The sequence below is a fragment of the Mirounga angustirostris genome, unplaced genomic scaffold (assembly GCF_029215605.1).
Source record: "Mirounga angustirostris isolate CCGP_5_RB_7025 unplaced genomic scaffold, mMirAng1.0.hap1 SCAF_11, whole genome shotgun sequence".
Taxonomy (NCBI): Eukaryota; Metazoa; Chordata; class Mammalia; order Carnivora; family Phocidae; genus Mirounga; species Mirounga angustirostris.
In genome coordinates, this window is record NW_026991719.1 from 86,309,736 (window position 1) to 86,431,631 (window position 121,896).

The 121,896-nt window shown below is 35.4% G+C and overlaps 2 protein-coding genes and 1 pseudogene across 3 annotated transcripts; 2 read left to right on the forward strand and 1 right to left on the reverse strand.

Annotated features, from left to right (window-relative positions):
* The first annotated feature begins 18,086 nt into the window (after nt 1–18,086).
* On the forward strand, nt 18,087–18,804 carry LOC123834394 (small ubiquitin-related modifier 2-like). 2 transcript variants are annotated; one of them, XM_045863579.1, is made up of 3 exons: nt 18,087–18,193; nt 18,408–18,450; nt 18,670–18,804. In XM_045863579.1, the coding sequence occupies exons 1-3, from the start codon at nt 18,087–18,089 to the stop codon at nt 18,802–18,804; spliced, it is 285 nt and encodes a 94-aa protein (XP_045719535.1). The 2 variants fall into 2 exon arrangements, with proteins under 2 accessions (XP_045719535.1, XP_045719579.1); XM_045863623.1 differs by having other exon boundaries at nt 18,742–18,804.
* A 16,467-nt stretch (nt 18,805–35,271) lies between these two features.
* On the forward strand, nt 35,272–117,659 carry RADX (RPA1 related single stranded DNA binding protein, X-linked). Its single transcript, XM_045863744.2, has 14 exons — nt 35,272–36,013; nt 44,588–44,730; nt 45,860–46,052; nt 55,040–55,148; nt 55,342–55,433; nt 55,541–55,663; nt 58,592–58,696; nt 59,793–59,957; nt 61,263–61,423; nt 62,240–62,418; nt 69,188–69,261; nt 98,783–99,073; nt 108,295–108,462; nt 116,437–117,659. Exons 1-14 carry the CDS (start codon nt 35,371–35,373, stop codon nt 116,565–116,567), a joined length of 2,577 nt encoding a protein of 858 aa, XP_045719700.1. The 5' UTR covers nt 35,272–35,370; the 3' UTR covers nt 116,568–117,659.
* Nucleotides 51,994–53,056, reverse strand: LOC123834566 (magnesium transporter NIPA2-like; annotated as a pseudogene).
* Nucleotides 117,660–121,896: the final 4,237 nt, after the last annotated feature.

Consider the following 121,896-nt stretch of genomic DNA (forward strand, 5'->3'; position numbering starts at 1 on the left):
TTTATCTCTGTTGCAGCACAATTAAAATATCATATGCCATTTTTTTGTTTGCATAACTGCTTCCAGAATAGGGAAACAGTCAAGAAAATCAGAAGTGGCTCTATGCAGAGAGAAATAATGTTCACATCCAATCAACCCTTTGTTCTTACTTACCACTTTTCTCCCATTATTTTTAAAAATAAGGCTTTCCAACAACACACTCTCAATTATGTGCCCTTTCCTGCCTTCTTGGACTGGGAAATACTTTTCAGGGGATAGTATTACTTCATCAAACTAGTCCTTACAATTATTAGACTAATGCATTTGGTCAGTTAGCATTCACGTTCTAACCTCTATCCCAAGTCCCATTCCTAGAACTGAGTCACTCATTCTTCTCTAGCCCTATATGTTACTAGGCAGTTGGAATCCACAGCTGTCAACAAATTAGGGGCTCAAAGTTGACTACCTTGTTTTTGTCTTCCCCAGGCAGCAGCTCCTCCAAAAGAGCATAAACCTCAGAGCAGGACCTACACACTCTCTTCACATTCCAGCTTTCCCAAAGCACCCAACATTCCCTTCTTCCCCACATTGCTGCATTCTCATACCCCAACATCAAATGCACTTATAGAGAATCTAGATCTTTTGATAGGCAGTTTCTATATCATCAGTTTTTGCTTCAAATATGATTATATTATAGTCAGTAATAGCTATTATTGTTATCATCATTGTAGTTACTGCAATAGTTAGCTATAGTAGAATTATGGTTATAGTTATGGTTAGGCTACTTATGGTTATCTATAATTAGTTACAGTTAATATAGTTATGGGTCCCAGTTATGGATAATTCTAGTTAATTCTAATCATATGTAGTCACCATAGCTAACTATTCATTGTAAATAGTTATGGCTACTAATTAGCAATGGACACCATTCATGACTGCTAACTAGTCATGGCTATTAGACATGGCTACTAGCTACTTGTGACAGCTAGTTATAGTTACTAACTAGTTGTGGCCACTGGATTTGGTTGGTGTTGTCATTACAGGTGATGTTTGGTAGTAATTGTATTTAGTTGTACTTATGGTTAGTTGTAGTCAGGTATGAGTATAGTTTTAATAGGTATGGTGGGTTTCAGGTAGTTATGGTGTTCAAATTATAGTCATTTTATCTAGAATATAATAAACTTACAGACTTATCTTCAGATCTTTCAAAGCTTTCATGATCCATGCCCACTGGACAATACTATTTTATTCAATCACAATCACTTGACTTTGTTACTTACAGAGAACATAAAGTGTAATGTCTTTCAACACAAAGTCACATATATTAGGTATGGTGGTGGGTTGTTATTATTCCTAAATGTTTATGGTTATTAGTTGTGTCTACTAATTAGTTGTGGTCACTTATGACTCTAACTAGCTGTGGTTAATAATTATGGCTACTAACTACTTGTGTTTACTATGTATAGTTAGTTGCAATTATGGTTACTTATGGTTATGGTTGGCTAACTAGTTGATGTTGCTAGCCTTAACTACTAACCAGTTGTGTTTATTAGTTGTGACTACTAACTAGTTCTGTTCTTGGCTATGTTTGTTCTGTGTGTTCTGTTCATATGTTTTGTTCCTGCTACTAACTAGTTATCATTGATATTTGTGGGTGCTGACTAGTTTTAGTTGCTATGTATGATTAGTTGTAGTTACTTGGTATAGTTGTGGTTATTTTGTGGTTGATTATTCTTCATTAGTTATGGCTACTAGTTTTGGCTACTAATTAGTCACAGTTGCTAGTTATAGTGATTACTAAATATGTGCTTTTTATATAGCTACTAACTAGTTATAGTTACTAGGCATGGTTGGTTTGTAATTCTGGTTAGTTTTAGTTATGGTGTTTGTGCTTGCATTTGGTTATGATTCTCGACTAGTTATAGTTACTAATAATACTAGTAATAGTTACTAATCTATTCACTAGTTGTGGTTACTTGTTGTGATTACTACCCAGTTGCAATTACTATCATGAATGCTAACTAGTTCTGATTGCCATTTATTGCTATTTCTGGTTGGGTATCTTTATGATTAATTATAGTTGGTTATATTTATACTTAGTTATGGGTATAATTATTTGCAGGTAGTTATAGAGTGTTAGAATGTTGGATTTCCAGTTATCTGACCTGGAATGTAATCTACTCACAGCCTTATCCTCAGGTCTTCCAAAGCTTTCATTTTCCATGCCCACTGGGCAACATAGTTCCTTGCCTTCTGCACCCCATATGTTCTGCTCAGACTTCAAAGGCACCTGACAGCAAAACACCAACCACTTGTGCAATTCTTATTTCTAGAAATAACTCCTTCCCCAAATCCCCAGTTCCCAGTTCCAAGGAGAGAAGTAAGCTGGAAGATCAGGATTCATCTCTCTTTCCACAAGACTTTCTTTGTAGTTCTAGCATAGCACTAAATACATTCTAGCTTCTATCAGGGTTAATATCAATGTCTGTGTTTGTTTTCTTCACTGGATTGTGAGCTCCTGGATGATAGACTTACATGCCTTATATATTTCTTCATATAGTGAAGTATGGAAGTGGTTCTAAAGTGCTATACCATGTCATACTTGTGAATCAGTCATAATTAATACTACTAACATTAGAATAACAAAGTTTAAGATGACTTATTTTGTTTTGATACACATATGTGTATATGCATGTACATATACATTCATTCTAGGTTATCCCGAAAACAATGTCATCCTTGGTTTATTCTGATATGCATTTATTTATTTATTTATTTAGAATACTTAAATGAACAAAATCAAGAAAGTTTATCATTGGCAACCATTAACTTTCTCCCTTCATGTGTCTGCAGGGCACTGATGCATGAATTATAATTAAAAAAATCATCTATTTTGGCATGGGTATCCATGAAATGTCCTAGAAAAAAAGCAAATTGAATATGGTCCAATATGTATATGAAAAAGAAACTACCATATCCTGGGAGTGATAAACGTGTTTTTCATATTACTAAAAAAGTAATTGTAGTGTTATTAAGACAGAATTAGATGTAGTAGTAGTAGTAGTAGTAGTAGTAGTAGTAGTAGTAGTAGTCATAATAGTAAAAGTAGTAGTAGTAGTACTAGTAGCAGTAGTAGTAATAAAAAGGAAATTTTGCTGAATGATTGCTTTCTTTCCAGATATTGTACTTTGGACTTTACTGTGAATTTTCATATTTGAAACTCACAACAAAAATACCAAAGAGACACTTAATAATTCTACAGTTCAGATTTGGAAGGCAGCTATGCTCACCACTATACCACCAATGCCGGCTTGTACAGTTCAGATTTGTCATGAGAATTAATTGAGGAAGCATGTAGAAAATACATTGGAAACTGAAAAGCCACAGAAATGCAAAAGCAATCATAGTATAATAACAATAAATTCCTTTACTACCAAATTTCATTTGATAAGACAGGTTGCATTCCTATTTGAGACCTCCTTATCTAACTACCAAGAAGTAAATTCTCTCAGGAATTTTTAATATGAGTTAAAATTCTCTTTTCTCCTATACCCAAGGTTTTCTAGATGTTAGTGCTTCAGGAAGACCCCATGGTAAAGCTGGATTAGAAGGTATTATGATTTAAAGCACTTAACAGTGAAATTATGGGGCAAGATGTTTATTTAAAATTATTTCAGAATACCTATAAGTATAATCATCCAAGTAGAATAGTTTGAAAATAATGAGAAGGCTATAGAGATAAGGTGTTACAGCAAAAAGTAAATACACAAAAATCAATAGGTCACCTGTCCACAAACAAAAGTCAGTCGGCACACACAATGAAAATACAAATATAATAAAAACAGGAGCAAAAAATATGATTGTTAGGCACAACATCATTGTATCCTTTCCAGACATCTAAGAAGAGGCAGAAGTCCCTAAAGAACAATAATCTGGATTGCAAATTTATTAGGTACCTATACCAAGGGATGAGCAAGGTCTTATCAAGCAGCATACATCATACAGACCTGTGGCTTATTTCATTTAATTCTCATAGTCCCTTATCCTGGGAGTGATAAACGTGTTTTTCATGTAAAACGTGTTTTATCATGTAAAATTACTATGCATTTTGTAACACAGGGTTGTTTTCTGTTTGAAAGAGGCAATATATTTAAAATACTTTTGTTACCTGAAATGTGAAAAATACACATAAGTGATTATATTGTCACATTTATTTCCATACCCACCAACCCAAATTCATTATTGACAGTGATATCCTATTCAGAAATCCCTTACACACAATTATTTTTTGAAAAGTTATTATTAATGAAGTTTAACACCCACTCTGTCTCTCCCATGTTTAGTGCTCCTCTCTCTATTGTGTCTGGAGGCCATGTGGCTACCATGGCCCAAATGTATCAACTAAAAGCAAAATTGTTGCCATTGTAATAATCTCTTTTGTACTACCACTAATACTATGAAGAGGAGAAAGAAAAAAAGTAGTTATATTGCATAACTGGTGACTTACCAAGCATACAATGTCTTGGGGTTTTGGGGTGGACTATCTCTTAACCCTCTCAATAAACCTGTATCACTGTTGGGATGCCTGGGTGGCTCAGTCAGTTAAGTGTCCACCTCCCGCTCAGGTCATGATCCCGGGATCCTGGGATCAAGTTGTGCATTGGGCTCTTTGCTCAGCGGGGAGCCTGCTTCTCCCTCTGCCTGACATTCCTCCTGCTTGTGCTCACTCTCTCTCTCTCTGACAAATAAATAAAATCTTAAAAAAAAAACAACAACCTGTATCACTGAATCTTGTACTAATTGAAAGACAGGGGTTTGTCATGAGGATTAATCAGACAACATGACTAGATACTTTTGGAACTGGAAAAGCAACAGAGAAATTAATAAATATTATTATCACAGTGGAAAAATCTGTACCTAAAAAAAAAACAGTTCTGACATGTTCATTTCCTATTTACAACCTGCTTAATCACCAGGATGTATGTTTTCTTTTCTGCTTCACCACCACTATTTAGTTGTTTTCCTTTAAACCAAAAAGACTAGCTATTGATGCTCTAGTTGGAGGATTGGAAAACCTTACAGGGACTGGCAGGAAAGCCCTTGCAATCCATTATGGAAAAGGAAAGCTTCCAGAATTGAAATAGTCTCTTGCAACTCACTGATTATGATGATATAGAATAAGGCTTTATTTATTATAACTCACAAAATATAAAGCTATCATTCTCCACTTAGAAATATGTGAAATATAATGACAATATTTGAAATATGTGAAATATAATGACAACCATGCATAGTTAAAACTGGGAGAAAAAATAAAGAACATTTAAATATTGAAGAATCATAATACTGATTTTGACTAAGAGAGAACAATTGAATATATACAAAGTTTTTTTCTTGCATTTGCCTAGGCTGACTAATTATGTGGGTGAACAATAGTTTTCTTCAAGAATTTGATTAGGGAAATCAATTATTTCCTTAAACTATAAATGAATTCACACTACTCATTGTGGGACCATGAAAAATGTCGATTAATCTCTAAAATTCACCACTGATTTCCTTTTCCAAATATAGTATCACTTTGACAACCATGATTTAATGTCTTCATTTGATATTAACCAAGTGATATCCAACTAGATTAACCTTGAAAAAGATACACTAGTTTGAGACACATAAGATGCACTAAGAGACAGTAAGATACACTAGCTCAAGAGCAAGCACAAAATCATAAAATCAATCTATAATGCAATTATGAAAACAATAGGTTGAAGACCAACTTAATGATAAAATGTTCAATAGAAGAGAGCACATGAAATTGAGCAATCTGAAAGTATTCTAAGTTCTAACCAAAAAGCACCATTTAATTGTCTCATACTCCATATATACACAGGTTGAAGTATACAATATGTATACACCTCACCATGATTATCCATGGAATATTCTAAGGAGAAAAGATGTTGCATAACTGTGGGGCATAGTATGTTTCCTTTTAAATGAAAAGAAATTCAATGCACAATTGGGATGTAAAATTGAATATTGGTCCATATATGTTTACAAACGTGAAAAATAATACTGAAAGATAATTCGAAGCTTAAAATTAACATGTAGAATGAAAGATCTATAGGGGAGATTACTAGTATTTCCTTATTGGTCAATAATTATGCTGAAACATTACTGCATTTGATATGGAAGTTAAATAGAACACCATACACACATTTAAACAACTTGTTATAAGGTGTTCAATAAATCATTTAGGGCGTGAAAATTTCCCACATGTTAACAGGTGATCAAAGAACTTACTATTACCATGAGTAACATAGGTTGTATTAAAAGCAATAGTAATAGTAACAGGGATGATGATTATAGAAATGATAAAAAGGATTTTAAAAGGATAAAAAGGATAAACATTTGCTAAATGCTTCCTTACCTTGCATGCAGTGTGCTTAGGGACTTCATGTAGATTAATTCATTTCATCATCACAACAAATGCATGGCATGGAAACCAATATTGATCTGTAACGTAAGTTTGTTGTGAGGATCAAATGAGGTGAAAAATTAAAATATTTTGGGAATACAAAATGGGAAATCAGCAAGAACCATTATGTTATAATTACATAGCATTCCGTATCTAACAAAATAAATATAGTTATGTGTACATTTATTGTTTACAAACTACCTGTCTGAAAGGAAGTTCTATAAGTGCTTCTTGTTAAAATTAACACCTACTTTTTCATAACTACACACACAAATGCACAAACACACACATATACTGACATATCTACACGAAATATTCAGCTTCTTCTATTAAGGATTGATATGTTTGTTGGATCATAAGGAAGGTTTTAAAATTAGGGTACATGGCACTTAATTTTGTTAATTCAGACCTCTGCAATGTAGGACTTTCTCCATATTTTATGTAAGACAATGAGTTATATAATGAGAACAATAGCGTTTTCACTAAAAGTTTGATTAGGATATCAAAAAAATAGAAACATAGAAAGAAATTTATTCCACTCACTTTATGTATGATGCTTAAAAAGAATTCTATATTTGTCAAGGTTTTCATTCTTTTAAGATTGTTAGAAATATTTAATATTATATTAATATTAAATTATTACAATTGACATTTATTTAATGATTAGTTAGGCTGGAGACTTTGGTAACCAGTTGTGTATTATTTCATTGAATCCTCAAAAATCCCCAATAATGTAAAATTTTTGTTAATTTTAACTCATAATCTTTTGAGGATTGAATGAGGTAAACTATGTAATATATTTCTGATATTATATTTGCTTCTGCACCAGTTAAATCAAAATTATTAACAAAATTGTGATTTCCTTTTCAAAAACTTCTAACATATACACTCAATACTCTTTTCTATTACTGGAAAGAAATACTACTATTTCATAGCCCAAGCTTGATAGCCAATGGTTGACTAGAATTCAGGTGGCTGCCAAGGTCCAGTTGTATTAACTGGTGGCAAAGTTGCTCCAGTCACTGCAACTGATGGTTGCTTACTTGGGTGTCTTAGTCAGCCAGGGCTGCCATAACAAATGGCACAGACTGGGTAGCTTAAAAGACAGAAATTTATTTCTCACAGTTCTGCAGCCTGGGAAATCTAAAATCATGGTAGGTTTCATTCTGAGGACTCTTGTCTTGGCTTGCAGATGACCACCATCTCACTGTGTGCTCACATGACCTCTTCTTGTGTGTGGAGAGATGGGATGGAGGGGAGATCAAGCTCTCCTATAAGAGCATTAAGCCCATCAGACCAGAAGCCTGTCCTCATGAGTTCATCTAACTGTACTCCCCAAAGGCCCATCTTCAAATACCATTACATTGGGGGGTTAATACTTCAACATATGAATTTTCAGAGGACAAAAACATAACACGGGACAATAAGTAGGTAGGCTCCACATGAAGTCTTTACCTAATGACAGCCTCCTAGATTAACCACTAAAAGAAGCTTGACAAGGAGCTTTGGCAATAGCAGGCACCAAAGTATACAATGGGCCAAGTGTACATTCTTTTAAAATGATGAAGAGCACAATGGAACAAAATGAACAGGTAAATTTCTATCTCACATCTAAAAATCAAAATTCCTATTGGCAACAATTAACTCTTCCCACAAGTCATTTTTTGTGGTTTCCAGTTTATTTTAAAATTAACTGCCTATATCTATATATTTACTCATCTGTCTAGTAATATATTCATCTTGGCATGGATCATGCTCGGGTTTGGTAGAACCCTTAAAGTGTCCCCTGGTGGAAGCATTCCCTCTTGAGAAGCAAAACCTCTAAACTACGAGAACCCGAGCATGTAGAAACAAGAAACACAAATTCTGTAAGTGGGTCATTGTGTTGGTTCCAACACATATGTATTCTAGCTATTAGGAATATAGTACCACATGGGGCACCCTGGATGGCTAAGTCAGAAGAGTATGCAACTCTTGATCTCAGGGTCATGAATTCAAGCCCCACATTGGGTGTAAAGATTACTAAAATAAAATAAAAACAAACATAAAAAAAGGAATACAGTACCACATATCAGTTGATATATGAGTATATATTCCTCATTCTGGAGGACAATATTCCAACTCTGCAAGGTGTTATTCTCTGTCTGGTGTCTTACCTAACACTTTAACAGGCCATTCAATCAATGTTATATTATCAGACCAGTGGTCATGTATCTGTTGCCACACCTTCTTCACCATAGAATAGGTCCCTTGAATCAGACATTTTGTAAGCTTCAAATTGTGATACCAGCAGAAATACTGAGGGCAGAGAAGGCAAGCTAAACCCATATCTGGAGAAAGTGTCAATTCTGTTAAGGACAAATCACGCCATCCTCTATGGTAGAATGGTCTGAAATAATTAACTGACCACAGAGATTCTGGCTGTTCTCAGTGAGTACTCCATGCTTTTGAACCCATGTATTGCCTCTTTTCTTACCATCATGGCTACTCTACTCATACACCCATTGTGCAAACACTGGGGTGGGCCAAGGACAGAGGCTGGCTGACATGCACAGAACAAGTCAGAGATAATGTTGTGCAAATGTAATTTGGAGATCCAAATATGTCTGTCGCACCTGGACTCAAAGGTGGTCTTTGCTAAATGGAGTTGCCATTCTTTTATCCATGACCTTGCCAGAAGCAGCAGCAGCAGGAAGATGTCCTGCATTTCACTTCTACCTCACAAATAATCTAATGAGTCTGTCTAATTGTTAGAACCTAATTCACTATCAGAGCTCTAACTGTAATTATGAGGGTAGAATGGAGTTTCAGTTAATCAATCCACAATATCTACTACATTTATTAGAAATTTATGTGCTTTGGGGCACCTGGGTGGCTCAGCCGGTTAAGTGTCTGCCTTCAGCTCAGGTCATGAACCCAGAGTTCTGGGATCAAGCCCCACATCAGGCCCCCTGCTCAGCAGGGAGTCTGCTTCTCCCTCTGCCTCTACCCCTCCCCCGCTTGTGCTCTCTCTCACTCACTCTCTTTCTCAAATAAATAAAATCTTAAAAAAAGAAATTTATGTGTTTTTACTCAAACGTGTAATTAGTCTATTACTCTTAGTTACCTTTATCAGGTTTGTGTTAAGGTTTTGCTAGCTTCATAAAATTAATTTAATATCTATGCATGTTTTTGTGTGCCTGGATTAGTTTGTATAGCATAAGAGATACCTATACTTTGAAGATGTTTGGAAGATATTTAACAATCTTTCTAATTTCTTTTTACACTTAATATTTTTATAATAACAATTGTTTCATATCTGTGAGAGGAATAGGCTAGGCCATGCCATGGTAAAAAACAAACCAAACCACTCAACATAATCAAATGGCTGCATAGGGCAGTTCTCCTCCAAGGGGTAACTCTTATGTTGCTTTGAGTTATGGCATTGCTATCTCAATGTAAGACCTCCTCTTTTATCATAAAAAAGGAGGAAAGTGCACAAAAGCAATTGAATGTTCCTGTCATTTGTCCTCACAACCCATTGGCCAGTATTAGTCATATGGCTCTATTTGCATCCAAAGGGATCTTCTATATGACCAAGAGGTAGAGGAGAAATTGGTATTGGTGAACACTAATAATCTCCATCATAGTCTACCAAATATTTGCTTCATTCTTCTTTCCACAGGGAAACCATACTTACCTCCTCTCCAAGGAAGACTGTTAAGAAGGCCAAGAAGTCCCTCAATCTGTCATCTACAAGCTGGAAAACAAGGAAAATCAGTGGTGTAATTCAGTCTGAGTCTGAAAGCCTAAGAATTGGGGGCTGATGGTGTAATTGCTGGTCTGAATCTGAGAGCCCAAGAACCAGAGTATTGATATAAAAGGGCAGGAGAAAATGAATGTCTCAGCCTAAGCAGAAAGAATGAATTGCCCTTTCTTCACATTTTTGCTCTATTAAGGCCCTCAATAGTTTGATGGATACCCACCCACATTGGTGAGAGTAATCCACTTTACTCAGTCTACTAATTCAAATGCTGATCTCTTTTGGAGACATCCTCACAGACACGCCCAGAAACAAGGTTTCACCAGCTATCTGGGCATCCCTTAGCCCAGTCCAGCTGACACATAAAGTGAACCATTATACCAATCAAACCAGTAGCAATCACCAAACGCTACTATCACTCCTAGGACCAGTACTAACATTTTTTCTAGCCCCTTCCTCTATATTTCCCTACTAACATTGTTATCCAAACTCTTCCCTTATATTTACAAATTCCCTAATCATATGTGCTAAGTCTATTATAAGTTACAATTTCACCAAAGTTTTGCCACTGAAAACTCCTACCATGAAACCACTTAGCCAGTGTCACACTTCAGGTTTTTGTTAAGTCAATACCACACTTTCAGTGCCAGTTTCTGTATTAATCAGGTAGGCTATGGTGGCAAACAGTCCTACAATCTCAGTAGCTTAACACAACAAAAGCATGCTTCTGACTTATACAAATTACATTGTGGATTCAAGCAATTCTCCAGAATATCTTCCTTCTATATGGTGACTGAGTAATCAAGCTACTTTAAACTTGAAGCTCTAGCATCTCAACACAAGGCCTCCTCAGTTGCTGCAGCTAGAGAAGAGAGGTGGCAAGAGAGTTGCACATTAGCAATTAAATATTTCTTTTTTTAAAGTTTTTAACTTTAATTCCAGTTAGTTAACATACTGTGTTATATCAGTTTCAGGTGTACAATATAGTGATTCAGCAGTTCTGTACATCATCCTGTGCTCATCACAAGTGCCCTTCATAATCCCCATCACCTATTTAACCCATCTTCCCATCCCCCTTCCCTCTGGTGACCATCAATCATTAGATTGCTCTCTAGAGTTGAGTCTGTTTCTTGATTGCTCACTCTCTTTCCTTTTGCTCATTTGTTTTCTTTCTTGAATTCCACATATGAGTGAAGTCATATGGTATTTGTCTTTCTCTTATTTTGCTTAGTATTACACCCTCTAGCTCCATCTATGTCATTGTAAATGGCAAGATTTCATTCTTTTTTATGGCTGAATAATATTATAATAATATATATTATATATATACATTATATATATAATATATAATAATATAATGTGTGTGTGTGTGTGTGTATACCATCTCTTCTTTATCCATTCATCAATCAGTGGACACTTGGTCAGCTTCCATAATTTGGCTATTGTAGATAACACTGCTATAAACATAGGGGTACATGTATCCTTTGAATTAGTGTTTTTGTATTTTTTGGGTAAATACCCAGTAGTGTGATTGCTGGATCATAGGGTAGTTCTATTTTTAACTTTTTGAGGAAGTTCTATACTGTTTTCCACAGTGGTTGCAACAGTTTGCATTCCCACCAACAGTGCAAGAGGGTTCCTTTTGCCCCACATCCTCACTTGTTTCTTGTTTTGTTGATTTTAGCCATTCTGACAGGTGTGAGGTGATATCTCATTGTAGTTTTAATTTACATTTCCCTGATAGTAAGTGATGATGAACATCTTAGCAATTAAATATTTCAACTGAAAACAAAAAATATAATTTCTGTTCATAGCCTATTGTCCAGAACTAGTTAGATGGCCCTAATTACAAGAAGGCTAGGAAAAATACCCTTCCAATGTGCATAAAATGGAAGAACCAGGCACTGTTGAACTCCAGCAATGTATATCTCAGATACTATTGGAAATATTATAGCTTATAGGTAGGAGTACAACTGGAGTTCATAAGCCCTAAATTCAAGCCCTAGCTTTGCTATTTGCTACCTGACAAATGGCTTAAACCCTGAGCCTTGGTTTAAAGTACAGATAATAATAGCTATCTAATTGGATAATTATTTATTTTAAGTGCTATTATGCTTGTACATTCTTAGCACAGCTCCTGGCACACAGGAAACATTCAACTTATTGTTCTATATAATGCATGGTGCATAAAGGCATTGTGATCCACTAAGCTGTGATCATGACCAGTAAAATCTGCTGCAGATAATCTCAGGGACATCATGGCAGTACCACTTGTAATATACACATTATGACAGTTCTCAGGCATTTACCAGTCTTTAGCCGACTGGGAAAATACTGACACTGTTACACTCCCCACAATAAATTAGAGTGAAGACCATGATGATAGCAACGTATTGACAAGAAGAAAATTAATGTGACAGAGGCTATTTCATTTTGCTAAAATATCAAATTTTGTAGAACAATGGTCATTTACTATAATCAGGAGCTACTCCAAAATTACATGGTGAAATAGAAATTCGAAAAGGAAACACATAGCAAAAGCAAGTAAATGACCCCGAAGAGCCTCTCAAAAGAGCTGTTTGTAACATCCTTTTTATCTGGCTTCTGCAAATGCTATTACAACACCTCCTAAGTAATTTTATCCAACCTTTATCTGTCATCAATGAGGATTTTTTAATACATAAAATTTCATAATTTATATTACTGGAATGATGTTTTGGCCCTTCTAAGGAAATAAGTGTATATTACAAATAGAGATTTTTCTGTGAAATGACTCATAAGTTAAACATATTTTGTATGTTCATGGCACTAAATACTCAGGGTTTATGCAATATGTTATTTTTAATGCTTTTAGATACTAAGTTTATTATAAGTTTAATGCTTATAATAATATCTTCATATCAGACAAAAGTTTTCAAATTTGTATATTTTTTCAATCTGTGATCAAATATTCCTCAAGAATTATAAAATTAGCATGTGTTCACTGAAAACAATGGAATAAAATAATATAATGATCTTATGGAAAATACATATAATTACCCCTACACACACACACATACACACACCCTTCCTTCCTCACCTCCAAACTCCAGTGTATTATTCCATACTTTTCTCAGTATTCTGTGTGTGTGTGTATGTATTTTACTTGGTATATCATGAATATCTCTCCAAGTCATTAATATAGATATAACTTATTCTTTCTCTGGTTGCTGAAGAAAATGCCTATTATGAATATACAATGATTTGTTCAGGCTTCCACCCAATGGTGAATATTAGTTTCCAATATTTTGCTATTATAGATAATGCTTCACTAGGCATTCTTATATGATCCAGCAATTCCACTTTTGGGTATTTATCTGAAGAAAATCAAAACATTAATTTGAAAAGATATATGCACTCCTAAGTTCATTGCAGCATTGTTTACAATAGCCAAGATATAGAAGCAACCTAAGTGTCCATTGGTAGATGAATGGCTAAAGAAGATGTGATATGTATCTACAATGGAGTATGGCTCAGTCATAAAAAAAATGAAATCTTACCATTTACAGCAACATGGATGGACCTAGAGGGTATTATGCTAATTTAAATAAGTGAGAGAAAGACAAATACCATATGATTTCACTTATATGTGGAATCTAAAAGACAAAACAAATGAACCAACAAAACAAAAGAGAAAAGACTCATAGATACAGAGAACAATCTGATGGTTGCCAGATAGGAGGTGGTAGGGGTTGGGCAAAATAGAGGAAGGGGATTAAAAGATACAAACTTCTAGTTACAAAACAAGTAAGACACTGGGATGTAATGTACAGCATAGGGAATATAGTTAATAATACTGTGACAAATGTATGGTGACAGATGGTAGCTAGATTTATTGTGGTGATCACTTTGTAATGTATAGAGATGTTGAATCACTATGTAGTACATCTGAAACTAACATAATATTGTATATCAACTACATTTCAATAAAAATATAAGCACTCTTATGCTTATATCCTGTATCAATAAAAAATAAGCATCTCACAGTGACAGAGGGAGAGGAAAAGAGTTAGATTTCTCTTGGTACTGAATCTGAAGTGAAAGATATCTGGGATAATATATACCCAAACCATTTATAGATAATATCTTGGAAAGGGGCCTAGGAGTGGGGTCACAGGGCAATTAAATATTATTTTACAGATTTTCCCTGATATTTGCTTATCTAAAACATATACTACCTTTATACTCAGAAAAGTAAATTAAATTAAAAATTTGAAGATATACAGAAATCATTCCTTCTGCAACCAATTAACAAAGTAATGATATGGGCAATATCAACAGGGAAGGATGCTAAATATGCTATAGAAGGTATTTTAAAAATTATCTTCAAATAGTTTATTAAAAATATATGAACAGGAGTCCAGAGTCTCTTATGGTTTATCTCCCAGGAAACAAATTGAGGGTTGCAGAAGGGAGGGGGGGTGGGGGAATGGGGTAACTGTGTGATGGGCATTAGGGAGGGCATGTGATTTGATGAACACTGGATGTTATACACAATTAATGAATCATTGAACGCTACATCAAAAACTAATGATGTACCATATGTTGGCTAACAACATAAGTAAATAAATATCCTCAACTGGAAAAAAAATTAACGATGTACTATATGTTGGTTAATTGAACTTAATAAAAAAATGCATAAACAGCATATTAGTTCCTAGGGCTGCCATAATAAAATACCATAAACTAGGTGGCTTTTAAACACGAGAAATTTATTCACAGTTATGAAGCCTGGAAATCCAAAACCAAGATGTCAGCAGGTCCATGCTCTCTCTGAAGGCTATAGGGGAGAAATTCTTCCTTGCCTCTTCTAGCATCTGGTAGTTACTGGCAACTATTGGATTCCTTTGCTTGTAAATGCATCATTCCAGTCTCTGCCTCTATCTTCACATGGCCTTCTCCCCTCAGTGTCTGTGTCTTCCCATGGCATTTCTCTCTTTCTGTCTCTGTATCTCTTTTCTTCTCTCCTTATAAGGACACCAGTCATATTCAATTAGGATCCTAATCCAGTATGATCTCATCTTAACTTGATTATATCTGCTAAGGCCCTATTTCCACATAAAGTCACATTCACAGGTAACAGGGGTTAGGACTTCAACATGTCTTTTGGGGGGATACAATTTAAGCCACAGCAAGAGAATAATAATGTGGAAGTTTATAGACCTAAATATAAATACCAAATGTTTCTGAAAGATAAGATTACTGATTACATATATTTCATTCTTTATAATTTTCATCATCTTTTAAGATTTTTCAATGAACATTTGTAAAAACTAACATTTATAGAGCTGAAATGACCTATTACATTTTGTTACACACACGTACACACACACACACAGCCTTATCCTTAGGTGAGGATGGAATTTTCCATGGGGCTAGTTTGGTTAGTAGAGTGCTGCATATGTACTTGATATCAAGGGTTGTCTGACTGCTTGGAGTGTATTTCTCTTAACATCTCTCTTCAGATGACAGTATTATAATCATAATAAAAGGAACTGAAAATGCTACATCCCATTTTGTTAGGCACACCACATCTCTTCACACATGAACACATATACTTCCTTGTCTTTAGTTAAGAACGGAATTTTCCATCGCTGAGCAGTGCAGCCTGTACATCTTTCATCTCTAGTTGCCTGACTGCCCTAGGGGTGTCTTCCTTGTCATCTACCTATGTAGATGACTAGCTCTGGTCAGCAGCTGCTACTTATCAATATTTCTATGCTTTCTAAGGAGAGAAGAGAGATCATGGGGGGGAGGGGAGAAAGAGAGAGCATAAGGAAGAGAGAGAGAAGATATTAAATTTTATTTTTCTTACTGGTTATGATACTGTATGATTTACCTATATACATATAAACATACATACAATGGAATACTAAAGTAGCCTGATAAAATGATTGAAGATGAACTCCTTGAAGTGATATGGAGTGATATTAAATTATATGAAAGAAGCAAATTCAAAAATAGCATGGTTAAGTGATTCCTTTTTTGGAAAAAAATGATGCTAAAAACTGACCCCATAAAAACTAACCTCATCATGTTGCACACCCCTCTCCATGTTTTTTCACTTATGGTAGAGAAACTGTCCCTAAATCCAAGAAGACTGCATTAAAGACATAGTGCTTTAGTTGAACAGTGGTTCACAGTCTGATTTTTTGCCAACTAGCAAGGCAAGCTGCAGTTATGACTTCAACACATTCATAATTTCTACTTTTCAAACAGATTTGGAGGGAGAGTGAGAATTAGTGGCTTGAAATGTAGCTCATGACACAATTCATAGCATGGTTAGGGTTACCTTCAAAGATTCTACCACAAAGATGGTAGACCAGGAATGAATAATGAGTGATAGGAAGAGCAGGCCCACCTGCTGTGAATACAGATAGACATGGGTTCTGATTTGAGCTTCCCCACTTCCCAGCTGTGTGACCTGGGGCATGAGGCCAACAGTGTTCAGTCCCTTGCCCCATTGCAACATTGGGCTAGGTCTTTCTTTTTCTAATATGCATGTCCAAATAGGTGAAAAATGAAATCTCTTTATTATTTATATTTGGAATTAGTTAACTGTTAATGAGGTTGGGGAGTTTTTTGGGGGGACAGGGGAGGGCTATTTGGTTTTTATATAACTATTGGTCATTTTTATTTTGTTTGTGGAAATGTCACTTCCACTCAAATTTCATTGGCCAAAGTCAGTTTATGGCAATGCCTAAATCCAAGGATGTTGAGAACAATCCAACAACACACCTAGAGTGAGAATCAGAAATATTAGGCAAACAACGATATTGACTACTATAGATAGATTTCCAGAAGTGGAATTGCTTGGTCAATGACAGGCATATTTGAAATTTCCATAAATATAACTTCCAATGTTCAAAGGGGATATAGCAATCAAATTTCAATAAAAATGTACAAAAGTACCTATTTCCACACATCCTTTCCAGCTCTGGATGTTGTCATATTTTTGTAAATATTTTTAATGAAATACAACATAAATAAAGTATCAATGTACAGCTTGATATTTTTGCTTACAAAATGAACACACTCATGGAACCAACACCCAGATCAAGATATAAAACATCACCTGCACTCCTCCATGTCTCTCTCAGTCATTAGCTCCACAATGTAAACCACTATTTTGACTTCTATAACCATAAATGAGTTTTGCTTATTTTTGAACTTTATATAAGTGGAATCATACATGCATATTCTTTTGTATCTAACTTCCTTTGTTCAATATTATATTTGAAATGTATTCATGTTGTTTGTGATAGTACTTCATTCCTTTCCACTGCTGCTACAATTTTACTGGATGAATATATAACATCATTAGTTTGTTGTTGATAGGCATTTGGGTTATTTACTATTTTGGACTGTTACAAATAACGTTGCTATGAACATTCTCATACTTTTATTTTGGTTCACATATATAGGCATTTCTGTTGTGCTTATATACCTGACTGGAATTACTGAGTAATATGGTAAGCTCTGATATGTATAACCCATCAGTTTTCCAAAGCAATTTTATCAATTTATATTCCTACCAGCAATGTATTAGTTCCCACATCCTTGCTGACATGTCTATTTTTTTTTAAATTTTAGTGTTCCTCAAGGGATGTAGAGTATTATCTAATTGTGATTTTAATTTGCATTTACTTGATAACTAACAAAATTGAGTGCCTATTTATTGTCTTATTGGCCATTTGGATATTGTATTTTTGGTGGAGCTGTTCAAGATTTGTCACTAAAAATAATTAGGTTGCCTCCTTCTTCTGTCACTCCTGGTGCTGCTAGTGTGCTCATTGGGTGTGGACCTGGTACCTCTTTTGTGAAGCAGCAGCTGAGGAGATTCTGGTACTCACCATGGCTGATGAAAAGACCAAGGAAGGAGTCAAGACTGAGAACAATGACCATATTAATTGGAAGGTAGAGGGACAGGATGGTTCTGTGGTACAGTTTAAGATTAAGAGGCATACACCACTAGGGCACCTGGGTGGCTCAGGCGTTAAGCGTCTGCCTTCGGCTCAGGTCGTGATCCCAGGATCCTGGGATCGAGCCCCACATCGGGCTCCCTGCTCGGCGGGAAGCCTGCTTCTCCCTCTCCCACTCCCCCTGCTTGTGCTCCCTCTCTCATTGTGTATCTCTCTGTCAAATAAATAAATAAAATCTTAAAAAAAAAAAGAGGCATACACCACTTAGTAAACTAATGAAAACCTATTGTGAAAGGGTTTATCGGGGCGCCTGGGTGGCTCAGTTGGTTAAGCGACGGCCTTCGGCTCAGGTCATGATCCTGGAGTCCCGGGATCGAGTCCCGCATCGGGCTCCCTGCTCAGCGGGGAATCTGCTTCTCCCTCTGACCCTCCTCTCTGTCATGCTCTCTGTCTCTCATTCTCTCTCTCTCAAATAAATAAAATCTTAAAAAAAAAAAAGTTTAAAAAAAAGAAAGAGTTTATCAATGAGGCAAATCAGATTCCTATTTGATAGACATCCAATCAATGAAACAGACATACCTACACAGTTAGAAATGGAGGCTGAAGATACAATTGGTGTGTTCCAGCAGCAGACTGGAGGTGTCTACTAAAAAGGGAACCTGCTACTTTACTCCAAAACTGTTCCTCGAAACCAAGAAGACATTCTCAATTAGAAAACCACAATTTGGTGGGCACCTGGGTGGCTCATTCAATTAAGCATCTGACCCTTGATTTTCGCTCAGGTCATTATCTCAGTGTGGTGAGATAGATTCCCGTAATCCAGCTCCACGCTGGGTGCGGAGCCTGCTTAAGATTCTCTCTCTCCTCCTCCCTGTGCCACTCCCCCTCCCCTTCTCCTTCTCTCTCCCTCTCTAAAAAAAAGAAAACCGCAATTTGGTTCCCCTGCATCCCACCATAGTACTATGGTATAGTTTTCTCTATTCTTTCATGTTCCCCTTCCCTATTGCTTTATTGTACATAAAGTAACTGTGTATATGCACAAGCATATTGCATTTTTTTAACTAAATGGCCAGTGGTATGTTTTGATCGGCATCAAATGGAGATGGGATGGGGAAAAATACTGGTTCTGTGAAAATGCCCTTTCTCCATTAGTAGCATGCTCATTCAGCTCTTATCTTTATATTCCAGTAAGCTGTTTTGCTCTCACTGTTTAACAAAAAAAGAACAACATAAAAATCCATGCATACCTTGTTCAATTGGAGAATTTTAAAGTTTTTCATTCACCATTGTAAAACCAAGGACCATTTTATAACTTTTTTGTATGTAGCTATTACATACAGGGCAATCTGTCCTTAAGTAGGGATAAAAAAATGAATCCTAGATAGTTTTCCCTTCAAGCATCTTGTTGTTTAAATAAACTTCTTGTTTAAAATGATAAAAAATAATAATTGGGTTACCTTTATCCTTATTGATTTGTAGTTCTGTATAATTCTGAATATAAGTCCTTTCTCAGATATAAGTATTGAAAGTAGTTTCTCCCATTCTGTGACCTGCCTTTCACTCTCTTAATAATGTCTTAATTTTAATAAAGTAGAATTTATTTTTTTGTTTCGGGTAAATGTTTCTTGTGTCCTTTTTAAGGAATGCTTGACTATATTAAAGTCACTAAGACATTACCTTATATTATCTTCAATAACTTTTATTTGTTTCACCTCTCACTTTTAATCTATGGTCCATTTGGAATTAAATTTTGTATATAGTTTGAAATAGATAAAAAGGATCATTTGGATTTATTTGGTAACCCAGTTGGTCCAGAGCCACTTAACAAAAGGACCATTTTCTCCCCTACTGCCTTGTGATGGATTTTTTTTATCATAAATTGAATGACAGTATACATGTAGATCTCTTTTCAGACTCTACTATACCATTGTTCAATTTTTCTATATTTGAAACAATAGTACACTGGTTAAATTATTATAGCTTTGTAAAATAATTTGATTTCTGTAAATCTTCAAACTTTGTTTTTTCTACAAGATTTTTTATACTGTTATTGCCATTTGTAATTCTATGTAAAATTTAAAATTCATTTGTCGATTTTCATTTAAAAAAGTTTACTGGCATTATTTTGAATCAGAGATCAAGTTAGGGAAAATTAGCATCTTTAAAATATAGAGTCTTCCATTTGCATCAACATGGATGTAACTGGAGGGGATTATGCTAAGTGAAAGAAGTCAAGCAGACAAAGACAATTATCATATGGTTTCACTCATATGTGGAACATAAGCGCAGAGGACCATAGGGGAAGGGAGGGAAAACTGAATGGGAAGAAATCAGAGAGGGAGACAAACCATGTATAACTCTGGACTCCAGGAAACAAACTGAGGGTTACAGAAGGGAGGGGGGTGGGGGGATGGGGTAGCCGGGGAATGGGTATTAAGGAGGGCACATGTTGTGATGAGTACTGGGTGTTATACACAACTAATGAATCGTTGAACACTACATCAAAAACTAATGATGTACTATATGTTGGCTAGTTGAACATAATAATAATAGTAAAAAATATACAATTCTCTTTTTATTTAGGTCTTTGTTAATTTCTCTCAATGTTTTTGTAGTTTTCTTTGTAAAGGTATTGTATATCTTTTGTTAATTTTAATCCTCAATATTTGATAATTTTTGAAACTAATACCACTGGTATTTTTCATTTTATTTTCTGCTTGTCACTAACATAGAAATATAAATCATTTTTGTATACTGTGATGGTTAATTTTTTGTGTCAAGTTGACTGGATCACAGGGTGCTTAGATATTTGACTGAACGTTATTTCTCAGTGTGTCTGTGAGGGTGTTTCTGGATGAACTTAGCATTTGACTAGGTGGACCCATGAAGTAGTTTGCCTTCTCTGGTATGAGTTGGCATCATCCAGTCTGTTGAGGGCCTGGATACAACAAAAAGGCAGAGGAAGAATCTAGCCCTTCCTGCCTGATCGCTTGAGCTGGGATATCAATCTTCTGCTGGCCTGGATCTTCATTGTCAGGGCTTCAGACTGACTGAATTACACCACTGGCTTTCCTGGATCTCCAGCCTGCAGATGGCAGACTGTGGAACTTCACAACCTCCCTAATTGTGTAAAGCAATTCCTTATAATAAATCCCTTCCTATATATATCCTATTAGTTCTGTATCTCTAGAGAACACTAACCAATACATACAGTGAGTGATCTTATATCAGGCAAACTTGCTAAATTTATTTATTAATTCTAATAAGTTTTTTGTAAATACTTTTAGAATTTCCAAATTTACAACCATGTCATCTGTAAATAATGAAACACTTATTTCTTCCTTTCCAATCTTTGTAAGTTCCATTTCTCTTTCTTAATTTATTTTCTAAAATATCCAGTTCAAGTTTGATTAGAAATGGTAATACAGACAACCAGGTCTCATTTCTGATCTTAGAGGGAAAGCTTTCAATAGTTTACTATTAATATGCCTTGTGTTGGGTATGTTTTAATACCCTATATCAGATTAAGAAATTTTCCTTCAATTCCTAGTTTTCCAAGATTTTTTCACATGAATAAGTGTTGAATTTTATCAAAGACCTTTTTTCTGCCTCTCTTGTGATGATCATATATTCTTTTCTGTTAATGTGATGAATTACATTATTGCCTTTTATTTATTTATTTTTATTATGTTCAATTAGCCACCATATAGTACATCATTAGTCTTCGATGTAGTGTTCAACAATTCATTAGTTGCATATAACACCCAGTGCTCATCACCACACTGCCTTTTAAATGTTAAACCATTCTTTCATTCCTGGAATAAATCCAACTTGGTTATGATGTACTATCCTCATAATCCCTGGATTTATATTGCTAATATTTTATGTAGGAGTTTTGCATCTACATTCACAAGAGATTTGGTCGATGATATGCCTTTCTTATAATGTCTTCTATAGGTTTTAGCATCAAGATTATAATGGCCTCATAAAACACATAAGGAAATGTGTCATTCACTCTTTTTTTTAATTTCTGGAGGAGTTCAAGTAACATTCATTTTATTTTATCCCTGAAATATTAGTGACAATCCACTGTGAATCCATCCATTCTTTGTAGGAACATATTTAATTGTGGAACCAATTTGTTTAATATGTATAAGACTATTTGGATTTTATATATCTTCTTGAAACCAGTTTTGGTAAGTTGTGGTTTTTACATAATTTGTGCATTTTATGCAAATTATCAAATTTATTATTCATAATATCTTCTCATCTTTCAATATCTATAGATTCTGTACTGATGTCCCTTTTTCATGACTGATACTTGTAATTTATATTTTCTCTGTTTTTCTTGTAATATTGCTACAGACTTATCAATTTAATTGGTCTTTTCAAAGAACCAACTTTTGGCTTTGTTAATCTTCTCTACTGTCTGTTTTCTATTTTTTTGATTTCTGCTCTTACCATCTTCTTCCTCCTTTCTTGGAGTTTAATTTGCTATTTTTTAACCTTATACAGGTGGATGGTTACATCATTGATTTTTAGCCTTTCATCCCTTCTAATATATACATATAAGGCTTTAAAGCTCTCTCTCTAAGAACTGCTTTAGATGAATTAGATAAGTTGTAATGTCATAGTTTTATTATAATTCAGTTCAAAATACTTTATAATTTCTATTTTGCTTTATTTTATTTTATTATTTTTTTTAGAAAGAGAGGGGGAGAGAGAGATCATCTCATGTGTGAGGGACGGAGGGGCAGAGGGAGGAGAGATAAAATCTTTTTTTTTTATTATTTTATTATGTTATGTTAATCACCATACATTACATCATTAGTTTTTGATGTAGTGTTCCATGATGCATTGCTTGCCTATAACACCCAGTGCTCCATTCAATACGTGACCTCTTTAATACCCATCACGAGGCTAACCCATCCCCCACCTCCCTCCCCTCTAGAACCCTCAGTTTGTTTCTCAGAGTCCATAGTGGGAGAGAGAAAATCTTAAGCAGGCTCCACACCCAGCACAGAGCCCCCAGCGTGGAGGTCGATCTCATGACCTGAGATCATGACCTGAGCTAAGATCAAGAGTTCGACACTTAAATGAGCCACCCAGGCACCTCTATATTTTCCATTTTGAATCTTTCTTTGATATTGAGTTATTTAGAAACATACTGCTTAATTTCTCAATATTTGGAGGTTTCTAGTCTTTTTGTTATTGATTTCTACCTTAATTCCACTGTGGTCAGAGAATATACTCTGATTTCAGCCACTTGAAATTTGTTGAGAATTGCTTTGTGGCTCGGCATATGGTCAGTTTTGATAAATAGTCCAGGAACAATTTGAAAAGAATGTGTATTCTACATTTGTTGCATACAATGTTCTAAATATATTAGGACATATTTGATAGTCTTGTTCATGCTTCTATACCCATACCTTTGATTTTGTCTGCTTATTCAAAATCTCCACACATGTTTGTAGATTTATCTATTTATGTTTAGAGTTCTGTCAGCTTTCACTTAATACATTTTGGAGCTATTTTATTTTGTGCATACTACTTATGGTTTTCTCTAACTTGTTGAATTGATCCTTTAATCATTGCGATATATCTAGTATCTCTCATAATGCTTTTTGTCTTAAAATCTAATTTGTCTTATAGTAGTTTAACTTTAGCTGCCTTATTTTGGTTCATGTTTGCATGTTATTCTTTTTCAACACTTACTTTCAAACTTTCTATGTCTTATTTAAGGTATGTCTCTTATAAGTCACACATAGTTGTAATTATTTTTAAATCCAGTCTGACAATCTTGTTTTTCAATTGGAGTGCTTACTCCATTTATATTTAATGTGATTACTGGGAAATTTGGGTTTAATCTACCATTTTACTACTTGTTTTCTGTTTGCCCTGTCTTCTTTATTCTGTTTTTTTTTCCTTTACTGATTTCTTTTAGATTAACCAAGTTGTTTATTATTTCATTTTTAACACTCTTATTGCTTCTCTGCGATACCTTTTTTTTTTTACTAATAGTTAAGTTCTCACAATTACAACATCCTTCTTGGCTTATTAAGATCTACCTTAAAGACTCTTAATCTCAGGAAACTACCTGAGGGTTGCTAGAGTGGTGGGGGGGTGGGAGGGATAGGGTGGCTGGGTGATGGACATAAGGGGGGGTATGTGCTATAGTGAGCACTGTGAATTGTGTAAGACTGTTGAATCACAGACCTGTACCTTTGAAACAAATAATACATTATATGTTAAAAAAAAAAAAAAAGAAGATAGTAGGAAGGGAAAAATGAAGTGGGGGAAATCGGAGGGGGAGATGAACCATGAGAGACTATGGGCTCCAAGAAACAAACTGAGGGTTCTAGAGGGGAGGGGGGTGGGAGGATGGGTTAGCCCGGTGATGGGTATTAAGCAGGGCACTGAGTGTTATACACAAACAATGAATCATGGAACACTACATCAAAAACTAATGATGTACTGTATGGTGACTAACATAACATAATAATAAAATTAAAAAATAAAAATAATGTATAACTAATAAAAAAAAATCTACCTTAAGGTAGTGCTTTTACCACTTTCCAGACAAGGTAAGAACCTTATAACACTTCAACTCCATTTATACCTTCTCATCTTTGCTATTATCATGTATTTTAATTGTACATATATTTTAAACTCCAAAATATATCATTGTTGTTCTTTTGAATAGACAATATTTTTGTAGATTTACCTATATTAACTCTTTGGTGTTCTTCATTCCTTCTTAAATTACCTGTTTCCATTTGGGATCATTTTCCTTTTGCCTAAATAACTCCCTTTAGTATTTCTCGTAGTGCATGTCTGATAGTTATAAATTCTCTCAGATTTTGTGTTTCTCTTAAACCTTTTTGATTCACCTTCATTTTGAAAGAATTTTTGCCTGGTCGGAACATATTTTGCTCAGCAGTTTGGAGATGTCAGGTCATTTTCTTTTTTATTTCTTTTGAAAATTTAGTTGTCAAGATTATTGCTCCTGCAAAGATAATGTGTCTTTGTTCTCTAGTTACTTTAAAATTGTTCTCTGTTTCTGGTATCCATCAGTTTTACTTTGATGTACCTATGTCTGGTTTTCTTCCTCACTATATTAGTTTTCTATTGTTGCCATAAAAATTATTATAAGTGCAGTGACTTAAAACAACACAAATTTGTTGTCTTACAGTTCTGTAGGTCAGAAGTCCAGTGTGGGTCTCAATGGCTAATATAAAATTGTCAGCAGGAATGAGTTTCATTCTGGAGGCTCTAGGAAAGAATCTATTTTTTTACTCATTTAAGCTGTTCACAGAATTCAATTCCTTGTGCTTACAGGACTGAGGGCCCAGTATTATTGCAGGCTATAAGCTGAGGGCCATTTCCAAATTCTAGAGACCACCTGCATTCCTTGGCTTATGATGCCCTCTTCTATCTTTAAAGCCAACAATGATTGTTCAAGTCCTCATTTCACATCTTCAACTGCTGCCTTCTTCTTCCATTTTTAAGGGCCCACCTAGATCCAGGACACCTTTCTTATCTTAAATTCAGTTGATTAACAACACTGATTTCATCTACAACTTTAATTCCTTTCTACCATGTAACGTAATACATACACAGTTCTGAGGATTAGGATATGGACATTTTGGGGAATGAATTAGGATGCCTGCCACAGTTATTATGCTGCTTTAGATCCATACAGTATCTAGAACATGTAGCTTGAGAACTTCCTTCAGTTGTAAAAAAAAAAATCCTTGACAAATATTTCTTCAAATACTGTTTTTGCCCTCTTTTTCTCTTATTCTCAGATTCCAGGTACATATATGTTAGATCTTTCCACCATGCTATCTCCATCTCATTCTTTTTTCTATATTATCCAATGTTTTTCTCTCTGAGCTTTAGTCTGGATACTAGACCTATTAGTGTCCTGTCTAGTAATCCTCACTTCTGTTTAATCTTGGTGAAATTTATCCATTCGATTCTTAATTTCAGTTATTTGATTAATTATTGATTTTTCATTTGACTTTATAATTTTTGTATCTCTGGTAAAATTATCTATTATTTACTTTATTTATTGAACATATTATTCATAGTTATTTTAAAGGCCATTCATTCTGTTTACTCCAACTTTTTAATCACCTATGTGTTTGTTTCTGTTGTTTGTTTTCTTGATTTTTTTGTCATTTGGTCCTGTTTCCTAGCATATCTGGTAATTTCTTTATTGAATGCTAGACTTTGTGCATAGAAAATTGTAGTGGTTCTAAATGATATCTTCCTCAGAAGAAGATAAAATGTTTTTTTCTAAACAACAGACATAGTGGGAGTAGATCATCTTAACGCATTTGAGGCTGGTCTATTGCCAGTTTAACCTTACTCACATGGTGCAACCCTTCCTGGGGCTCAACTAAAAACCTAGGTTGTTTACTAGGGTACTTTGGAGATTCCTGAATTCCTATTTTTGCCTTCCTAGCATTCTGTGATATAATGACTCTGTTTAGCTTTGTCAAATTTTAGCAGCTACTTTATGCTTGGTTTCTTTGCCTCTCACCCTGAACAGGCACAGGTTAAAAGTCAGGTAATGCCTCAAGAGGAAATTTCATGTAGAATGTTGATCACACTTCTTTGCAGATATATATATATACACACATATGTGTGTGTGTGTGTAATATTATAGTATTATATGTTTCAGCCACAAAAATAAGGAAATCCTGCCATTTGTGATGACACAGATAAACCTTGAGCATTATACTAAGTGAAACAAGTTAGAGAAAGACAAATACTGTATAACCTCCCTTATATGTGAAATCTACAAAAGCCAAAACCATAGAAGCAGAGTAGATTGGTGGTTTCCAGGGCTGTGGGCTGTGGTGTGGGATATATGAGGAGATGTTGGTCAAAAGCTACAAACTTCCAGTTATAAGAGGAATAAGTACTGAAGATCTTATGTGCAGTACGATGATTATAGTTAATAGTACCATAATGAATACTTGAAAGTTGCTAAGAGAGTAAATCTTAAGTGTTCTCAGCATAACAACATCAACAAAAAATTGTAATTATATGAGATGAAGGTTGTGTTAAACAACCTTATTATAATCAGTTCACAATATATATGCATATCAAGTCACCACATTGTACATCTTAAACTTAAACAATGCTATATGTCAATTATATCTCAATAAAGATGGAAAAATGTAAATGGACTAATGTCTGCAATTCAAAATACCAGCTGCCATTTTTGCAGGATTTGATAAGCTAATCCTAAAATCCCTATGTAAATGTAAGGGACCCAGAATAGCTAAAATAATCTTAGAAAAGAGGAACAAAGTTGGAGCACTCACACTTTCCAATTTCAAAACTTACTACAAAGACACAGCTATTGGGGCGCCTGGGTGGCTCAGTTGGTTGAGCGACTGCCTTCGGCTCAGGTCATGATCCTGGAGTCCCGGGATCAAGTCCTGCATCGGGCTCCCTGCTCGGTGGGGAATCTGCTTCTCCCTCTGACCCTCCTCCCTCTCATGCTCTCTGTCTCTCATTCTCTCTCTCTCAAATAAATAAATAAAATCTTTAAAAAAAAAAGACACAGCTATCAAGACTGTGGGGCACTGGCATAAGAATAGATCTATAGGGATGCCTGGGTGGCTCAGTCAGTTAAGCGTCTGCCTTCAGTTTGGGTCATGATCTCAGGGTCCTGGGATCGAGTCCTGCATCGGGCTCCTTGCTCAGTGGGGAGCCTGCTTCTCCCTCTGTCTGCTGTTCCCTCTGCTTGTGCTTTCTCTCTCTGACAAATAAATGAATAAAATCGATCTATAAATCAGTGGAATAGCATTGAGAGTCCAGAAAGAAACCTTAAAATTGTGGTTGATTGATTTTTTTTGACAAGAGTAGCAAGACAACTCAATGCGGAGAGAAGTCTTTTCAACAAATGGTGATGGAACACCTAGATCCGTAGGCCCAACATGAAGTTGGACACCTACCTCACATCACATAAAAAAAAAATTAACTCAATATGGAACATAGACCTAAATATAACCACTAAAACCTATGAAACTTTTAGTTAAAAAACATAAATCTTTGTGACCTTGGATTAGGCAATGGTTTCTTAGATATGACACCAAATGCACAAGCAAGAAAAAAATATATATATGAATTAAAATTTTTTATTCTTTGAAGGACTCCATCAAGAAAGTGAAAAGACAACCCACGCAACCGGAGAAAATTTCTGCAAATCACATATCTGGTAAGCGGCTTATATCCAGAATACATAAAATACATAAAGACCTCTTATGACTCAATAATAAAGATAAATAACTCAAATTAAAAATAAGCAAAGGATCTGAATTGACATTCCTCCAAAGAATATATAAAAATGGTCAATAATAAGAACACTTAAAGATGCTCAAAATTATTAGTCATTACAGAAATGCAAATGAAAACCACAATGAAATACCATTTCACACCCAGTAGGATGGGTACAATAAACCAAGACGGAAAATAACAAATGTAGGCAAGGATGTGGAAGAACTGAAACTCTTGTGTATTGCTGGTGGGAATGTAAAATGGTACAACACTTTGGAATACAGTTTGGCAGTTCCTCAAAAAGTTAAAAATAGAGTTGCCATATGAGCCAACGATTTCAGTCTTAGGTATTTATACAGGAAATCTGAAAACATATGTCCCCACAAAATCTCACACACTAATATTCATAATAGCCTTACTCACAATAGCAAAAAGTGGAAACAATTCAAATGTCCATCAGCTGAGAAATGAATGAACATAATGTAGTATAGCTATAAAATGAAATAATATTCAGCAAAAACAAATAATAAAGTATGCTACAACATGGATGAAACTTGAAACCATTATGCTAAGTGAAAGAAGCCAGACACAATGTTATGTTTCCCTTTATATGAAATGTCTAGAATAGGCAAATTCATAGTGACAGAAAGTAGATTAGTGTTTGCAGTGGCTGGGGCAGGAAGTGGGAATTGAGAATGGCTGCTAATATGTATAGGGTTTCTTTATGGGATGATAAAATGTTCTAAAGTTAGATTACGGTGATGGCTGTATAATTATTTGAGTATACTAAAAACAATGGAATTTTCCACTTTAAATGGGTGAATTGTATGTTCCGTGAATTATATTTCAATAAAGCTGTTATTTTTAAAATAAATTAACATGAACATCTTTAGGTAAATAGCCTATTGAGAACCAACTTTCTGGCCCAGGTTCATTTCAGGTAAGGCAACCCAGTATACACACAGGTGTTCATATTTCCAAAATGTCATCAAATTTTAGCCACACATTTCAACAAACAGAAAGTCTTCAGAGGAGAAATATAAACACTGAAGCATGCTAAATACCACAAATAAGGATAAGCAGGGATAAATTAATCTGCAGAATCCTGGCAGTTTACTGGCAGTCTCCCTTTGTCAAGCAGGGAAACAAAAACCTAATACATTAAAACCGACCAAATCCTGTTTTAAAATCCAAGTCTCTTACAGATATATATAAAATCCAAGTCTCTCACAGATATATAATAGTATAATATATAACACACTAAGATCTATAAAATAATTAAAAAAAAACAGTAGGATTGGAATGGACAGAAGAGAAGGGGGAAGAACATCAATTAACTATTTATTGTGCATCTAATATGTACTTAGGATAAACAAAGGCGTGGGGACAAATATGAACCTGTAACTGAGCTCCTGAGGGGCAAAAGGAGCCTAAAACCACTGTTACGGTGAGCTTGTGTTAGAGACCTTTGTTTCTAGACACATAGCCAACAAATAAATCAAAACAGATACGATATCAGATAGAAAGGTAACATAGGAACATTCCCGATTCCAGTGAGTTAGGGGTATTGTAAACTATGCAGATTCATCCTTGTACACAGAGGATATGTAGTTAATAAAATCATCAAGAGCAGCCTTAAAAATGAAAGATGTTGGAAAAGGGCAGCACTGAGCCAGAGGGTGTAGTGCTCTGGTTGCCAGGCAGCCACCCTCAGGCCCTCTTTTGTTACCGTGGTGATGTTTAGAGAGCTTACCTAAATACTCTTTGAGATAGCATCCGAACTCTCCACATCCCTTTAACACCAACTAGTCATGCCACTTCTTTTTCTTCCTCCCCCACATCTCTACCCACGCTGTCGTAATCTTACAAGTGAGATGAACCTACAAGTGTACCTCCAATGCCCGACGCCTCAGGCGGGGAAATGATGTTGACTTGCCTCCCAGATTCAAACAAACGAAAGGATAGTGAAATGAATGAGAAGATTAAGTACGATTATTCAAATAAAAATAACCGAAATTATAATAAAACAAGGTTTCTCAAATAGAAAATTGATATATTTGGGGGATAATTCAGGATCTGTCCAGCTTTATGTCATGCAAAGGACAGTGGCTGGGTAATCGGTAGTTCTGATTCTCTGTCATTTATCACTGGGAGGTCTTGGTCATGCGAGTTCCCTTTTCTGGGCCTCAATTTCTTCATGTGTAGTAAAAGGGGGTTAAACTATAGCAGCTGTTTTCAAGCTTTTCTGGCCAGAATCTATAGTAAGAAAAACATTTTACATCACAATGTAGTATACACACACACACACACACCAACAAATCTAAAACAAATATTTTATGAAACAACCCTTACCCTGATTTTATGTGATGCATTCTGACATTTTCTATTCTATTCTTTTTCATATTTTTAATTGCTGGTTATGACCCAATAAATTGACTTCATGCCCTCATTAATGCCTCGCAATGCAGTTTGAAGAACACTGAACTAGTGGCTATCTAATGGCTCCTACAGTTCTAGTATTTTAAGATTTTATGTTATGCCATTATCTTCTTTTTAGAATAATATTAACAATCACTAGCATTCATTGAACCGATAGTATGTGCCAGACGCTGTTTTAAGCACTTTATCCATATGAACTTACTTAATTTTTCAACAACTGTGACTACTTTCATTAGTCCAATTTTAAAGATGAGGAAAATTAATGTGGCTGTTATCTGCACACCAAATTTAGTGACTACCAAAATTAATTTCATGATATATTTAAAGTGTTTCAAATATCTTAGAATATCGCCATTTAATAAAATAAAATATTATCTTGTCTGCTCTTACTACTTTACACTTGGGGGGTGACTATAACAGATCATCCAGATCTGAGGGGAGGAAAACAATCAATAACCTAAATGATACCTATTATTGGCCCTAAAAGTCATTTACTTACTCTGTTGTGTAAGTACGCGAAAACTGACACTTATAATGCCACATCAGGGCACATTTATACATAGGCATGATAACTACCCAAGTAGACACCTTAATTCTTAGGGACAGGCACTATCAGCAGATTGTCAGTAGAACAATACGAGAATCCAAATGTGTGCCCATACGTCACTGTACATCTTTATTGTGTGTAGTATTGTAAAACAAAACAAAACAAAACAAAACATGGGTTCTATTTTTTCCTGATTCCAGTAATTAACTACTGAGCACCACTGCCAGTATTCATCTTTTATGAATTAGCTGGAAGGGCTTAGACTATGATGCTACAATATCACTATGCATAAACTTTACCGAGTATATCATTTAGGGGGTCCTGATGGAGCAGATTTGAAAGATTTCGAACCAGTTCTTTTTGGATAAATAATAGAAATAGTTGCTATTTAATGTTGCAGTAAATCCAATAAAAATCCAAAACTTCATTTATTCATTTAACAATTACTATTGAGCCCCTACTATGTGCTACATACTTATTTTTGCACTGGAGAATAAGCAGCAAATATAATAAAGTACCAACACTCAGGGAGCTTAATTATTTTGTGTTTTGTAAGTTTGGATTTGTGTTTATTGTATTTGTTTATAGAGAGGCACGCTTATATGTATTCCCTTTGGTGGAGAGGCAGTGGAAATTACATGTTTCATTTATTTAAAATATTTCAGTGCCTTTTCTACATGGCAGTAAAGAAAGAACTATGCAAAACAAAACAAAACAAAAAAGGAATAAATCGGTTTTTGCTCTTAAAAAGCTTACAGTCTAGTTAAATTAGTGGTTCCTAAGCAGGGGCAATATTGTCCCTCAGGGCACATTTGTCCACGTCTGGAGATATTTTTGGTTGTCATGACTTGAGTGGGGGAGGGATTAGTCCTACAGACATCTGATTGGTAGAGGTCAGGAATGATGCTAAACATCCTCCAGTGTACAAGACATCCCCACTACAAATAATGTTGTGTCCCAAAATGTCAAGAGTGTCCAAGCTGAGAAACCCTGAGTTAGAGGGACAAACTTCATACATTAGAAGTTTTGTGTTTAATTACAAGATATTTGATGATAAATGCTAAATGAGTGATACATACAAGGTGATACTGATGAGAGAGAGAGAGAGATCATTCTAGAATGAATTGGTTATGGGAGTCTTCATGAAGGAAGTGGGGCTCAACCTCCTGCTCAAAGCAGAGGAAAGCCCGCAGAGCCCTGCTACCTCTCTGACTTTATCTCCTATCACTCTCCCCCTCACCCTTCCACTCCAGCCAATGGCTTTTGCATTTCCTGTAAGCATTCTTTTATCTCATGGAATCTGCTTTTGCTGTTCCCTCAGATTCAAAAGTCCTTTCCCAAGATATCCATATACCCACTCCATCACTTCTTGTAAGTCTCCACTCTGTTCAGTCTTTTAATAGAGAGCCCTTCCCAAATCATCATACTCCTTGATATAAAATATTAACTCCTGCCCCCTCCACTCCCTTTTCCCTTATTATGTTTTTTGGTCTCCATAGCAAGATTGTACCTGGCCCAGAGCAGATACTCAAGAAATATGTGTAGAATGAATGAATTTGTTAAATATTAATAATGTCAGGGTTTTTCAGCTCAAGCAAATGAGAAGAAGCTTGACTAAAGGAGCCTAACTACTGTGATTCCCAATGGCCTAGAACAGTGCGTGCCTCATAGTAGGGAATTCATAAATAGTTAATAAACAACGATGAAATAGAGAGCAAAAGAAAATTAGTATAATCAAAACAAACCTATAACCATCTTTGAAAAGTATTCTTAGGACAATTACTACACTCTCTCATTTTATTGCGCTTCACTTTACTGCGCTTCACAAGTATTCCGTTTTTTACAAATTTGAAGGTTCAAGACTTCAGAGGAGAAAGTAACTTCAGCTGTGGCGGAAATAGCAAGAGAACTAGAATTAGAAGTAGAGCCTGAAGATGTGATAGGATTGCTGCAGTCTCATGATAAATCTTTCAGAGATGGGGAGTTGCTTCTTATGGATGAGCAAAAGTGGTTTCTTGAGATGGACTCTATGCCTAGTGAAGATGCTGTGAAGACTGCTGAAATGAGAACAAAGGATTTAGGATATTATGTAAACTTAGTTGATAAAGCAGAGGCATGGTTTGACAGGATTGACTCCAATTTTGAAAGAAGTTCCCACTGTGGGTAAAATGCTATCAAACAGCATCTCATGCTACCGAGAAATCATTCATGAAAGGAAGAGTTAATCAATGGGACAAACTTCATCCTTGTCTTATTTTAAGAAGTTGCCATAGCCACCCCAACCTTTTAGCATCCATCAACCTGATCAGTCAGCAGCCATCAACACTGAGGCAACCAGCAAAATGATTAGGACTTGCTGAAAGCCCAGATTACAGTTACCATTTTTAGCAATATTCTTAAATTAAGGTACGTTCAATGTTCTTTTTAGCCATGATGCTATTGCATAGTTAATAGACCACAGTGTAGTATAAACATAACTTTCTATGCATTGGGACACCCCAAAATTCCTTTGACTCGCTTTATGGCCCTATTCACTCTATTGCGGTGGTCTAGAACCAAACCTGAAGGGTCTCAGAAGTATGTCTGCATACTAGCACACCTGGGCACATATAACAAATGGCCTATTTTTAATTTGGACTATTCTTTTTTTTAAAAGATTTTATTTATTTTTCAGAGAGCGAGCGAGAGAGAAGCAGCATGAGAGGGGAGAGGGTCAGAGGGAGAAGCAGACCCCCTGCTGAGCAAGGAGCCCGATATGGGACTCCATCCCGGGACTCCGGGATCGTGACCTGAGCCGAAGGCAGACGCTTAACCATCTGAGCCACCCAGGCGCCCTAATTTGGACTATTCTTACCAGCTTTTTCACTTTATAGTCATTCCGCATACATTCCTTGTAGTTTAGAAAAGCAGTTTCTGGGCGCCTGGGTGGCTCAGTTGGTTGAGCGACTGCCTTCGGCTCAGGTCATGATCCTGGAGTCCCGGATCGAGTCCCATATCGGGCTCCTTGCTCAGCAGGGGGTCTGCTTCTCCCTCTGACCCTCCCCCCTCTCATGTGCTCTCTTTCTCATTCTCTCTCTCAAATAAATAAAATCTTTAAAAAAAAAAGAAAAGAAAAGCAGTTTCTGACATTCTGTATCTTCGCTGTTAAGCCAGGTATTGTATAAAACATAAGCACATTTTAAGAATTCTAACCTAAACGCAGCTCTCTACCAAGCCAGTTCTATAATTCTCTGTTTTCGTTTGCACTTAATCACTAATTCACCAACGCTGCACTCAGGGAGTCACTACAGACAATTATGCTAATGCTCATAGCAAGAGCAACTAACGTTTATGGCGGACTTTTTGTGCTAGGGTCTTTCCCGAAGGCTTTGCCTACATTACCTGGTTTTGTTCATACTATAGGAGACCTGTGGTATGGCATTCATGTATATTAATGAACTCTAATTTACTTTCTGTAGCTGGCCCAAGGCCCCAACCCCCAAACACCTGAGCTAGGACGGCTCATACCCCGCTTCCAGCCACTTCCTCTTTTCCATTGCCTCTCAGCACTCTCCTTTCTGGAAGAGCCACCAGTGCTCCTCCTCCTCCCTCTTGCGACGTTTTGGGAACCATGGCGACCAACGCTGTCCCTCCCCCTCCTCCTCCCCAGACGACCCGGCGGGCACCAGGTGGGAGGATCTGCTACGTAACCGCGCGTGTGACTGCCTAGTAACGGTGCCTGCGAGTTGGAAGCGCGCCCAGAGAGGGGTGGGGCGAGAGAGCTGACGCCGGCACGCGGAACGTCTTTGCAGCCTCGCTTCGGGGGCGGAGCCTTGCCAGTCCGCGGGAGCAGAGTAGCTAGCGATCGTCGCCCAAGCGCGCGGTTTCTTAGTCCTCAGCTTTGGACCGGGCAGCGTAGCTTTGAGGAGTGAAGAGAGTACGCAGTTACCCCACAATGTCTGGTGAGTTAGGTCAGCCTCAGGCCGGCCCCTCACATGCCGGGCTAGATTTTCCGAATCCTGAGAGAAATCGGGCTGGGGTCCCGGGAGGGGTGATCCGAAGGGCCGGTGCCCATGGGCGCAGGTCCTGGATCCAAAAGGTTCTTGAGCAGATAACGGATTCACCTCTGCAGTGGGTCACCCCGTCGGAGGTGGTGCCTGTCGCTGTGCTGGCCGTCCAGAGGTACCTGTTAGAGGATGAGCCACGCGACACGATACCCAAACCTCCCCTTTACTGCTATGATGTGACGATCTCGGACGGGGTGTACCAGGAGAAGTGCTACCTGGACCCCAGCCTGAACTTTCTCGTATATAAAAATATTCTTAAAGTTGGCATAGAAATGAAAATTTCCAGAGTCTCGTGTCTTTACAACGAGAAAAGATTAGGCCAGGGGATCCTGTGCATAGATAACGTCCACTGTGGGGAGACCCTGGAGGCTATTTCTCTAGAAACTCCATTCAGAAATAGTGCGCACGAGGAGGTACCGGAGAGGCCTTTAAGAGGCGGGAAGAGTCATTACCTGGCCCTGTGGAATAACGAAGATCCATATGGAGATATTTGGTTAACCAACAAGCAACCCGAGGAACACAATTTTAACAGTAAGTAATGGGAGGGAATGATGGAGGGGTTAAAAAATAGTTTTCGGGAGCTTGCGTTAATGGGAAAGGAAAGGAGGGTGCATTGGTATTGTTCATTTCAAGCCGCGAGTGGGAATAAACAAATGCTCCTGGATGTCGAATTGGCGCTCCCTTAATGAAATTTGCACAGCCCGTGTCTTGCTTCGATTATTCAAGTGGCCATTCAGGAACTGTCTGAATACATCTCAGATTTAATCTGGCATATATACTTGTGTGTGCGTTTGCCTACGGTGGAATTATCTTTCGTTTCATTCCCATTCCACTTGTGGAAATAGTACTTTTCTGTGTTGGTTGGCGAGTGTATAGATTTGAATTTGGCATAAAAGTCGTAAATATTCGTGGTTTTGCATGTTTTAACCTTCATTCCAAAAAGGATGTTCCGTGATTTATTCCTTAATAATTTGCATTAATGAAACGCCATTTTTATGTCTTTGAGTGTAGCAGTTATGTAAATACTGCTTTTTTGAATGTGTGATTTTTGTGGACAGGCTTGGAATTTTCATTTTTATGTTTCTTATTGCGTATCACGGACAATACTGACCTGAGAAGTTTAATTCTTCCGTACCACAAGTAGGAAGTTAGCCTGAAAATGCCTGTTCGTCATCAGCAACTGCTGTAAAACATATTTTATCAGGGATGGAAGGGGAATGATAGTACTATAGGCATGTACGTATATGGAACGGGGACCAAATAAAACCCCCAAAAAATAAAATAAAGGCGGAAGTACTCAAGGAAGAAAGATAATTTTCTACATTTAACGGCTTTTCAGTTTTTTCTTTTTACATTGCAGTCATAATATTAGCTCATATATAGTCTTGCTATGACGTGTATCAGCAACAGGCTTGAAAGTGAAAAGACAGAGGGATCAAAAATATGCAATTAAAGTAATATCCAGTTATAAGGGGAAAAAGATGTTATAGAAATGTGTGGACAAGGATGATTTAAATAACTTAAGCTTTAAAAGCAAGATAGTAATTTCGGGGATGAAATAATGGAATGATTTTTATCTCAAGCATGGACTAAGGCGGCACTGCATTACTACTCTTAAGTGTTGATCATTTTTATTTTTAGGCTTGAATACATAAATGAAAAATTGGTGTCTAGAAGAATTAAGAGGGGAATAATAATTTGTAAAAATATATTTCATTTTTCTGACTATGAAAGTGATATCCATTATTGAACACATATTTTTATTACAAAAGGCAATGTCCATGTGCTAAAAAATCCAAACTATATTTAGAAGTATATTGTTGGCTAGCAAGAAAAAGAGCAATACAGACTGAAAAGCAAACACTTATTGAACACCTAATGGGCAAGATAATATTAAAAGTACTTTATTTGTGTAGACATAAAAAAGTATATTGTATTAAAAGTGTAAGACCCAGGTATAGTAAAATTTTGATGACAAAATCTAGAAGGGGGTATATAGGTGTTCTTTCAAGTTTGCTGTATGTTTAAAATTTTCAATAATAAAATGTCGGGGTGGAGTGAAAGACCCCTTTACCTCCTCCTCCTATGCCTTCAACTTTCCTCTCAAAACTCCAAAGGTTCAGCAGTTTGGTGTGTATCACTGAAAAAAAAAAAATTCTGTGGCGTGGCATGATTTGTTGTTTACACTTATCTCAAGCATCTTTAATGTACATCTGCACATACACACTTCCACAGTAAGGGTATACCATAATTTATATAATCATGCTCATGTGAATGGGTAATTATCAATTTTAGGCAGTTACTGGTTTTTCAGGTTTAGATCCAGCACTGAACATCATTAGGATATACACATACTTGTTCTTTATGTTCAAGTAGTTCTGTTAAATGGATAGATTCCTAGAAGTGAAATTGCTGGGTTAAAGAATATTTAAATTTTTTAATTTGATGGATATTGATAAATCATCTTCTGAAAAGGTTTTACCAATCTATATTCCCCCTAACGTATGTATGAATGCCCATTTCCCCATATTGTGCTAATTTTAAATTATATCTCTTGACTTTTCTGATTTCTTTGCTAATGGGTGGTATTTGCTATATATTGCAAATTACATTCTCACACTCTGTCCCCTTTCTTTTAACATTGTTTATGGTGCACTTTTGTGCTTTTTTAAAACTTTTCTATTAAGGTATGATATGTACAAAGTGTTAAAGTCTTAAAAATACAGCTTGAAAATAAAGCTTGAAACCATCCCCACCCCTGCCCCCAGATCAAGATACAGAACATTTTAAGCATCTCAAAAGTCTCCCTAAGGCCCTCTCCTGGTCAATATCCTACTCCAAAGGTAACCAATATGGTGATCTAAAAGACAGCTTTTCAAAATGGAAGTTAGATCTTGCCAATCTCCTGTCTAAATCTCTTCAGTGGCTCCCCATTGCACTTAGACAACAATCCCGACCTCCTGTCAGGGTGCGCAAGGCCCTGTGGTGTGGGCAAACTTTCTTTAAATGGCCAGATGGTAAATCTTTTTGCCTTTGTCGGTCATATAGTCTCCAGTCACAGCTATTCAACTTGGCCAGAGTATAGCAAAAGCAGCCATAGGCAATATGTAAATTAATGGGTTTGGCTGTTTTATAGTAGAACTTTATTTACAAAACCTGGCAGCAAGCCAGATTTAGCTCAAGGGCTGTAGTTTACAGGCCCCTGCCCTGCCCAGTCCCCTTACTCACCTCTCTAACCCTTCTCCGCCACCATTTCGTTTCCAGAATACAGGCCTTTTTTTTTTTTTTTTTTTTTTATCTCAAACCTCCTTGCTCTTTCCTTCCTCTAGTATGTTGCTCCTGCTTTTTTCCTCTTTCTGGAAAGTTCCTTCCCATCTTCAGGTTTCAACTCGAATATATAAAATATGTTAGAAAAGGGTTGTTTAGGGTGCCTGGGTGGCTCAGTTGGTTAAGCGACGGCCTTCGGCTCAGGTCATGATCCTGGAGTCCCGGGATCGAGTCCCGCATCGGGCTCCCTGCTTGGCGGGGAGTCTGCTTCTCCCTCTCCGGCTCCCCCCTCTTGTGCTCTCTCTCTCTCTCACTCTCTCTCTCAAATAAATAAATAAAATCTTTAAAAAAAAAAAGAAAAGGGTTGTTTAAATATGTATTCCCTCCCCATTTATTGTTATTGCATCACCATGGAAATGCCCTTCATAGGATTGATAACACTCTGAAATTATTTTTTCTGTTGTTTTCTTTTTCCTCCCACTGATTTATAAGATCCATGAGGGCAAGGAGTCTGTTTTTTTTCACTGCTGTGAGGCATTTCTCCTATACCCAGAACAGTGTCTGCCATGTGGTAGGCGTTCAGTAAGTGTTTGTTGAATAAAGGAATGCATAAAATAAATTACATTAATGGATTTTCTAATGTTGAACCACTTTTATATCTCTATTTGGTCATGGTTGTTATATTTACATACATATTTAAAGTGAATTTGTTCCATAGATTTTACTTTTTTAGGCGGTTACTATTTCAGCCCAATATTGATATCAGGTTAATTAATATTAGCTAGTAGAATGAGTTGGGAAACTTGCCTGTTTTTCTGTGCTTACAGAAATCATTTGTTCACTGAAGGTTTGGTAGAATTTACCCCTAAAACTATTTGAACCTGGGGCCGTGGTCCAGGATTGGGGGTTGAGAGAATGACTCCTTTTCAGTTTCTCATAGAAAAAGTAATGAAATCAATAACACTTCTTCTTGAGTCCATTTGTGAGAGTTGATATTTTACTAGGAAATCTCATTTCACCTAGATCTCAAAGTTGTATGCAGTAGTCTCTATTTTTAAATTTTAGTTTATATTTTTAAAATATTTTAGTCTTGTTTCATCCTCTTTTACATTCCTAGTATTTATGTGTTTACCCTTTTTTATGGTCATCCTTGCCAGAGGCTTGTCTATTAGTATTTAAAAAAAAAACACTTTTAGCTTTACTAATTAAGTCTATATTGGGGAGATGTTTTCTACTTTATTAACACATATCTTTAATTTCTTGTATTTCCTTTGTTCATATTTTTTTGTACTACCTTCTTAAGTTGAATGCTTGGTTCACTTATTTCCTTATTTCTTTCTTCCAAAAGCTTTTAAAATTCCAAAATTTCCCATGGATACTGCTGTGGCTGCATACACTAGGTTTTGAAGTGTAGAGATTTTATTTTTACTCATTATTCATATTTTCTGATTTTAAATTTGAGTTCCTCTTTAACCCTCAAAATTTTAGAAAAAGCTTACTTATTATATATGAAGTCTATTATAACAAGTTTTTAAATTATTTTAAAGATTTTATTTATTTATGTTAAGAGAGAGAACTTAAGTGGGGGGTGGGGGAGGATGAGAAGGGGCAGAGGGAGAGGGAGAAGCAGACTCCCTACAGAGCAGGGAGCCCAGATGCAGAGCTCGATCCCAGGACCCCAGGATCATGACCTGAGCCAAAGGCAGCCACTAAACCAACTGAGCCACCCGGGCGCCCCTATAACACGTTTTTAAATTTTAATTAAAGTATTGCAGTTCTTATTTTAAATCGATTTTATTTGCCCATTTCTCTGAGAGGAATATTGGCTTCTCTTTATGACAGTGGTTTTGTTCATTTCTCTTTGTATTTCTAAAAGTTTTTGATTTAAATGTATAATGTATAAAATTTTATAACAGTAATATCTTGTTGGTGGATTTTTAGCCTTTTATCAGTATGGAATTTTTTTGTCCTTTCATGCCTTGCATTCTATTTTGTCTTGATAGTACTATTTACTACTGCTGCTGTCTTTTAGTTGGCATTTTGGGCAGTGGTTCTCAAACATGAATGGGCATCCATATCACTTCAAAAGTGTTTTAAAATGCAGATTTCTGGGCCCCACCACCAGTTTCTGATACAGTAGGTCTGTGGTAGGGCCCTAGAATTTGCATTTCTAAGAAGTTCACTGGTGCTAATGATGCTGGTGGTGCAAAGGCCACATCTGGAGAACTGACCTAGTGTACGTATCTTTGTCCATCCCTTTATTTCTATTTTGTTTTACATTTGTCTTTTTAAAGAAATACATAGCTAAGATTTGGGGGTTTTGACCCAAACCAGTTCTTTTTCTTTTAAGAGATGGATTTAATCCAATTAAATTTAAAGTCATTAATGATGCTTTTGTACCTGTTCTCGCAGAACTACTTTATGTTTACTATACGGCATGCCTTATTTTTTTTTTTCCTTTTGCAAGATTTAAATTTCTTTTTCTTCTAGTGCTTTAGAAGTTATACATTAATTTGTATTCTCCTAGAGGTTACCCTTAATGTTTCAACAAAATTATTTAAACTTTGATTTTTGTGTCAATCTCCAGAATTATTCACAATTTATAATATCTTCCTCTTGAATAATACAAGGTGTTTAGGACTGTACTTAGTCATGATGCAATTTGGCATTTTGCTATATGGGTTTAAAAGTATTTGATTGAGGATATTTGCCATCATAAATGATTTGGATTTATGGGTTGTTTTTTTTTTTTTTCCTGTGTACTATTTTTGTCATAATTTTTCAGGATTTAACTATGTTTATAAAATTAATTGTTAGAACCTGGTGCCATTTTTAGAGGTCATTATTTGTGAACTTTTTCACTTTCTTCCATGGATATTGACCTATTCCAGTTTTCTTCTGCTTAAGGCAATATTGATAATTCATATTTTCCTAGAAGATTATTAATTTCACTGATATTTTCAAGTTTAGTGATATATAATCACATATAATCATATTTTTCTCTAGGTTTATAGTTGATCACATTTCAAACATATTTTTGTTTTCTGTCTTCATGGTTGCACTTGTCAGAGGTCTACCTTTTCATTAATTTTTCCAGGAATTGGATTTAACAGTTCTGTGTTTTTCTAATACATTATTTTCAACTCTTTATTCCTTTTTGCATTCCTTAGATTTATTCTTTTGCAGTGGTTTTCATTGTATGGTTCAAGGACCTCTAGAGATGTCCCCAAGACCTTTTCAAGGGATTCACATCAAAACTATTTTCATAATAATACTACTAAGACTTCATTTACCTTTTATCACTTTAATTCTCTGAAAGTATGTGGTGGAGTCTTCTAGAAGCTACAGGACATGTGACATTGAAACAGACTGAATGCCAAAGAAATATGAGTATCCAGCTGTCTTCTATTAAGCTAGACACTAAAAAGATTTACAAAAATATAAACTAGTGCTCCTCTTCTCACTAGATTTTTTTGTTTTGGAAAATAGAGACATTTTTCAAAAATATATATATATTTATATTATACATAATAGGTTTATTGTTTTTAAGGAAGTTAATGAATAATTTTTTATTTCTTAGTTTTACTTTATAATATGGCAAGTGTTGATAGATATTACCCACATAAATAAAAGCTTTTTGAGGTCTTCAGTAATTTTTAAGAATGTAAAGGCTCCTGAGACCAGAAAGTTTGAGAATCACTGTTCCATAACTTGCTATCTAACATTTTATATTGAATATCCAGTTTATTTATTTTCATTCTTTCTTTTGAAAATGAACACATTTTTGTGAATTTATACAGATTCTTCACTGTCTATGTATAGCGTGTAATTTCTTTTTGGATTTGAGAGATATGTATATTCTATGAAGTTTGTGAGTTAAAAACCCAAACTGGGAAAATATTAACCAGGCAGATGTCTGATCAGAGCTAACTCTGTGGACTCAGTTATAGTGGAAGCAGTGGCTTTTAGAACTCTGGTTTTACAAAAGCATATAACTCTTGAATTTATTCTAGTTAGTGAAAGCATATGTGCCTTCATTGACCAAGAGTGTTCCACGTACATTTCAGATAATTCAGAACTGATCCAAAATTCATCTGACCTAATTAAAAAGGAAATCAGTTATGTCAGAGAAAATATTAGGACCTATGATTCTGAGCTATAAATTTTTTGGAAGAATGTAGAAGGAAAAGTATACAAGATATCTGAAGACTAAAAATAGTATGTTTTTTATGATACGGGTGTAACTACAGCATTCCTCTTAAATTCTTATTAAAAAGAAATTACAAATATGGTTTTCATACCAAAATGTTGAGTAGGTGATGCATTATGTAAATTAAAATAAGTGGGAGATATCTTGTGAAATAAAATACTGGAATAAATACAAATTCAGGTTTTAAAAGTTGGGATTGGACTATGAGAGAGCAAAATGTAGACGGAATTGCAGATGGAACCTCTCTTAACCCAGAGAAGAATAAAATAAAAAATACAAGTTAATCTTTTAAAGATGGTGAATAGCTTTTAAGCAGTTTTTGTATTTGCCAGCAGGCATGGAGATTAAAATTTCAAAGTAAATTGTATGACATATGAGAAGATAATGAGTACTATGTAGAAAAATAAGATGGGATGAGGCATAAGAAAAGGGATCGCTTTTCAATAGGGTAGTAAGGGATAACATCACTGAGAAAGTGACCTTTGAGCAAAACTTGAAGGAGAGGAGGAGGGAAGTCACTCTGGTATCTAAGAAGACATTCCAGGGGCACCTGGGTGGCTCAGTTGTTAAGTGTCTGTCTTCGGCTCAGGTCATGATCCCAGGGTCCTGGGATCAAGCCCTGCATCAGGCTCCCTGCTCAGCGGGAAGCCTGCTTCTCCCTCTCCCCCTGCTTGTGTTCCCTCTCTCGCTGTGTGTCTCTCTCTGTCAAATAAATAAATAAATAAATAATCTTAAAAAAAAAAAAAAGACATTCCATACAGAGGGAACAGCAAGTGCAAAGCCCCTGGTACAGGACTATGTCTGGCATGTTTGGGAAATATAGAACTTACACATATAAAACTACGGTGAGGGCAATACAGAAATATGTCATAAAACAATTCTGTAAATTAAACATGTAAGTGCTTGGTAGTGGGAAAATATTCCATGGCACTGAGTTTCTCCCACAAAATTTCTTAAGGGAGATGAGTTTATTGAAGTATAATTAACATACAATGTTATATTGGTTTCAGGTGTACAATATAATGATTTAACTGTACTATACATTTCTCAGTGCTGATCAGAACATGTGTTCTTTTAATCCCCTTTATCTGTTTCACCCATCCCCCCACCCAGGGGGAGATGAGTTTAGATCCAAGCCTTTCAGGAAGTAATTACCCAGTTTGACAAGGCAGAGGGCATTCAAGATGGGATAGTATATTAGTTAATATAGGTATTTACCTTTGTGCCACGCACATAGTAAGGCATATTTATGTATTAGCTATTTTTTTTAGAGAAAGAGAATGCATGTGCGCGAGAGAGTTGGAAAGGTGGTAGGCAGAGGGAGAGAAAAAGTCTTAAGCAAGTTAAGCAGGCTCTCCACACTCAGCGACCCTGAGATCATGACTTGAGCCGAAATCAAGAGTTGGCCACTTAACTGACTGAACCACCCAGGCACCCCTATATATTAGCTATTATTATTAAGGATAGCATGTATTATTAAGTTTTGTACGTGAGAAGTATATAGACTGGCCTAGCTGGTGAGTAGAAGTTGCTTCGGGGATGATCTAGCTACCATTTTTAAATTACAATTTTTAAATTACATGACATATTAAGTAGGATTTTTTTTCTATTTTATTTTTTTATTCTAGATACCAAAATAATTTCCCTATCTCACCTTGAAATGACCTGGGCTAACAGAAGGAATTTTCCTGCATTGCTTGTGAGAATCTTACATAAATCGAAACTGCGATACTATGGAAAACCTGATAAAAAGATGATTGAGCCGTACCAGGTATAAGTAATGACAAGATATTACATGTTAATGTAATAGTTATAGATTATAGCTTATAGACCTGACTCCATATTAGGGTAATTTATGTTCAAATAATATTTTATAAGTTTAATTTAATAATTTTTAAAACATACATAAATGTATATTTCAAGGTATTTTTCTATAACTTCTTACACAAAAAGAAATTCTTTCTGTATTGGTACCTTGTAGTTCCCTGATTCAACTGGTCTCCTTCACACTTTTTTCTGTATCTTCAGCCTTTTCTTCTCTACTGTGCTTTCTGCACCAGCATAGAGACATACTCTAGTCTTTCATTTTAAAAAAATACAAAAATCTCCTTTGACCTCAGGACTCCTCTATTCCCTCTCTTCTTCTCTTCTGGCAAGCTCCTTGGAGAAGTAGTCTCTGCTAGATGTTTTCACTTTCTTACCTCCCATTTACTTTTCGACACAATTAGTTTGACTTTTTTCTTCAGCTGGTCACTCACTAGAGACCTTCTAATTGTCAAATCTAGCTGATACTTTTCTGTTATCTTGACTCTCTGTGCCACAGAATGTCAGTGAGAACTACCTTCTTGATTTCTGTCCTGTTTGGTTTCTTATTTAACATTTTACCATATTTTCACATGTTATCAAGAATTATTTTAAGTGTTTTATTAAGCCTTCATTATAACAGTTATACATACTTTGAGGGAATTTGGGAAATGCAGAAAGCTATATAAATAAAGCTGGTAAGTAATATCACCCCAAATTCTACCAGAGCCACTATTAATATCCAAGTGTTTTATTCCCTTTTTTGTATGTATATATCATGTCTACATACATACATAACATATATATGCACATATCTCACATCTATGTGTATATGTATGCATATCCTGTATTGCATGACTATGTCGTATATTAAATTATCTTACAAAATGGAAATCATATTGTACATACAATTTTGTATCACTTAACATTTCCTTAAGTATTTTCTATCACTGAAAATCATAACTTTTCATAGTTACAGATTGTATCATAACTTATTCAGTCATTCCCCTATAGTTTTGCTTTCTTGTTCTTAAAATGAGAATGCCCTGAGATAAAAGTAACAAATATGCATGTGCTATTTCACTCTTTTTTTCTAGACCTTTTTAGAAGTTGCTGACAGTTCAGGCACGGTGTCTGTGATTATGTGGAATGCCCTGTGTCCTGAATGGTATAAAAGTTTGCGGGTTGGTTTAGTTCTTCTGCTTCAGGATTATTCTGTTAAAAAGAGTTACCCATTCAGGATGCAGCCTCTACCGGTGGATCCACAGATCAAACTAATTTCTACAATGGGTTAAGTATTCGATAAATTTACTGTTTTATGGCTATTTTGTTTGTATAAATTTGTAAAGTACCATATCAACCAAAGGCTCCTAAAAATTGCTGAATCTGTTAGAACGTGGGGAACTTTTAAATTCCTTTACTATACAAATTTTAAGCAATCACTTAATAAATTATTTATTATTGCATTTACTAAGAAATAGTGTGAGATATTTATTGTTGATTAATGAATGAGCTCCACTTAGGATGTACTTTTTTTGTTCTATTTTTGTATTATAATACTAAATTAATGACTTGAATATACTTTTCTGTTACTGTAAGGTGCTATTCAAAAAGGCTTTTGTCAGCGTTTTACTTTGAAATAATTTCAAACTTGGGCGCCTGGGTGGCTCAGTTGGTTGAGCAACTGCCTTCGGCTCAGGTCATGATCCTGGAGTCCCTGGATCCAGTCCCGCATAGGGCTCCCTGCTCAGCAAGGAGCCTGCTTCTCCCTCTCACCCTCCCCCCTCTCATGTACTCTCTCTCTCCCTCTCATTCTCGCTCTCTCAAATAAATAAATAAATCTTTAAAAAAAAGAAATAATTTCAAACTTAGGTAAAAGTTGAAAGAATAGTACAAAGAACGCCATATACCCTTTACACGGATTCAACAGTTGTTAACATTTACCTTAACTTTATCATTCCCCACCTCTCTCTCTATATATATTTGTCCTCTGAAACATTTGAGAGTAAGTGGCAGCCATCACACATACCCCTTTACCTCAGAACACTTCAGTAATATTTCAGTGTGTATTTCCTAAGAACAGGAACATTCTATTCTATAATCACAGTACAGTTATCAAAATCAGGAAATTTAAAATTGATAAATTGCTGTTATCTAGCCTGCGGTCAGTATTCAAATGCAACTGAATTGCTGCAATTTTGAAAAGGCTCTTCCTAATTAGTATTGAAATCAAAGTTTTGACATCTTGGCATCATGCTAAATATTTTTGGAGCATTACAATTATTAAGTGGTTGTTTTCAGATGGGGATATGAATTTTTTGCCTTTCCGTTTTTCAAAATGGTAGATTATATCACTCAAGTTTAAGTATTGTTTTTGGCTCATACTAGTTTTATACTGGACCTGTAATTCTATGTATTTTAAATTCCCTACTAATACATTAAGCTAAATTACTTGGAGAATGTGCAGATAATATGGCCTTTGTTCACTGTGTCCTTAAATACATGTTTATTTATGAAAATCTCATATGATTCTTTATTAACGTCTTAAGGATTTGGTAGACATCAATCATGTCTTGCTGGATGAATAAGTCATTACCTAGTAGTTTAGTATAATTAGTCCATTATCTCATTGCTCTTTATTATAGAAAGGTAAGAAATTAAACTGATACTGATGTTGGGACTTGAGAATACAGGAAAAAACTGGCAAAAAGCTAATTTGCAACATGTATTATTATGTCTGTCAATTTGTAAATTCTTTCCACAACCAAGCATGGAAAAAAAATGCTTTAGTAAAAATTGAGACATTTGTCAATAACAGATAAGGTAAGGAAATTTGTTGATGTCACTTAATCACTGGCACAGTGAAAAGTAAAACCTAGTTTTTCTGACCCCTAACCTAGTGTTCTTTTTATGAGATACACTGTTTTTCTGGTGTAAAGAGAATTCATTTAAATCACAATTTTTACACGGCTGTGGGCAAATCTAGAAATGTGTCTGGTATTAATAGCTGTTTCTAAACCTTAAAAACATATGGAAAGTAGAACAATAGATAGCATGTGGTCAATAGATAAACAGCTACTAAAACTTAACACTGAAATTGAATCAAGCAGTATGCTACCTCTGCTATATAGAATTACAGGGCCAGATTTTCATAATGGAAACTCCCTTTAGACATGAGAGGCTATTTATACTTTCAGGTAAATAATTGCAAATATAGAAATTATTTTTTAAAATGAGAGACTTAGATGAGAATATACTGAAAATGTTTCTTTTAGTCTTTAAAACAGTTTTACTTTTTACCAGTGTTAGCATCAGTCTACTTTATCCCATACCTTTTTAATAAGGAATAGGACTTTTCCCCTCTTTATCAGGGGTCAGCGAACTATTTCTATAAAGGCAATATAGGTTCTGTCATAAGTACACAGTCTGCCTTTATAGAGTGAAAGCAAACAGAGGTAATATGTAAGGAATGGGCATGGCTGTGTTACAGTGAAACTTTATTTGCAAAAACAAGCAACCATCTGCAGGCTATAGTTTGCTGAGCCTACACATATATGCAGAGCTCAACCCTGGCTGGACATTACTATCGCTTGGGGAGCCTGAAAGAACCATAGGCATGCCAGGTTCAGAGATTTTGATCTGGTTACTCTGAGGAGGGAACCAAGACATTGATGTGTCTTTAAAAATCCTCAAGCGATTCTAATGCACAGCTAGAGTTGAGAACTACTGACTTATGATCTTTAAAAAGCTCAAATGGATTAATGATCTTTTGAAGGGAAATGACAGTTTTGTAAACCATGCTAGACACAAGAGATACAAAGATAAGTAATACAGCGTTCTACCCTTAAAAAATTAGTCTAACAGGGTAATATATTACACTGTATGTTAACTAACCAGAATTTAAATAAAAACTTGAGAAAAAATAGTCTAATTACAGTTCATTAAGATGAACAGATTACAATAAAATGAAGGATTAATGACAGTAAAAAGTAAGAAGATGTGATGAACAAAAGGGGAGAGGAAAGGAACAGAAATGTAGTTGAAGAAAGAATGAATGGTCAGGAGAATGGGAGAATGAGTTGGATAGAAGAAAGTGTGAGTGAGGATTACAAATAATACCAGGGTAGTTTAAATGTTATGAGTAGGATAAATGAGAAAAAGTATATATTGGGGGCCAGGGTTGGTCAGTAAGGGAATAAGGGCTTGTGGTACCATCACTGCCTTCTAGGTATTGATGTTGAAAGACAAACTATTGGGGTAATTGATCTTGGTTTATTTTTTCATATTTACATGTGTAGTTCCAAGTTACAGACACTAAGATACAATTTTTTTTAAAGACCAAATAAATGGAAGCCTATAAAGGTGAAAATTCTCTTGTAAAACATAGGATATATATATATATATATTTTTTTTTAAGATTTTATTTATTTTACAGAGAGAGACACAGCGAGAGAGGGAACACAAGCAGGGGGAGTGGGAGAGGGAGAAGCAGGCTCCCCGCTGAGCAGGGAGCCCGATGCGGGGCTTGATCCCAGGACCCTGAGATCATGACCTGAGCCGAAGGCAGATGCTTAACGACTGAGCCACCCAGGCGCCCCAAACATAGCATATATTTGCTAGTAATGTATGGTTTTGTATATTGTCATTTGGCATATAATTCTGTCCTACCTTTTATCAAATAGTATTCAGCTAGCATCCCAAATAAACATTTTAAAATCTTGAGATTTTTCAAACTGTATTGTATAATACCCACTGAGGTAATAGCATCAAGTATTTGGGGTTTTGGTGGGAAGGGGTTATTTATTTCATTCAAAATCTTAGCATTTTGGAGCTGGAAGGGAACTTAAATATAATCAGGTAACTATGACTATGAAAGTACTTTGTAAAATGCAAACTATTTTGTAGGTGCAAGGTAGTGTCATGTAATACAAACTTTCCTCACTTATATATGAAAAGACTGAAACTCTTAAAGGTAAAGTAAATTTTCTAATCACATGGATGCTAATAGGCAAGATGAGAAATCAAGTATCTTCATCCTGGTTTTTTTTTTTTTTTTTTTGAAACAGAGAGAGAGCATGCTCGAATGTGGGTGGGGGGAGGGGCAGAGGGAGAGAGAGAATTCCAAGCAGGCTCCACACCCAGCACAGAGCCTGATGTATGGCTTGATCCCAGGACCCTGAGATCATGACCCAAGCCGAAATCAAGAGCTGGATGCCCAACTGACTGAACCACCCAGGTGCCCCCTCTTCATCCTGTTTTAATCTTTGTTTGCTAAACAGCAAATTCTTAGAAAATATTACCTACTGCATAAAAGGGGATAGAAAGCCCTCTAAATAAATAGAGAAATAGCCCATGTTCCTAGGTAGGAAATCAGTCTCAATTTCATAAGTATGTCAAGTACCCCCAAATTGATCTGCAGATTCAGTGCTATTCTGTAAGATTTTTTTTTTTTCCGGAACTGACAAACTGACTAAAATTTATATGGAGGCACATAATTATAGAGACTAGTCAAGACAGTTCTGAAGAAAATAAGGGGCTGTAGAGAGAGTAAAGACTTCTCCTACAAATGTCATGAGTTATTATAAAAAATTTATGATCATGTAATATAGACAAACTGACCAGTAAATCACAATAGATCAAGAAATAGCCCTAAACACACAAAAATTTGATATGACAGGTGTGCTATACAGATCATCAAGGAAGGAAGAACTATTCAATAAATAGTATTGGAAAAAAAAATTACATACTTGAGAAAAAAAATGACATTATATCCCTATCTTATACCGTATAAAAAGTCAATTCCATATATAGCAAATGTAAAAGGCAAAACTTTTAGAAGAACTTATAAAGAAATATGCATTTGACCTTGGAATAAGGAAGGATTTCTTGGATAGGACACAGGAAATAGCATTTGTAAATGAATGATTAATAAACCCAACTTACATTGAAATATTTTTTGGGGTTTCAATTTATCTTTTTATTATAACATGAACTAAATTTAAGAAATTAGTCTTTTGACTTTATTTCCCAGAGTTGTTGGATCTAAATGACAATATAACTCATTATGAAAATATACTGAAAAATACAAGAGCTGATGTAAAATGGTTATCAAGGTTCCAGGTATCAAGGGATTAGAGAAAGTGAAGAATGAAACCAGTCAGGCTGCAGCCTGATAGACGCAGGATGCGCTGGTTTAGCAAGGTGCCATCAAGGCATAGGAAGATCATCAAATGTGTGGTGATAAGTCACAGCATGAGAAACATCTCCGTCAGGCAACTTCCTACCCTTTTTTGTTTGGTAAATTGAGTTTTTCTTCATTTAATAACTTAGGATTCTCTTAAACTAACATTTCAAAATTAAAATAATTCATCAATGGGGCGCCTGGGTGGCTCAGTTGTTAAGTGGCTGCCTTCAGCTCAGGTCATGATCCCAGGGTCCTAGGATCGAGCGCCACGTCAGGCTCCCTGCTCAGCGGGAAGCCTGCTTCTCCTTCCCCCACTCCCCCTGCTTGTGTTCCCCCTCTCACTGTCTCTCTCTCTCTCTCTCTCTGTCAAATAAATAAATAAAATCTTAAAAAAAATAATTCATCAAACAGGAGTCATTTTTATAGGTAAGGTAAATCACAGGATAATGTATTAGGAAAATTTTGTTCCTTTTTAAATCAGAAAGCCTTCAAGTGGTCAGGGATTGATGGAGTGGGGATGACAAATGTACATTTCAGATTTTCATCACCAATGAAAAAATAAAGCATTTTTATAGACTTAAAACTGTCAGTGCATTTAGATTTTGGTGAAGGAAAATTTAAAGTACCTCTACAATAATACAATGTTAATAAAAATTGGCCATGTACTGAGGTCATTTTAGTGAGCTACCATCATGTAAATATAAGAAAGGTAATTTCTTGATCCAAATCAGTGAAATTGTAAAAAAGATTGTCTCTAGAGGACATTTTTTGAGAACAGTGCTTTTTCAGACACATTCTGATATTCAAATTCACTTTATAGCACAATTATAGATTAATCTTTTAATTAATTTTTTTTTATTTTATTTATTTGTCAGAGAGAGAGAGAGCGCACAAGCAGGGGGAGCTGCAGGCAGAGGGAGAAGCAGACTCCCCACTGAACAGGGAGCCCGATGCAGGGCTCGATCCCAGGACCCTGGGATCATGACCTGAGCCAAAGGAAGATGCTTAACTGACTGAGCCACCCAGGCGTCCCTAATTACATTTTTCTTAAAAAGCTGTGAGATTTCTGTTTCTTTGGGAGATATTTTCACCACTACATTGTTCAATTCCACAGGTTAAGCTTTCTTCATTATTATTAAGAACTTCATACATGTTAGAGATATTGCTGTTCATTGCTTTCTCGTCTTTTCAAAAAGACACAGGGAGACTTGCTAGACTAAAGCTGACGTCTTTAAAGGCATGCAGCAAGAATATTCCCACAATGATCGTAAAGAAGTCACTCAAAGTACCAATGACATCATCAATAGGCTTATCTTGCCACTCCTTAAAAAGAAGAGCTGAACAAGTTAAAACTGATGTTGTAAAGAATAGGTAATATATTGGAGTCATAATGGAAGTGTTGAATATATCCAGGGCCCTGTTCGGGCAATTAATCTGTGTGCTCACACAGACTGTAAGGCTCAGCAGCAGGATCCAGGCCAGGGAATGTTGCAGCACAGGCTTTCCAGCAAACAGCTCTTTGATAGCAGTGCCCAGGCCCTTAACACAGGAGACTGAAAACGCTCCGATTACAGAGCAGATTGTTATGTACACAAGAATGTTTGTCTGTCCATGGCGGGGTCCAACCACGAAGATTAATATCAATGGCATAATAACCGCAAGTGTTGCAAAGACCACAAAACCTGGATCTCCCTGCTTGTGAGATATTTCAAGTCTCGATCTCCTCTTCTTTTGGAGCGTGAATGACCATAACTGTAGATCCTAGAATACTTACCAAATATCCAATTTTCCCATGAAGATTAAGTGTTTCATTTAGAAAGTATGAAGAAGGAATAGCACTTACTAGGACGCTGAGAGGCCCTATCAGAGTCACTAGGGTGGCTGGTGCACCTGCTCCCATTGATAGCAATCCAGCCCACGACAACCATTCTTTAAAATACGCATGACCACCTTGACCTGCTCTCATGGAGCCTTTCCTGGCAAGTCACAGAAGACTTGTTTTGTTTTTTGTTTTTTTTTCCAAAATGAAACCCCCGCCAATGAAAATGCTGGAGCTCATAGCCAATCCCAAACCAATGTAAAAGTCCTATTTTCCATGCTCCTGGATCATTTCGTTTGTTACTAAAGTTCTTGTGAGTCACAACAGAGAAACCACTGGTGCTGGAGGCAGGATTATGCAATCTTAAAATATGTAAGTTTAATATGATCTCTTTTACGAAAAAAAAAGGCTGGAAGCAGTTAGAGATGACTTATTCATTATCATTTCCTTATAAATAATACTGTTTATTCTCATCTTAAGTTTTAAACCCTGGCAGAGTAGCTCCAGCTCCACTTGGAGGCCAGCCATGCGGCTTCCCCATGCAGCATCCCCCCCACTATCTGGCCCTGGCGCGGCTTCCCCATGCAGCATCCCCCCCCACTATCTGGCCCTGGCCCTGGTCACCTCTGCTCACAGGCCCACGCAGACCTCATGGGCGGCCGCCCCTTGAGCTGGGGTGGGGACAGGGGAGGGTAGCACCTTTATCTCAGTACAGAAGGAGATGAGAGCATCTGGGGCTGCCAATTCCTCCATGGGGGAGTGTAGAGGGGAACCTGCCCCCCACGACCTGCGACCCCCCACTACCCCTACATTGAAATTAACTTTTTTTCATCAAAAGACACCATAAAAAGAACGAAAAGCAATGCACACATGGGTGAATGTATTTGCAATAATATAATCAACAAAGTATTAGTGTCCAATATATATAAAGAATTCCTTCAAATAAATAAGAAAAAACAGGGGCACCTGGGTGGCTCAGTGGTTAAGCCATTAAACGTCTTGGGGAGCCTAGGGTTGGAACCCAGTGTCTGCCTCCCTGCTCAGCAGGGAGTCTGCTTCTCCCTCTGCCTCTCCCCTGCTTGTGTTCTCTCTCTCTCTCAAATAAATAAATAAAATCTTAAAAAAAAAAGATAAAAATTCAATAGAAAAGTGGGCAAAAGACACAAGCAGGTATTTCACAAAAGAGGGTGCATGAGGGGCTCGTGGGTGGTGCAATTGGTTAAACGTCCAACTCTTGATTTTGGCTCAGGTTGGGATCTCAGGGTCATGAGATCAAGTCCTGCTTCCAGCTCCATGTTCAATGCGGGGTCGACTTACAAGACTCTCTCTCCCTCCCCCTTTGCCCCTCTTCCCCACTCTCTCTCTCTCTAAAATAAAAATAAATCTTTAAAAATAAAAAAAATTTAAAGATGATGCATGGATGTATCATAAATATATGAAATGTCATTCAACATAATTAGTAATAAGAGAAGTACAAATGAAGACCACAACAAATTGTCATTTTGTGTCACTAAATTGACAAAAAATAAATTTGATAGCAAAATTTGGAGAGGATACTGATCAATGGGAATTCCTACACATTGCTGGTAGAACTATAAATAGGTTAATTACTTGAAAATAGTTTAGAATTAGCCTGTAGAGTGGAACTTTTGTACATTGTACAATCCAGGGTTTCCCTCCTGGGTATAATACCCTAGAAAAATTTTGCCTGGGTGCACAGGGAGATATGTACAGAAAATTCATAGTGACCCTGTTTGTAATAGCAAAAACAGGAAATAGTACAGATGTCCATCAACACGATGATGGGTAAATGAAATTGTAATATATCAACACCCTGGAACATTATTCAGTAGTGGGAATAAGAATAAAAAAGCACTACATGCAGCTACATGGGTGAATTTTAGGACCATAATGTTGAGTGAAAAGGGTAGCCCTAGAACACTGAATATGGTATGAGTTCATCCATATAAAGTTAAACAAAACAAATAGTATTTTGTTTGGGCAAAAACATATAAATGACAAAAACTTTTTTTTTTTAATTAAGAAAAATGATAAAACACAAAATCTAAGAAATGGCTAACCTTTGGTCAAGAGATAAGTAGATATGATAATGTAGGAATAAGTAGAAGAAAGCTATTGATAATGGTCTAGTTCTTAGGGTTAGTGGTGGGCTCAAAAGAGTTCAGTCTAATATTTTGCTGTGTAATTTGTGCACATAGTATATTCTTTTATCTGTATTAAATGTCATATTAAAGTAATATATTTGTTTTTCAGAAATCTGCCTGAACCTTCGAGATCCTCCAACTAACATAATTATCATTCCAGAAAAGCAGGTGAAACCTGAATGGAGATTGCCAAAATTAAATCACCGCTTTATCACAAGGTAGAATACTCATGTAAAATACCTTAAATATTAATTTTTAACTTTAGCCACTGAAACAGTATATTATTATTGCTCAAAATCTACCCCAAATTATGGAGTATCAACTATATAGATATATATTTTCACAATCATAATTTTAGAATGCTTTTTCACTGTTTAAAGATACAATATTTAACAATTTTGCTTTTTTTAGGTCAGAACTGGATGATATGCCAGAAAATCACATCTGTGATGTTATTGGCATTTTAGTTTTTGTAGGAAGGGTCCAGCGGTCAAAAAAAAAAGGTAAGCTTTTAAAATTGAAAGCCATAAAAAATATTTTGGTGAATAGTTCTGTGCTCATATATGCATAATTGTTTACCTTCATTTATTCTAATATCCTATCCATATAGAAAACCGTGAAGATTTTTGGTCATATCGTTGGATTCACATCGCTGACGGGACTTCAGAACAGCCATTTATAGTGGAGTTGTTTTCTACATCTCAGCCAGAAATATTTGAGAATATTTACCCAAGTACTCAATCCAGTATTTGCATCTTTTTATTTTTGGAAATGGGGGCATTAACTTAAAATGTTAAAGTGTGTACTGATTTACAGGGTGGCACGATACTGAGTTAGCAAATTCAAGCAGTGTGATAGCATGTTTAAATTTTTTCTGTATTAATATTATATTTGGTATTACAGATATTAACCACCTTCTGGTTGTCTAGTCAGAATTAATTTGGGATTGAAACCAGTTTTTCAGAAAACAGGTGCTCTTATCAATTCTCATTATTAGCATTTCAGGCATAAAAGCTTAACATTCAGTGAAACTAAAACATAGGCAATCAGTTCCCTTTGTATCCATTTTGAAATTGACTAAGTAGACCACAAAAAAGACAATGAAGACTTTACTAATATCGAATTAACTGGTAGAGGCTTGACAGACTGTGTAATTAAATAATGACAGTATGATTTCATTTGAGTATTAAATTAATATTACATTGGCAATGTTATACCAGCTGGTCAATATTTTAGTTACTTTGGTGTTGACATTTCCCCCTTGCATTTATTCAGATACAGAGGTATTTTTCCCACTAACTTTATTCATTTGAAAACATTTTAGGTATGCTTCAGATCTATTATGATAAGAAAAAAGTATATTTAATACTTTTTAACAACTTCAGTGAATTTTTCCTTATACCAACTTGTACTACTACAAAGCTATTATAGCTACAGTGTGTTATTTCACTGTTTTTTCAAGTGATTATATGAATAAAATACTGATTGTTAAATGTTTGCCAACACTGGGAAAACTCCCAGTCTTGACCATACGTAATTTTTAAAATCAACAAGGTAAAAATTGTAGAGCATCAGGATACTTAGAGACCATATAAAGAGTTGTTCTGCTACGCCTTTATTGGTTATTACAAAATAGCATTCCACACCATTCAGATATTACCTTATTAGTTTCTACCATCTGCTTGTGAGATTAAAATTTTAAAATATATCTGGATGGAGCTAAACCTCATGCTAGCTATTGAGGGAGAGGGCAGAAAGAATTTTAGCCAAAACCAAGGCATGGGCTTCCAAGGTGAGTGGAGCTATGATTTCTCATGTAACTTCTCTCAGGGCATAAATGATTGATAGTGATGACTTCTCATGACAATTCCATTACCTCGTTTTAGGTGGGTTTTATGGCCAGGGCCCTCTCTCTTTGTAGCCACTTGAAACAACAAGTTGACACAAGTTTTAGATAATGATTTTTTCACAGAAATGTTGCCAAGTATACATGTTCTATTTCTTCGGATAATGGAAAATACATCTTTCTAAGAAAGCCTTATACAGACCTTGGTGAGATTTACTCTAGTACAGTAGTTGACAACATTTGCAATTTATGTTCATATTTTGACCAAGATGAAAAAAATTATCAAATGATTGGTGAGTATTGAGGGGGCTTCAGGCCCATGAAGGGGAACATGACCAAGTATCTTCTAGAATAATACCAGAATCCTTTGGTAGTAGGGAATCTTTTTTTTTTTTTTTTTTAAAGATTTTATTTATTTATCTGAGAGAATGGGAGACAGCATGAGAGGGGAAGGGTCAGAGGGAGAAGCAGACCCCCCGCTGAGCAGGGAGCCCGATGTGGGACTCGATCCCGGGACTCCAGAATCATGACCTGAGCCGAAGGCAGTTGCTTAACCAACTGAGCCACCCAGGCGCCCAGTAGGGAATCTTTTTTACTTTTGATTAAGGAGAGTGAAAAACCAAGGAGAATTAATATTGAGTGTTTGCTATGTACCAGAAGCTCGTACATGTTATCTCATTTTGTACTCCTAGTTACCTTCTTCAAAGTTGATGTTTTTACAGATTCACAGGTGAGGAAACAAAGGTCCAGAGGAGTTAAGTAGTTTCTTGGATGTCAAACAGCTAGAAGGTGTCAGGTCGGAATGTCTGATTTTTAACAGTCATGAAATGAGAATTAGAAGTTTCTGTGATATTCCTATATCAAGATCTTTAACCATGAATAGTGACATATTTGTAGTTTTGTAAATAAAGGAAGAGTGATGTTAGTTGAGAGTTACTCAGTCATTTCAACAGATTTATTTTTGTTGCTATAAGATAAAGAATTAGGAAATGTTAGATACAGTGAATGGATTTATCGTTATCATACTCTAGGGAAGTATTATCTCAAATGAGAACTTACCATTATTGTGAGATACAAGTATTTACATTTATTTCTTCATTTCCTAGTTCATAAGACCACAACCATTTTGGGCATGTGATAAGTTAAAATTTAAAAAAATGTTGTTGGCTTAATGAAACTTTACCTAACTAATTGATAGACAGTTGAAAACAATTCAGCAAGGTGAATAGTAAAGAATGGGTTGTATAAGCCCTGTCATGGAGACTTAAAGTCTAATTAAGATAAACACATGCATAAGGAAATTCAAGTTAACAGTGTATACCCCTATCTGGTGGAAGGAGTCAGAGTAATTCAGGGATCAGTGTTAGATTGGGTTAATCAGTAAAAGCATCCTGGAGAAACTAAGCGTTTTTTCTCTGTAGGAAATAACTGTTCACACTCAGTTGTATGCCTGATTAGAGAGACTTGCCATCTTCAACTGTGCAAGCAGTAACTTCAGTTAGGTGCAGCCACTGTACTTTCTAAAGGAAAAGTAAGTGTTAGATCCTTTATCTAAAGAAAAAGGTAAGTGTTAGATCCTTGTTGCTCCCAGTGTGGTCAAAGGGCTGGCAACACTAGTATCACTGAGAGCTTATTAAGAAGTGGAGAATCTCAGGCCCCACTCTAAAACTACTGAATCTGAATTCGCATTTTAACAGTTGTCCCAGGTGATTCCTATGTTCATTAAAGTTTGAGAAGCACTGTGTTAGATACTGATCTTGGTATGTCCTCTTTGAAAGGCCAAAGTTTCTTCATAACTGTTTTCATTTTCTACAGTGACCTATTTCGTGTGTACACAGTTGAAAGTTGTCAGGAATGACACTCAAGTACCTAAACTGCTTTACCTAACCACTACAAATGAGAGCCGAGTGTTTATTACTGGTGAGCAATATCTTGGTTTATACTTTATTGGAGATGTAATATATTTTCTATTAATTAAATTAATTTTTACATCCCAACATTCAACCACAAGATAGCTTTGTTTTGACTTCCTTTATTGCTGTAAGGATGTTTTGGCAAAGAATATTTAGCCTATGAAATGTATTGCTTCTAGATTAATTATGACGGAAGCAATGATTTTGTGACTCACTGGAGAATTGCATTTATGTCCTTGGGTTAACTTTAATTCCTGCTTGATGTAAGGTAGATAATCATAAATTGCTTTGATAGATTGAAGACTGTTAGGCCCTATATCACAATATGGATACAATAAACAATATTTTTAAGTACTAACTAAAAATGTTCATCAAATTTTGGTCCCTGATCTCAGATTTTACTTATATAACAAGAAGAGTCTGATTAGTTGTCTACAAGCACATCATTTTTCTCCGTTCTTTCTGATAACGGGGTCAAAACAATAAAGTTTAAAGTTTCCAGATGAGTGAAGAAATAGTGTGGAGTGGTGTGCTTACTCACATACTACCATGTTGATAATTAAAAAATTTGTCAATAGAAGAGTCCTAGGAAGGATGTAATACACATCTTTGTCAATACCTCATTTTATAAATACTAACAATAATCACATGTAAATGATACTGTTAAATATGTTTTAAGAACATGAATTTAAATGCTGAGGTATATCATAGGCAATTCAGTTCAAACATGATGCCATACCTTTAGGTTAATACATGATTTAAAAATCAGTTTTTTAAGAAGATGCCAACCATTTTGATAGTTAGAAAAATCCAGATTATTAGTTTTCTTTTCATTATGACTTTGTCCTGTAGGCAGCTATGGTTTAGTCCACTTAAATTCTAATATGTCTGATTTCCTTCTCAACGTAGGATTGGTTTACTGTCTTTGATAATTTTTGTATACATATTAAGTGTAATCTGCTACACAGTGAATAAATGAACTTCTTTTCTTGGTGACACAAGAGATTATTTTGATATACTGTTTTTATACCAAAAAAGTCCATACAATTCATTACAGTGAGTTTTTTTTTCTCATTTTTTGGTTTTACCTTTCTTGCAAAAAGGTCATAGAGGCCAGCCATATACCAACGACACCAAGGTAAAAAACTTTATTCATTGGATTAAAACAAGGACCGATTCTGAGGAAGTGAAGAATACTGTTATTGGTGGATATTACCCCTATCCACCAGTGCCAGAGACATTTTCAAAGTATAGTAGTTCTGTCAAAGGTACTAATGTAATTATTCGTCATGTATGATATGTTTCTATGCCATACGTGTGATAGATATCATGAGCTAATATGTAGCAACACTTACTGATAAAAATTTTGTCTCTATGAAGATCTAAAAATACATGTCATGCCTCCTAAAGGTTAATATTTGGATTTTATTAGACTAGGAGAAGGGAGAACATAGATGATGACTAACTGGACATCATATCTTGATTCAATGTTATTGAGATCAAATCTGACTTTAGTAGATCCAACTCCTATGACATTACATACAGAGACTAAAGATATCAAGGAGACACTGGATAATTTGATAACAAAATACTGACACTGTATTATGCTACTCTTGTGGAATGATATATATTGGATATTACACAGTTGAGCGCTACCTTTAAATAAAAATGACACCAAAATAAATGAGGTGCAGAATAAGTACTGATGAGAGGCCTAACATTAATTTACTTTAGTAGAATTAAGATATGATGGTTGAAGAGTTTAATATAAGTATATTCTTTTTTTAAAAGCTGTGGGATAATTGCATGGTTTGGGGGAAAAAAGAGAAACCTTGAAATACTGATCTACCATCATCTAAATATTGGCATCCTCTTGTACTTCATAATGCCAGCAATATGTAGTATATGGTTGTATATGTTAAAATGTATATTTCTGTGCAGTGGCTAGGCAACACTTTATACTTTGAAATATGATGTGTAAATTACAGTTGACCCTTGAACAACACAGGTTTGAACTTTACAGATCCACTTATATGTGATTTGTTTCAATAAATACACATACAGTACTGTAAATGTTTTTTTCTTAGGATTTTCTTAATGTTTTCTTTTCCCTAGATTACTTTATTGTAAGAATACAGTATATAATATTTATAGAAAATATGTGTTAATCAACTGTTTATGTTGTTGATAAGGCTTCTGGTCAACAGTAGGCTCTTAGTAAAGTTTTGGGGGAGTCAAAATTTATACATGGATTTTTGACTGCAAGGGGTTTGGTGCCCCTAACCCCCCTGTTGTTCAGTGGTCAACCATACATTCAATATGCAAAATTTCTGTTTCAAATTAAGACTCCAGACTAGAGGACTGTATCGCAATTTAACTGATAACTATATTTTGCCTATTTTACAAAAATTGCATAAGGGGATGATGTCAAGCATCAACATAAATTTCACAAATTTAAGTTATGTAGCAAGTTTATGATTTCATGTTGTGAAATGACATTGCAAATCTAATTCTTATTTTTATCATTTCAGTTCTTTAAAACTTACAATTTCCCCGGAATTATTCTTTTGCAGTTGAGTCGCTCTTGACAGCTATAAGTGAAGTGAGGAAGGAGATTGAAGACTTGCAGTATAGGGAACAAAAGCGCATTGCAATTCAGGGAATAATTACGGTTATAAAGTATATCCCCCATGCCAGTGCAACTGAAAGTGCCTCAGCATCAGAAACACTTCGGGTATGGTGCCAGAGAATTAATAGTATATCTCTGAATGCACTGTGATCATGATTACAATTGGTACCTTGTACATTTTATTCAGAACTCACATGATGTAATGATGTAAACCTCAGAGGGAAAAAAAATCATTTATGTGTTTCGTTTGTTTCCTTTTTCTCTCATTTATTTTGGAGCAGGCTGGGCTGAAGTTCACAGCCTCTGATATTTCCCAAGGCCTTCAACACTTGGTATCTTATTTTTGCTTTCTGCATAATTTGAGCCTATTATGATTCTTTTTACTTAAATTCCCAGGTGGTATGTATGATTATATTCTTTCCATTCCTTTTGTCCAGGCCAGAACTATAGGAACACTTTCACAGGAAATTTTTATCGTCATATCTGGCATGGCAGTCTCACCCAGATTTTTTAAGACATAGCAATGACTCTTGTAGGATAAAGGCTCTAGTAGAAAAGGCCATTACTGGAATCTAGGCACAATCAAGACAAATGAGTTAATTTTTTCTGTGAATTTGTCTTTTAAAAACTTATTTCTAGGATTTCTGTTCATATGGAAATAGCATCTAATCCAACTTTTCAGTTATATTAGTATAAGAAGGACTTTTATTTACTTTCCTTTAAAAAATATTTTAATACCAGATGCATTAGGATAAATATAATCCTATCTATAAATCAGCTTTATGAAAGCACTTTTATGATTGCAAAAATGTTGTCATAACTCTTAAGATTATAAAAAATGGATAAACTAAAATTATAGTCTTTTAAGAAAAATAATTTTTGTGAATGTTTAAAATGTTTTCTCTAAATTTTTGGTTTTAGAATGCTAACCGACCCTCAACATCCCAAGCAGCTAGGAGAGAAAATCAAAGTCAGGAAAGAGATAATAATAAACGGCATCAAGATGATGATCCTATGAGCTCTCAGTGTTTTCAAACTGCATATACAAGCTTGAGCCCTACCAAGAAAAAAAGAATTCTGCAAGGGCCATATGCCAAACTGTAAGTCATTTGTATTAAGTATACACGTAGCATATTATTTTTTTTTTTATTTCTACCGTGTAAAATGACCAATTCCACTAGAAATGGTATTAGTTTTCTAGGGCTGCTAAAATCCAAGATCAAAGCATTGGCAGAGTGAGTTCCTTCTGAGGACTGCAAGGCAGAATCTCTTCCATACCTCTCCCCTAGCTTCTGGTGGTTTATGGCAATCTTTGGCATTCCTTGTCTTCTAGAAGCATCACTTCAATCTCTGTCTTCATTTTCACATGGCATTTTCCTTGTGTGCATACCTGTGTTCAAATTTTCCCTTCTTATAAAGACACCAGCCATATTAGACTAGGGACCTATTCTGGAGTACTGTTCTACTCCAGTAAGACCTCATCTTAATCAATTATATCTTCAGTGACCCTATTTCCAAAAAAGGTCTCATTCTGAGGGTTATTGAAGATGTAATTGGTTATGTATTGGTAGTCATATTGATACTTAGTAGGGACATGGTTCAGCCCATAACAGTCTGCCCTCTGACCCCTAAAAATTCATGTCCTTCTCACATGCAAAATATGTTCAACCCATCAGAACATCCCAGAAATCTTAACCCTTACTAACATCAACTCTAAGTCCAAACTCTCATCTGAACATCATCTAAATCATGTACTGTTGAAATGCAGGGTGATTTCATCCTGGGGCAAAATTCTTTACATCTGTGAACCTGTGAAACTAGACATGTTATCTGTCCAAAACACAATGATAAGACAGGCAGAGGATAAGCATTCCTATTTCAAAAGGGATAAATTGGAAAGAAAGGGGGTCATGCATCACAAGCAAGTTCAAAACCTAGCAGGACCAATTCCAATTGATTTCAAGCCTCCAGAATTATCCTCTCTGGCAGGATACTATATCTTCTGGGCCCACCAGGATGGTAGCCCCACTTCCTTGGCCCTGAGTGCTGCCCCTGCCCTCTGGAACTGAGGGATCATTGTCCCTTTTCTTGAAAGATAACACATGATCACTGCTGGTTATCTCTTATCAACTCATTTCCTGACTGTAGAATCCCAGAAATCGGATTTCATCCCACCTATGTCCCTTTCAGTCCAAGCTAGCAGCATGCCTACTGAGATGGTTGATGGGATCCACAAATCACAGGCCTTGGGCAAATGGTTGTCCAACAACACTGTTGGTGTTCCTTCCAGAGCAAGCTTTCTCATTTTTGCAGTATAGATAGGCTGAGAATTTTCCAAGTATCAAAATTTTGGTTCCTTTTTTCTTAACAATTTCTCAACTTCTCTCTCCCCTCTTGTATTTTACTATAAGCAACAAGGAGAAACCAGGCTTCACCTTCAACACTTTGCTTAAAAATCTCTTCAGCTAAATATGCAAGTTCACTGCATACAAGTTTCACCTGCTACCCAACAGAACACAATTCAGCAAAGACCTTTGCCACTTTATAACAAGGATCGCTTTTCATCCAGTTTCCAATAACCCATTCCTCATTGCTGTCTGAGACTTAACCGGAAGCACCTCTTACATTCATATTTCTAGCAACATTCTGTTCATAACAACATATATACTCTCAAAAAAACATACATATTCTCTAAGACAAAAAGCTTTCTCTCAGAACTCTTTCAGCCTCTATGTAATACTCAATTCCAAAGCCACTTCCACCTTTTAAATTATTTGTTACAGTAGCACTCCACTTCCTGGTACCCAAATCTGCATTCATTTTTTAGGGCTGCTATAATGAAGTACTAAAAACTGTATGACTTAAACAATGGAAACTTAAGACCTCACAGTTCTGTAAGCTAGAAGTCCAAGATCAAAGTTTCAGCAGGGTCAGTTTGTTTTGAGCACTGTGTGAAAGAATCTGCCCCTTGTCTCTCCCCTAGCATCTGGTGGTTTTCTGGCAATCTTTGACGTTCTGTGGCTTGTAGAAACCTCACCCCCAATCTGTGTCTATGTCCAAATTCCCCCTTTTTATAAGGACATCAGATACATTGGATTAGGGGCCCACCCACCCCAGTATGAACTTATTTTAACTAATTTATCTCTTCAGTGAAACTATCTCCAAATAAGATTACATTCTGAGATACTGGGGGTTGGGACTTCAACATGAATTTTGGGGGACATAATATAACCCATAACAGAACCCTCTTATCTGCCACGCTTGGCATGGACTACTTGACAATGAGTTTAAAATGAGGAACTACAAAAAAAAATACATTTTATTTAAATTTAAAATACTATAGCTTATATTTGTTGACCAGTTATTTTTTTTTATTTTTTTTAAAGATTTTATTTATTTATTTATTTGAGAGAGAGAGAATGAGAGACAGAGAGCATGAGAGGGAGGAGGGTCAGAGGGAGAAGCAGACTCCCTGCCGAGCAGGGAGCCCGATGCGGGACTCGATCCTGGGACTCCAGGATCATGACCTGAGCCGAAGGCAGTCGCTTAACCAACTGAGCCACCCAGGCGCCCTGTTGACCAGTTATTTAAGCATGAATCTTTCCTATATAAACTTTATCCATTATGAACTGTATATAATTAACATTTTTGGTTTTTCTGAAGCAGAAAGATAACCAAGACACTAATAAAGCAGTTGACGTATAGAATCATTTTAGATTTTAAGATTTTTTAAAACTCTAGTCTTTAATGGTAGTTGTGCCCAATCAGGGAACTGTTTTTGGAACTGTTTTGTATCCTGAGCTTATATTCAGCAACCTTGATAAATTCACTTATTCTGAGTTTGTAGGGTTTTTTTTTTTTAATTTTCTCTGTATAAGTCGTGTAATCTGCAAATACTTGTGGTTTATGTCTTCCTTTCCAATCATTTTGCTTTTATTTCTTTTTCTAGCATTATTGTACTGGTTAGGACCTCTACTACAGTGTTGAATACAACTGGTGGTAGAAACCACCTATGTCTCATTTCTTTTTTCTTTTTTTAGTGGTCTAAGGATATTTATTTTATTTTTTCACAGCTTTATTGAGATATAATTGACATATATTACTTTGTAAATTTAAGGTGTACAGTGTGATGATTTGATACATGTATGTATTGCAAAATAATTACCACAATAAGATTATTTAACACATCCATGACCTCACATAACTATTATTTTTTTATAGTAAGAACATTTAACATTTACTCTTAGTAACTTTCAAGTATGTATTACAGTACTGTTAACTGTAGTCACCATAATGTATGTAGGATCCCTAGAACTTATTGTGCCTCTCCTGGTAGGTACATCAATGTGTTCACCAACCACGAAGATCCACCAAGTCTTGATGTCCAGATTTTTGGGGAGTATTTCATTACTTAGGCATGATAGATTAAATTATTGGCCATGTGATTGAACTTGATCTTCAGCTCCCCTCCCCGTAATAGAGGTTAGGCTAGTTCGGTGTTTCAACCTTTGAGCCATATGCTTAATGTATCTGATAACAGTTCTTATCTTCAATCTGTCTAGGGGCTAACCATGAGTTACCTCATTAGCATAACGGAGGTACTCTTGTCACTATGGAAATTCTAAGGGTTTTTGAACCAGGAACGAGAGACAAAGACCAGATATGTTCTTTATTGTGCCATAGTTCTAAAGTTCAGCTGTTTTCTTTCTCAGCTGTAGAAAGCCCATTTGATTCTTTTTTAGATATTTACTTTTGAGGTTGTATATCTGTTTTGTCCATCTAGATCACCTGTTGATCTGCTTCTGTTGGTATAATAATAAGAAATATGACCATTTAAGAGCTTATATTAACATTTTAATACAAATGGTAGCTAGTGAACCATGGTGCTCTCTGTTAGATAGTAAAATGTAGTCAAAATCCATCTACTCATTCAAAAGTTAGCACTGAGAAATAAAATATAATCAACAGACATTAAAACTTCTTCAGTTCAGGGCGCCTGGGTGGCTCAGTCGTTAAGCGTCTGCCTTCGGCTCAGGTCATGATCCCAGGGTCCTGGGATCGAGTCCCACATCGGGCTCCCTCCTCAGGGGGAAGCCTGCTTCTCCCTCTCCCACTCCTGCTGCTTGTGTTCCTGCTCTCGCTATCTCTGTCTCTGTCAAATAAATAAATAAAATCTTTAAAAAAAAAACAAAAAGCAAACAAAAAAAAAACTTCTTCAGTTCATTCTCTTGGTAATATGTACTCTATAAAGAGAGAAAATTAATCACGCCATGGTTAGATGAATCCTTAAAAATCATTTTCAAAAAAATCATTTTCAATTCTCCTCCTAAGAAAAGCAGAAGACACCATAGGAAAAGTTTTTAAATAATGGTTGTTGCCTGAAAAGCATTTGCTAATTTGAATTAATGATCACAAAGACTTTAGCATTTTTGATCATTGTAAATTATTGCTAATTTGCTTATATTAGCAATTTCTCAAAGAAATTCTATATTCTGGTCCTTTTTGTATAGTATCTTCTGCTTTTCTTAGGTAGAAGGCACTGAAAATATTCCTTCATTTAATTGTATAGAGAATTTCAATATACAGTGTAAAATTATTTATATTACATCATTTGAACGTCAACATCCCAGTGAGGAAGGCACAGGATAATTATTTCAATTTTATAAAAGAGAAATCTGAGATTCAGAAAAGATAAAATATAGGGTTTATACATATGTGTATGTATATTAAGTACTTTTAATTTCTGTGCATGAAAGATACTTTCTAAGACCTCAATAATGTTAATTATAATCCTGATATAAAGATGAGAGAATGACATTCTATAGAATCTGTATGACATTTACCTAAGGTCAATAAGTTGACAAAAGCGCAAGATTAGAGTACAACTTAGAGTCTCTGACATAATTTTTATAATATTCTGCCACTACCCAGCATATGCAATGTTCTCTTCCTATAGCTCTCTTTTCCCTCTCTTCCTCAGTTATTTTTCTACACTTATCTTTTCACTTTTCATCTCTCTTTTTTCATTTTCCTCAGTTGATACCTGTAGACATTGTATACCTCCACTTCTGTCATTTATCCCCTCATCTTTAAGACATTTAAGTCCTACAAATGGATGATTACATATTCCAGTAAAAATCTCCTAAGCTACTTTTTAAAAGTTCTGTACAATGTAGTGGTGCTGTTAGGGTTTTGAAAACTATTTCTTCTAATTTGTTTCAGATGGAAAAAGTCACTTCCTAATCATATGTATTAAAAAGTAGATACATGCTGTTTAAGGATCTCAAAATACATGTAATTTAACTATTCTTTAGTTAGATTTCTTTCACAGGTGATGTTTTCAGCTTTCTAATTTCTAGAAATACCATGTTTTCAATGACTGAAAGAAGTTCAAATTACAACTATAAAATATGTTTTTATTTGCTGGGGTTTAAAGGTAAATAAATGGATGCACGCTTCCTTCATAAAAGCTACTTCTTTTTAGTTCATTAATAACTCATTAGCAAAATAACGAATACTACCATTATAAGAAAAAATCCATTGATAAAATAAGTTGAGCAATATTACGTGGCATTCAACAATATGACATTCTGTTTTACTTTATGCTTTTAGTTTTGGAAATGCAGTAGAAAAAACTCATCACAGAAATATGCTAATAGCCCACAAGGTGGAAATCTTTCCTTATAAAAGTAGGCTTCTCCTCAGTTTCAGAATAAGATACTTCCCTTTTCCTCCATTTATTTCAGTTCAATAAATAGTTATTGAGTAGATAGTATATAGAGATACAAAAATAAAGTCTATACTTTTGTAGACTTTATAACAGAGCTTATAGCAGAATCTGTTGGAAGAGACAGACTCATAAACCTGTAATTTGGACACAGAGTGATGAATGCTGTGATAGAAGTTTATTCATGGTGCTATGAGAGCAACAGCATGTACAAGGAGTAGTGAGCTTTGACTAGAGATCAAGGATGGCTTCTTTTAGGAATTAATGCTTGAGTTAAATTTCAAAGGAGGAATACGAGTTTGAAGCAGCATGAGACTTACAGAAAACTTTGAAAAGAGGCTGGAGGCTGGACAGTTAGGCCAGACAGTTTCCCAGATATATATATATATATCTCCATCCATCCATCTTTAGTTGCTATTTAATAAAGTTAAATACTTCCTTTTGTGGAATACGCCTTATTGAAAGAACATTTAAATCTGCAGTAGTATTTGGGGTGCCTGGGTGGCTTAATCGGTTAAGCATCGGATTCTTGGTTTTGCCTCAAGTCATGATCTCAGGGTTGTGAGATCAAGCCCTCTTTTGGGCTCTGTGCTGAGCGGGGAGTCTGCTTGGGATTCTTTCCCTCTTTCTCTCCCTCCCCCTTTGCCCCTCCCCCTACTCGCTTGCTCTCTCTCTTCCTCTCAAGTAAATAAATAAATACAATCTTTAAAAAATCTGTTGCAGGGGCGCCTGGGTGGCTCAGTTGGTTAAGCGACTGCCTTCGGCTCAGGTCATGATCCTGGAGTCCCGGGATCGAGTCCCGCATCAGGCTCTCTGCTCGGCAGGGAGTCTGCTTCTCCCTCTGACGCTCCTCCCTCTCATGCTCTCCGTCTCTCATTCTCTCTCTCAAATAAATAAATAAAATCTTAAAAAAAAAAATTATAAAAAATCTGTTGCAGTAGTTGAACTAAGTTATATATGCATATTTGTTCCTAACTTGTATATATTTTTCCTTAAATTTTTAGTGCATTACTTTAAGAAACTAAACCTATATATTTTGCAAACTGATTGAATTAGAATAAATTCTGAATGGAACCAATTAGGTTTTTTTCATTCAAGTGTCTTTTTGTAATTATTTGTTATCTTTTTTCCATCTTTTATAGGGTTCCCGTACCTCAGCCAGAAACTTCTGCACAGACAAAAGGAAATAAACCAGACATGCCAAGCATTTTCCAACGTATGTTGCTTTGATGATGATTATTATTTATGAAATCTTTATGGAACATTATTATATACAGATTACTATTTGATTTTATTCTGCATTTTTGTGTCATGCCTCTCTCTAGCATAATATAAGTACTTTAAATAGATATATAATGTTACTTTTTTTTGTTTTTTATTTACATTAGTTTAGGTCCTTGTCAAAAGTACTGGTCTCAATTTTAAAACAATTTGGTATCATCACCAAAGTGAAAGTAAATATAAACAAGCCTATATTTACCAATTTGGTTATTTGATAATACATCCCTTCAAATATAGGGATTTTTAATTTTTAATTACCAGAAGAATAAAGTAGGAAGTTTAATTTTTATTTGAAAATAAATAAAGCTTAAAAGGTAGTTTTAGTTCCTTTCTTTGCTAATGGGTTGACTGGTTTGAATATTGGGTTCATTTCTGAAGAAATTTCATAATACTATTTAGTTCCTTAGAGTGGTTTAAATCTGATCTTATAAGGGTCATCTCTCTGGACTAAACTTTTTAACATTTTATGTCTCTCTTGCTTTTTGAGTTATTCTTATCTTGAGGTTGACTTCTTGTCAATCTGGCAGATCAAGAATCCACAAAAGGATCTAAAGTCTGCATCCCCCCCCAAAAAAAATTAAAACAAAGAAAATAAGGGGGGAAATCATTATAATATAAATATATGACCAAGCTCAGAACAAGAATGAAAAATCCTTAGGTGCCAAAAACAAAAGAATTTAAATTTAGCAGTGAGTAAGACTAAAACTAAAACTGCTCTCAGGCATTTCAGAACTAGATAGAGGCCTAATTGATTGTGGGCTGAGGTGTAATAACCATATGGAAAGGAGGGTCCAGACCACAAACCTCGTACATGTGAAGTAGGACTAATATAGAATTGGAAGGTTATGAAAGACCAGAGAAAGTAGGCCCATCAGCATGGGGAAGTGTCAAGGAGCTTCCTGTATCCTCTGGGCAATGGTTGGGAAAAAGTCCCACCTGAGAGAAATTGAAATCCCAGACCTGTGCAGCATTGAGGTGTGGTCACCGTTCAATTGACTATAATGGTGAGGACACTGAGCTAAGGAGTTAACAGTAGCATCTGGTCTGAAATCAGTGAAACCCTTAAAGTTTTGACAAAGGTAAGTGTGAAACTGCCTCAAAGGGAGACATCTTACAACCTAGGGTATTTGGGACTCCTATAGAAAATGTCTACAGAAGATGAATTCATGGTTAAAAAATTACAAACGTTCCAAGAAAATGAACTTCTTTGAGGCAATGTGATCAGATGTAATGTGGGAAAATTTATAGCCTAGGAACTAGAAATACTAAACCAATCAGAAAGAGGGTTTAAAATAAATACGTGTTTAAAAAGTTAAAGGAATGAACAGAAACTGTAAGTTAAATATATAAATACATATTAAATGTATATTAAATTTAAATTTGATTTAATAATTATATATTAAATTTATATTTAATAAAATATATATTAAACATGACACATTTAACTTAATATAGTTATTAAGTTAAATATATAAATTTAATTTATATATTTAATATATAGTTATTAAAATAATGATATATATTTATAATGTATAAATTAATTATATGTATTTATCAAATTAAATATATAAACTTAATGTATAATTTATTAAATTAAATATATTAATTTAATATATTAAATATATGCTTTGAAGAGGAAGCAAATGAAGAGATAATTAGTACATTTGGAAGATAGATACAGAGGAAATCACACCAGAGATAGGTAAAGAGATTGGAAAGGTAAAAAAGAAGTTGGGAAACATGGTGGATAGGGTGAGAAAGTTCAATTTATATCTAAGAAAAGTTCCAGGAGGACATACTAGAGATAATCAGGAAGAAGCAATATTTGAAGAGGTACATTTTCAAAATTAAGGATATATATGAATCATTAGATTGAAGGATCACAAAGAATCCTAAGCAGAAAAATTAAATAAATTTATATGCAGACCTATCATAGTGAACCTGCACAGCATCACAGATAGTAAGTAAATGTCTTAAAAACTGCCAGAAAGAAAATGCCTATTTATCTACAAAAGGAATATAATTAGACTAGAAGATTTCTTTTTTTTTTTTTAAAGATTTTTTTTTTTTTAATTTTGTTTATTTGACATAGTGACAGAGAGAGAGGGAACACAAGCAGGGGGAGTAGGAGAGGGAGAAGCAGGCTTCCGGCTGAGCAGGGAGCCGGATGCGGGGCTCGATCCCAGGACGCTGGGATCACGACCTGAGCTGAAGGCAGACGCTTAACCGCCTGAGCCACCCAGGCGCCCCAGACTGGAAGATTTCTTATCAGTGACAATAGATGCCTGAGATAATGGAATAATATCTTCAAAATGTTGAAAGAAAATATTTTCCAACCTAGAATTCTATGTTGAAATGAACTTTGAGGGTGAAATAAATATATTTTTAGATATTCAGAGACTATGAGAATTATTATTCATATTGTCTCAATAAGTGAGTTACTAAAGAATTTTGAAAGAAGTAAAATGAAACCAAAAAGAGGTATCAAACTGCAAGAAGAAATGGTGAGCTTAGAAGTTGGTAAAATATTGGTAAATATAAATAAAAACAGGCAGTAAAAATTAATAACAATGGTAAATAATTTCATGGGATTTGAAATAAAGTAAAACTAAAATACTATTTAAAATAAGATGGGTGGGAAGATGAGAATTAAAGCATTCTTAGGTTATTGAATCTTTATGGAGAAAAGTAGTGGTTGATGAACTGTAGGCTTTGTAAATTCAAACATGAAATTTAAAATTTTAAGGGCATGCTAAAAGAATAGGTATAGAGGGTATAACTTTCAAAGCAGCAGTACAGAAAAAAAGGGGGAATTGTGAAAATTTAATCAGGACAGTGGAAGGTGGAAAAGAAGAAAAAAAGAAAGGAAAAGCATGATTAAGAAAAAACACAAAATAACATAACTGAGGGGCACCTGGGTGGCTCAGTTTGTTAAGCATCTGCCTTCAGCTCAGGTCATGATCCCTGAGTCCTGGGATCAGGTCCCACATTGGGCTTCGGCTCAGCAGGGAGCCTGCTTCTCCCTCTGACCCTCTCCCCTCTCATGCTGTTTCTCTCTCTCTCTCTCAAATAAATAAATAAAATCTTAAAAAAAAATAACTGAAATAGTTCCAAATACATCAGTAATTTCAATAAATGTAAACATGTTAAACTTTCAGGTATCAGTTTTAAAAATTTAATCTAGTTATATGTTGTATATAAGAGACACTTAAGCAAATTTATATAGAAAGGTTGAAAATAAAGGAATGGCAAAAAATATATACCTGACTTATCCTAAGGAAAGGTGGTATAGCAATATTAATATGAGATAAAATATGAAGCAGAAACTGTAAATAAAGATAAAACAATATAGAATGATAAAAGTGACATTCTACCCAGAAGATAATAACAAACAGGAATGTATACATCTAATAATATAACCTCAAACTGTAAATAACCTGGTAGATTTATTTTTTTAATTTAAAGATTTTTTTTATTTAAAGATTTTATTTATTTGTTTGTTTATCAGAGAGAGAAATGTGTACACAAGCAGGGGGAGCAGTAGGCAGAGGGAGAGGGAGAAGCAGGCTCCCCACTGAGCAGGGATCCCAATGCAGACTTGATCCCAGGACCAAACCGAAGGCAGACGCTTAACCAACTGAGCCACGCAGGCATCCCAACCCAGTAGATTTAAAAGGAGCAATTGACAAATTTATGGTCATAACACACTCCTCTCTTAAAGTAATAGAACAAGGAGACAAAAAATTATTTAATAGGAAAGCACACATATATTGATGAAAGCCAGTGATAAAAAACAATCTTAAAAGAAGCCAAAGGGAAAAGATAAAAGACACATTATATACAGAGGAACAAAGACAAGTATAACAACAGATTTCTCTTCAGAAAGTATATTATCCAAAAGACAATGAAAAGACCTGTAAACCTAGAGTTCTATACACAGTGAATATATCTTTTAAAATAGACAAAATAAAGATCAAAACAGAAACTGAGAGAATTCATCACCACCAGACCTGCACAATGAAAAATAATAAAGGAAGTTCTTCAGGCAGAAAAATAATAATACAGATGGAAATTTAGATCTAAATAAAGGAAAGCACCAGAAATAGTAAATGTACAGGTAAAATAAAATATATTTTCTCAATTTTTATCTCTTTTAAATGAAAAATAATAAAAATGTAAATTTTGTAGTTTATATAGACGTAAAATGTATGACAACAAGTGCACAAAGGCAAGAGAGGATATGGAGATATACCGTTAGGAAGTTCTTACACTATATGCACAAAATGGCATAAAATCCCTTGGATGTAGACTGTAATAAATTAAAGTTGTATATTACAAATCCTATAGCAACCCCTAAAAAAAAAAATAGCTAATATAAGTCAACGGTAGAGCTAAATGGAATTATTTTTTAAAATATTCAATCCAAGAGAAGGCAGAACAAGAGAAAAAGGGACATAAAGAACAAATGAGTCAAATAGAAAAAATAGCAAAATAACAAATTGCAGCCCTGTCATACTGTTAATTACATTAAAATAAATAGTATGAACACCCCAGTAAAAAAGCAGAGATTATCATATTGGATAAAAAAGTAAGACCCAGCTATATACCATCTCAAAAGACCCTCTAGGGGCACCTGGGTGGCTCAGTCGGTTATGCGTCTACCTTTGGCTCAGTTCATTATCCTGGGGTCCTGGGATGGAGCCCCACATTGGGCTCCCTGCTCAATGGGAGGCCTGCTTCTCCCTCTCTCTCTCAAATAATAAAATCTTTAAAAAAATAAAAGAGATCCACTTTAAACTTAAAGATACAATATAAAAAGATGGAAAATATATAGCATGTAAAAGAAAGCTGGAACGGCTATACTTACATCATCAAAGTAGATTTCAGAGCAGGGAATTAAGAAGAATATTACAGGGGCGCCTGGGTGGCTCAGTTGGTTAAGCGACTGCCTTCGGCTCAGATCATGATCCTGGAGTCCCGGGATCGAGTCGCGCATCAGGCTCCTTGCTCAGTGGGGAACCTGCTTCTCCCTCTGACCCTCCCACCTCATGCTCTCTCTCTCTCTCTCATTCTCTCTCTCTCAAATAAATAAAAAAAAAAAATTAAAAAAAATCTTAAAAAAAAAAGAATATTACATTATTTAAATTTGTCCAAGAAAACATGCCAATCCTAAATGTGTAGGCACCTCACAATAAAGCTTCAAAGCGCATGAAAACTACTAAATTGAGAGGAGAAACAGACAAATTCATAATTATGTTTGAGGACTTCAGCATCCTTTTCTCAGCAATTGATAGGAAAACTAGACAGTAAATCAGTAAGAATATAGAATACATTAGCACTATCAACCAACTTGAGCTAATTGATATCTACAAAACACTCTACTTAACAATGGCTTAATACATATTCTTTCTAAGTACACATAGAACATTTACCAAGATAAACCATATTGTCATAAAACAAGTCTCAATAAGTTTAAAATAATCTAATGGAGAAAAGCAAACTCAAATAGATGGAAGGAAATTCTGTATGTCATCAATTCCAAGATACCCATTTTTGCATATTTTAACATCTCTGAAATTGGGATGCACATTCCAAAATGAATTATACATCATGATTTCATTGGCAAAGTATTTTTTTTCTTAATGGCACATGAAATAATGGTGTTTTACAATTTGCAGTATTTTATTTTTATTTATTTTATTTTATTTTATTTTTAAAGATTTTTATTTTTAAGAAATCTCCATACCCAATTGTGGGGCTTGAACTCACAACCCCAAGATCAAGTCACATACTCACCCGACTGAGCCAGCCCGGCACCCCTACAGCATTTTAGATTCAATAAAATAAAAGAATAAAATTAAAAACAAATTAGTAGAATATAAAACAAAAAAGAGAATAGCAGAACCTAAAGTTGGTTCTTTTAAAAGATTTACACAATAGAGAAACCTCTAGCAATACTGACCAAGAATAAAAAAGAAAGCTACAAATAAACAGTTGTAGAAAAGAAAGAGTATTAAACTTATAATAACCATTTTTAAAACTACAAGAGAGTATTATAATTTAATTTGCACACATTTCTAAAATTATCCAAAGCCAAACTATTTATTGTTCATAGATACATATATAGGAATTTACTCTGGAATGGAAAAATACATTGCTAATTAATGATATTAGTTGTCTCTAGGGAAGGAAGGAAGAGAATACAGGAAAAGTAAAAAAAAAGGAGATTTAAACCTGATCTTCAATGTTCTATTTATTTCATTATTTCATTCATATTTTATATGAAACCAAATCAATGCAAATAACTTATGAGGCAATGGGAAAATATGAACAAAATACTTGATAATATTTTTGAACAAAATATTTGATAATATTTAAAAATTACTATTAATAATATAAGTGTTATATCATGTTTATTTTCTTGTTTTAAAAAGTCCTTATCTTTTAAAGATACACATCGAATTATTTATAGGTGAAATGATATCTCAAAGATTGGCTTTAAAATAGAGAAGTAGTGTTGGGAGTAGTATAGTATATACATGAAAGAATGTTGGCCATGTGGTGATAAGTGTTAAAACTTGATGATAGATACATGGGGGTTCATTGTACTCTCCTAGCTACTTTTAATGTTTTAAAACCTCTACAATAAAAAAAGTTTAAAACATGAAAATATTTGAAGCAAAGGTGGTAAAATATAAGTCTGAGAATGTGTAATTCTAGGTATTGGATATACTGGTAGTTACTATGGTATTCTATGTATTTTTACAATTTTTCTGTCTAGAGAAGGTAAAAGGTAAGTTTAAAACACTAATTCCTAAAAGATGAATAGAGTTTTGTCAAATTACCTAAGTGTATATAAGCCTACAACAGTTTTAGCACAGGTACAAAAATAAGACATTTCATGGAAATCTCAAGGAACCACCAACTGTTGAGGTGTTACTAGAGTGAGTATAAAGTGTTAAGGCAGGGAGTAGTCTAATGGCTGAAGAAATGTTAAAGATTGACATTAATGGAGGACCTGGTATGCCATATGAAGAAACTTGGACTTTCTTCTCTAGACATTAAGGGCGAGGTTTTGGAAGACATTAAGCAGTGGTGTGGCATAATTTAATTTACATTTTAATAGCTTACTCTGATGGCTATGTGGGGGACAGGTTTAAGGAAAACAACTCTAGAGTCAAAGACACCAATGAATGATGATAAAGACCAGGAATAGAACAGTGGTAATAAAGAGAAAAAGATGAAAAGATGAGAGAAAAATTTGAAAATACAATGAATCATATTTAGGTATTGATTAAAACTGAAAATGAGAAGAGTCAAGGATGCCTCATTTACCTACTCCTTGTCTTAATTTAATGGACTTGGTATTCTAGTTGGGGTGGGCAGTTGTATTAGTTTGCCAGGGCTGCCATAAAAATGCCACAAAATGGCTTAAACAAAAGAAATTTTTTTTTTCACAGTTCTGAAGGCTACAAGTCCAAGGTTTCAGCAGGTTTGGCTTCTCCTGAGGCCTCACACCATGGCTTTTAGATGGACATTTTTTGTGCTGTGTCCTCACCTGTTTGTCTCTCTGTGTGTACACATCCCTGGTGTCACTGTATATCCAAATTTTCTTCTAAGGATACCAGTCAGATTAGATTAGGGCCCACACTAACAGCTTCATTTTAACTTAATCACTTCTTTAAAGTCCCTATTTTCTTTATACAGTCACATTGTAAAGGATTGGGGGTTAAGGATTCAAAATATAAATTTTGGAGTAATACAATTCAGCTCATAGCAGCAATGTCATTAACTAAGAAATTTTTATTATGAAAAATTTCACATATATACGGAAGTGAACAGAATAGTATAATGAGCCCTCATTTTAAAATATAAGTCTTATTTTTCTTTAGGTATGGCAAGTCCATCAGATCAGAAGACAACTGCCATTGAAAAAAATAGTCACTATATTCACAAATCCCAAGAGAAGGGGACACACAGTGAATGCCATGGGAAGCACCAGGGTCAGTTAGGAGGCAGAGTGACAGGAAAACAGGGCATGAGCCTTTATTGTGGCTTCTGTGAGAACAAGCACGCAAGGCAGATGAGCAGATTTAGGATTGACTAGTTGCAATAATTTCAGCAGACTCAGGGTTGTAAGGGCTGACCTGAGTTGTCTGGTCCCTGTCCTGGGGTGATTAGGATAGGGGATTAGTGGCTTAGAGTATGAGAGCCCTATAAAGGTGGTTGGGGTGTGGGCTCTGGGTTGGTTGGCTTGCATATGAAAGGTACAGCTCCAAGGCAAGTTGTTTACTGTCTCTAAGAATTGGCTAGCCCTGGGAGGGGCAGTCTGTCCTGGGTCAGCAAAGCCCCAGATGTCAAAGCATCAGAAACACATGGTTAAGATAAATACTGCATGGTCTCACTTATATACAGAATCTAAAAAAATCAGACTCATACAGTCAGAGGGTAGAATGGTGGTTACCAGGGACAGTGACGTGGGGGAAATGGGGAGATGTCAGTCAAAGAGTACAATGTTGTATCTATGGAGGATGAATAAGTCTAAAGATCTAATGTACAGCATAACAAATGTCATTAATACTATACTGAATATTGGAAATACACTAAGAGTAGATTTCAGGTGCCCATCATGTATGTGAGGAGATGATATATTATATGGTAATCACTCATATTACTGTATATATGTATATCAAATCATTATGTTACAAACCTTAAGTATATATAAATGTTATTTAAATACAAAATAAAATATTAGAAAATGGAAACTGAAAAAAAGAAAATTTATAGACTAGCTGAGACTGGAGAGTAAATATTGTCAAGATATATACCTGACAAAAGACTGGTGTGCAAGACATAATTGAACTGCTAATATGCATAATTAAAAATGTAAAGTAACAAACATGGACAAAAGATTTTAACAGATGATTTACAGAACAGATTTAAGAATAGCCAGAAAGGTTATGAAAATGTATTCAACATTATTAGTCATCAGGAAAATTCAAATTAGTACCACAATAAGATATTACTACATGCCCACCAGAATGGCTAACATTCAAAATCTGATAATAGAAAATATTTGTGAGGATGTGGAGCAACTGGAAGTCTTATACACCAGCAGTGTGAATGTAAAGTGATACAACCACATTGCACAAAGTTCTGGCTGGCAGTTATAAAGCAAAATGTACACCTATCTTTGGACTCAGAAATGTCATTCCAAGAGAGATAAAAACCCTATATTCACAAAATGCTTATAAAGAATGTTAATAGTATATTTACTTATAATAGCCCAAACTGGAAATAGCCCAGTTGTTCATCAATGGGAACATACTTTGGTATAGTCATGCAGTGGAATACTATTCATCAATAAAAAGGAACCAACTACTGACACATGTAATAGAGTAGATGAAACTCTAAAATACTATGAAGAGTTAAAGAAGCATTACACAAAAGAGTACATACTATGTGAATTCACTTATATTAAGATCCAGAGCAAGAAAAACTAATCTGTGGTAGAAAGATCACAACAGTAGTTGCCTTAGTAGAGAGGTTGAAGTGATGTGTGGGGATTGACTGGGAAGGGGCACAAAGAAAATTTCGGGTGATGGCAATGCTCTGTATCTTGAGGGGGATTTTGGTTACCTGAGTATATATATTTGTCAAATGCACATAATTAAGATTTGTGCATTTCATTGTAAATTTTATATGAAAATATTTTAAACAAATATTAAATTGGTTAATGATATGTATGCTGAACCACTTATCAGAAAGGAAACAGAAGTCTACAATTTATTTGAAAAGAATACAAATAAGGTGGATTAACGGATGGATAGAGATGGACATAGCCTGTGCTTTAAAATGGGAGAAACTAAATAATGGATATATAGTGTTCTTGTAAAATTCTTTTAATTTTGTTGTATATTTGAAATTTTTCACAATAAATTGATGGAGAAAATATAGTATGAAGGAAATTCTTATATGAAGAAAAAGCATGGATAATACACCCATGTTATCCATCACCCAGTTCCCAATAGTTATCAACCCTTCATCAGTCTTGTTTCATCTATACTTAACACCCACTCATCCCTAATTATTTGGACACATATTATATCAATTCATCTGTACAAATTTCAGTATATATCTCTAAAAGATAAGGACTATTTTAATATGACCACAATATCATTATCATACCTAAAAAAATTGGCAGAATTTCTTAATATCAAATATCCACCTACCATTCCAATTTCCAGTTGGCTTATAAATGTCATCAAAAACTTTTTTTCATTATTTGAATTAGGATCCAAATACGGTTCTCCTATTGCAAGTGTCAGATCTCTTACAGATTCTTTTTTTAAATTTTTTTTTACATTTTAGTTCACATACAGTGCAATATTGCTTTCAGGAGTAGAATTCAGTGATTCATCACTTACATACAACACCCATTGCTCATCACAGCAAATGCCCTCTTTAATACCCATCACCCACTAGCCCATCTCCTACCCAACTCCCTCCATCAACCCTCGGTTTGTTCTCTATCATTGAGAGTCTCTTATAGTTTGTTTCCCTCTCTCCTTTTTCTTCCCCCTCCCATATGTTCATCTGTTTTGTTTCTTAAATTCCACATATGATTGAGATCATATGGTATTTGTCTTTCTCTGACTGACTTATTTCACTTAGCATAGTACACTCTAGCTCCATCCATGTTGTTGCAAATGGCAATATTTCATTCATTTTGATGGCTGAGTAATATTCCATTGTGTATATGTACCACATCTTCTACAATATTTGTTCTTAGTGTCTACTTATTTCACTTAGCATGTTTTCAAGGTTCATGCATGTTGTAGTGTGTATCAGAACTTCATTCCATTTTATGGCTGAATAATATTCACATATATATATATGCCAATATAAATATAAATGTAAATGTATATATACATGCCACACTTTATTAATCCATTTATCTGTTGATGGACACTTGAGTTGTTTCCACTTATTAACTATTGTGAATAGTGCTGCTATGAACATTGGTGAACAGGTATTTGTTTGGGTCCCTGTTTCCAATTCTTTTGAGTATATACCTAGAAGTAGAATTGCTGGGTCATATGATAATTCCTTATTAAATTTTCGGGAGCTGCCAGACTATTTTTCATAGCAGCTGCAGCATTTTACATTCCCATCAGGAATGTATGAGGGTTCTAATTTCTCTAAATCCTTGCTATAACTTCTTTTCTTTTTTCTCTTTTTTAAAAATTATAGCCATTCTGGTTAGTGAGAAGTGATATATCATTGTGATTTTGATTTGTATTTCGCTAATGACTAATAATGTTGAGCATCTTTTCAAGGGCTTTTTAGGCATTTGTATGTCTTCATTGAAGAGATGCACATTGGCTTCCTTTGCTAGTTTAATTGAATTGTTTGCCTTTTGTTGTTGGATTTGGGGGTTTTTTTATTCTGCATATTAAATCCCTAATTAGATATGTGATTTGCAAATGTTTTCTTCCAATTTATAGGTTTCATTTTCACTTCCCTGATAATGTCCTGTGATGCACAAATGGGTTTTTTTGTACATATCAATGTTTACTTATAACAATTAAACAATAAAATAGTGACAGAATAAAAATTCCTAGACTTCAGTAATAAGAAGAGGCATTTAAATCCATTCACTACACTGGCACCAAAGTAATCTTTTCAAAACACTAAAAGCCAGTTCATATTTCTTGCTTAAAACATTTCACGAGCTTCCTACCATTTGTAAAATAAAGTCCAACTCATCAGCAAGTTAAAATTCATCCTTCTTGGTTTACTCTTACTTATTTTAATGAAGTATAATTTATCAATTTTTCTCTTTCTTTACATACTTCATTAAATAGTTCTTTCAATCTCATGATTTTAGTGTCATATCTAATATTCCATTGTCAAATCCAAGATCATGAAGATTTACTCCTATTTACTTCTATGTGTTTTATGGTTTTAGCTAGTATATTTAGGTTGTTGGTCCTAAATACAAGAATTTAACCTAAATACATTATTTTGAGTTAATTTTCTATATGGTGTGAAACAGGGGTCCAGCTTTATTCTTTGGTCTGTGGAAATTCAGTTGTCACAGTCCCATTTGTTGACAAGACTATTCTTTTCCCATTGAATTGGCTTGGTACCCTTGTTGAAAATCAGATGGCCATAGATGTTATGTGTTTCTTCTTGGAATCTCACTTTTATTCTGTTGGTCTATATGTCTGTCCCTATGCCAGCCAGGATCACATTATTTTGATTACTGTAGCTTTGTATTAAGTTTTGAAATTGGGATGTGTGAGCCCTTCAACTTTGTTATTTTTATTCAAGATTGTTTTAGCATTCAGGACTCCTTGTAATTCTGTATGAATTTAAGGATCAGTTTTTACCATTTCTGCAAAATAGGCTTTTAAAATTTTGATAGGGTTTTCACTGAATATGTAGATCACTTCAGATAGTATTGATACCTTAGTAATATTAAAGTTTCCAGTCCGTGGACATGTGATGTCTTTCTTTTCATTTATGTATTCTTTATTTTATTTCAGCAATGTTTTGTAGTTTTTAGTACACAAGTGTTTTACCTTATTGCTCAAATTTATTCCTAGATATTTTATTCTTTTAGTTGCTATTATACTTGAAATTGCTTTCTTAATTTCCTATTCAGATTATTTATTGTTGGTTCATAGAAACTCACCTGACTTGTGTGTGTTGATCTTGTAATCTGCAAATATGATGATTTGGTTTATTAGCTCTAGTTGCTTTTCCTGCAGATTCTTGCAGATTTTGTATACATGGGATTATGTCATATGTATACATGGGATTATGTCATATGCATACAGAAGTCATTTTATTTCTTCCTTTTTAATATGGATTCATTTTATTTCTTTTTCTTATCTAATTTATTTGAATAGAAATTCCAGTACAATGATGAATAGCAGTGGTGAAAGTGGACATCTGTGACTTGTTTCTGTACTTAGGAGGAAAGCTTTCAGTACTTTATCATTGAGTATTAGGAGGAAAGCTTTCAGTACTTTATCATTGAGTATTATGTTAGCTGGGCAGTTTTTATAAAAACCTATTTTATATTGAGGAAATTCCCATCTACTGCTAGTTTTCTGAGTTTTTTAATAATGAACAGGTATTGGATTTTGTCAGATGCCTTTTTTAAAAGTTTTTATTTAAATTCCAGTAAGTTAACATAGAGTGTAATATTAGCTTCAGTTGTACAAGACAGTGATTCCATATGACACCTGGTGCTCATCACAACACAAGCACTCCTTAATCCCTTATTTCACCCATTCCCACTTCCCACCTCCCCTCTAATAGTCATCAGTTTGTTTGCTATAATTAAGAGTCTCATGGCTTGCCTCTCACTCTCTTTTTTTCCCTTTTGCTCATTTGTTTTGTTTCTTAAATTCCACTTATGAGTGAAATCATATTGTATTTATATTTCTGTGACTAATTTTGCTTAGGATAATACTCTCTAGCTCCATCCATGTCACTGCAAATGGCAAGATTTCATTCTTTTTTATGGCTGAGTAATACTCCATTGTTTGTGTATGTGTGTGTGATGTGTGTGTGTGTGTGTGTGTGCCATATCTTCCTTATGCATTCATCAGTCGAAGGACACTTGGGCTGCTGCCATAATTTGGATATTGTAGATAATGCTGCTATAAACATCAGGGTACATATATCCCTTTCAATTAATATTTTTGTATTCTTTGGGTAAATACCTAGTAGTTCAATTGCTGGGTTGTGGGGTAGTTCTATTTTTCACTCTTTGAGGAACCTCCATACTGTTTTCCACAGTGGCTATACCAGTTTGCATTCCCACCAACAGCATAACAGTGTTCCCCTTTCTCCACATCCTCACCAACCTCTTTTGTTTCTTCTGTAATTGATTTTAGCCATTCCTACAAGTATGAGGTGATATCTCATTGTACTTTTAATATCTAATTCCCTGACAATGAGTGATGCTGAGCATCTTTTCATGTCTGTTGGTCATCTCTATGTCTTCTTTGGAAAAATGTCTATTCATGTCTTTTGCCCGTTTTTTAATTGGATTATTCATTTTCTGGGTGTTGAGTTGTATAAATTCTTTATATATTTTGGATACTAACCCTTTATCAGACATGTCATTTGCAAATATTTTCTCCCATTCCATGGTTGCCTTTTAGTTTTGTTGGTTGTTTCCTTCACAGTGTGGAAGCTTTTTATTTTGAAATAGTCCCAATAGTTTATTTTTGTTTCTGTTTCCCTTGCCTCCAGCAACGTGTCTAGTAAGAAGTTGCTACAGCTAGGGTCAAAGAGGTTGCTGCCTGTGTTCTCCTCTAGGATTTTTATGGTTTCAGATCTCACATTTAGATCTTTAATCCATTTTGAGTTTATTTTTGTGTATGGTGTAAGAAAGTAGTCCAGTTTCATTCTTTTGCATGTTCCTGTCCAGTTTCCCCAACATCATTTGTTGAAGAGACTCTTTTTCCCATTGGATATTCTTTCCTGCTTTGTCCAAGATTAATTGACCATATAGTTGTGGGTTCATGTCTGGGTTTTCTATTCTGTTCCATTGATCCATGTGTCTATTTTTGTGCTCATACCATACTATTTTGATCACTGCAGCTCTATAATATAACTTAAGGTCTGTAATTGTGATGCCTCCAGCTTTGCTTTTCTTTTTCAAGGTTGCTTGGCTATTCGAGGTCTTTTGTCATTCCATACAAATTTTGGGATTGTTTGTTCTAGCTCTTTGAAAAATGCTGTTGGTATTTTGATTGGGATTGCATTAAATCTCTCAATTGCTTTGGGTAGTATAGACATTTTAACAATATTAGTTCTTCCAATCCATGAGCATGGAATATCTTCCCATTTTTTTGTGTCATCTTCAACTTATTTCACAGCATATAGTTTTTCATAATATTCTCTTATAATTGTTTGTATTTCTGTGGTGTTGGTTTCATTTTTCCTCTCTTCTTTGTGATTTTATTTGGGTCCTTTCTCTTTTCTTTTGGATAAGTCTGGCTAGAGGTTTATTAATTTTATTAATTTTTTCAATAAACCAACTCCTGGTTTCATTGATCTGTTCTATTGGGGTTTTTTATTTTCTGTATCATTTATTTCTGCTCTAATCTTTATGATATCCTTACTTCTCTGGCTTTAGGCTTAATTTGTTGTTCTTTTTCTAGCTCCTTTAGGTGTAAGTTTCAGTTGCTTATTTGAGATTTTTCTTGTTTCATGAAGTAGGCCTGAATTGCTATATGGTTCCCTCTTAGGACAGCTTTTGCTGCATCCCAAAGGTTTTGGACCACTGTGTTTTTATTTTCATTTGTTTCCCAGTATTTTTAAATTTCTTTTGTGATTTCCTGGTTGACCCATTCATTGTTTAGTAGCATGTTATTTAACCCCCATGTATTTGTGGTCTTTCCAAATTTTTTCTTGTGGTTGACTTCTATTTTCATAACATTGTGGTCAGAAAAGGTGCATGGTATTATTTCAATCTTTTTGTATTTTTTGAGGCCTGATTTGTGACCTAATATGTGATCTATTATGGAGAATGTCCTGTGTGCACTTGAACAGAATTATAGTCTGCTGTTTTGGTATGGAATGTTCTGAATATATCTGTTAAATCCAGTGTGTCATTCAAAGCCACTGTTTCCTTGTTGATTTTCTGTTTTGATGATCTGTCCATTGATGTAAGTGGGGTATTAAAGTCCCCTACTGTTATCGTATTATTATCAAGTAGTTCCTTTATTATTAATTGTTTTATATATTTGGGTGCTCCCATGTTGGGTACATAAATATTTAGAAGTGTTATGACTTCTTGTTGTATTGTTCCCTTTATTATGTATGTTGCCCTTCTTCACTTCTTGTGTCTTTGGTTTAAAGTCTAGTTTTTCCAAGATAAGTATTGCTACTCTGACTTTCTTTTGACATCCATTTGCATGATAAATATTTCTCCATACCTTCACTTTCAATATGGAGGTGTCTTTAGGTCTAAAATGAGTCTCTTTTTTTTTTTTTTTAAAGATTTATTTATTTATTTGAGAGAGCGAGAATGAGAGAGAGTACATGAGAGGGGGGAGGGTTAGAGGGAGAAGCAGGCTCCTCACCATCAGGGAGCCCGATGCAGGACTCGATCCAGGGACTCCAGGACCATGACCTGAGCCGAAGGCAGTCGCTTAACCAACTGAGCCACCCAGGCGCCCTAAAATGAGTCTCTTATAGGCAGCGTATAGGTGGGTCTTGGTTTTCTATATACTCTGACACCCTGTATCTTTTTTTTTTATTTTATTATGTTAATCACCATACATTATTAGTTTTTGATGTAGTGTTCCATGATTCATTGTTTGCGTGTAACACCCAGTGTTCCATTCAGTACGTGCCCTCTTTAATACCCATCACCAGGCTAACCCATCCCCCCACCCCCCTCCCCTCTAGAACCCACAGTTTGTTTCTCAGAATCCATAGTCTCTCATGGTTTGTCTCCCCCTCCGATTTCCCCCCCTTCATTTTTCCCTTCCTGCTATCTTCTTTTTTTTTTTTAACATATAATGTATTATTTGTTTCAGAGATACAGGACCCTGTTTCTTTCGATTAGAGCATTTAGTTCATTTGTATTCAGAGTGATTATTGACAGATATGTATTTAGTGCCATTTTATTACTTGTTTTGTCATTGTTCCTGGAGATTTTCTGTGTTCCTTTCTTGTCTTTGTCACTTTTGGTCTTTCCCTTCCACTCAGAGTCCCCTTTAATATTCTTGAAGGGCTTGTTTAGTACTCACAAACCCCTTTAGTTTTTGTTTGTCTGCAAAACTCTTTATTTCTCCTCTTCTGAATGATAGCATTGCTGAATAGGGTAGTCCTGGCTGCAGATTTTTCCCATTCAGTACTTTGAATATATTATACCACTCCCTTCTGGTTTGCCAAGTTTCTATTGAGAAATCTCCAGCTAGCCTTATGGGTTTTCCCTTTTAAGTTAAGGACTTCTTTTGTCTTGCTGCTTTTAAGATTTTTTCTGTATCACTATATTTTGCCAACTTAATTACAATATGTCTTGGTGTTGGCCTGTTTTTGTTGATTTTGATGGGTGTTTTGTGCCTCCTGGATGTCTTTTTCCTTCCCCAGATTAAGGAAATTTTCAGCTATTACTTCTTGAAATAAATTTTCTTCCCCCCTTTCTCTCTTTTCTTCTTCTGGGGCTCCTGTAATACAAATGTTACTATGTTTGATGGAGACACTGAGTTCCCTAAGTCTTTTCTCTTGTTGCATGATTCTTCTTTCTCTCTCTTTTTCAGCTTCATTATTTTCCATTATTTCATTTTCTAGGTCACTAATTCATTCCTCTGCTTCTTCCAGCCTAATGCTAATCGCATCATGCCTGTTTTCAATCTCATGTATTTCATTCTTCATCTCAGATTGATTCTTTTTTAACTGTTTTTTCTCTGTGGTAAGGGTATCACTGATGTCTTCTCTTCTCAAGCCCAGTGGGTACCGTGTGATTGTTGCATTACATTTTCCATCAGGCACGTTACTTATATCTGTTTCACTTTGATCTCTGGCCATGGCCTAATCTTGTTCCATCATTTGGAGTAGATTCCTCCATCTTGGCATTTTGTCTAAGTTTCTGCCTTCTGTGCATTAGAAAAGCCAGTCATGTCTCCTGCTCCTTCTTTGGTGTGGCCTCTTCTCTCGCTTTTTTGTCAGTCTTCAGGTCTATTTATGGGGTATTTAAGGTATTTAGGATGATTTCATGGTTATCTAGTTGTGTTCATGGGACAAGATGTGCCTAGGGTCCTCCCTACTCCACTGCCATCTTCTTTCTCTTTTCTGGAATGTTTGCCCTGCCAGAACTTACCAGAAACCTTCCTGGTTTAGTAATTATTAACTTCTAGTTAATAACTTTCTGGTTTCTGATAATTTAAGCCATCCCAGGGCACAGTGTCTGTTCAGCTAGGGAATGTGCTCCTCCCACATGTGCCTTCCAACTCAGGCTCTCAGATGCCTTTTTTGGCATCAAATAAGATGATTATGTGGTATTTCCTTCATTCTATTGATGTGATGTATTGTATTTATTGATCTTTTTTGTTGAACTACCCTTCCATTTCTTGGCTAGATTGTACTTGGTCATGGTGTATAATCTTTTTAAGAAGTTATTGGAATTGGTTTGCTAGGATTTTGTTGAGTATTTATACATCTATTATTATAAAGAGATGTTAGTCTGTCATTTCCTTTTCTAGTGGTTTTTTCTATCTGACCTTGGTATCGGGGTAATACTGCCCTCATAAAATGAGTTAGGAAATATTCTCTTATCTTCTATTTTTTGGATGATTTTTGAGATGGATTGGTATTAATTCTTTAAATGTTTAATAGAATTCACCATTGAGGGCACCTGGGTGGCTCAGTTGGTTAAGTGACCGCCTTCAGCTCAGGTCATGATCCTGGAGTTCCTGGATTGAGTCCCGCATCGGGCTCCCTGCTCGGCAGGGAGTCTGCTTCTCCCTCTGACCCTAACCCCTCTCATGTGCTCTCTCTCATTCTCTCTCTCTCAAATAAATAAATAAAATCTTTAAAAAAAAAAGAATTCACCACTGAAGCCATCTGATGTTGGCCTTCTCTTGTTTGGGAGATTTTTGAATACTCATTCAATCTCTTGTTATAGATCTGTGGAGATTTTCTATTTCTTCTTGAATGAGTTTAGGCAGTTTATTTCTAGGAATTTCTCTATTTCATCTAGGTTATCTAATTTGTTGGCATATGACTGTTCATAGTATTCTGTTATAAAACTTGCTATTTCTGTAATGAATCCCATTTTCATTTCTGATGTTAATTATTTGTGTTTTCTCTCTTTTTTAGGGAGTCAGTCTAGGTAAAGATGAACAATTCTGTTGATCTTTCAAATGATGAACTTTGGGTTCATAGATTCTCATATTTTTCTATTCTCCGTTTCATTTATGTCTGCTTTAAGCATCATTATTTCCTTCTCTTAACTTTGAGTTTAGTTTTCTATGTTTCTCATTCCTCAAAGTATAATGTTAGGTAGTTGAATTGAGATCTTTTTTAATTCTACTATTTCAGCTATAAATTTCCCTCTGATAGCTATTTTTACTGCATTCCATAAGCTTTATGTTGTATTTTTGTTTTCACTCATGTTCAGGTATTTTTAATTTCTTTTGTGATTTCTTCTTGACCTATTAGTTGCTTAAGAGTGTATTATTTAAAGAAATCCATGGGGCGCCTGGGTGGCTCAGTTGTTTAAACATCTGCCTTCAGCTCAGGTCATGATCCCAGGGCCCTGGGATCCAGCCCTGAATCCGGCTTCCTGCTCTGCAGGAAGCCTGCTTCTCCCTCTCCCACTCCCCCTGCTTGTGTTCCCTCTCTCGCTGTGTCTCTCTCTGTCAAATAAAGAAATACAATCTTTTTAAAAAAATAAAGAAATCCACATTTGATGCAGGTTTTCTCTGCAGCCACTGCCCATTTTCAAGTCAGGGGTTAGGGCCTTAATGGTGTGCAACCCAGACTGCACACACACACACACACACACACAAGTGTATTGTTTAATTTCCACATATTTGTGAATTATTCAGTTTTCCTTCAATTATTAACTTCTAGTTTCATTCCATTGTGGTCATAGAAGATACTTTGTGTTGGCAAGGATATGGAGAAAAGTAACTCTTGTGTGCTGTTGGTGGGAATGTAAATTGTACATTGATATGGCCATTTGAAAAACAGTATGCAGATCCTTTAGTAAACTGAACACAGATCAACCTACCATATGCTCCAGAAATCCTAATTCTGGTATATATCCAAAGGGAATAAAAATAGTATCACAGATATATCTGCACTCCCATGTTCATTGCAGCATTATCACAGCAGCCTATAATGGTAACAACTTTCTTGTCCATCAACTGATGAATGGATAAAAAAATGTGATCTGTCTGTCTATCTATATATAATGTAATAGCATTCAGCCATAAAGTAGAAGGAAATTTTGCCATTCTGACAATGCAAATAAACTTGGAGGACATTGTACTAAGTGAAATAACCCACACATAGAAATACAAAGATTGTATGATCTTACTTATATGTGGAATCTAAACAAGTAGAACTCAGAAAAACTGAGAGATCAGAGGTGGCCAGGAGCTGAGGGTTGTGTGAAATGGGGAGAAGTTGGTCATTAGATACAAACTTTAAGTTATAAGATGAATAAGTTCTAGGGAATCTAATGTACAGCATAACAGCTATAATTAATAATACTATATTTAATACTTTAAATTCGCTAAGAGTAGACTTTAGGTGTTATGACAAAAAAGATAACTGTGAGGAAATGAATGTTAATTAGCTTCATTGTGGTAATCATTTCACAGTGTATACATATATTAAACTATCACATTGTACACTGTAAATATATACAAGTTTTGTCAATTATGCCTCAATAAACCTAAAAATAATGAAAACAAACAAAGAAGATATTTTGTATAACTTCAAACTTTATAAATTTATTGAGGCTTGTTTTTTGGCCTGATACATGGTTTATCCTGGAGATGTTTCATGTGGTTTTTGATAAGAATGTGTATTCCATTGTTGTTGGGTAAAGTGTTCCATATATGTTCTAGTTGTTTTATAGTGTTGTTTGCACCTGTCTTTCCTTACTCACCTTCTCTGTAGGTATTCATCCATTATTCAAAGCGCTGTATCTAAGTCACCCACTATTATTGTAGAATTGTCTATTTATCCCTTCAGTTCTGTAAAAGTTCTTTTCCACATACTTCAGGGCTGTGTTTTAAGGTGCATATTAATTTATAGTTGTTATATCTTTTTGATAACTTGACTCTTATCAGCATATAATGTTCTCCCTTGTCTCTTGTAACAGTTTTTTTTTTTTTTTTACTTTAATTTTACTTTGATATTAGTATGGCCACCTCAGCTCCCTTTTGGTTACTATTTGCATAAAATCACTTTTTCTATTCTTTTACTTTCAATTTATTTGTGTCTTTGAAGCTAAATTGAGTCTCTTATAGACAGCATCTATTTGCCTGTTTTTTCCCACTTGCCAGTCTCTGCATTTGTAAAATTTAATCCACTTATATTTAATGTAATTGCTGATACAAAAGGACATGTTTCTGCCATTTATTGTTTTCAGTTTCTCTTATACCTTTTTTGCCCCTCATTTCCTCTATTACTGCCTTCTTTTGTGTTCAGTAGATTTTTTATAGTGACTTGGTTTGATTTCCTTCACATTTTATTTTATATATATTTTTAGATACTTTATTTGTGGTTACCATGGGGGTTAAGTTTTACATCCTAAATTTATAACAATGTAGTTTGAATTGATATCAACTTAAGTTCAATAGCATATAAAAATTGTGTTCCTATACAGCTCTCACATCCCCCCATTTATGTTCCTGTTATCACAGATTACATCTGTATACATTGTATGCTCTATAACATGATTTATAATCATATTGTATTTTGTTTTATAGATGTTTGTTCTTATGTAAAAAATAAAAAGTAGAGTTACAAACTCAAAATACAATTATACTGGCTTTTATACTTGCCCATGTAGTTACTTTTAGTAGAGATCTTTATTTCTAAATAAAGCTTCAAGTTACTGCCTAGTGTCCTTTCATGTCAACCTGAAGGACTCCTGTTAGAATTTCTTGTAGGGTAGGTCTAGTGGTAACAAACTCCTCCAGCTTTTGTTAATCTTCTGATGTCTTACTTTCTCCCTCATTTTTGAAGGACAGTTTTGCTGGATATAAAATCCTTGGCTTACACATATTTGTTTTCTTTTAGCAATTTAGATATATCATCCACTGCCTTTGTTTTCTCTGGATATAGAATCTTTGGTTGATGTGGTCTTTTTCCAGTACTTTAAATGTGACATCCTACTGCCTTTTAGCTTTGTGGTTTCTGATGAGAAATCTACTATTAATCTTAATGAGGCTCCCTTACTCATGAAGAGTAACTTTTCTCTTGCTGCTTTCCTGGTGCCCCTTTTTTTGTCTTTCATCAGTTTGATTAGAACCTTCCTTGTGTGGATCTCTTTTAGTTTATCCTACTTGGAGTTTATGGAGCTTTATGGATGGGTACATTCATAACTTTCATCAGATTTGGGGATTTTTTGGCCATTATGTTTGTTCCTTTCTCTCTCATCTCCTTCTGAGACTTCTATAATGTGAATATTGGTCTGATTGATGGTGTCCCACCAGTCCCTTAGATTCTGTTTACTTTTCTTCATTCTTTTTTTTTTCTTTCTGCTCCTCAAACTAGATAATGTCAGTGAACTACCTTCAAATTTACTGATTCTGTCTTCTGCCTGCTCAAATCTGCTTTTGACTCCTCTAGTGAATTTTTCATTTCAATTATTTAGCTTTTCAGCTCTAGAATTTCTATTTGGTTCCTTTCTATAATTTCTTTGTCTTTATTGATATTCTCTCTTTTATCACACATTATTTTCCTGGTTTCTTTTAGATCTTTGTTCATGTTTTCTTCTAGCCCTTTGAACATATTTAAGACAGTTGTTTTAAAGTGTTTGTATCAAATGTCCAAAGTTCAGACTTCTTCAGACACTGTTTCTATCAATTTATTTTGTTCATTTGAAAGGGCCATACTTTCCTGTTTATTTATATAATTTTGATTTCTTTGCAAAACCTAGAAATAAAAATATTATAATATGGTAACTGTGGAAATTCTTCTCGGGATTTGTCAGGGTTTATTAATTTTTAAAAGTTGTAGTAGTCCATTTGTCTAGTGACATTTCCCAGAATTTTTTCTGGCTATTTCTTGTTGCATGTGATCATTGAAATTTCTTTTACTTAGCAGGTATTAAGCTATTTTTTTGACAGGTATTTCTTTGAATAACATGAACTAAAAACTGTGATACTAGCCTTCCAGTCCTTGCAGATTGGCTCTATATTCAGGCTCTCTTTCAGCACTTAGCTAGACTTACACCTAGCCTAGGAATCAGCCCAGGGTGAAAGGTTAAGGTCTCAGGTCTTTTCTGCATATGCATCTTTCCCTGAGTGTGCACTTGGCTTTCTAAATTTCCCAAGATACAGGAATGCTTTTGAATGCACCAATGTCCCAACAAAACATTGTCCCTGGCTTTTCCTCTCTGGCCTTAGGGTGTTTATGTCTCAACTGTAATCTGCCCCAGGTGTCTATGGGTTGTTTGTCTACCTTCTAATGTTTTCCAGCAATGACCACTGCTATTCCAGCCTATTTGAGTTCCAGATTAGGTGAAACAGAGACAGGAGTCTTGTATTTGTCCTTCAGAAAGCTTCCAGACAGGTTGAACAGACCTACACAATAATTCGTGAATAACATCTGCTCTGCTCCCTCTAGAACCTTGGACCAGGCTCCCATACTAGAAATGCAGGTTGCTTTCTTCAAGAATGCTACCCTGCTGGGGAGAGGGTGGGACAAAGGCAAGTAAAAATTCCACAAAGTTTTCCTAATATTTTTAAGTGACCTTTTTCCTTTTTTTAAGATTTTATTTATGTATTTGAGAGAGCTAAAACAATTTGGTGGAGGGGCAGAGGGAGAGGGAAAAGCAGACTTCCTGCTGAGCAGGGAGCCCAATGGGAGGCTCAATCCCAGGACCCTGGGATCATGACCTGAGCTGAAGGCAGACCCTTAACTGACTGAGCCACCCCGGCACCCTGTAAGTGACCTTTTTCTTGATTTGGCATTCACTTTGTTCCTGTAAACATTTGATTGTTTTCTAGATTTCTGACAAAGTCTTTTCTGACAGTTTCTGCATATTTTTTAATGTTTCTGTGTGGGGAATGGAAGCTTTGAGCTGCCCACTCTGCCATTTTGCTCAACTTACAAAGTTTTATTGTTTCTTTATATTGTTAGTGGCTGCTGATAATAAATGCTTAGGTCTATTAATTCATAAGAGGCTGCAAAGTGGTCATAAGCTAATTCTATCATTCCTTCATTTAGTAGCTGAAATAGCTTTATAAGGAGAAACTTCTAATTTATTATTTGGTTACTAAAATGTACCATTCATTGAGGAAAGGCAGGATAGATACTTGATTCTTTCTCTTTATCAATTTTCCAAATAATGAGTTGGATGCCTGGAATTTTCCAAAGATCACCAATTAGTTTTTTGTTTGTTTTGGGTATTTTTAATAATGTTATAAACTCATGAATTTAAATATATTTGATGTGTTTCTTTCTGTCACAATTACCATCCTCATCACTGGTCAAGCTATTTCATTTTTGGCTAGTAGGAAACTCTGAAAATTTGCTTATGAGTCCTTTTGATATGACTTTAATGGTTTGCAATAGCTTTTTGATATCTGGCTTGACAAAGTATATCCATGCACATTGTGAACATTTTCTGCCCCAGACATGGAATCAGCTATTTTTCCACAGAGCTCTAGTATTTAAGAACTACAGATTAGGCATTATGGGTATTGATTGATATTGGTTTAGTTATTATTTCTAGGCCTTTGAAGTGGACAGAACTAGAAAATGTACTCAGCTGACTGGTTGGTTGCTTAGTTAAGACAAAATATGTCTTGATTTCATTTTTATATTTTCAATTCAAATTCACAACTACAGAATTTTTACTTAGGAGATAAAGCTAGAAGAGGCTTTTTTCCACTGCAAGAATCTTGCATCTGAAGACCCTGGAGATAATAGAATCAGAATATTACATAGTAATTTGTTTGCTTTCACTCACCACATATGAAAACAGTTCCAGAATAATCACCTGAACATTTGCATCAACAATTTTACTATAAACAATTTAAGGTTTGTTTTGTTTGTTTTGCAATTATTTTGTCTTTGGAATATGCCAACTAGGGATACATGAATTATTATTCATTAAAGCCACTTGTGATATTTCTCTCTGTATGGTTATATGGTGGATAGATATTTAGGTTCATTTCTTTTATTTTGATGCTTAAGGATTGCTTTATTTAAATAAACAATTTTCTAAATTATTTTCATGGTTCAATAGTCAAATATAGAAAAAGAATATATATTTAAAGAAGTTTAGCTTTTATCCCCTTCCCTGCACCTGATTCCTTCTCACTCACTGTAGGTAACTTTTTAATTCATTCTATGATGTATTTTTCTATTGTTTGTTTTATAATATAAGCAGATATGTAAGTATTTCAAAGAAAAAGAGTCATGCTCCCCTTTCTTATATAAATGTGGTTCTACTACTTTTGAGAGTAATTTGACAATACCAAATATGTTATACCCTCTGACCTATGTGTTTGGTACACAAGGAGACATGCTCTAAGATGTTTATTGGAGATACTGTAAATGATGGTACAACGAAGATAAGGATGTATGTATCTTTTCACATAAGTGTTTTTGTATTCTTTGGATAAATACCCAGAATTGGAACAGCTAAATCTATATGGTAAATCTACTCTTAATTTTATTAAAGACCTCCATTCTGTTTTCCTAGCAGCTGCACCAATTTATATTCCCACCAACAATGTGTGAGGGTTCCCTTCTCTCCACATATTCTCCAATAGTTATTTCTTGTCTTTTTGATAATAGCCATTCTAACAGGTGTAAGGTGATATTTTGTTGTGGTTTTGATCTGCATTTTCCTAGTAATGAGTGGTGTTGAACTTGTTTTCATGTGCCTATTGGCCATCTGTATGTCTTCTTTGGAAAAATGACTATTCAGATCCTCTGCCGCTTTTTTTAATCAGGTTTCTTTTTTTTAATTGTTAAGTTGTATGGGTTCTTTCTGTATTTTAGATATTAATTCCTTATCAGATATATGCAAATATCTCCTCCCATTGAGTAGGTTGCCTTTTTGTTTTGATGATGGTTTCCTTTGCTGTACAAAAACTTTTTAGTATGATGTGATCCCATTTGTTTCTTTTTGCTTTTCTTTCCCTTGGCTTTGAAGTCAGATCCAGAAACACATCTCTAAGACTGATGTCTTAGTGCCTTAGGAGCTTACTGCCTATGTTTTATTCTAGGAATTTTATGGTTTCAGGTCTTACATTCTAATCTTTAATGCATTTTGAGTTAAGTTTTGTGTATGGTGTAAGTTAGCAGTCTAGTTTCATCTTTTGCATGTGACTTTCCAGTTTTTTCAGCACCATTTATTGAAACAACTGTCCTTTCTCCAATGTATACTCTTGACTCCTTTGTCATAAATTAATTGTCCGTATATATGTGGATTTCTTTCTGGGCTCTCAGTTCTGTTCCATTGATCTGTGTGTCTGTTTTTATGCCAGTACCATACTGTTTTGATTACTATATAGCTTTGTAGTATAGTTTGAAATCTGCCAGTATGATACCTTCAGCTTTGTTATTCTTTCTAAAGATTGCCCTGGCTATTTAGGATCTTTAGTGGTTCCATACAAATTTATAGAATTACTTGTTCTAGTTCTGTGGAAAATGCCATTGGAATTTTGATGGGGATTCCATAGAATCTGTGGATTGCTTTGGGTAGTATGGACGTTTTAACAATATTGATTTTTCCAGTCCATGAAGACAGAATATCTTTCCATTTGTTTGTGTCATCTTCAGTTTCTTTCATCAGTGTCTTATAGTACAGGTCTTTCACCACCTTGGTTAAATTTATTTTTAGGTATTTTATTCTTTGGTGCAATTGTAAATGAGATTGTTTTCTTAATTTCTCTTTCTGATAGTTGTTAGTGTATAGAAATACCACACATTTCTGTATATTGATTTTGTATCCTGCATCTTTACTAAATTTGTTTTTGAGTTCTAACAGGTTTTTTTGTGTGTGGAGACTTTAGGAATATGTATATTATGTCATCTACAAATGGTGACAGTTTTACTTCTTCCTTTCCAATTTGGATGCCTTTTTTTCTTCTTGTCTTATTGCTGTGGTTAAGACTCCCAGTACTCTATTGAAGAAAAGTGATGAGAGAGGGTATCTTGTCTTGTTCCTGATCTTAGAGAAAATGCTTTAAATTTTTCACTGTTGAGTATGACAATAACAGTATTACTGAGATCATAAAATGTTACAGGTAGCCTCTGACTTACACACTTTTTTGAAAAGTCTGTTTTATACTTGCTACTGAGTGAAAAATACCCTGTTCTTTTCTAGCCTTGTAGGTCTTACACCAAGGTGGAGTTAGTGGATGGAAGGGGGGAAGAGGCAAAGAAAATAGCTCCTCACCCTCCCAAATGCTTCCATACACCCCTGCCCATCATTTTTATCTATATAATAAAATGCTCAGAGTAGATTTTGTGAAGAAACAAAATTACCATGCCTACATACATACATTTATACTGTATTTTTTTTACCTCACAACCTTAATGTGGTCTTCTACTAGAATTTTTCCCCACTAAAACATAAGTCTGTTCTCACCAGAAATTAGGGTAAAATGAATCATTAAAATAAGTTATTATTATAATTATAACATATAATCATATATATATGTATATACATATATATATGCAAAAACATAATTTTACTAGGGAATTAACCTGTATCTTTGTTGTGCCTTAGGCTTAAAAACATAATGTGTTTCATATGGCAATTTTAGTAGTATTCAAACTAAAAATAAAAGAATTCCAGTTCATAATTTTCCATCATATTTTTAGAAAAACCTGAACTCTAGATGTATTTTTGTCTCCTAATTATTGCCTTTGAAATCTTGTTATTCACAGTGACTGACAGTATCTCTTGTATTGAATTCATATCCATCTGTAATAATTGTGAACATATAATCAGGGTAGGGTACTTACAGTCCCAAGTTACCAAACTAAAAAACAAAGCAGGATTTTTCAGAGGAATTTTTCAAATAAACATTTGTACCTTGCCAGTCCTTGATATCAACACTCAAACAAAGCATAGCAAATATTCTGACTTATTCTTGACAGGGTCAGTCATAGGATTTTTTTTTCCTATAAGGTAGATATGATTATTTAATTTTTAAAAATTGGAATAGCTTATAACTTGTTATTTGCATGCTATATTTTAGAACAAATAAGTCAGGAATGTTCACTATAACTTGAGTCATTGTAAAGCTACTTATTGTTGTTCTAATTATGTACTTTTATTAGTTTGGGGAAAGGAGAACTATTTTAGTAAATAAAAAAGATTAAATCATTCTACAGTTCTGTTTAGTCCTATTAACTGAGTTTTTCTCTTGGCTTTGATTAATTCCATTCTTTTTTCATGTGCAATTACATTTTTTATCCTTTTTGTTATCAAGCATTATTATAGGAAGTTAAGTGTGTTCATCAACTGAATTTTGAATTAAACTCTTTTGTAATATTTCAGTGGTTTGAATTCTTGGAGAATAAGAAATGTGTATTCAACTTCTTTATTTTCTCTTACAACTCAGTCTAGTACTTTACCCCATAAGAAATTTTTAGTAAGTCTCTGGCTAGGTTTTAAAAAACTAAGAAAGTGGTGTGGGAATAGGGTATGTTTCAAAAGCAGAAGTGGTATATTAACCACATTGAAACTTTGCTATTGAAACCCCCTTCAGCCTTAGCAAGGTTTTTTATGCTAGGATAATAATAAGCACCAAGGCATAGGCCACCTGCAAGGAAGCAATTCAGCAACCTTGGTAAACTCTGAAACAGAGTAGCTGTCAGTTTGTCTCAGCTAGCAGAACTGACAACATGAGAGTCTTGTTCCAAAATCTGTTTTTTCTGATTCTGCCATGTGTCTTCAGTTCCCAGGATGTATTATTCAGTTAAAATATTATTTTACCAAATTCTTTAGCACAGTTACTGGAATATATATAATAAGTGCTCAATAATTATTTGCTGAAAGAAAGAATGAATGAATGAATGTCATAATGTGTAGGGGAGAAATTGTATTCTGCCTTATAGACTAAATATGTTAGATAAACTATACATAAGTGATAAATAGACTTGATAGAAAACAATCAAGAATTGAAGAGATCTTTCATCTGAGTTTAGTTCCCTCTTTGTTTTCCATGTTATTTAGATCTGAGAGGAGTATCATATATAATAAGTGGCTTTCTTGAAGGAGTTATATCCATGAAAAAGACTGTATTTTGTATCTGTTCAGGCTCCTTTTAGCAAAGATTAACAAGTTTTATTAGAAGCTTAAATTCCACCAATAGTGAGTGGTGGTCCCATCTATAAGAGTTATAAATTTGACTTAACTTGAATTTGTCACTGGATATAAAAGGAATATATGTTTATTTAAGAGAGTTTAGAAAATACAGAAAAAGTGTAAGGAAGGTAATTACAAATCTTCATAATTCCAGCAACAGAGAAAAACAATATCAGTTTTTAATATTTTGGAGGAAAAGTTTATTTTGTAAATGAATTTAGTTCTCTCTTCACTTTAATAAGAATTATCTTTTGGACATTCAATTTACATTTTATATGTGGTTGTTTGATTTTTAAAGTTAATTAAACTATTCCTCATTAATCTGTACTTTTTTGTCCTGAATGACTTGATTTGGTTAGTTTGCAGGTCCATTGTGTCTATCTCATTGTGTCTTTAACAGGTCGAGAAAGTGCAAGTACTAGTACCGCAGGGAAAGCCAGAAAAACTATAAGCGATAGGTGGGAAAGTCAGCTCTGGAGAGAGAAAAAGTTTGGCTTAATAGATCACCTGCATTACAGCCATGTTTATCCTGAAAGTATTCCACGGAAATTTATTTTCGAGCAGAGAAAGTTTCTTACTGAGCAGTTTAATTCTCAGCCTGCAAAGTACATACCACCAGAGGGAAGGCCCCCAAACCTTGATGACTTTAAGAGTGCCCGGAGCCTTGGACATTTTGAAGTAACCATCCTAGGTAAGTGAAGTATTCTTTTCTTTGAATATCATTAATTTAATATATTTTCAATATAGATGATACTATTTTGCTTGAAAAAATTAAGCTCCCCCCCAAAAAAATAAAGTCCAAGGAGAGCTCCTGTTTAGCTCAAACTAAGGGAGGAATGGAGCACTAATTGTGGAATACATTAAGCTCTAATTGTGGGCTTTGAATATTGGCAAGTCCTAGGAAAGTATTTGGGCAGAGAAGAATGGGAACCAAGGGAACTTTCCCCACCCCTGACTACCTGACTACTTCTAAAACTGATTTTGTTTTTCTTTAGCCTCCACTTTCTTGCTCATGTTCTCTGCCTCTTTCTCAGTGTATCTGAACTGTTGAAAGGTAAAATGTAGGTTAAAGAGAAAAGGGGTACTAATCAAGAAAAGCTCCTATGAACAGAGGTCTGTTTAGCCCCTATAAAAAATTAAATTCTCAACTAAATCAGGTTGTAACAGAAAGAAGCTAAAAAACTTCCCTGGTCTATAAGGAACCATAAGGAAAAATAAATGGATTTTCTCAGGTTGTTCAAAACTGAGAAGTGCCCATAGAACTTACAGAAATTTAAAAGTCAATAAAAAAAAAAGATGTGGTGTATATATATATACACACACACACATACACACACACTCACAAAAAGTCAACACATTTTTTTTAAGAGAACAAACTGACAGTTCCCAGAGGGAAGATGGGTGAGGGGATAGGTGAACTAGGTGTTGGGGATTAAGGAGTGCACTTGTGATGAGCATAGGGTTATGTATGGAAGTGTTGAATCACTATATTGTACACCTGAAACTAATATTACACTGTATGTTAACTAACTGGAATTTAAATAAAAACTTTTAAAAAGTCAACACATTTTTAAACTTATATTTAATTTTATCTTTCTTTCCAATGAGTGAAAAATGTACACAAAAAATTCTAAAATAAAACCATAGCCAAAATAAGCTATTCTCAGAGTCAAGAAAAATGTTTATTTGTATCTCAAAGGAAGGTCTTGTTACCTTAAAATAAAAGAATGAGGAAATGTCATTAGCAAATTAATTTAATAGCTGAAAGAAAGTGCAGTTCATAGATTTTTACATCTACAGTACTGGAATGAATTACCTTGACTTTTATCAGGATTCCTTTTTCATTTTTACTGTCTCACACTCCCTCTTCTCTGCCTCTTCACACACATTTGTACATACATGTGATTGTGTGTATGTGTACAATCTATGAAAAGTATGATTTCCCCTGACTCTGTTAGACATGTCAGACCTGTTTCAAATGCTTCTTTTTACTAGACTGTATTACTTGGTCTCTTTACATCACTTAAAAGCAAGAATCAAATGAAAAGGGCAAATGTGTCATTCTGTCCAATCAGCTCTAGTCCACATTAGAATTATGCTGTTTTATGTCCTACCTATTTTCAAGGACTTAAGGTGGTTTACAGGGATAAAAACAGTGAAAAAGAAGTCACAGGTGGATAAAACCAAACAGAACGTTTAAAAGGAAACAGAAAAAGTACGTATTACTAGGTACCTGCAAATAACTACCATTTGACAGTAATTTTTGGTCAACTTTCTGGCAGGAATAAAGAAAGGGATTTTTTTCCTGATCAATGGTACTGATCCATTGATTCTTTTTTTATATTTCAAGTTTTTATTTAAATTTTAGTTAACATATAGTATAATATTAGTTTCAGGAGTAGAATCCAACAATTCATCACTTACATATAACACCTAGTGCTGATCCATTGATTCTTATAGAACCTTGATGGGAAGAGGTAGCCTATCAGAATCAACTGAGGGAGACCTTCCCACACTCCATAAGATTCTGGTACACTCCAGAGAAGCAGCCTATTCAATGTCCCTTACCTTCCTAAGGGAGACTTACTGCTACACCAGAGCCAGTGACAAGAATGTATCCTGCTTGTCAGGTATGCAGGAATAGAATTAAGATTGAGAAATACTACTCTCTTAATAGGACTTGAAGTATAGATATTCTGAGATTTGGGGCATTTTAAAAGATTTTATTTATTTATTTGAGAGAGAGCACCAGAGAGAGAGAGCAAGCACGAGGGAGAGGGAGAGAAGCAGGCAGGGAGTCCGATGCGGGGCTCCAACCCAGGGCCCTGGGATCATGACCTGAGCCAAAGGCAGACACTTAACCAACTGAGCCATCTCGGTGCCCCAGATATTCTCAGATTTTGGTTAAATAAGTGGTGAGTATCCGATGTGAAAGTAGTGAACTTATTACAGCTTTTGTGAAAGTATGAAACTAAGTTGTATTATGAGACCAGACAAATGGCCAATCCTTTGTAAGCATGGCATGAGCAGTGAACTCAAAAGAGATGATTACATCTCTTAATAATGTACTCTCTGTTAAAAGATATAATCCTAAAACCGAAAGACAACCTTATATGTGTTCAGTACATGGGGGTACACTTGTTCTGTAAAGGGCCAAGTAGTAAATGTTTGAGGCTTTGCAGGCCATACAGTATCTGTCCCAACTACTTAGTTCTGCTGTTTTAGTGTGAAAGCAGTCATAGACAATATATAAATGAATGTGTATGGCTCTGTTTGGATAAAACTTTATTTATAGACACTGACATTTGAATTGCTTATAAATAATTTTCACATATCACAAAATATTCGTTTGATTTTTTTCAACCATTTAAGATGTAAAAAAAAACATTCTTAGCTCCTGGGTTGTACAAAACCAGGTGCAACCTAGATTTGAACCCCCAGGTCATAGTTTGCTGACCCCTGTTCTAAAAGACCTCTATTTTTACATAAAACTAGCTAAACCAGGGGTGCCTGAGTGGCTCAGTCGGTTAAGTGGCTGCCTTCCGCTCAGGTCATGATCCCAGGGCCCTGGGATCGAGCCCCGCATCAGGCTCCCTGCTTGGCAGAGAGCCTGCTTCTCCCTCTCCCTCTGTCTGCCGCTCTGCCTACTTGTGCTCTCTCTCTCTGTTAAATAAATAAATAAAAATATTTAAAAAACAAAACAAAACAAAAAAAACTAGCTAAACCAATCCAAGCAGATAAATCTATATGATATTTAAATTTCTTCCAACATGAGGTTTGTCCACCTATGTTGATACTATCTTCCAGTGATTGATTATTTCTCTGCAGTATCTTGCTGATCTCTGGAGGACCCAGTAATTTTGAAGTGTCTTATTCTGGAAGCCAGAAAGGTTATTCACACCACAACTCTGTTACAATCATTAGCTCTGATTGGTCTAGGGTGAATCATTATTGAGAACATTGAATGGAATTATGAATCTTCCTTCCTATAATTCTAATGGCTCCCAACAACCTGTTGCAATATCAGAAACCTATTCCAGAAATGCTGGTTCTTGTATTAAAATCCTTGCTATGTCATCTCACTTGTCTCAAATAAATAGATATTTTTAGTAAGCACTAAAACCTCATTCCATTGCTTATTATGAAATAACACACATTTCAAAAAGAAGATACTGGAATGAAGTAACAAACTAAATTTTCAGCGCCTTTAGGCCCAGTTACAAAATCTATTGGTCAATCTCTCCTAATTTGAAGAATTATTCCCCCTTTAAATATAAGAAAACAGTTTTCAAAACCTAGATGGCATTAGTATATCCATGACTCCTCTAACACTGATTTAGTTACCCATGAAATACTGTGAGTCAATCAAAGCTTAAGAGTCCTCCCTTCAATTTGCATTTGACTCAGGTAATAACGATCATAATTCAGCCAGCCTTTTGTAAACCTCTGAAGGTCATCAGCTTTGTCTCTTACAAGTCAAGAGAACCCCCCCCCCCAGTTTTCTATATGGTTTGTTCTTTTCCTTTTTTGCAAAATGCATTTAAATGCATTTTTAATAACGTTAACTATAACATCAAAGCAATTTAATATGTTGTAGTTGTATTGAAATAATAAGGATTTACTTACCTTGACTTTTTTCTTCTATTAAAGCAACCAAGGAGGCCAACATAACTCCTCCCCTCCTTGGTACTAGCCTGCGGGCTCAGGGCAAATTATTCTTACCCATAAGATATGCCTCCTTCCTTGTTGAAGCCTATTCGAACCATTAACTGAGTAGCCCCGAGTTTTCTCACTGTTGGTTCCCTCACTGGCTACATCCTCAGGATATCTTTTCCCACTGAGAGGCTTCCCCACTCTTGTATCTCAGTAGGAGCAGTACACTGGATTATATGGGTTCCAGAGCTAGATTACTGTTGCCATACCTTAATTCTGTCCCTTATTTCATTGCATAATTAATTATAATTTAATCATGAAACCTGAAGCACCTACTATCAGATTTTGTCATCATAAGACACCCATTTTCCCCATATTTTAACATCTTTGAAAATCGATATGCATCTTACAATTGAAGTCATGTCTTTGTTCAGTTGGTAGCATTTTTCTTAGTGGCATCTTAGATTAAGTAAAATATGGTATGTTGCAAGCATTGTGCTAAGTGCCGGGATTATAAATTGCCTCCCCTCCAATGCACACATACACACACTTTCACACTTTTTATTGGAAAAGAAATTCAGTGATTACAAAGAATTGAGGAAGAAGATATATAAATTGCATATAACACACATTACAAAAGAATAATATGAGCTTACTTGTTTGATCTTATATTTTCCTATAATTTTGAATATAGTCCAGATATATGATCACATTTACCTAGACAATAAGGTGTAAGTTACTGAAATAACACATAAACAGGAAGTCACCATTGAAGTGCATATGTATGTACACTGTGGGAAGGATATTTGTGTTCCTCTCCTTTGGTAATAGGAATACAGATGAATTCATATTTGAACACATAATGCACAAATATCTTAAAGTCTAGTATTTGAAAATTATAGGTAAAAAATGCACAAACATACATTCATTTGCTTGATTTAACAAGTATTTACTGAGCATCTAATGTGTGCCCAGCACTGTTCTAGATCCTGAGGTTATGAGGTTAAGTGAGTGAACACAACAAATAAAAGAGCTTGCTGATAAAAGAGATGGTGATAAATGCTAGAAAGGGGTCGGAGAGTAAGGTAGTAGGAAAGGATTACATTTTATCTTTTTTGGGGGGGAGGGGCAGAGGGAGAGGAAGAGAGAGAATCTTTTTTTGGGGGATTTTTAAAAAAATTTTATTATGTTAATCACCATAATTACATCATTAGGTTCTGATGTACTGTTCCATGATTCATTGTTTGCGTATAACACCCAGTGTTCCATTCAACACATGCCCTCTTTAATACCCATCGCCAGGCTAACCCATCCCCACACCCCCCTCCCCTCTAGAACCCTCAATTTGTTTCTCAGAGTCATACCCAGTGGTGCAATTGCTAGGTCGTAGGGTAGCTCAATTTTCAACTTTTTGAGGAACCTCCATACTGTTTTCCAGAGTGGCTGCACCAGCTTGCATTCATTCCCACCAACAGTGTAGGAGGGTTCCCCTTTCTCCGCATCCCCACCAACATCTGTTGTTTCCTGACTTGTTAATTTTAGCCATTCTCACTGGTGTGAGGTGGTATCTCATTGAGGTTTTGATTTGGATTTCCCTGATGCCGAGCGATGCTGAGCACTTTTTCATGTGTCTGTTGGCCATTTGGATGTCTTCTTTGGAAAAATGTCATCCATGTCTTCTGCCCATTTCTTGATTGTATCATTTGTTCTTTGGGTGTTGAGTTTGATAAGTTCTTTATAGATTTTGGATACTAGCCCTTTATCTGATATGTCATTTGCAAATATCTTCTCCCATTCTGTCGGTTGTCTTTTGGTTTTGTTGACTGTTTCCTTTGCTGTGCAAAAGCTTTTTTATCTTGATGAAGTCCCAATAGTTCATTTTTGCCCTTGCTTCCCTTGCCTTTGGCGATGTTTCTAGGAAGAAGTTGCTGCAGCTGAGGTCGAAGAGGTTGCTCCCTGTGTTCTCCTCAAGGATTTTGATAGACTCCTGTCTCACATTTAGGTCTTTCAACATTTTAAGTCTATTTTTGTGTGTGGTGTAAGGAAATGATCCAGTTTCATTCTTCTGCATGTGGCTGTCCAATTTTCCCAATACCATTTGTTGAAGAGACTCTCTTTTTTCCCATTGGACATTCTTTCCTGCTTTGTCGAAGATTAGTTGACCACAGAGTTGAGGGTCCATTTCTGGGCTCTCTATTTCTGTTCCACTGATCTATGTGTCTGTTTTTGTGCCAGTATCATACTGTCTTGATGATGACAGCTTTGTAAGAGAGCTTGAAGTCCAGAATTGTGATGCCACGAGCTTTGGTTTTCTTTTTCAACATTCCTCTGGCTATTCAGGGTCTTTTCTGGTTCCATACAAATTTTAGGATTATTTGTTCCATTTCTTTGAAAAAAGTGGATGGTATTTTGATAGGGATTGCATTGAATGTGTAGATTGCTCTAGGTAGCATTGACATCTTCACAATATTTGTTCTTCCAATCCATGAGCATGGAACGTTTTTCCATTTCTTTGTGTCTTCCTCAATTTCTTTCATGAGAGTTTTATAGTTTTCTGAGTACAGATTCTTTGCCACTTTGGTTAGATTTATTCCTAGGTATCTTATGGTTTTGAGTGCAATTGTAAATGGGATCGACTCCTTAATTTCTCTTTCTTCTGTCTTGTTGTTGGTGTATAGGAATGGCATTGATTTCTGTGCATTGATTTTATATTCTGCACTTTACTGAATTCCTGTATGAGTTCTAGCAGTTTTGGGGTGGAGTCTTTTGGGTTTTCCACATAAAGTATCATCTGCAAAGAGTGAGAGTTTGACTTCTTCTTTGCCGATTCGTATGCCTTTTATTTCTTTTTGTTGTCTGATTGCTGTGGCTAGGACTTCTAGTACTATGTTGAATAGCAGTGGTGAGTGGACATCCCTGCCATGTTCCTGACCTTAGGGGGAAAGCTGGAAGAGAGAGAATCGTAAGCAGTCTCCATGCCCAGGGTGGAGCTTGATGCGGGGCTCGATCTCCCAACCCTGAGATCATGACCTGAGCCAAAATCAAGAGTCTGAGGCTTAACCGACGAGTCACCCAGGCACCCTGGAAAGGATGACATTTTCATAGATTGGTCAGGGTTAGGGTTAGGTCTCCCTGAAAAAATAACATTTCACCAGAATCCTGATGGGGGTGAAGGAACAATCCGGTTATCTGAGGAAAGGACATTCTAGGCACAGAAACAGCAAGTATGGAGGCTCTGAGGCCTGTTTACTTATACATTTGTACCCACAACTCTAGTTTTAACCAAGGAACTCACAACAAATTTCATGAGTAATGATGAAGCTAAACTCACCATATTTTATAATTTAGAAAATAATTCAAAAGAGTATCAATGACACACTGATAATCAAACTACCTTCCTGAGAATATCAGGATTTCCAACTTTGTATATTTTCTCAATTCTAAGGCATACTTTCTTTTTTTATATTTGCAAGTTGGAATGCATCTTATGGTCAATGGGTACATTTAATGCAGAATTTCCTTTTTATTAAAACTGTTATTAAGTTGATGGTATATCTTAGAGTTAAATTTGGTCTTAGAATCAAGGCAATAAGATACCAATATGTGCACTTCCACATGAGTTTTGCAACATTGCTTAGAGTTACGGGGTAGTTATACTTCCTATACTGAATTGAAATCCTCAGTAAATTCTAGATATTGTGACCATTATAGTTTATGAATACCAAATTTTAGTTATCCTTAAAACCTTTAAGTAGCCATTAGTTGTATGTTAAATTAAAGCTGTGGAATTTTAGTGTCATTTGCCCATAAAAAGCAAAAATAATAGGGTGCCTGGGTGGCTCACATGGTTAAGTGTCTGCCTTTGGCTCAGGTCATGATCCCAGGGTCCTGGGATTGAGCCCTGCATCAGGCTCCTTGCTCTGTGGGGAGCCTGCTTCTCCCTCTCCCTCTGCCTGCTGCTCCTCCTGCTTGTGCTCTCTCTCTGTCAAATAAATAAATAAAATCTTTTAGAAAAATGCACTTGTTTTTCTGTATCAGTTTACAGCTTAACAGGAAGGAATTTGTTTACCTATCATTGACCCAAGCACAGTAGTTAAGAATTGCTATAGCGATGAGTAGAGGAGATATTAAGATCATAGAATCTATAAAACTTGCTGGCTGAACATCAGGGAAGAACAAAAGGAAGGAGTTAAGGATAACCTCCAGGATTCTGTTTTGGGTGACTGGGTAGAATTCATGGGGTTTTCAAGCTGTGCTCTGTATGTTTACCCTTTGTCCAGTCAAGATGGTCTCCTTACTCTGATCTATAATTTTGACTACTCCCTGCCCTGCCTGAAATCCTTCTCTCTGTTTATTTAAATGCTATTCATCCTTTTGTACCCAGCTCAAAGCCTTGCCTCTAAAAAGTCTTCTTTAAAAAAAAAAAAAAAAAGATTTATTTATTTTAGTGAGAGAGTATGCAAAAGCAGGGGGAAGGGCAGAGGGAAAGAATCCTCAAGCCAACTCCCAACTGAACACAGAGCCCAATGCAGGGCTCGATCCCAGGACCCAGAGATCATGACCTGAGCTGAAATCAAGAGTCAGACACCTGACTGACTTGAGTCTCCCAGGCACCCCTACAAAGTCTTTTAGATCCACCCTGGTAGACAGTGACCCATACAAAGAGATGACAGTCACAGGCCAGGATTTACTTTGGTTGTTCCCCCATAGCCCCTTTTCTGCTGCAACCTTTTATAGCCCTAAGGGTGAGTAAATGAAGTTTGTATTGCATAATTAAGGACAGATGGGACCTTGTTTCTACCTTCCCTGGCTTTGCTTGAATCATACATCCTTAAGTCCAAATGGCAATAAGGGAACCAATAGTCATCTCTGAATTATTTTATTCTGTAATAGCCCCTGACATAATATTAGACCAAGAAAAATATGCTACATCTCTTCATTTATGTGACCAAGCCATCCTCTGGATATTAAAATTTAAACCTTATATCCATAGGTAAAACATTTTGGGGTTTTTTGTTTTTTGGTTTTTGGATTGCTATTTCCAGCAGTGGTGATAGACTGCACTAAAGTGTCTCCTCTTTCAACCAGTTGCATGTATTCATAAAGTTTTGCACAGCAAAGGGTTTAATCCCTAGCTTTGAAACCATGCATTTACATGTGTGAAGCTATTTGGCACATGTCAGGATCAAACCAGCAAACCTGGCCTCATTAGCCTCCTATACTAACCCACTTTTAACAAAGTGTGGTTTTTCTATACAGGTCTGAACCATGAGATCGCAATTGATGTTGCATTCCTGCCCATGTATTGTCCAGAAGATCTCCGAACATCTCAAATCGACACATTACTAACCTGCATGAATTACAGCTGTGTGTATCCGCAGGATGGACCTGGAAATGACACACTGGCAGGTCCAAGAGCACTTGCAGGTAAGACAATCTCAGTATTCCTTTCACTCAGAAGATAAAATTAATATTGTAAACACTTCTAATCTTAAGATGTGATTATATAAACAGTTCTAGCCTTAACATTCAATATAATTTAAAGGGTTGTTTGGTAAATGTACCCCAAGACTTATAAATGAGAATATATTTTAAATAAAATTGGACAAATTAATGGTTTTTATTCCAGGCAGACATTAAGAATGTTCTCTTATAATGCATTTCTAAAAGTAAGTATTCATTAGATTTAAGTGGTATGCACATGGAGCAGTGCCAATTCGACTCTTCTCTCCTTTTAACTCAGGCGAAATGATCTGTCCTTTCACCTTACAATTGCCTGAAATTTTAAGACCTCCATAGTGTAGTACAGTATGGTTGTTTTCTCTTATAAATGTTTAGTTATTCAAGTGCTATGCAATAAATCCCTTGAGGACTGCTAGGAGTTCACGTAATCCCAATAGTGAAACCCTTCCACCAACTAATTGTTCAGGCTGCTACATAATTTACTGAACTCTATATTATTTCTATATTCCTGTAAAATTATGTATCCAGTTATAATTATCCACTTCCTGTTGCCATCTTTATTTCCGGAGCAGGTAGTAAAGTTTCTAGCAGTTCTCACTGAGCTTAGAAGGATATTACATTTAGGGGCACCTGGGTGGCTCAGTCGGTTAAGCGACTGCCTTCGGCTCAGGTCATGATCCTGGAGTCCCGGGATCGAGTCCCGCATCGGGCTCCCTGCTCGGCAGGGAGTCTGCTTCTCCCTCTGACCCTCCTCCCTCTCATGCTCTCTCTATCTCATTCTCTCTGTCTCAAATAAATAAAATCTTTAAAAAAAAAAAAAGAAGGATATTACATTTAAAAGAGCTTTTAAGACACCCTTTATTATCTTGGGATTTTGTGGTGGATCTTTCTAAGCTGATGAAACTCTTGAGTGTATATTGTTTTTAAACAAGTCTTATGAGGTGTGCCTGCTGATGAAGTAACTTTTGGCAGTAATGGTTACTCCAAACTGAGCTTGAATATCTGATTTTATAAGAGTCTTTTATTTTTTCCACAGTTCATTTTGGAGATGATATATTAGTTGACTTTGCAGTATTACTTCCTACATTGCAGCTCTTTAGACTTCCAGAAAGTCCAGATTTCTTAATTAGTGCCCTAATATATAGTTTAAATATTTGTGTATTCATTTTCTTACTGCATATAACATCTACTTCCATCACATTTTTTCTGCTATGTGTATATGTTATTATTGATATGAAATATCAAGGCAAAATTCTGTTGCTAATGCCAGTTGTTCTCCAGAAGTCACTAACATGGTCACCTGAAAAAACCTAGTATCATTCTGCCAAAGCAGTTAATATTTGAGACATGAAGGGCAAGAACCACTCGAAAAGTGTGGTAATCAAAAGCAAGGTGATTTGTTTCAAATAGAATATGTCCCAAACCATTTGTTGAAGAGACTTTTTCCCATTGGCTATTCATTCTTGCTTTGTTGAAGATCAGTTGACCATATAGTTGTAGGTTAATTTCTGGGTTTTCTATTCTGTTCCATTGATCTATGTGTCTATTTTTTGCCAGTGCCATACTGTTTTGATAACTACAGCTTTATAATATAACTTGAAGTCCAGGATGTGATGCCTCCAGCTCTGCTTTTTCAAGATTGCTTCAGCTATTCCAGATCTTTTGAAGTTCCATATAAATTTTAGGATTGTTTCATCTAGTTCTGTGAAAAATGCTGTTGGTATTTTGATAGGTATTGCATAAAATCTGTAGATTGCTTTGAGTAGTACAGACATTTTAGCAATACCCGTTCTTCCAATCCATGAGTATGGAATGTCTTTCCATTTCTTTATGTCATCTTCAATTTCTTTCATCAATGTTTTATGGTTTTCAGAGTACAGGTCTTTCACCTCTTTGGTGAGGTTTATTCCTAGGTATCTTATTATTTGGTTTGCAGTTGTGTCAGGGTTTTCTTAATTTCTCTTTCTACTGTTTTCATTATTACTGTATAGAAATGCAACAGATTTCTGTATGTTGTTTTTGTATCCTGCAACTTTAGTGAATTTTTTTTATCAGTTCTAGCTGTTTTTTGGTGGAGTCTTTAGGATTTTCTATATATAGTATCATGTCATCTGCAAATACTGAATGTTTTACTTCTTCCTTACCGATTTGGAGGTCTTCTGTTTCTTTTTGTTGTCTGACTGCTGTGGCTAGGACTTCCAGTACTGTGTTGAATAAACGTGGTAAGAGTAGTCATCCTTATCATGTTCCTGACCTTAGGGGAAAAGCTCTCAGTTTCTTCCCATTTAGGATGGTGTTAGCTGTGGGTTTTTCATATATGGCATTTGTTATGTTGGGGTATGTTCCCTCTAGAACTACGTTGCAGAGGGTTTTCATCATTCATGGATGTTGTACTTTATCAAATGCTTTATCTGTGTCTATTGAAATGATCATATGGTTTTCAGCCTTTCTTTTATCGATGTGATTTATCGTGCTCGCTTCGGCAGCACATATACTATATCGATGTGATTTATCAAGTTGACTCATTTGCAAATATTAAACCACCCTTGCAACTGGGAATAAATCTCACTTGATCGCCCACACACACAGTCTTAAAGAAATACACATAAATGGAATTATAGTAAACATATAGTTCCATAACCGCCTTTTTCCTCTTGACAATGTATCTTGAATAGTTTTCATGTTAATATATAGAGAGCTACTTCATTCATTTTAATACCTATAAATATTTCACTGTGTGGATGTACCAAAATTTACTTAATCAGGCTCCTAGTGATGGGTGTTGAGATTGTTTTCAAATATTTTGGCTCTCGGCAAAGAGTACTGCAATAAATATCTGTCTATCTCTGTGTGTGTATACATAATCTTTGTGCACTTATACATATATCTGTAAGATGAATTCTTGGAAGAGAAGTCACTGACTCAAAGATGTAGGCATTTAAAATTTTGGTAGTACTGTCACATTGTCATCCAAAAGATTTATACTGATTTACACTTTTACCAAAAGCAAGAATGCCACTTTACTCACACCCTTAGAAATGCTAGATATTGTTGTTCTTGTTAAATGTTGGCAGACTGGTGGCAAAAAAAGTTATTATATCACTATTTTCATTTGCATTTCTTATTTATTTCTAAGCTTGAACATCTTCATGTTTGTTGGCCATTTATATTTCTTCTATGAATTTTATATGCTAGTTTTATTTTTTCCATTTTTCTATAAGAATGTTCTTTTTCTTATTAATTTATAAATTTTATTTACATATTAAAGGAGTTAATCCCTTATTGTGTGTTGCAAATACTTTTATCCTGTTTGACTAAATTTGTTCAATGGGAGGCTTCTTTTGGTATTTTAAGTAATTTTATTTATATGTACTCAAATATATCAATCTTTTATTTTTGTGGCTGCTGGTTTTATGTCATACTCAGAAAGGCATCACTTAGTCCAAGATTATTTCTTTAAATTCAGTATGGGTTTTTGGTACTTTTATAGTTTCATTTTTTTACTCCTATCATTTTTATTATGACAAAATTTACATAAAATTTACCACTTTAACCATTTTTAACTGTACAATTCAGTGAAATTAAGTACACTCACAGTGTTGTGCAACCATCACTGCTATCCATTTTTAGAACTTTTTTATCATCCCAAACAGAAATTCTGATACCTTTAAATAGTAACTCCCCGTTGCCCCGCTCTCCCCTGCCCTTGGTAACCTCTGTTTTACTTTCTGTCTCTATGAATTTGCCTGTTCCAGATAACTCATATAAGTGGAATCATACAGTCTTTGCCCTTTGTGCCTGGCTTATGTCACTTGGTCATCCATGTTGTAATATACATCAGAATTTCATTCCTTTTTACAGCTGAAAATATTTCGTGGTATGTATATACCACATTTTGTGTATCTATTCATGTGTTGATGGACATTTGGGTTGTTTTTACCTCTTCGCTATTGTGAATAATTCTGCTATGAATATTGGTGTATGAGTATCCAAGTCTTTGCTTTCAGTTCTTTTGGGAATATACCTAGGAGTGGAATTGCTGAGTCGTATAGTAATTCTGAATTTAACTTTTTGAACAACCACCAAACCATTGTCCACAGCAGCTGCACCATTTTACATTCCTACCAGCAATGCATGAGGATCCCAATTTCTCCACATTCTCACCAATACTTGTTATTTTCTGTTAGTTTTTGTCTTTGTTTTTGTTTTAACAAACCAACCATCCTGAAATGGTATTTCATTTTGGTTCTGATTTGCATGTCCCTAATTATGAATGATGTTGGGCATCTTTTCATGTGCTCATTGGCCATTTGTATGTCTTCTTTGGAGAAATGTATATTCAAGTTCTTTGCCAATTTTGAACTGGATTATTTAGGGTTTTGTTGTTAATATGGCTTAATTTTCACCGTTGAAAATTTTAATCCATTTGGAATTTCTTTTGGTATGGAAAGTGAGAAATGGACCCAGCTTTATTTTTTTCCAAGGGGTTAGCAGTATTTCCCAAATCATTTATTGACTAACGCTTACTGATATGATGTCCTAATTGGTATCATCTTTATGAACTATAGATACACACACACACACACACACACACACCCTCCTCCTCTTTGAACACATTGAGTTAACGTCTCCATTGATAAACACTTCAGAAGCATAACATGATACGGAAGAGTTTTAGCACATGTAAGAAAACAGTTTTATTCTCAAGGTAATCAGGGTTTTCCGTATTATTTTTGCAGGCAGGAATACCGCACTGTGTTACAAGATAGGTTAGATGGTGCCACAGTTACAAAGCCACTTCAAAGTCTCAGTGACTTTTAACACAATAGATGTTTATTTCTTGCTCAAGTTAAACCTGATGCACTAATTATTAGCTTTCTTCTCAGTGGTGATTCAGGAAGGCAGTCTGCTTCCATCTTGTTGCAGCTTCAGCAGGAACAAGTGGCTTCTAGGGCTGTGTAGGCAAAGGAAAGAAGAAATGAAGGAGATGTTCGCTTTTAATTATGTTAGACTGGAAGTGACACATCATTTCTACTCACATTCTCATTTGCCAGAACTTACTTACACGATCCCAACCTAGCTACAAGGGATGCCAGGACACTTTGGCTTCCCATGTGACCATGAGGAAATGGAGTGGAGAACTTCTACATAGCAATGCCTTTGTCACCCTCATCGCATGCATCTGTGACATTTCTAAAAAAGTAGTTTTTACACAGTTCTAACAATTTAAAGTGAAATGTAGAGAAGCTCATTTTATAGGTAAAAATCCATAGTCCTTTTAAGAGAATCCCTATGTGATATAAACAACATGCTAATTTCATACTAAGTTTTCTTAAGTAGAAAATGATTGTTGCTGTGGTGCCTGGGGGGCTCAGTCATTAAGCGTCTGCCTTCAGCTCAGGTCATGATCCCATCCTCCTGGGATCAAGCCCTGCATCGGGCTCCCTGCTCAGTGGGAAGCCTGCTTCTCCCTCTCCCCCTGCTTGTGTTCCCTCTCTCGCTATGTCTCTCTCTCTCTCTCTGTCAAATAAATAAATAAAATCTTAAAAAAAGAAAAAGAAAATGATTGTTGCTGATACCTGAGTTCTTGCTATGTGTCAGCCACCATTCTAAGTGCTCTACATCCTGAGTATTTAATCCTCACAACATTCTCTGATGTAGTACCAGATGAGCAGTTTGAGAGGTCTTCATTTGCTCAAAGCAAGTAGGCAGAGTCACTCACCCAAACAGTAGATTTACTTACACTTTATGTTGCAGGGACTCTGTAAGTGATTATTTGTAAAAGTCAATTTATGATAACAATTAGAATTATTAAGGTCTGGGTTGTTGCTGTCAGAGTCAAAGCTAAAGATCTCGAAATCTTTCCAAAGCATCTAGGTTAAAGTCCATCCCATTCAAAGAAGGAGAAAGTTATGTAGTTATTTTCTAGATTTGTCATTATTATATTCACTGTGCATTAGTGAGTTTGCACAGTTATAAACCGTTCAACAGATTTTGTGACATGTCTAGCGGAGGTGGCTTTAATTGTGAAGCTAACAAAGACTACGCTTGAGAAGCCCTCACTTGCTTTGGTACTGTATAGATAAAGGGGGCTTCTAAATAGTATGCCCTTCAGGCCCCACAAAACCTAGATCCACCACTGGCTTTTAGATACAGTTTTACAGAGATGTAGCCCTAGCATACAAAGGTGGAGAGCACATGCCTCGAGGCCAGACTATAAAGATTCGAATCACCATGAGACTTTGCATAAGTTCCTTAACCTCTAAATGTTTTCATTTTTTCATGCATAAAATGAAGTCTTTGTCATGTGTAGCCACTGGTGTCTGTGATCCGTTAGCTTAGTAGTGGTCAGTTGGTGCTTTGGAAGAGTTTCTTTAAACACCTGGAGGACAGAAAAGGAAAACAAGGACAAAAATGATCTCCAGTTTTTGCCATTGGATCTGTGTTCAGGGCTTACCCAGGCTGTTTACAACCCTGTCTTAGCTTTCACTTCCTGCTCAGCAGAGCCTGCAGATGGTCAGCCGGAGGTGAACAATTGGAGTTTTTCTCAGGCCTTTCCTGAGCATGCATCCAGCACTGGGCATACATGTAGCCTTCTTGATGCCCCAGTGTACACAGGACCTTTTAAAAAGCCCTTATCCCCCTGCATGTGTCTTTTCCCAACCCCTTCCTCCTCAGGCTTTTTGATCTGTCTATTGCTGGTCCCAGCTTTATACTTTGACCCAGCTGCTCTGGCTAGTGTTTTTGCCGTCATATGCTTTCAACAAAAGCCACTGGGGAAGCTACCCCAGTTGTGGGAATGCCCCAAATCAGGTGAAACGAAAGCAAGCTCTTGCATCTGCCCTTGAGGGAACTGCCTAACAGGTCCAAACTCACAACGTCTTTGAGAATAAGTTCTGCATCGCACCGTCTGGTACTAGCCACCTACAGCAGGAGTGCGAGCTGCCGGCTTTATGGCTGCTGCTGCTAACAGGGAGTAGATGGGCAATTTAAAATACCACCAACATGGGGCGCCTGGGGGGCTCAGTCGTTAAGCGTCTGCCTTCGGCTCAGGTCATGATGCCGAGGTCCTGGGATCGAGCCCCGCATCGGGCTCCCTGCTCCGCGGGAAGCCTGCTTCTCCCTCTCCCGCTCCCCCTGCTTGTGTTCCCTCTCTCGCTGTGCATCCCTCTCTCTGTGTCAAATAAATAAATAAAATCTTTAAAAAATAAATAAAATACCACAGCGCATTCTTACCACAGTGCAGCAGCTCTTTCTCTATTAATCTTTCCCTTGATTGTTTTAAGTTTTTGTATAGATTCCAGAGTTCTGCCGAAGTTGATCTGAGAGTTTTTTCAGCCTGTAAGTTGCTTTAGTGGAGGGACACAGCCCTGAAACCGCCTACTCCGCCATATACAGTAGTGTCCCTCCCCTGATCCATTTTTGATAAAGCTTCTTGAGAGTATCCAAAGCTAAGTGTTAGTTAATAAAGCTGTTTCAAAGGAAATATACTTTGAAAATAACTTCAATTACATATATGTATTTTGCTTTACGTCTTGTAAGTTTTGTAAAGAATTGATAAATAAATTTCAAAATAGAAAAAAAAAATGATTGTTGTACTCCCTTGAAGTGTAAACAATAAGTTGTTTACTTGGTACCATATAAAGAACCTGGAAAATATATAGACTTACTCTACTCCACCAAAAAGACTTAAGAAGTAAAAATAACTAAATATGGCTTTGGGATACCAGCCCGTATCTGTGTGATATAGTCATTGTTATGTGTGGAAGTTACCATAATGTAACTTCGATGAACGTGTGATAAATTGGAGGGAAGAGGGAGAAGATGAGGGACATTGTTAATGCTATAAGAAAAAAAAACACATCAGCTTATGTGATACTAAATCCAAGTAAATATTTAACTATTTTACAATACTTACCATCTGCTTTTTACTTTTAGGTGATATTATAAAGGCTGTGAGTAAACTGGATAGAGTGCATATCGTCGGTATCTTGGATATCTGTAATTTGGGTAACAATAAAGTAGAAGTCTACCTGCACAGAATTTATAGCCCAACTAATACTTCTTAAAAATTGGCAAGTGAAACGATTACAGGTTATAAGGAGGGCACTGCTTTAAAGATATTCTGTCATTTTGTTGGTAATTTCAGCAACCGTTTTTCGGCAAGAATATTACATACGCTCTAAAGTTATTAAGTGGTTTTATGTTCACCTTGTGTTTGAAGCTAACACACTTCATTTTAAGTTCATTACTGAAAAGTTCATCGAAACAGTTTTTGTGTATCAAGAAAATCTACCTTACTTCTATATATTATCTTGTAATAATTTGTGTTCACTATTCTATTTGTGAAGTGCTTTTATTCTCAAGCCTCAGCCGAAGGCATCCTGACTTACAAGAGTAACTTCTCGTGAATATTTAACATCCTTCCACTTTTATTCACCTATAGTGGGAAATTCTGAATTGCTAATTTGAAGATTAAATTCTCCTAAAGTGGTCAACCTGCATTTTTCATGACTGTGGTGGTTACTGTCATTTTCAAAAAGCACACATGGATTGTTACTGTCCAGTTGCCTTGGTCCTTAGTTTGGTCAGCTGTACAATGAGTGTGTTAAATTGTCTTAAGACTTTCCACTCTTTATTGTGACTTCTTATCCTTTGACTTTCTAAATGTTTTGACCAGTGCGTGAACTTAAAAGCCAGAGAGGCTACAGTAGGTCTCTATTTTTGCTGTATTCATTTGTAGTTTTGGTACATGTAATGTGAGTTTAAATAGTGAAATTTTATCTCATATTAACATTTTAAGTGTGCATATTGAAAATATAAAACAGAGACTAAGGGGATTTTATTCTGGTTATCTGTTATACTTCGTTTTAACTGTAAATCGCCATTCCACATTTGCGAAGCCTTGTGGTTGACAATTATGTGGTTAGATGACCAAAATGACCATCACGAGTTAAAAAGTATTCAGTGTCAAGATCAATCTGAATCTAGTTAAGCAATTACCTTGTGGGTTTTCTTCTAGCCCTATGGTTCTGTGACTTCATACACTATATATTTTAAATGTTTGGGGCAGCTCATGAATCTAAAGACAGATGCTGTACTTTGTTCATAAATGCATTCAGCCTTTTGTTCCTTATAATTGTGTTTAAATGTTAATTAAAATAGTGAATCCTTCTTGTGTTAAAATTTTGAGTGTATTATTAAAGTTAAAAAACACAATAACTTTTTTGTTCTCTTGTCTCATTTTTAACGTATTTGGTGGCCCTCCTCCATATTTTTTGGCCAATAATAGACCTACATATGCTTGCTAAATGAGCCAATATGATTCTTCCCTATGGGCTGAAGACTTGTTTATCAAATGGAATCTGGGTTTCTGTATTAAGCCATTATAAACTTTAAAAGGCAGTTCCATTTTACTGACATGTAAATGTTGAGAAGGGAAATATTAATACTTACATGGCTATTGACTAAAAACCTCAGGTGAGATTTCAAAGCTACACACTTTAACAGGTATAATTTCTATTCTCATATTGAATGAGAAATATGAACAATTTTTGAAAATTTAGGATCTTTAAAAACAACTTTCCTGGCAATTTATTTTATATTCTAGAAGTGTTTCTATCTAAATTTGGAGTTACATTTCTGTGTCCACATTTCTGGTTGTTGTAAAATGGGAGAGCTATGGTAGCATTTCCTAAGAAAAATACCAAACTACCATCAGAAGAACTTACCTACAAGTGACAATATGTGTTCATTAATTCCAAAGCCACACAAATATATTACTGTGATGTCAACTTCAAATTAAGGAATCAGTTAGTAAATTATGAAATATTATATAATCTACTGGAGAACCACAGTCTCTCTCTTTAGATGGCACATGAGATATGCACATTGAAATCCTGTAGTAAGCTATTAAAGAAAGAATGTGAGTATCTGTTCTTCTGCTATTTTTATTTCTTTATGGAATTACCCTGCATTCATTTTATTCATATTAAGAAAAGGACTTTTAAGAAATGACTGTCACTCTTATTTGATGACGGTAATAATGTTTGATATTTTTAGCTGTACACTCTCTGCCAATACGGACATAGGTTATAACCGATTCTGTTATTCCAAAGGCATTTCTATGGTTTATACTGCTTGCTGTTTCACTGGTTTGCTTTTCAGGTACATTTTCTTCTTTTTTTCTTCCTTAAACATTGCTACCCAAGAATTTGCAGGTACACTGATGGGAAGTGAAATATGTATTATTCAGTCCTCATTATTTTACTTTTTTTAAGATTTTATTTGTTTATTTGAGAGAGAGAGAGAGAGAGAGAGAGAGGAGAACACAAATGGTGGGGAAGGGCAGAGGGAGAGGGAGAAGCAGACTCCCCCGCCCAGGGGGTTGCCCAATGAGGACTCGATCCCAGGACACCGGGATCATGACCTAAGTGGAAGGCAGATGCTCAACTGACTGAGCCACCCAGGTGCCCCCAGTCCTGAATATTTTAGTAATCAACTGCTTTTAGTAAAGAAATTTTAGGAAAAAAGGTTAAAAATTGAAAAGCAAAACCAGATTTGGGTATTATCTGAAGATTCCAGTTCTTCAAGATTATCTTTGAGTCAGGTCATATTATATTTGTGTCTATTGCCCAAAATAGAAACATTATATATAAACTCATCTCTTGGTCCAGGTCATCCCACTCATTATGTTATCTTCATTCTTACATTATTATGTTGATGCCACTTCTAGCCCTAAGTTTTTGTTTTCCTTTACAGTGAAGAAATAAAATGTAGATTTTGAAGAAAACACGTTTAAAGCTAGCCATGGCTCTGTCCCTAAATGCCTGAGAAATTTTATGGAAAGCCACTTAAACTGCTAGGCCTTAGTTTCCTTATTTGTAAAATTTGCAAAATAATGGTCCCATCTGGCTCTATGATTCTTTGGGTCTATTAATAAAGGTCTATTAATACAGGTATTAGAACACTGAAAATGTGTTTGTGTTATTTTTATGTGTCTCATGAAATGTGGTTTTCTATGAAGAACATTTTAATATAATTAGACCATTTATCAATTATAGCAGCTCATTATAACAAAAAAACAGTTGAAATTTTTTCATCCCAGGGTTTTTTGGGGTTTTTTTTTTTTTTTGGTTTTTTTTTTTACTGCTAGTGTTCTTCCTAACTTGTTGCCTTTTCAGCAATAATATATTATTTTTTCTCAAAAGAGAAATCTGAAATATTTTAGCTTCTTTTTAATGATATGCACATCTTCATTGAAAGTCAAGCAACCCTTTTTAAAGAATGTGAGTACTTCTGATGCTATTCTGAGATGATTGCATCTGACTCATACATAGTAGCTTAGGGTCTAGAAGTTGCCCCCAAGAAGGTTTTAATATCTATTTTGTGGATGGGGAACAAAACAATAAAAGACTAAATGATTTAATGTAAAATTGTCAAAGCAATTAAATTAGAAGGTTAGGCTTATAACTCCAAAGTCTGTTTCTTTAAGCTCTATTTTGCACCAAAGTAAGATGTTTGAATAAGGGTAACATTTCACATAATATATCAGATCACTGTGAGATAAACTTCTCCAAACCCTGGGGCTCATAAAATAATAAGCCAAACTATTGCAACATATATCCAAGTGTTTGAATGCTCACTCTGTGGCAAGCACTAGGTTGGCACTAGGAACACAACACAATACAAGCAAAAACACATGGCCCCTACTCTCATAGAGCTTACAGTGTTGGGGAGGAGAGAGACATTCAAAAAATTGTACACATAAGTGAGCTAAGTGCTGCAAAGGAAAGTTATGTGTTTTATATTAGAGCTTTTTGACAAAGGAAGCCAGGTTTGGGTGGGGGGCACTGGGAAAGTTTTTCCTGAGAAAGTGAATGTGTGTTTGAAGACTTGAATGAGAACTGATATGGCTAGAGTGCAGAAAGTGGGGTGCAAGAGGAGACAAGCAAATAGACCAAGGCTCTTGCAGGCTATGCAGAGCCTTGTAGGCCAGAGTAGAGATTTTAATTTGTATCTTCAGAGCACTGGGAAGCCATTATACGGTTTATGACCAATATGCACCATGATTCAATTTATGTTTTAGAATGGTCATTGTCTCCTGGAAGGAGAATGGATATAAAGAGGTTGCTAGAGACTGTTAGTGGACCCTAATAACTATTCTCTTCTATAGTAGTAGATCTGTCGATTTTTAGCTGGGCACATAGCTACCTACAATAAAGAATATTTTCCCCTGGTTCCTTTGTTGCTAGATATGGCCTTGTGACTAAGTTCTAAGTTCAGAAGTGAGCATAAGTGATCTGTACAATTACTGAACCAATTCTTCAAAGGTTGTAAGAGAATGCTCTTTCCCTTTACCCCCCTTCCCATTGGCTAAAATGTGAGCCTGGTGGTGAGACATCTTGTACCTTGCAGATGAAGAGCAAAATTCTAGGGATGTGAACCCAACCAGCTAGTAGGAGCCTAGATCCCTGATATTGTGGAACTGCCATACCAGCTTTGTACTTTTTACCTGTTTGGGCTGTTACATGAGAGAAAAATAAACTATCTTGTTTATGTCACCACTATTTTGGGTCTCTGGCAGTCCAACCTGTATACTACTAATGCAGGGGGCAGAAGTGAAAGCAAGGGGACCAGCTCGATGACAAATGAGATTGGGAGCAGATATAGTCCATATAAATTTCAGAGTTAACATTAAAATATAGATTCAGGCATCTTGCCCAATTCTAATGACCCAGTTCTTAACAAATTCTCACTGAAAGAAAAAAATTTTAACACTCACAAAATTCTTCCCCTCCCCCCTCAAAATCACAAAGGCAATTTCTTAGTTACCAAGTAAAATGTAGATGACTTTCATGTATCTTTGCTGTCATATGGTCCTAGGCATATTTGACTTTGGACATCGAGTGATTCTGTAATATCAGATCTCAGTTATTTCTTTTATTCAGCTTAGGCTAATATTAAAATTAATTTTTATTCCTTTTGAACATACACCAAGTTGGAGTCACTCAGCCCAGAACTGGAAGTTTGCTATGAATAATCAAGGGTTACCTGTATTCTATTAGAAACGCAGCTGTGCTTTCTCATCTTTCAATGGTGGGTTTGCCATAAATGTTGTTCAGTAATATGGAGAAATTTGAAATGTTCCTTGCCTAAGAGATGAACAATTCCCTTCTCTATGCCTTTATTAATATTATGTACCTTTGCTAAGATATTTAATATTTATTAAGGTACAAGTAATCAAAAAGGTCCAGGAATATTACATGTTTGAACAATACTGTATAGCAGTGGTTCTCAAACTTGGCTTCATATTGGTATTACCTGGCAAGTTTTAAAAATTACTATGCCTAGGTGTCATCCCCAAGTTTCTGGTTAGTGTAGCCTGGGCATCGAGGT

What these genes read in the sequence shown, in the direction of transcription:
- LOC123834394 (XM_045863579.1), top strand. Translation starts at nt 18,087, where the DNA reads ATGGCTGATGAAAAGACCAAGGAAGGAGTCAAGACTGAGAACAATGAC. An exon ending in GTACAGTTTAAGATTAAGAG is followed by an intron (nt 18,194 to 18,407) that starts GCATACACCACT and finishes AAAAAAAAAGAG; the next exon opens with GCATACACCACTTAGTAAAC. An exon ending in TGAAAACCTATTGTGAAAGG is followed by an intron (nt 18,451 to 18,669) that starts GTTTATCGGGGC and finishes AAAAAAAGAAAG; the next exon opens with AGTTTATCAATGAGGCAAAT.
- RADX (XM_045863744.2), top strand. Translation starts at nt 35,371, where the DNA reads ATGTCTGGTGAGTTAGGTCAGCCTCAGGCCGGCCCCTCACATGCCGGG. An exon ending in CGAGGAACACAATTTTAACA is followed by an intron (nt 36,014 to 44,587) that starts GTAAGTAATGGG and finishes TTTTTATTCTAG; the next exon opens with ATACCAAAATAATTTCCCTA. An exon ending in AGATGATTGAGCCGTACCAG is followed by an intron (nt 44,731 to 45,859) that starts GTATAAGTAATG and finishes CTTTTTTTCTAG; the next exon opens with ACCTTTTTAGAAGTTGCTGA.